Source organism: Magallana gigas, chromosome 5 (assembly GCF_963853765.1).
Source record: "Magallana gigas chromosome 5, xbMagGiga1.1, whole genome shotgun sequence".
Taxonomy (NCBI): Eukaryota; Metazoa; Mollusca; class Bivalvia; order Ostreida; family Ostreidae; genus Magallana; species Magallana gigas.
In genome coordinates this window covers 7,000,227-7,113,406 of record NC_088857.1, presented here as the reverse complement: position 1 = coordinate 7,113,406, position 113,180 = coordinate 7,000,227, and the positions used below count along the sequence as shown (strand labels likewise).

At 32.6% G+C, this 113,180-nt stretch overlaps 4 protein-coding genes and 2 long non-coding RNA genes across 10 annotated transcripts; 5 read left to right on the top strand and 1 right to left on the bottom strand.

Annotated features, from left to right (window-relative positions):
• The first annotated feature begins 16,536 nt into the window (after positions 1 to 16,536).
• LOC136275434 (mucin-like protein) lies at positions 16,537 to 26,951 on the top strand. Its single transcript, XM_066084642.1, has 7 exons — positions 16,537 to 16,686; positions 18,726 to 18,895; positions 21,226 to 21,390; positions 23,003 to 23,173; positions 25,790 to 25,801; positions 26,453 to 26,580; positions 26,774 to 26,951. Exons 2-7 carry the CDS (start codon positions 18,862 to 18,864, stop codon positions 26,870 to 26,872), a joined length of 609 nt encoding a protein of 202 aa, XP_065940714.1. The 5' UTR covers positions 16,537 to 16,686; positions 18,726 to 18,861; the 3' UTR covers positions 26,873 to 26,951.
• Positions 26,952 to 29,100: 2,149 nt separating this feature from the next.
• LOC105327170 (coadhesin) lies at positions 29,101 to 42,312 on the top strand. Of its 2 annotated transcripts, XM_066084640.1 has the most exons (9): positions 29,101 to 29,213; positions 31,988 to 32,143; positions 33,920 to 34,081; positions 36,038 to 36,208; positions 38,448 to 38,618; positions 40,183 to 40,347; positions 40,456 to 40,467; positions 41,014 to 41,141; positions 42,151 to 42,311. In XM_066084640.1, exons 1-9 carry the CDS (start codon positions 29,156 to 29,158, stop codon positions 42,250 to 42,252), a joined length of 1,125 nt encoding a protein of 374 aa, XP_065940712.1. In that variant the 5' UTR covers positions 29,101 to 29,155; the 3' UTR covers positions 42,253 to 42,311. The 2 variants fall into 2 exon arrangements, with proteins under 2 accessions (XP_065940712.1, XP_065940713.1); XM_066084641.1 differs by lacking the exon at positions 38,448 to 38,618 and having other exon boundaries at positions 42,151 to 42,312.
• Positions 42,313 to 50,211: 7,899 nt separating this feature from the next.
• LOC117688198 (uncharacterized) lies at positions 50,212 to 53,253 on the bottom strand. Its single transcript, XR_004600937.2, has 3 exons — positions 53,070 to 53,253; positions 51,247 to 51,403; positions 50,212 to 50,638 (listed from the first exon to the last, which is right to left on the bottom strand). It is a non-coding gene; the product is annotated as an uncharacterized lncRNA (long non-coding RNA).
• Positions 53,254 to 56,374: 3,121 nt separating this feature from the next.
• On the top strand, positions 56,375 to 92,490 carry LOC105317487 (coadhesin). Of its 3 annotated transcripts, XM_066084637.1 has the most exons (18): positions 56,375 to 56,481; positions 57,180 to 57,332; positions 59,254 to 59,415; positions 82,413 to 82,574; positions 83,074 to 83,235; positions 84,217 to 84,378; positions 84,874 to 85,035; positions 85,525 to 85,686; positions 86,090 to 86,251; positions 86,805 to 86,966; positions 88,161 to 88,322; positions 89,533 to 89,654; positions 89,780 to 89,870; positions 90,537 to 90,695; positions 91,213 to 91,377; positions 91,495 to 91,506; positions 92,061 to 92,182; positions 92,340 to 92,490. In XM_066084637.1, the coding sequence occupies exons 1-18, from the start codon at positions 56,424 to 56,426 to the stop codon at positions 92,436 to 92,438; spliced, it is 2,439 nt and encodes an 812-aa protein (XP_065940709.1). In that variant the 5' UTR covers positions 56,375 to 56,423; the 3' UTR covers positions 92,439 to 92,490. The 3 variants fall into 3 exon arrangements, with proteins under 3 accessions (XP_065940709.1, XP_065940710.1, XP_065940711.1); XM_066084638.1 differs by lacking the exon at positions 85,525 to 85,686; XM_066084639.1 differs by lacking the exons at positions 59,254 to 59,415; positions 82,413 to 82,574.
• LOC136269509 (uncharacterized) lies at positions 62,010 to 74,961 on the top strand. 2 transcript variants are annotated; one of them, XR_010713944.1, is made up of 6 exons: positions 62,010 to 62,168; positions 64,503 to 64,760; positions 64,851 to 64,989; positions 65,107 to 65,272; positions 65,693 to 65,770; positions 73,880 to 74,961. It is a non-coding gene; the product is annotated as an uncharacterized lncRNA (long non-coding RNA). The 2 variants fall into 2 exon arrangements; XR_010713943.1 differs by having other exon boundaries at positions 62,012 to 62,168; positions 65,693 to 65,757.
• Positions 92,491 to 98,291: 5,801 nt separating the features above from the next.
• On the top strand, positions 98,292 to 111,227 carry LOC136269456 (A disintegrin and metalloproteinase with thrombospondin motifs adt-2-like). The gene is made up of 10 exons (XM_034480094.2): positions 98,292 to 98,429; positions 100,573 to 100,722; positions 101,634 to 101,795; positions 102,583 to 102,744; positions 103,928 to 104,049; positions 104,223 to 104,313; positions 105,294 to 105,452; positions 109,199 to 109,363; positions 110,184 to 110,305; positions 110,417 to 111,227. Exons 1-10 carry the CDS (start codon positions 98,372 to 98,374, stop codon positions 110,513 to 110,515), a joined length of 1,290 nt encoding a protein of 429 aa, XP_034335985.2. The 5' UTR covers positions 98,292 to 98,371; the 3' UTR covers positions 110,516 to 111,227.
• The last annotated feature ends 1,953 nt before the right edge of the window (positions 111,228 to 113,180 follow it).

The following is a 113,180-nucleotide window of genomic DNA, read 5'->3' as shown; positions in this document are numbered from 1 at the left end:
CATCTAACCACAGGGGAGTCAATCGTATGAAACGTGTACTGCAGTACTTTATAATTTGACGTCAATTATAACACACATGTACATTGCGTTGAAAAAATAAAGACGCTTTTACATACATGTATGCAAAGTTTTTTAAATGTGTTTTGACAGATTTATTTTGTTTTGTCCTTTATTTTGACTGAAACGAGGAAATGAATTAAAGGTTAATATATATTGTTAGTAGGCATTTACTTTTTTGTGCGCTATTAATTTTTAAAAAAAATTTATTTGATTTCATAAATCATGACCCATTCTTATTTCTGCTGAGCAGAAGAAAACAATCACAAGTTTAGAGCTAAGACGTTTTTGACGATATATGTAAAATTTTTATCAATCGACGTAACGGTATGGAAGTACAGAAAATATACCGTACAGTCTACATTGCTTTGCTGACCTCCTTTTTTAAACGAGTTTTTCGTATGCGATCATATTTAGACCCGCCCAACGTTACTTTTTATTTAAAAAAACAAAACGACCCCCTTTATGCGACAAGCGACTGTAATTTGTAATGTTTATATATGGAATCAAACCAAAATAAATCCTTATCGCTTCAGATAACGCAGCGATGAGGAAGAATTGGTCGGTGTCCGCGTCGTTTATCCCTTAAACCGAGTGATGAGAAGAGTGGGGCTATGGTATGGAGGTATCAGCCTAGTTGTCAACGTTTTCATGACGAATGCTGTTGAGGATTCAATTATCATTTTCTTTCTGATGTCATTTTATCAAATGGAAATATGAAAACAATGATATTAATTATTATGCAATATTATCTACATGTATAAAATGGAAAGATCAATGGCGGTTCATAATTAGTTGCATTTTGCATATAAAAATTAGGGGCTTTAACTTTTCACGGAATAGTATGTTAACAGAGCAATATCTGTTCACAATGACAAGTTCACAGCTGCATTATATTAACATGATGTTACTCAATTTTGTTTTACACAAAATAAAAATAAAGATAATAAATAGATATTATCAAACTTCTGGGCATTTTAGACTCTTCAATTGTACAAATAATATTAAGTTCCTGAAATTACGTGTCTGGCATTTCCGTGTGAAATTGATACTGCTTATACCCAGAGGTACAAATGTTAATCGTTACAAAATATAAGGCATTGAAATCTACAATTATTTTAAAGGAATGAAACACGATGTTAAATTTTGATTCTCTCTCTATGTAAATTTTTTCTACAATGATTGCTACCTTCATAACCTGCATAAACCATCAAAGAAAAAAATTTTAATTATTGTTTATACTAACATTTTTTTTTTAGCTGATTATGAAATTGATTATGAAAAGTAAGTAAAATTCACTAAATTACTGTTAATATACGTAAGTACGTTAGCTAAAAGAAACATAAAAATCGTCTCATGTGAGACTTTGAGTCTGACATCATCATGATTATTTCGTGCAGTCCGTGATTTTTTCTAAGATCACTGCAGGTTTCGACCAATCGATAAACAGGGCGTGTCAATTTCTGTCCTGTCAGTTTCTTGTCAGCTTCAACCGCTGTAGATTTCGACCAATCGATAAACGGGGCGTGTAGATTTTAGTCTGGCTGTTTCTATAGAGCTATGAATTAACTACATGTAGCTATATATAGTATGAGTTATAAGAAATTGAGGGAATATTACTTGTTATATGTAAATTTATAGAGAATGAAGGCTCAGTTGTACATTTCGTGCTGAAGAAATATACATGCAGATTGTCACAGGACTAAAACTTTAACGCTTAACGTTGAATTTTAACACGGTAATTGTTGACTTATCTCTCCTGAGTATAATTTTTCACCGTATCAACTCACCTCCCCCTAGAGAAAAATAGTTATATGCTAGTAGTAGTCTTTTCCTTGGTGGAAATGCTATTAAATAGTAGACTTTCTCATAGTAGGATTTTTTCGTCGCATTTTTAGAAAAAAAAATATTTATGAAAAGCCGGTCAAATTACTAAAATAGTTTTGTACATCCCAAGATTTGCATATAGCTGCAAACATATATGCATGTTGTGCTGTAATTTGCCACTTAACTAATTCATATGGGCAAAGGTTTTATTTAGTTCAAGGAATATATGGAACTTAACTTACTATATTAAATGATAATTGTACAATGTTAATGACTGTATAATCAGCGATTTCCCAACACATTACCAAGGGTTATTTACGCATAGCTCGGTTAAAATGGCTTCAGTATATTAAAAAAATATTTTAAATTTAACTAGCCAAATCGTCCGTCAGTCCTCTCGTGTACCTAGCCCGGGCCATCCATATTAAAGTGTCTCTGATCTGAAAATTCCTTTACACATATATCTTAATGTAACAGTCCTTGCATAGCATAAATAAGTCAAGACTGTTGAGGGTTCGACTTAGCTTATGTATTAAGAATTTTGACCCTGTAATAATTGTATAACATATATCAGGCATTAAATAACATGAAATAGACATATTACTATAATTGAATTCTGATATACAATATCAGTATAATCAATAATAAGTAAATTAATTACAAGGGAGATATCATTATACTACGTGCATATATTATATACAAATATAAGCCTCCCAATATAAGACAATTACATAAAATATATTAATCATACCATTCTGTGGGAAATGGTCTTTATCAAAAATCTGATCATTGCCATATGATGTAATGTCACGTGAATCTGTAAATTTAGATATGAAAAATACCTTGTTTTTTTAATAAAACAATATTTACATACAAAATATCTTAGTGAGACAAGGTATTGTTTGCTAAGTACATGTAACTTTATCTTTGATGTCTTACTCTCACTTTACATTTATTCAGGAGAAATATGCGATAAGGAAATTATCTATTTCAGAATTACTGGATAAACATTTTAATAAATAAATTAGATAATTATATTGTTAGTATTAATAATAAACATATGAACTTACCAATACAGCGGAAATGTCAGTCTTATATCAGTATAAGGTTTTTGTCAGATCTGTCATAAATATACTGTGACTGCCCAAATCAAGATCATGACAAAGAGTAACAAAAATCTAAGAACTTTTGGAGGGAAAACCTTGATAACTAATCCAAACACAGAATAGAAACTAAAACATCAATAGGATTAAAAGACATATCTAATATTTGGCCAATACTTAATTATATAACTCAGGCAGTTTCACTTACCAGCCAAGCACTATGCTTGACTGCATACTAATTGCTTAAGTAATTTCAAAGACTACCTGATGTAAGTAAAATCCATTTATATAACAACCTTAATACACAGCATAATTATATTACTAGAATACATTATAATAGTAATACACTTATCATATATATATATATATATATATATATATATATATATATATATATATATATATATATATATATATATATATATATATATATATATATATATATATTTTAGGGATTTTAGGAGTTGACTTTGCTCAGAGTATAGTTCTTGAGTTGAACAAATACGTCTGACTCTGGTGGCTAGTCCTTTTGGTATGCCGGGATTTTTCTTTCTCGTGCTCGAATTCTTAAATATAAAGATGTAGCTGCCACGTTTTGATCCGGTGTTTAAACATTATCTAGTTTTTATATATTATTTAGTTTAGTTTAGTGCTGGTTTTGTAGATGTTTTTCTTCTTTCTTATGTAGTTTTTATTTTGTTGTCCTGAAGAAGGGACGGGTTGTCCCGAAAATTTGACAATATTTTACTTTATTGTTCGTGTCGTTGGTTATTTTTAGTGCTTTTTTATATCTCATCTTATAACCGTGTATCTTTTGATCCGACACTTTAGATAACGAGTGTTGTTGGTTTGCTAGTGCTTCTTATATATATATATATATATATATATATATATATATATATATATATATATATATATATATATATATATATATATATATAAAATGATTCTGCTACACTTTCCCCCTGGTGCAAGAATGGCGTCCGCACCATTCAAGGAACCTAAAATCATCTGAAAAGTGAAGCTTGTAAAAAAAAAATTTCAGCATAAAATAAATCTATATACAATTAAAATCTTATTTTCCAGCAATCATGCTGACTAAAACTGTTGTTACCTGTTTGTCATCTGAACTAAGCATACGACTAACCACCAACTCTTGCAGATATGGAGCTTGCAGAATCGCTCCGGAACGATTTTGGAGAAAATTAAAGAAGTTGCCTTGAAAATAACAGTCAAATTCATCACAACAAATACCTTTCAACTAAAAATTTTAATTCTTAGAATGGAAGAATTCAACACCTTTTCACCAACGTACACGTATTTTCTTTGTAAAACTAGGTCCGTAGGACATTTTTCATTTTTACGATAAAACATATTCTATCTTCACTCTCCTAACAAATAAAATGTAACTTTTTTGCATGTAATCAAATATTTTTTGTCATCATGAAGACAAAAGTAAGTACTTAGTTGAAATGTATATTTGTTATTTTATACTTTCTCTCGTAAGAAATCATTAATATATATGAACAGAATATATAGCAAAAGTCCAATGAAAATTTAGCCGTATTTGTATTATCATTTGAATTTTCTGAGTTTATTTATGTGGAAACATAAACTTAAGATCCCGTTAGCGTGATTGTATTGCGTACGCGCAAGATTGTAAAATCCAAAAAATCCAGGTGATTTCCGGGATTTTTTGAGGAATTTTCATTGATTATTAATTAGTGAAGCTTAACTGAGAAAAAATTAAAACAAATTGGTAATCTTCAAATACCAACGATGTTTAAAATATATAAAACAAAAGACGGTATTCTTCCGATTTCTCATTATTAAAGACCAAAAATTCGAGTCTATTATTTTAATATAGTAGTATAGATAATAGATAAGAAATTGCAATCCGTCTCAAATCATTGTAACCATGAACTCAGTGTGCAGCGTTATCCTGTTTGGTTTTTAGTAACAGGCTTTAAAGCAGGTACTGTAATCCTTTGACACAAGTATTTTCCTACCTTTTTCTCTCTCGACAAGTTTGCCAAGATTGCTTAAGTTTAAATTGTGTTAATTAGTGAGAATACCAATGGAGTACAAAAAATCATCATTACACTTTAGCAAAATAGCGTTTAGTTCACGATGTTATATAGACTACCTTTAAATAAAAATGATTGATATGTTTATATCCAAAATGATTTGTAAAGTGCTAGTCACGGATTTCCGGTTGTTTGATTTTTGGGTTAAAAATCAAAAGTTTATGCACGTCAATACGAGACGGTTCGACCTTTAAAGATTTTATTAGATAAGAAATTGCAATCCGTCTCAAAAACAGTGTAACCATGAACCCATTGGGCAACTTTATCTTCTTTGTCCTTTTAACAAGTATTTTCTATCCTTTTGGTCTCTCGACAAGTTTGACTAGATTGTAGGTGACCCATTCATTTTATAAAAGCACGGTGCAAAAACGAACGTTTGCCACATTGACACTTTTCACTATCTTTTCTTGCCCTTGTTGTTTTGACACGTCTCGATTAGATTTTTTCAAATGAATAAATCAAATATAAATAATGATACGTTTAAATTTCAGTTTCAATGAAACAGACTGTGGACAGTCATTTACATTTACAATAAAACATGGTTATAACGAGCCCGCTTACAACGAATTACATCTGTAGGCTTCATAATCTCTAATCCTGAAACGCCTTATTAAAGAATTACGTTTATAACGAATAAAAATTGGTAGTTTCTGGCGCTTCGCTATAAGCGCTCTTAACTGTTAACTAGACCAAAAGTTATAAGTGGTACGGGACAGTTTTTTTTTTTATACAATTCATTGTAGTCAGGGAATGTGTGTCTTCGGAACTCTGTAACTAGAATTTCCGCAGTTCCCATTCAGCACAAATACATTCAAATCATTCTTTATAAGGCCAATCAACAATTTATGAAGATAATTACTAGTCAAAACCTATACAATTTTCTGCATAGTGTTTTTTAAATGTGATTTTGACCCTTTCACTTTTTGCTAATTTTTCACGATTTTTCAGCTTTTTAGACCCCTCTCTAGCTAAATTCCTGCAATGGGTTGACCTTCAGAACCTCGTGCATGTTGTACCATCACATGTCAGAAACTTATCGGTGTATAGTTTACAGTGTCCCATCCACCTATTTTTCGTGTTATTTGACCTCCCGTCTGTAACTTGCAATTTCACTGTGTAAAGTCAACACAACAGCCATAGCCGCGAGTTTCGCTTTTTTTCTGATTCTCATGTATCTAACATATGGGGCCTACATATTGCATATCAATTTCAACAAGAAACATCCCTCTAACTAATAATAATCAATAAAAATCATTTCATGAATTTTAGCAACACTCATATGCCTTCAAGTACAACAACTCTCAATTTAACAAAAATATTGATTTTGCATTTTGATGATTATCTACATTAAAGCTGTTTACATCGTTACTTTTCATATTATATATTGAATAGTTGCTTAATTTGTCGCTCTACATAGATATAACAAGCACACTCAATTTTTCCCATCTTACTGACGATGTTCAGACGCAAGTTATAATGAGTTTTAATGTACTGGTTTTAAAGATAAGATGGCTTTTTTCAAATAGTCAACATCAATAATTTAAACTTCTTCACAAAATACATGTTTGTAGGAAACTAAGAATACTTTTCAAATGTATAATGATTCTCGTCAGGTTTTTTATACGTTATTTTGGCTTAAATTAATTTCGTTAGTCAACATTCAAATACAGATGGTAAATATTTTAAAAATTTCTTCTCAAAAACTACACTATACTGCAATTCGCAGTATTACTCTGCAATCATCCTCAAATAGTGAATATGCAATGTTGCCAGTGGGCCTTTTGTTAAGATACCGAATTGAAAAACCTTACAAGTCGAATGAAATTAATTAATTAGAATACCAATGGAGTAGTTGATATCTCACATTATACTTTTGCAAAATAGTGTACATATCACGCTGTTATATTGAGTACCTTTAAATAAAAAATCAAAACATAATTGTTAAATTTTTAAAATGCAACTCGCTTGTCATTTTACAATCTACTTGTTAAGTTTATATCTAAAACGATTTATGAAGTCGTAGTTGCTGATTTCCGGTTGGTTGATTTTTGGGTTAAAAATCAAAAGTTTAAGCACGTCACTACGAGACTGTTCGACCTTTAATGATAATAATAGATAAGAAATTGCAATCCGTCTCAGAAACAGTGCAACCATGAACTCAGTGTGCAGCGTTATCTTCTTTGGATTTTTAGTAACAGGCGTTAAAGCAGGTACTGCAATCCTTTGACCCAAGTATTCTTTTCCTTTTTTTCTCTCGACAAGTTTGCCTAGATTGTACATATAGGTGACCCATTCAATTAATAGGAGCACGGTACAAAAGATAAAAATGTAAGTTTGCCACATTGACACTGTTTCATTTTTTCTTGCCCTTGTTGTTTCGACATGTCTCGAATAGATCTCATCAAATAAATAAATCAAATATAAATATTGATGTGTTGTAATTTCAGTTTCAAAAGTTAGGAAATACACATTTCTACAGTTTGAAACATCGTAATATCATGGCATATTTTTACTTATTTCTTCCTTTATATGTGATGCATATTTTTTATCTTAACATTGATATTGACATTGAGGTAACATTATAAATAGATAAGCTATCGTTGAATTATGCATAATTTGTAAAAAACAATTTTTTAGAACCAATTTATGTTTTCTAACAAACACACAGTTTATTAGATAAAAATCATATTTGGAATAAACCGTGGACAAACATAATTACACGTTTACAATAAATCATGGCTATAACTCTAATCCCAAAACGCCTAGCTAAATAAAGCTACGGTCATGAAGAATTAACTTTATAACAAATCAAAATTGATCGTCCCTGGCGCTTCGCTATAAGCGCCCTTTATTGTATAACTAGGCCAAAAATTATATAGTTCGTTAAATTAGTAGGCTAACTCTGGTCGGTGCAAAAAAAAAAACCCAAAAACGAACAAATTAGCAAGACTTTTAAGTCATTTGCATTAACATTGTTAACATCGCCATTTTTCATATTATATATCTAATAGGTTGTATATTTGCTTAATTTATCGCTCTATATAGGTATTACTAGTAAACTCAGTATTTCTGATCTTATTGGCGATGTTCAGATGCGAGTTATAATGAGTTTTAATTTACGGTTTTTAAAAATAAAATGGCTTTTTTCAAATATTCAACATCAACAATTCAAACTTTATTATCATATGTTTGTGGGACACTAAGAATAATTTTCAAATGTAAGGTGAAAGTCGTCAGGTTTTTTTAATTATACGTTATTGCTTGAATATTGACTAACGATTTCTATAAACCCAATTTGTTTGTGTGCCAGTTCAATTTGCTGAAATCGACTGAAATTGATTAGTAAAAATAAGACTTCCAGTGGAATTCTTAGTAATCATTAGTGGGATAGTTGAAAATTGATATCATTACAAAATAACATACATAGTTGTTAAAATATAAAATGATTGCTAATTTCTTATTTCAAAAATTGGTAATCCGTTGACACAAGTTAATTGCTGCCTAAACAAAACAATGATAACTATTTTATTTGATTCCTCACAAGTTCAATTAGGATGTATAAGGTTTCTCATTATTACATAGACAGAACACAAAAAGTTAACATGAAATAATTTGCTTTGCAACCTCAATACTGAACTAATGTAGATTAAGTACACTTTGTCCAAATAAAAATTTTGAAAATCGTGCATTATTCATTTTTTAATTAAAAATGAATAGCAGCGGCAAGATTTACGGCATGTGATGGTTTTAAACCATTCACATCATTTACGATAACTTTAACGTGTAACTTCTAAAAATGTTTGGGGGAAAATAATCACTGAATTGTCTACAGATATTTTCATTTTTCAAATTATGACAAAGAGCACGCGGCGGGTATGACCGGTCAGCGGAGTATGCTCACTCCTCCATGGCACCTGATTCTACCTCTAAATTTTTTAGAGGTCCGTGTTTGTCTGCAACTGTTTTGTATTTCTTCTTTGGACTTTTCATTTTGAATACTGTTCTAATCAACGCATTTCATTATTCAATATTTCCTGTCAAAACAAAAAAAGATATGCAATGCTTACTTGAGTACTTTTTTGGTTCAAGTTTCCTCTTTCAGCTGATAAGCTCCACTTGTCTACGTAATTGTCAAAGTTTATATTCTCTCATACATCTGCATTTGCAATTACGAAAACATAATTCAAAACCGAAAACATATTTTCTTCAAATTCAATTTAACAGCAGCTTATTGTGAAACAAAAACCCGATAATTCTAAAAGCTATAATCATGAACCGTTTCTGCTTTGTTTAAGCATGGCATGTTTATTCTGTAACTTTTACGTATAGCACAATGGAGTGCATGGAGTGATTGGACACGTTGCAGCGTGACCTGTGGGACAGGTGTAAGATACTCCCGTAGAACCTGCTTGACTTATAGATCCGGCACATGTGAGGGGTCGTCTTTCAGGACCACACAATGTCGATGCACACGCGAATGTCCACCAGGTATTTTGGAGGGGTCGAGAGATATTGCCATTTTAGACTGTATTGATCCCCTTTAGAAGAAGAGCTCTATGTGTAGATGTATGAGAATTTAAATGGGAATTTTTTTTTTTTAGAATTTTTCTTTACAAATGATTGTTAATAGCTAAACAATCAATATCTTTAAGTTTGCGGTCGATGGTATAAATTTATTTCTTGACCACATAGCCTCCTTATTATACCCACACTTTTAAAGAAATTTCGAGTATTTTGTTATTACCCGGTTGCGTCCGTCCGTCTGTCACGTTTTACTTTCTCAAACTGCTCTTACATCTTATAAACTAGCAAACTGAACTCTCGGAGTTTGATTTGGGGTGTCATGTTGTTTTGTAAAAAGGTTTCAAAAATTCTAAAGTAGTCCTGGGGGTTATATTATTGGTAAAAAATTACGTTTTTTCACAAAGAATCTTTCTCCTCGAACTCATTTTACATTTTCAACAATAGGCAAATCATCGTTTGGAATATATTTTGGGGTGTTCTTTAGATGCGCAATAAAGTTTTGCAAATTTCAATTTTGCCATGAGGGTCATTTGGTGGCTGAAATATCATTTCTTTCTTTTTTATACCAAAAAATCTGGTTTCAAAAAAAGTCAACATTTTTTGCAGTAGCCAACTGATCTTCTAGAATACGATTTGAGGTTTCATTTTGAAGTGTGAACTGGTTTCAGACTCTTTATTATTTATAACGGGGATTGGTGAACAAAAAAAAAATAAGTGTGGCTCCCAGAACTCCACTAACAACTTTTGGAGTAGCTACGTCGTCTCTTGGGATATGATAGGGGCTGTCCTATAGATTTGCAGTAAGGTGTCAAAAGTTTAAATTTCATCCAAGGAGTAAAAAAATTAGCGTAAAATTTTTAAAACATTATTTTCAAAAATTGAGATTCCATCCCACAATACATATGAGCGGCCTTTTATGTACAATTTGGGGTTGAACTTTTTGCATGTGAAATTTGTTGGCACTGAGAAGCAAATCTAAAGCCGGGAACCGCCGAGGGGAGAGGGCATAATTTAATTTTGTTTCTATGAATTATGTAGACCATACTTTCAATGACATATGATTTAAACATTTTTGATTAACTTTTAAAATTCACAAACAAACGGTTCAACCCCAAATTATACATAAAGGGCTGCGCACATGTATTATTGGATTGGATCTTATCCTTTATGAAAATTAAAATTTTTAAAAATTACCGAAAATTGCATGTGGCCTTCATTTTACAAACACTGGTAAAAAAACAGTGTTATTATGGGGCAAACACTTGGTGCAGGTATTACTGTCTAATAGCAGCATCTAGTTTTAGTTGTTTATAGACATTAATCGCTAAATGTGTAGAGGAACCGGAAATTCAAAACATTGCGTGTTTAATTAAGAACTGCTACAAGACTGCTGCAATTATTTTCAAGAATGCATCCAGAGGCACCTGCATATTTTTCTCAGTATAGAAGATGTATACCCTCTCTGTTATAAAACAGAAGGTACCCAAAACCGCTGTCTTTATCTAAAACTATCACATTAGCTAAGAGATTCGATAGAACTCATCGGTAAAACCATTTTGCAATCCTCTCTGTCTCCCGATCGGTCCTTCAACATCTAAGCTTACAACTGATTTAACCAAAACGGTGCCTGTTATTAATAAATATCACCCCTCAATATGCATCTACCGCCGTAGATTTGAGAAATGAAAGTTTACATTAGCCATAAATACGTGATACCTTAGCTATTTTCTTCTAAATTTAGCACTGATACGCACATTCAATAGGCGTCGATTTCGATCAAAATACTAGTAAAAATGATAGAAGTGGATAATATATATCAATTATAAATTTTCTATACAAAGTTTATATAAACATGCTTAGAATGCACATATATTGAAATATCTACACAAGCACAAATGACAGGGAAATTTTCTCCTTATAAAAGTGACAACTTACGTCCGCTGTTTAGACAATTAGCACATATTAAGACAGAAAAAGCATTTTGAGGTGTAATTTTTTATTAATGACAGGTATAATGTGACGTTTTGGTTGAATTTGTTGTAAACTTTAAAATGTTAAATGACCGATCAAAAAACGGAGAGAATCGCAAAATAATTTTACGGCTTAATTTTAAACAAAAATTCAAACTAACGTGGTGACAGTTTAAAATGAATCCAAGCTGGTGGCATTGTGTACTTATTGCATTATAAGAAGAAAAATCAGTGGGTACTTATAACTTAATGCCCCCTTATTAAATTACCTTTTCGGAACAAAAGAAGTATTAAATTTTCTTATTTCTGACACAAAATTGCTTGATCAGATTGAAAAATGCATACTAGATTGAATTTGGAAATGAAAAATGCAACTTTCCTAAAGTCTCCAACAATTTGTATAGGGTGCACATCTGTACGTGGATCAGGATGATGCAGTGTAAATATATTAATCAATGATTTAAAAAGTATTTTTACTTATTAAAATTAAGAGTCTTCTAAAACATTCTTGTATATGTGTGGTGGCCACTCCTTCCCATACAAGAGAGATATTGCCCTTCTATTGTAGCTTTGTGTTTTTTTTAAATTTAATTATTGTGTAGGGAGGGGTAGTCTTTAAATCAAATAATTAATATCCACTAAATTTATTTGCAAATTTTATTTAATCTTTTTTAGAATAGAGCGTAATTTAATAATTAATTGTAATTGACCTCTTTGCAAATGGTAATACAGTCATTTTATGAAAATAAGAAAAACATCCAGTTGAACACGTTTGTAGTTTGTAAACATAATGCAAAACCACGTAAAATGCTCATTGAATGTTCTGAGAACTTTTTCATATCAGCGTTAATATGTAATTTATTGAGAATTAAAGAATCATTCTTAGTATTATGAATTGATAATTGTGGCCGGGGCGTGGTCAAATCTTATGAAGCCCGAAGGGCTTTTTGATAGATTTTACCTCGCTTTGACCGATATTATCACCTCAAAATATTTAAAGAATGTTCCTTATTATTCATATTTATATTATTTCCAATTTGTACACTTTGAAACAAAATAATTTTAAAACCATTTTTTTATGCAGCACATGTTATGTATTACTACGCGGCACAGCCAATACCGTTTATCGGTTATGCGATAAGAAACGCCCATTTTGTGTTACTCATGTATTATGAAGTTATTGGGTTTTAGGGTTCAAGACTAATTCGTTATGTTATCACAGAAAAGACAGTTGAAAATGTAAATATTATTATATAAAGTGCTGTGTAAAATATCAAGATACCACGAACACTTTCTTGGCATTTAACACCGATGCATGCCCTACAAAAGGAATCATCTTTACTCCTATTTCTGGAATTATCGATGATTTATTGTGGCAGTTTCCGATTAAAAACATCCAAAAAGTAATTCAGTCTTTAAATTTATTCATTTTCTAAAAATTAAAACCTCTTACGAAAAAACCCGTTAAATAACCCTTATCTATTTACTATAAATTAAAAAAAATATTTGAAATGACTAATCAGAATATATCAGTCTACTAAAAGACTGAAAAAGACTGGTTAGTTACCCTGTCACCCCTTATTTTAATCATTATTCATATATATAGAAAATTTATAATTCTGGATTTTTTAAGACGGTGCGTGAAACGTTTTGCCAAATTCAAAAAAACTGGTCAAATCTATCAAATGAATAGTGCTACACACTTCATTTGTACAGTCAACGGAGGGTGGTCAAGCTGGCAAAATTCATCCGCGTGTAGTGTCACGTGTGGTGGAGGAGTAAGAACAAGGAATCGAACCTGTACCAACCCGACTCCAGCCTATGGCGACCTCCAATGTCAGGGGGAATCGCACATGAGTGAACGTTGCAATGAAAACCCATGTCCAGGTAATACAATATGTCTCTGTCAACTGTATGTTGATGATTGCTATATTAAGCACTTGGTAAGAAAAGAAAATTATCATTTTTGAGATAACAAAGAATAATTGCATGGACCCTGAGGTCCAAGAAGAAAATACAGACTAGAAGTTAAACCTGATGTTGTGGGAAAAATTCAGCTTGCGCGTAAGCTAGCCTGGATCCTGCGCGAGATTTTAGGGAGTCCAAAGAACCAGGCTAGCACACGTTTATCTGCATAGGGATCGGAATTATATGCCATATGCACATGTTTAAAGGCATTGTAATTATAAACCTGTTGGTATAAAACAGTACAGAAACAAAGTATTTCTTTAAAGTAATGATGGGTATTTGATATGAACTCTCAGCATCACAGAATAAATTATTGTTATGCCGAACAAAAACATGCATCTAATACTATGAATCGTCATGTTCTTTTGTTTTCTGAAATATCTATACATTACGTTGACGAAGCTAGTGTACTTTCCGATTAAAATTTAATCATATCAGCATGATTCAATAATTATGTGATTGTATGAAATAGATGATTGAATCATTGGGACGCTGAGCAAAAGTTTAAATCTCAAGAACAGTGCATCAAAATATGAATCCGATTTACACAAAGCTGTCACTGCATTGGTAATAAATTACTGCAAGATGTAATGTTTGCGCTAATAATGAAATTTGCCCAATGCCCTAATACTATACATGTAATCAACATTACTTTAATTTCTAACTACGTAAGAAGTATGACTCTGAGGTTAAAGGTCAGGGCTATACGTGAAACAACATCTATACTACTTTATTAAAATAATAGACTCGAATTTTTTGTCTTTAATACCGAGAAATCGGAAGAATACTGGCTTTTGTTTTATATATTTTAAACATCATTGGTACTTGAAGATTACCAATTTGTTTTTATTTTTTCTCAGTTAAGCTTCGCTAATTAAAAATCAACGAAAGTTCCTCAAAAAATCCCGGAAATCACCTGGATTCTTTGGATTTTACAATCTTGCGCTTGCGCAAAACATTCACGCTAACGGGATCTTTAGTTTATGTCCACAATATCACATCTGCATGAATAAACTCAGAAATACGGGTAAATTTTCATTGGACTTTTGCTATATATTCTGTTCATATATGATAATGATTTCTGATGAGAGAAAGTATAAAATAACAAATATAGATGTACATTTCAACTAAGTACTTACTTTTGTCTTCGTGATGACAAAAATATTTGATTACATGCAAAAAAGTTACATTATATTTGTTAGGAGAGTGAAGAAGATAGAATATGTTTTATCATTAAAAATAATGTCCTATGGACCCAGTTTTACAAAGAAAATACGTGTACATTGGTGAAAAAGTGTTGAATTCTTCCATTCTGTGGATTGAAATTTGTAGTTGAAAGGTATTTGCAGTCTCAAAAAGGTTTGTTGTGATGAATTTGACTGTTATTTTCAAGTCAACTTCATTAACTTTCTCCAAAAGCGTTCCGGAGCGATTCTGCAATTTTCTGCTACACTACGGGCATTCTATCTGTGATGAGGGCCTTTCCCGAGACACAGATTATTTAAAAAAAAGGAAAGTGTAGTGAAATTAATAGCATTAGTGTAGGCTTATAGCTTCGTTATGTAAATGTAAATAATAACGTGTGTCGATGTACCTATTTCGGAAATGTCCGATATGCAATGTCAACCCGTGCACGCACGGGTCAAAGTCTAGTATAAATTTAATGTTTAAACACCACACAGGTAAATAAAATAAAAAAAATTCAGTTTGTATTTCTATTGCCAATTTTTTCGTATTAATTTGCTTCATGTCTCCTCAGTAAATACGAAAAGGGCCATAGGTCACGGCATTTACTTAACATTTAGCTCCACACAGGTTTACCCTATAAACCATGTGTTTTCCATTTGTATGTTAAGAATGCACTGTTGCATGTACCTTGAAAAAATCCTCTCTATGAAAAAATGGAGGATATATGAAATTTTTTTATTCAGATTTTGTTTTTCACTGAAATTTATTTTTATATTGTAATATTTAAAGTTAAGATTTAACTTGTAAGTCAACTTAATTTTGCATTTTTTCTGTTTGTTTTATCTCACTTTTTCATTTAGATAATTGTATGGCTCACACTACAAAAATATAGAAAATGCTTAAAAATGATAAGGGACACCATATCTTAAAATTTTGATCATAAACCTCATCAAAATTTTATGCCTGCAGAGTTAGGTCAATATACCTGGTTCAAAACTATAAATGTTTTAGCATTATCATCACTCAGGTTTTTGTTAAATTGAATAAAAAATTGGTAGGGATTTAAAAACTTATCGAGGAAAGTCGGACTGGAAAATTTATAAAAATTGTGAATGAAAACTGAATGCTTTGTGACTATTTAGTGTCATTGCCATTCTTAAACTGTATTTCATTTTTAAAAGAGTTTAGCAATTTCTATTATTTTCACAATTAAGGAAATCTCAATCATAATGTAAAATTAGGGATTTTTCTTACATTTTCAAAAAATATTTAATGGCCATTAACTTAGAAAATAGATCATTGACCTACTTTTTTGAAAGTGAAAAATAACACTACCATAAAAGGTCTATAACACACAATAGATAGTTTTTCATTATCATCAGTGGATTTTTTTTTCCATTCTGAATAAACGTATACTTTAATATTAAAACCTCTTACGTAAACTCTCAATGTAAAATTTCCCTAATTTATTTACTTTAAATAAGTAAATGTTATTTAAAAGAACTGATCAGAATATGTCAGTATCCTAAAAAGACTATAAAAAAATTAGGGTTCTTGAGTCACAAATCCAAATGGATATATCAACATAAACATACCTATAGAATATATAAAAGATTCAAATATCATGACTTCCATAGTGTTTAATTATTATTTTTATGTTTTAATAACAGCAATGTGATCAATAGGTCACGTGATAACTTTCCCGTCACCCCATATTTTAAACATTCCTTGTTTACTTAAAAATCAATCACACTAAAAAGCTCTGCACATTTCAATTGTACAGTTAACGGAGGGTGGTCAAACTGGCAAAATTCAAAAATTCATCCGCGTGTAGTGTCACGTGTGGCGGAGGAGTAAGAACAAGGAATCGAACCTGTGACAACCCGACTCCAGCCTACGGCGGCCTCCAATGTCAGGGGGAATCACACATGAGTGATCATTGCAATGAAAACCCATGTCCAGGTAATATAACATGTCTCTGTCAACTGTATGTTGATGATTGCTGTATTAAGCAGTTTGAAAAAAAGTTACCATTTTCGAGACGAAAAAGAATAATTGCGTGAACCCTGAGGTCCAAGCTGATAAAATAGAATCTTGGATGCTATTGAAAAGATAAGCTGCGCAGAATTATTGGTAGCCATCGTAATCGGGCTAGCACACGTTTATCATAGTTGGATTCGGGATTCTATACTATGTGCACATGTTAAAAGGCGCTGTTATTGAAAAGCTGTCGGAACAAAGTATTTCTTTTAAAGTAATGATGGGGATTTGATATGAACTCTCAGCAACATAGACAAACGTTAGGTTATACCAAATCCACAATGTGCATTTAATAACATAAATCGTGATGTTCTATTGTTTTCTGAAATATCTATACATTACATTGACGAAGCTAGTACTTTCTGATTAAAATTTAATCATATCAGCATGATTCAATAACTATGTGATTGTAAAGAATAGATGATTGAAACATTAGGGAACTGTACAAAAGTTTTAATCTCAAGAACAGTGCATCAAAATATGAATCCGATTTACACAAAGCTGTCACTGCATAGGTAATAAACTATTGCAAGATGTAATGTTTGCGCTTATAGTGAAATTTGCCCAGTGCCTTATACTATACATGTAATCAACATTAATATAATTTCTAACTATGTAAGAAGTATGCATCTGAGGTTAAAGGTCAGGGCTATACGCAAAACAACATACAAATTTAGTGGTTATACACCACAGAGGTATATAAAATCTAAAAAGTCAGTTTGTATTTCTCTTGCCAATTTTTTCGTATTAATTTGCTTCATGTCTCCTCAGTAAATACGAAAAGGGCCATACGTTACGGCATTTACTTAACATTTAGCTCCACACAGGTTTACCCTATAAACCATGTGTTTTCCATTTGTATGTTAAGAATGCACTGTTGCATGTACCTTGAAAAAATCCTCTCTATGAAAAAATGAAGGATATATTTAACTACAACCTAAGTTCATTCAAATTGGTTGATTGTCAGTGTGATGCCTTTAGATGAATCACATCACTTCGAAATAGTCATATTCCATTCAGCCGAAAATTACTTGATTATAAAAGGTAGCTCGATGTGTAGATAGATAGATAGATAGATAGATAGATAGATAGATGGATAGATAGATAGATAGATAGATAGATAGATCGATTCAAACAATAAGTAAACATTCTTTAAGTATTATTAGTTGATCAAATTCGGTCAGAGGTTGTAGAACTAAATAAAGATTACAGAGCTTTTATTAGAGATATTATCACGCACGCACAGGGGCATCGTATCCGCTCTACACTCTATAACATATATATAAATTATACACAAGGTGTTATTATTCATATATATGTCATAGAGTGTAGAGCGGATACGATGCCCCTGTGATGCACGACCATATTTGATCTACTTATAATATTCAAAGGTCATTTCAATTAATTTTACGTATATTTATATTATTTATAATAACTGTACGTGTCATGCTCATGATAGATAGATAGATAGATAGATAGATAGATAGATAGATAGATAGATTTTTTAAACAAAGAAAGTCAATTAATATAGATGACGTATTGTGGCATTTTGCGATTTTTAATATCAAAAACGTAATTTAGTGTTTGGATTTAATCATTAACATTAAAACCTCTTACGAAAACTGTAAATGTTAAATTCCCCTAATTTATTTACTTTAAATGAGTAAATGTTATTTAAAAGAACTGATCAGAATATGTCAGTATACTAAAAAAGACTATAAAAAATTAGGGTTTTTGAGTCACAAATCCAAATGGAATCGTCAACATAAACATATCTAAAGAATACAATAAAGATTTAAAGATCTTGACTTCCACATTTTATATCATTATCTTTATGTTTTAATAACATCAATGTGATCAATAGGTCACGTGATAACTTTCCTGTCACCCCATATTTTAACATTCATTGTTTGCTTAAAAATCAATCACACTAAAAAGCTCTGCACATTTCAATTGTACAGTTAACGGAGGGTGGTCAAACTGGCAAAATTTATCCGCGTGTAGTGTCACGTGTGGCGAGGAGTAAGAACAAGGAATCGAACCTGTGACAACCCGACTCCAGCAAATGGTGGCCTCCAGTGTCAGGGGGAATCACACATGAGTGATCATTGCAATGAAAACCCATGTCCAGGTATTTTATGACGTCTCTGTCAATTGTATTTTGCTGATTGTTATGTTAAGCTTTTTCTTAGAAAGAAATATATCATGTCGGGGATAAAAAGGAATAATTGCGTGGACCCTTTTAACAAGCAGTTAAATCGAATCCAGGTTAAACCGAAGAAACTCCAACGGGACAATTTAGCTTGTGCATGAGCTAGCCTGGTTCCTGCACGAGACTCCATGTATGGGTGGTCCAGGGAACCAGGCTAGCACACATTTATCTGAATTGGGATCGGGATTCTTTGTCATATGCACATGTTAAAAGGCGCTGCAATTGTAAAGCTGTCGATTAACAGTAAAGAAACAAAACAAAGTATTCCCTTTATACTAATTGGGTTTTTTGATATGAACTGTCAGCAACATCGAATAAGTTAAGGCTATGCCAAAACTACAACATGCAACTTATAGCAAAAGTCGTGATGTTGTATTGTTTTCTGAAAATGGCTTGACTTTTATTTAAGTTGACGAGGCTGGAATACTTTCCGTTCCGATTAAATTTTTTACGGAGATACATGTAAACATGATTTAATAATTATGTGTCTGTATAGAATACATGATTGAATAATTAGATCCTTGTACAATAGTTTAAATTGCAAGTTTAATGCTTCGGAATATAAAATTAATTTATATACAAAGCTGTCACTGCATAGTGATAAAGTTGTGCGAGGCGTAATATTTGGGATATCTCATCAACAAACACGAAAAAGGGCACATGATACGGCATTTACTTAATATATAGCTCCACACATTTCTTTTATATAAACCACTTGTTTATCGTTTATATGTTAAGAATGCCGTGTTGTATGCGCCTTGAAAGAAGTCGTCGTCTCAATGAAAAATAAAGGATTTGCAAGTTGCTGTCCTTTAATAAAGGACTGTAATACGTGGACCATTTGCATGTTTCTAATGGAAACGTGAATGCTTTGAGATAATTAGAATTCCATAAACTCTAGTCCCCTGCTTTTAACCACTAAATTTGTAGGAGCATCACGTATATTATTGAAGATTACAGGTATAGAATTAGGTATTCGACGAATTCCACTATGTGTTCAAACTTTTCGCGTCAAACTACCTTGTTACAATGTAACTATGCAGAACAGCTTCATGTAAATTACTGTGGAATAAATATTCGTGGTAGCTCAATAACCGTGGTATTCTCGGGTAGCCCTCTCCCAGGAGTTCACAACTTCAACAAAAACAAATTTAGGAAGAATTATTATCAATACTGAAACTGAAAACCGAAACATCCACGAATTACATTCCCAGGAATAAGCAAAATACCTATACTCAACGAAAATTGGCCCCCCAAAATTAAATCATTCCACAGTAATGCAATAATTTGATGCATTTTTCTTGCAATTCAAATTTTTATACAGTGACGAAATTTTTCGATCATGATGTACATTATTATATACAGTATAATAATTATACATTCAAGCTTAATTATACATTCAAGCTTAAATGAGAATAAAAATTTACTCGATAAGTGCTCTAGCCTCGCCTACTATGATAATACAGTTTAGTCACATGAATTCGAAAAACAACAAAACATCGCGATTGATGCAATTTTGATGCATACAGTAGTTTCGGCATTTCATTAACTTTTTACATAATGCTGACAGTCCAGTTTTTTTTTTTTAAAGAATACTTTAAACTTGTGTGTGCATATAGCACGGAATCCCGATCCAGATTTAGATTCGTGTGCTAGCCTGGTTTCCTGAGCAACCCTTTTTCGCACAGGATCAGGCTAGTTCGTGCATAAGCTGAATTTTCCCCATAGTATTCGGTTTAACTTCCAAAATATATTTTTTGCGGGTCCTCGCAATAAAACTATAATCCAAGTTCATTTTAATTCGTCGATTATCGGTTTAATACATTAAAATGAATTAGTACACATTGAAATAGTCATACTACATTCAGCAGAAAATTCCTTGATTATAAGAATAGCTTGATGCATAAAAAGATATATAAATGTTCGATAATTCCACGCAAGATAGTCATTGATGAAATGTAGTCAGCTTTACGTTAAGAAATCGATTCTTAGTGTTATCACAGTCAAATACATATGTGCAACGGAAAATGTAAGTATAAATTGAAAGATGGATGGATGGAAGGATGGATGAATGGATGGATACATGGATGGATGGATGGATGGATGGATGCATGGCAGGATGGATGGATGGATGGATATATAGATGTATACATGGATGGATGGATGGATGAAAAGACCAGATAGAAAGATAGATAGATAGATAAATAGATAGATAAATAGATAGATGACATTTTTATTATTGTTGATAGTGAACGGTATTTTTCTGGCTTGGGAGGTCTGGTCACCGTGCAGTGTAACATGTGGGAGAGGATCAAGGGTGAGATCTAGAGCCTGTATTCCACCAAAGTACGGGGGTCTCAACTGTACCGGACCGTTGTTTGAAATAAATGACTGTATTCAAGTTCCATGTCAAAGTAAGTAAAACGTGGCTTGTTCATATTTTTAAATTATATTTTTGCATATCTACGTATTACCGTATATCTGAGTTTTTTCACGTGTCACAAAACTTGCAAAATGGGGAAAATGTGTAGCATTTTTAATTTGCGCAAGTCATTTTTTGCGATTTAAAAAGTTTCTGATAAAAAATGATACGGAATATAATTTCTGCGTATTAAATAGTTTGTAAAAACGTTTGCGAAGAAAGCGAAAATTATATTATCACGAAAATTAGCGGATATACGGTATATTATTTCTTTTCTTTGTTTATTCCTTTTTAAAGCGCAAAGCATAGCTTGTTAGACTTCTACTTTCGGTGCATGGAATAACCACTCCCTATGAGCAGAAATATACATCACTAAAACTGGTTAGAGAACCAGTTTTAGGGGTTTACATATATAATTGCACGTGCTATTGTGAATCTAAAAAAATTCGGGCTATAGTGAACATAATCTTCATGGCTTACGTGCATTACTGTAGGGAATGCCAAGCAGTTATAAGGAAATAAAGTGCTCATACAGAAGCCGAAATATAGAAAAATAAAATCTATTTTTTAAAAATCTAATCTTGCATTAAGTAAATTTCCATTATGAACCGAGCTAGGTTAGCGCTTTTCAGTACTATCAGTACTTTGATTTTTGTTTAGCTCCACTTGCAGGTGAGTGAGATGTATTTAATGTTCTAAATTAAACATAATATCATATGAGTGAAAATCTATGCCCTTTATGAAGTTATCCTATTGGAAAGTACAGAAACTGAATGTTTTTTAAAGCAATATGAGCAGCAATTTTCATGCTGAAATTTTTCGCAACGAAAATGTTATTTTCTTCCAAAATGACAAAAATACCATGACATATTTTTGTGGAAAAAGCCGTTAAAAAGCCTTAATTGAAGCAAAACTGAATTTTTGTCGTCCTGTACAAAAATGATCTGCTTTTTATTCCCTAGAAGAGAAATCTTTTTTCTGACAAACATTCATAATTTTTTCAAAACTTATTTATCATAAAAGTTTAAGTTACATGCAGACTTATCACCCCCGAAAGCTTTTGCAACAAATTAAAATTCTAAACAAAACTCCTATTACTTTAAACTATATTGTAAGATTAACATATTAAACTAGAATGATTTTTTTTTATTCTGGACTTAAAACAGTTTATAGCTTAAAAAATCATATCTAAAAAGCTTTTTTTTTTTTTAGTTGATACAAATTTGTTGTTCAGAAAGAGTTAATTAGATGAAATCACTTTTTATATAACTAGAAATAATAATCAGTGACTACTTATTACTCAATGCCCTCTTATTGAATAGTATTTTTTTCTGAACATAATTTTTAAGAAAAACAACTATGTATTAGAATCTCTTATTTCTGACTTGATCAAATTAAAAAATGCATAGATTTGGTGAAATGAAAACAACATTTTGAAGTCAACCCTTATTTTAAACATTCTTTGCTTAGATAGAAAAATATGTATCTATATAATTATAAGTATATAATTTTTAAACACGGTGCGCCCAACGTTTTACCAAGTAAAAATTAAAAAATGGTCAAATCAATCAAACTAAACAGCTCTTCAAATTTCATTGACACAGTCAACGGAGATTGGTCATGCTGGCAAAATTCATCTGCGTGTAGTGGCACGTGTGGCGAAGGAGTAAAAACAAGGACTCGAACCTGTAACCACCCGACTCCAGCCAATGGCGGCCTCCAGTGTCGGGGGGAATCACACATGAGTGAACACTGCAATGATAACCCATGTCCAGGTAATTTAAGATGTCTCTGTCAACTGTCTTTTTAATGATTTATATATCAAGCATTTTCTAAGGAAGTTATCATTTTGGAAATAAAAAAGAATATTTGAGGTCCAAGCAGAGAATATAGAGTAGATGTTAAATCGAATGCTATGGGGAAAATTCAGCTTGCCCATGACCTAGCTTGGTTCCTGCGCGGGATTTTGGGTAGACCAAGGAACTAGGCTAGCACACGTTTTTCTGAGTTGGGATCGGAATTCCATGCCATGTGCAAATGTTTTAATGGCACTGTAATTGCAAAGTATTCCATTTAAGGTACCTCACTTCACCCAGACTTATACTTTTTAAGACACTACGTCACAAGATGTAGTGAGTCACCTTAAACTAATGATGGGCATTTGATATGAACTATCAGCATCATTGAATAAGTTAATGTGATGCCAAAACTACAACATGCATCTAATTGCATAAATCGTCATTCTGTTTTTTACGCACATACATGAAATCAAGATTTAAGAGTTATGTGCCTCTATAGAATACATGACTAAATAATTAGGTCATTGTACAATAGTTTAAATTGCAAGATAAATGCAACAAATTATAATATCAACTTCCACGAAGCTGTCATTGCATTGTAAATAAAGTAGTGTGAGGCGCAATGCATTGTAAATAAAGTAGTGCGAGGCGTAATGTTTGCGCAAATTGTAGTTATTTGTTACCTATCACATAATCAAAAATGAAAAAGGGCACACGATAAGGCATTTACTAAATATTAAGCTCCACGCAGGTCTTCTTTATAAACCACGTGTTTATCGTTTGTATGTTAAGAATGCACTGCCGCAAGCGCAGTGAAAGAAGTCGTCGTCTAAAAAAATAAAGGATTTGCAAGTTGCTGTCCTTAAATAATGGACTGTAATACATGGACCATGTGCATGAAAAAATGACAATAACATACTGTTATCTATCTCAAAAATCCATTAAACGAAATACAAATTCACAGCAGAGCAACACGGAACTCTAAAAAGATGATATAGGATCAAGTGCCATGGGGAAGTGAGCATCCTCTGCTGACCGGTCACACCCGCCATGTGCTCTTTGTGGTAGTCGGGAAAAAACCCCGGAAAAGTCGGTAGACAATTGGGTGATTAGTTATGGTCTTACAATAAGAATGAAACACGTCATCAGTCAGCATGCGACCCAGTGGAAGATTGTATATGCTGACAAGGTCGTTGTATTGAACTTACAAACTTGTTTCTAACGGAAACGTGAAAAAAGCTTAGAGATTATGAGAGATTCCACAAACTCCAGCCCCCTGCATTTAACCACTAAATTTGTAGGTTGTATCTCATATAAATATTATTGAAGATTACATGTATAGTATTAGGCGTTCGACGAATTCCACCATGTGTTCACACTTTACGCGTCACACTACCTTGTTAACTATGGAGTGACAGCTTCGTGAAGGTAATGCAATATTTTGATGCATGTGTCTTGCAATTTACTTTTATACAGTGACGTAAATATTCAATCATCCATTATGTACAGTGAAATAATTATTCATTCAAACTTAAATAAGAAACAATTTTAATCGGTAAGTGCTGTACATAGCCTCGCCTACTTTATTGTATAATAGTAAAGTTAAGTCACAGGTGTACTCGGAAAACATCAAAACATCGCAATTTATGCAATTTTGAGAAGTTTGGGAATTAAGATAACTTATTCCATGATGCTGACAGTCCATACCCCATGCCAATCATTTTTTTAAACAGAATACTTCAATATTGCACAGTATCCCGATCCCGATTCGCTTCAGATAGACGTGTGCTAGCCTTGTTTCCTGAGCAACCCTTTATAACACAGGACCCAGACTGGCTCATGCGCAAGCTGAATATTTCCCATAGCATCCGGTTTAACCTCCCCAATATATTTTTTGCGGGCCCACGCAATAAAACTATAATCTAAATTAGTACATAAAGTTGGAATAGTACACTTTGAATAGTCAAAACTCCATTCGGCAGAAAATTACTTGATTACAAAGAGAGTTTGATGCATAAAAGATAGATAGATAAATAGATAGATAGATAGATAGATAGATAGATAGATAGATTCAAGCAACAGGGAACAATCTTTAAGTAATATTTGTGGATTAAATTAGGTCAGGGTTGATCAAATCTACTAACCCTGGAGAGCTTTATGATAGACGATTAATGATCACACACGACCGTATTCGATCACTTTGTAATATATATATATATAGATAGATAGATAGATAGATAGATAGATAGATAGATAGATAGATAGATAGATAGATAGATAGATAGATAGATACAGAGAGAGAGATATATAGATATAGATAGATTTTTTTATATTGCTGAAAGGGAATGGTGTTTCATTGGCGTGGGGGGACTGGTCACCGTGCAGTGTAACATGTGGGAGCGGATTCAGGGTGAGAGCAAGGGCCTGCAACCCCCCACAGTATGGCGGTCACAATTGTACTGAACCGTTGTTTGAAATAAATAACTGTCTTCAAGTTCCATGTCAAAGTAAGTAAAACGTAGCTTTTTCAATTTTTTTTAAATTTATGCATATTGTAATACCTATCATCTTTACTATTCTTTTTTTGTTTAGCTCCACCAGCAGGTGAGTGAAGAGTATATTAATTTTCTAAATTTAACATAATTATATCATTTGAGTAAAATTCTATGTCCTTTACAAAGTAACCATATTGGGAAGTAAAGCAATTAAGATTTGGTGTTTTTAACTATATTGTAAGATAAATGTATTAAGCTGGAATAATAGTTTATAGCTTAAAAAATCATATTTAAAAAGTTTTTTTGTTGTTTTTACTAGATACGAATGTGTTGTTTAGAATAATTTTTATTTAATTATTTTAAAACAGCCTGCGTGTCTGACTCACACGTTTCTTCAACGTTTCAATTTTTTTTAAAGAATCAAATATTATCCCCTAAAGAGAAAATAAAGTTGCCAGCAAATAAGATGAAACCAATTATGTAGAATCTAAAGAAATATTGTAATTTAATACTATTTTCATTATTTGTTTAAATTTTAAAGAGTGAAGAATTAATTTATTTTCTCTCCAACTCTGAATTATATCATATTTTATTATACAACTGTTTAAAAAAAAAATTTAAAAGTTTTCAATTTTGAATTAATAATTGAACTGTTTGATAAAAGGTATACGTAAAGTGTCTGTTTTGGAATGTAATGTTTTTTACGTCTGTAAGCATTTTATTTAAATAAAACCAATTAATCAACTGATATGTCTTCTAGGTGTTGCTTGCCCCACTTGTACCGAGGATCTAGAGTGTACATGGAACACCACATGCCATGTATCGGAGAACTGTATGGTCCGATCTATCTCTGTTACAGGATTCAATTTCACCACGCACTGCATCATGGTAATTTATGAAACGATCAAATACAGTGCTCAGTGCCTCATCAAATCTATCTTATAGCCCTAAGGGCTTTTTTGATTTAATCATCCCCACTGTATTTGATCAACTCATTTTGCTTAAAGAAGAATTCCTTATTGCCCAACTATTTTTTTTACGTGTATCTGGTTTTAACAATGTTTTATGGATTTGAATACAGAAAGAAGACTGTCATCTTCTGCAAATGCTGGCAAAAACAACACATGGAGAAGTTTTCTGCTGTGCTGATGAAAACTGTGTACGAGAAATGATAGGGTAATCTGAAGATGTCCAAAACATTAATATGCAAAACGGATTGTAATTCATGTAAATTAATTAAACAGAAATAAAAATTTTTATCAGAACATTTTAGAATGGATTCTTTTTAGCTCACCTGAGGAACCTAAAGTGACCTTTTGTAATTTGTTTTCGTCCGCCGTCTTGCATCGTGCGGTATGTGTCGCTTGTCGTCCGTTCACAAGATTACAATATTAATTTCGCCTTAAAAATAATTTGGCCAATTGCCAATTAAATCTAAGAAAATCTTATTCGCTACTCCCATTTAAAAAGTGTATAAAATCTTAGAAAAGTTTCTTTACTACTCTTATATACACTTGAGAAAAACTAAAGGAATGATTATGACGTCCGTGCAGCCTCCGACCAAAATTGTGAAATTCATGACCCCTAGGACAGGCCCTTGGGTTGGACCCAATATTGCCATTTAATAAAAATATATGAAAGCTTTACAAAAGCGTCTTCTCTACCCCCATACATATTTTATAAAAACTAAATGCATGTAATAAATGAAACCTTTTTCGAAAATTGTTTATCTCGTGGTTCTTGGGTCAGGGGTTCAGGCCGTAGGGCGGGGCCAATACGGCCACATAGTGAAATTTTATTGAGTATAGTATTTTCGTCTGTACTATCCTAGTTGTAGTAGATAAAAGCTTGCATTGTTAACATGGTCATAAATCCTGATGTTAAATCGCAAGATTTGTGGTCCCCAAGCGGCAGAAGTTGAGGCGGGGGAGGGGTTAAATATGATCATACATTGAACATGGGTACCTCTAGTCAAAATTTTTTTTCAGCAATCAATAAAATTGGTTTATCCTAGAAAGTTCCAAAAATCCGCACCTTGATATCTGCGCTGGTTTAGCAGATATAAGCAATTAATTTTCGATGTAAAGAAAGATTTTACAAATCATTGAAGATGATTTTAGTTTAGTTATACATTTAAACTATGGGATGCAAATAACAATGAAAGTAGCATCCTGTCCTCACTCATGTGAAACATTTCATTAAGACTCAACACCTTCATTAATGTTATAGGCCAAACAATGAAAATCTCTGGATGTATAAGACTCTCTATGGTCAGAGAGTAGATAACCCACGATCAGAAGTATTTAAATAAAATTTAATCAAGTAAAAATTACTAATGTCTGCCTCATCAAATTAGATCTAGACGCACGTAAATCACTTGCTCACAATTTAATGTGATTAGGTAACAAACTTTGATTTAAAAAGTAGCGTTCTTAAATCCGTGTGTCTCTCTATGTGTGGGTAGGTAGAGGGTGGCAGTTTGAACCCCTCCTCCGGGATTCACATTGCTATTTCTATATTATAACTATAAACATTGGAAATTAAACAGACCACAACCTCTGGGAAACATTTTGCAAGTCTGTACATTTATGTAAACGTGTACAAGGTACATTTCATAAGTGTACCCCCTTTCCTCTCACTTGTTTCTCTCTCTCTCTCTCTCTCTCTCTCTCTCTCTCTCTCTCTCTCTCTCTCTCTCTCTCTCTCTCTCCAACAATTTTACTGGAAAACTTTAAGTACCCATAAACATGCTTTGAGCCTTGATAGGGATTAGATATCATTTAGATATTAATTAATTTAAATTAATTGAAGATTAATTAAATTAGAAATAGCTTCTGTTTATAAATTTAAACCGGTATAGTATAAGAAAAAGAAAAATTCGGTGGGGGAGGGGGTCAAAACAAAGAATATATAAGCATTTCTGAGATCATGGTTAATCAGAAACTTTGTTTTTCATTTTACTTTAACAGAATCGAGTTTTTCAACATTAATCATTTCAATCCCTCATAGAAGTATATATTACTATTCTAATTGCGTATTATTGAATTTGTTTACAACAGCGATGTAGAGCAAAATCAATACAGGGTATCTAAAACGCTAAGTAAAATTTGAACCAATATTGTAAAATCCGTATTATGACGTAGTGCGATACTCAAACTACTTAAAGTCTAATAAAATTAAATAATTAGAATACCAGCAGAATAGTAGATTAATTTTCAGTATGTGTTTACAAAATAGCATACAGTTCAATTTTTCACGTAGCCTACCTTTTCATAAATTTTGAAATGATTATAAATTATCAAAAATACGTTATATGATTGTTATATAATTTTCTAAAAAGAAGTTTGAAGTAGTAGTTTTCAAATTGATGTACCATCCGGGCATGTCAAAACAAGATTAACCGAACAACTTTTATGATAATAACAGATAAGAAAGTGCATTTCGTCTTCTGATCAGTTCAGTCATGAACATTTTGTGCACTTATATCATCTTTGGACTATTAAAAGCAAGCTTTGTAGCAGGTACTGTAATTTTAACACACATACATTTTTGCTTAAACAAAACAATGGAAACTGATTGCTATTCTTTTTAAAATAACATTGCTTTAAATAAAACAAGAGGCCCATGGGCCACATCGCTCACCTGAGGAACAATAGGTATGATAAAGTCAGCTTAATGGAGTCAAAATACAAACAATCTGGACAATGTACAATAATACATGTAGATCCTGTATAAATAAAATCCATTTTTCCCCCTTGGAACTCGGATAGCCCTGATTGCTGCCATTATTTACAAGAGCAGACTTTAATCACCGCTCCTGCACATATATAGGGACTCAACGTTACGCAGGCAGGAATGACCGCACACCTACGCAACTGAACAGGTACCAACGTTAACGCAAGCAGGGATGACCACACACTTGCGCCAACAGCTCAACCTAACGCAAGCAGGGAGTACCGCACACTTGCGCTAGAAAGGCCAGAACACCAGCAGGGATGACCATACACTAGTGCTCCGCCGCAACCACCACCAATACAAGCAGGTATGACCGCACACTTGTATTAATGCGATACAGGGCAGGAATGACCTCACACTCTGTATCGTAGGTTAGAAAACACGAAGATTAGATAGAGCAGGGATGTCCACACACTCAATCTATCCATACCCGTTCAAGGTTAACCCCAGACAGTCGCTCCTCGTAATGCAATAGACACTGTCCATATATATGTGCCGGCCTAAAATAATTCATAGTATCTAAAAATTGGAAATCAAAAATAAACAAACTAATCCAGCCTAACCCAAAACTACTTATGCAGAACAACTTATATACATGTATATTGAATATTTATTATTGTATAAAAATAATCATCACAATAATTGGTTAACAGTGGATGCATTAATTAAAATAATCAAGAATCAATAAATCAAGGGCAATAACTCATTACAGTAATCCAAAAAGATTCTAATGAAAAAATAGCTGCCTGCTTCAATTTTATAGTCATATCACATGTTGAGTATTGCAGTTCTCAAAAAGATCCTTTACAATCGTTTATATATATGGGATATTTAGCTACATCAAACTCTGAACCTTCTTGTGAGGCCAAAGAATTGTCCTGGAGCCAAAGTCTTAACAATTATAAAGAATCATCTTGCTGGTCAGTTTCTGAGAAGAAGATTTTTAAAGATTTACTCTATATATTCCTATGTAAAACTTTAACCCCCCCACCCCAAATGTGGCCTCACCCTACCCCCAGGGATCATGATTTTCACAACTTTGAATCTACACTGCCTGAGGATGCTTCCACAAAAGTTTCAGTTTTCCTGGCTGATTTGTTTCTGAGAAGAAGATTTTTAAAGATGTACTCTATATTTTCCTATGTAAAGCTTCGACCCCCCATTGTGGCCCCACCCTACCCCCAGGGGTCATGATTTTCACAACTTTGAATCTACACTACCTGAGGATGGTTCCACACAAGATTCAGTTTTCTTGGCTGTTTAGTTTCTGAGAAGAAGATTTTTAAAGATTTACTCTATATACTCCTATGTAAAACTTCGACCCCCCCATTGTGGCCCCACCCTACCCCTGGGGGTCATGAATTTCACAACTTTGAATCTACACTACCTGAGGATGGTTCCACACAGGTTTCAGCTTTCCTGGCTTTCTGGTTCTTGAGAAAGAAGATTTTTGAAAATTTCTCGAAATTTTTCATTAATTTCTAATTATCTCCCCTTGAAAACGGGTGTGGCTCTTAATTTTCACAACTTTGAATCCCCTATGCCTAAGGATGATTTGTGCCAAGTTTGGTTGAAATTGGCCCAGTAGTTCTTGAGAAGATGTTGAAAATGTGAAAAGTTTACGGACGGACAGACGGACAGACGGACGACAGACAAAATGTGATCAGAATAGCTCATTTGAGCTTTCAGCTCAGGTGAGCTAAAAAGCACTGGTATTGAATTATTATACACATGAAAAAAGAAAAGTATCAAGATTAAGTTATCTTGTTGATTTTGCGGTGTTTTACATAATTCATGCACGCGTCAAGACGAGTCTGGCCGTCGTGCTTACATCATGATGACAACAGATAAGAATTTGCAAATTCGTCTCATGAACAGTGCATCCATGAACTCATTGTACACCTTTTATTTTTAGACACAGAATGATAAAAATTATGTAATATTTTTGACAAGTTCAATAAGAATACACAAGGATAAACTCGGAATTTTGTATAGAGAACAATACATACAATCTGGTTATTGCAATTTCATAGTTCAACTATTGAATAAGAAACAGATAAATTAGGACAAATTGTTTACAAAGTCATATATTTCAGTATCATGTTAATAAAATCACATAAAATTCCAAAAAGCAGTCACCAATTAGGAGTCTTGCCTTATGACGTTCATTTCCTTGTTTCGTTTATTCACTAAACAGCATGTCCCATGCCTGATGTCGCTGCAAATATAAAAGAAATGAATAGCAGTTTTAAATTTATATATATTTGAACATGGTCAGACAGTATAACAGTCGCATGGTTTAATACAATGAAGCCGAAATGAGTCTTAGGGAAGATTTCATTGCGTACAAACCAATACTGGTATTATATCCTTTGGGGTTTTTTTAAGCAAAATGAATTATTCTTTAAATTAACGTTTTGAAAAAAACCTAATTGAAAATGTACTTGAATTGTGTTTATTGTTCATAACAATGAAAAGATATGATCGTCATTTTAGCGACATGCCAATGATTGATAGACCAATTAAACAGTTTGAATAAAAATGTTACTCTTATGTATAGCACGTTGGAGTACATGGGGAGCTTGGGGCCACTGCAGCGTGACCTGTGGGAGAGGAACAATGGTTTCCCATAGGACCTGTTCACATCACGGATCATGTGATGGATCGTCTTCAAGGACCTCGCATTGTCATCCCAGAACACATACCTGCCCACCAGGTATTTTAATTAATATTTAGCGCGACACGTATCCGGATATTTCAGGTACACAATTGTCTCAACGAATCAGAAATACAAAATTTTACTGAATTGTTAAATTCTAATTTTTTAAATGATGTTTCTGAATACACTTTTCTGTAAACGAACACAATCTTTCTGGTATTTAAAGATTCTTTATTTCCTTCAAACACGATCTGGTGTTTGTTTATATGTAAATGTTCCATAAGGCAAAAAGATTGAGACTACGTATTTACGTACGTATTTTATGGGGTTTCCATCAAACAGAACACCTAGCACCCCCCCCCCCCCATATCATGCTGTTTTTATGCGTTGTTTTTCGGGGGGGTCTAAAGATCTTAAAAGCTGAATGATTTGTCATTACATTGTGTTGGGTTAATTTAGATATCCTGACATATACATGTATCTTCGTGAATTATTATATCTAAAATATTGCACTGATAACCAATTTGCATGAATTTTCTCTTTAAGGTGACTTTTATTAACTAATCAATATTTGAATGTACATAGTTCAAATTCTAAATAAACACAACAGATACAATATTTCACAAATTGCAGATTCAGGTGACAATAACTATTAATTCATTATTCTGCAATACATGGATTTGACATGTCTATATAGCAAGGCACATATTCAGTGGTATATAGTTGTACATGTAGATCAAGTCAGATTATATATTTTGTCAATTTAAAACTCATTGCTAAAACTTCGTGTAATTAATTGGAACAACTGATTACACGAATTCTTTACTTCATCATTTGTTTATTTATCTCTCATGTACGTAATCAAATCTATTTTCACGTATCCTCACACAACCTTTCATACTTTACCCAATGTTAATGGAAATATCAATGATAAGAAACTTAATTGTCAATGTCATTTTTTTAAAAATAAGATACTTCACTACAACCTTGGGCTCTAAAAATCTGACTTCATTCTTTGAATGCTAGAGTTTTTAAAGTACATGTAAATTGTATAATATTGAAATCTGAGCTCTCTTGGAATTTGACCAAAGATTTACCAATAGAATTTAATTGTACATGTAAAGACCAACAACAGGCCAATGACTTCAAAACTATTTTTTATCCAAATGTGGTATTCTTGAATATAAAAAAAAATTAAGAAAAATACGTTTACTAATAAATTTTTAAGGTCATGCTGGATAAAATTAGTATTACTACGTAAATGTACCACATGTATAGTTTAGGTTTTAAAATGTCTTTTTTCATTCCTAGTTATAAACCAGATATTACAACATAGATATCGTAAATTTAAATGTTAACAGTTTATAACCATTATTATAACACATCTTACGTAAAAACATCATAATTTGGTTCAAAAATGTGTAAAGGACGCCTTGAAAAGTGTTTGATGTTTGTTAAAGAATAAACTTTTCATTGTCAATTTTGAAACATCTGTAAAAGATTGTCAAAAAACAGATTAAAAATTGATCAACGACAATCGATCTTGACAAATTGATTAAACCTTTAGTGGCAGTATTACTGTCATTTATTCAACGAAATGCTTGGCTTAGTTGATCCACGGAGATCTACTGCATATGCATGTGGGTAAAGGGGTTCCAGCCACCGACACACCGGCACAACCTTCTTTCTTTTTATCTTAAATTGTATATTCATTTTATATCCATCGTGGGATATTTAATAAATTGCTTGTATAACATCTAAAAAAATTTATGACAAAGGAATACTTTGAGGTTGGATCGGAGAACCTAAACGGACGTTGCTCTTTTATTTAAGTTGACGGCCACCTGACAGCATGGGGACATTGGGGCTCCTGCTCAGCAACCTGTCAAGGGACCAGGACACGAACTCGGGTATGTCACCCTCCAGAACACGGTGGGGCTCCATGCGGGGGAAGTACTGTCGAAACGTCAGGATGTGGCGCTTCGCACTGTCCAGGTATGGTTTTGATTGTTTGTTTGTTTTTTTAGTGTGTTGATGCTGCTTTTAGATTTTTGTTTATTAGAATTAATATCTACATGTATACGTCAAAACCGGGTGTAGTTGAACCAAAGCTTTTTAACCTAACGCGTGTCATTAAAATTGCTACAAGACTGTTGTGCAATTATTTTAAGGAATGTATCCAGAGATACCTGGATACCTTATATATTTTTTGCAGTATAAAAGCTTAAATTTGCTAGAAACTCATCGGTAAAACCATTTTGCAATCATCTCTCTCTCCCGATCGGTCCTTCAGCGTCTAAGCTTACAACTGATTTAACCGAAACGGTGCCTGTCAGTAATAAATATCACCCTTGAATTTGCATCTACTGTCGTAGATTTGAGACATTAAAGTTTTTATAACACATAAATACGTCGTACCTTAGCTATTCTCTTCTGAATTTAGCACTAATACGCATATTCAATAGGCATAGATTTCAAGCAAAATACCAGTTAAATTGACGGAAGTGGATAATATTTATTCATCTTTTTTTTATACAAAGTTTTTATAAACATGTTTATGAATGCACATATTTTTAAATATTTACACAAACATACATACATGTAGAAGGGGTATCTTATCTTAAGGTGACAACTTTTGTCCTCCGTTATATTATGCGTCGATTTTGGTTGAATTTGTTGTTAACTTAAATGTTGAATGACCGATCTGAAGACGGGGAGGAATGTAAAATGATTTTAGTGCTTAGTTTCAAGCAAAAACTCAAACTAATCTGACAGTTTTAAATGAATCCAAGATGGCGGCGTTGTGTACTTCTTGTAATAGTAGAAATAAAAATCTGTGAGTACTTAGTATTCAAAGCCGTCTTATCAAATAATTACTTTTTCTGATAAAAAAAAATATTTATCGCAGTTTCTTGTTTCTGACACAACACTGTCTTGATCAGATTTAAAAAATGCATGGATTGGAGAAATAAAAGCAGCAATTTTCCTATAAGTTGGCAACAATTCCTAGAGGATGGATAAAGACGATTAAATGTAAAAATACTTGTCATTGATTTTTTAGAAAGTTTTTACTCATCAAAATTAAGAGTCCTCTTCAACATTCTTGTATATTTGTGGTGGACACTCTGTGCCTTGCATGAGAAATATTGCCATTCGATTCTAGCTTGTGATTTTGCTATGTGATTTGTTTTTTGTTTTTTGTTTTTTTTCGGGGGGAGCAGGGGGTTAGTTTTATAATCAAATAACTAATATCCTTCCAATTATTTTGCAAAGTTTATTTAATCTTTTATCAATAGAAACGCAATTTGATAATTAATTGTAATAATGAACTATTTGTACATAGTAATACAATCATTTTGTGAAAATAAGAAAAACATCAACAGGTTTGTATTTTTCGAACAAAAAACGCTAATTGAATGCTCTGAAAAATGTTACATATCAACATTAATATGTGATTTATAAGATATAAAGTGCTTTAGAAGATATAAATATATTATGACCACTTTCTTGGCATTTAACGGAGATGCATGCACTACAATAAGAATCACCCATACTCCTTTTTTGGAATGATCGATGTCTTATTGAGGCAGTTTCCGATTTAAAACATAAAAAAGTAATTCAATCTTTAGCTTTATTCATGTTTATAATATCTAAACCATTACGTAAATAAATGTTAAATTTTCTTAGTTTATTATACTATAAATTAATTGATTTTATCACAAACAATTGATCAGAATATATCAATATACTAAAAAAGACTTTAAAAAAATTGGTTTTGGAGTCACCCTGTTATTCCTCATTTAAATGATTCTTTTCATATGAGAAAACATATGTAAATGCATTGTAGATTTTTTAAATACGGTACGTGCAACGTTAATACCTTTTGCCAAGTAAAAAATCAAAAGGTAAAACCAATCAAACTACACAGCACTACACATTTCATTTATACAGTAAACGGAGGGTGGTCAGGGTGGAATCATCCATCCGCGTGTAGTGTCACGTGTGGTGGAGGAGTAAGAACAAGGACTCGAGCCTGTAACCACCCAACTCCAGCCAATGGTGGCCACCAGTGTCCGGGGGTATCACACATGAGTGAACATTGCAATGAAAACCATTGTCCAGGTAATCTAAGATGTTTCTGTCAACTGTAAACTGATATGCTATAGTCTGCCCCATGATATTAATGCTGCACATTTGCACGACTTTTAACAAAAATACAGATACCTGTAAAAGAATATAACCTCATTCTCATATTTTCATGTTTACTTCGTAAAAATTCAAAGGAACTAAAACAGGTTTCCTACGGTGATTCATAATTGGGAATGTTGACATCATTTCTCTTAGAATGTCTCGCACAATTTTTCAATTTTTCAACGTTATCATCAGGGCTTAATTATGGCTGATGCAATGCAAAATCCCCGTAGACTTTCTATTTTTAGCCGTGTATTGAAACCTGGCAAGCTAGAGGGGGCGTTTCAAAAGGGAAACCTTTGAATTTTTTCATACTATCAAATAAACATCGTCTGAATCAAGAAATATTAATAAATATCGAATGATTTAAGAAAAATATGTTGCAAAAATATCTTAGATCAGACTATAGTAAATTGAATATTTTTAATAACGTAATCATTTTCCAGATGGAAAAAATAATTGAGGTCCAAACAGAAAATATGGACTCGAGATTAAACAGGATGCCATAGGAAAAATTCAGCCTGCGCATGAGCTAGCCTGGTTCCTATGCCAGATTATGAGTAGAACAGGGAATCAAAATCACTTGAATCAAAATGGAAATTATTGAAAAACTTCATATGTATATCTGTACAAAGAAAACAAAGAATAATAGCAAAATATGTGATGATATTCATTTTAGGGGCCGTTTTGGGCTCAAATCATATATAGTCCTTTCTGAGGTAAAAAGTCAGGACTGCGTTTTGCAAAAGAACGACTTACGACCAAAATCTTGAATGCTTTCAATTACAAATTAATCAATGTTTTATTCTATTGGCTGTAAAATATAGGAATTAAAATCAAAACAGTTGTAAATAAATGGTTTTGTATATTTTATCTTCTTCAAAGATCATTCCATGATACTAGTAATATTTACGATTTTGTCCTAAGTTCTTTTGTAAAATGCGGTCCAGGACTATACGTGATACCACATACACATTTAGTGGTTAAACACCACAGAGGTAAAAAGAAAAGCAACTGAAACGTCAGTTTGTATTTCTCTTGCCAATTTCTTTCTGGCAGTTTGTTATCTATATCATCAGTAAACACGTAAAAGGGCACACGATACACCATTTACTTAACATTTAGCCCCACACCCCATTAACCACGTGTTTTTTGTTTGTATGTTTAGACTGCACTGTTGCATACACCTTGGAAAAAATCCTCTTTACGAAAAATGAAGGATATATGAAACCATAATATAAGTTCATTCTAATTGGTTGATTGTCGTTGTGATACCTTTTGATTGTTTACTTTTTGAAATTGTCATGCTCCATTCAGCCGACAATTACTCATTTACAAAATATACAGTCGTGCATAAAAAGACCGTATTTGATCGCCCAATAATATCTAAAGGTCATTTTAACTCATTTAACGTATATCTATATTATTTGTTATGACTGTACGTGACATAGTCATTGATAAAATGTATTCAGCTATACATTTTTAAATCGATTCTTAGCGTTATCAATGTCAATTACACGGGACAATGTTATTAAACATTGAAAAATAAATAGAAAGATAGATAAGTGGATGGATGGATAGACAGACAGACAGATAGACAGACAGACAGATAGATAGATAGATAGATAGATAGATAGATAGATAGATAGATAGATAGATAGATAAATATTAGATAGATAGATAGATAGATAGATAGATAGATAGATAGATAGATAGATAGATAGATAGATAGATAGATAGATTAAAAGATGTTGAAAAATGAACACTCAACTGTCTTTTTTAACAAAACATGTCAATTAAAAAAGATGACTTATTGTTGCATTTTTTCGTTTTAAAATATCAAAAACGTATTAAGTCTCTGGATTTTTCAATTAACATTTAAACCTCTTACGCAAATTAAAAACGTTGATTTACCTATTTATTTTCTATAAATTAGAAAATGTTATTTAAAACAACTGATCAGAATATGTCAATATACTAAAAAAGACTAAAAAAATTTGGTTTTGGAGTCACCCTGTCAATCGTTATTTAAATCATTTTTTCATACGTAGAAAACATATGTAAATAAATTCTGGATTTTTAATATACGGTACGTGCAACGTTTTGCTAATTAAAAATTAAATGGTCAAATCAACCAAACTACACAGCACTACACATTTCATTTATACAGTAAACGGAGGGTGGTCAGGGTGGAATCATCCATCCGCGTGTAGTGTCACGTGTGGTGGAGGAGTAAGAACAAGGACTCGAACTTGTAACCACCCGACTCCAGCCTACGGCGGCCACCAGTGTCGGGGGGAATCACATATGAGTGAACATTGCAATGGAAACCCATGTCCAGGTATTTGAAGATGTATCTGTCAACTGTAAACTGCTGTACTAGTATATTAAGTATATTCAGCTTGCGTATGAGCTAGCCTGGATTCTGTGCGAGATTATAGATAGATAGATAGATAGATAGATAGATAGATAGATAGATAGATAGATAGATAGATAGATAGATAGATAGATAGATAGATAGATAGATAGAAGCAACATGTAAACATTCTTTAAGTACTGTAAGGTGATTCTGTAAGGGGTGATCAAATCCAATTAAGGTTAGGGAACTTTATGATAGATATCATCATGCACGGCCGTATTTTATCACCCAAAAATATTCAAAATTCATTTTATGTCATGCCAAAGTCATGCCATAGACTGTACGTAATAAAATCAGTGATGAAATGTATTCAGCTATACGATTTTAAATGGGATGTATGGATTAATGGATACATAGATTAACATTAAAACCTCTTATGCAAATAAACACGTTAAATTCCGCTAATCTATTTTCTGTTAATTAAAAAATGTTATTTAAATCAACTGATCAGAATATATCAGTATACAAAAAAGACTAAAAAGTTGTATTTGGACTCACAAATCAAATTGGATATATCAACTAAAACGTATCTATAGAATAAATAAAAGATACGAGCATCTTGACATCCAAAGAGTTAATTAATCATAACTATTATGTTATATCTGCAATGTGATCAATAAAAGCCACGTGATAACCTTCCTATCACCCCTTATTTTCAACATTCTTTGTTACATCCAAAATCAATCACACTAAGAAGCCCTGCACATTTGATTTATAAGCAGAAAATATAGAATTGCGATTAAACCGGATGCTTTGGGGGAAATTCAGCTTGCGCATGAGCTAGCCTGGTTCCTGTGCAAGATTATGGTTAGTTCGGGGAACCAGGCTAGCACACGTTTATCTGAATTGGGATTAGGATTCAATGCCATATGAACATGATAAAAGGCGCTGCAACTGTAAAGCTGCCGGTAAACAGTACAGAAATAATGAAGTTCAATTTGATTGGTCGATTGTCGGTGTGATACATTAGAATGGTTCATTACACATTAAAATAGTCGTGCTCTGATTAGCACAAAATTACCTGATTATAAAAATAGCTTGATGCATGAAAAGATAGATATAAATATATATATTTAGATTCAAATAATAGGGAAACATTCTTTAAGTATTATCAGGGGATCAAATTAGGTCAGGGTTGATCAAATCCAGACAGCCCTGAGAGTTATATAACAGACGGTTTCTGATCACACACGACCGTATTCGATCACCTTATAATATCTAATGGTCAGTTATATTAATTTTACTTCATATTTATATAATTTCAAAAAAATTATGCGACATAGTCATTAAGAAATGTATTTAGTTATACATTATAAAATCTATTATTAGTGTCATCACTGTCAAATACACCGGAAAATGAAAATATAGATTGAAACATACATGGATGAATAGATAGATGAATGGATAGATAGATAGATAGATAGATAGATAGATAGATAGATAGATAGATAGATAGACATGTAGAAATTCTTGAAATTTTTGAAAGTGAATGGTGTCTTATTGGCCTGGGGAGACTGGTCACCGTGCAGTGTAACCTGTGGGAGCGGATCAAGGGTGAGATCCAGGGCCTGTATTCCACCAAAGTACGGGGGTCTCAATTGTACCGGACCGTTGTTTGAAATAAATAACTGTATTCAAGTTCCATGTCAAAGTAAGTAAAACGTGGCTTTTTCATATAATTTTTTTTATATATTTTTGCATATCTATCTATTATATTATATTTTATATCCTTTTATGTTTATTCCTTTTTTTTGTTTAGCTCCACCAGCAGGTGAGTGGAGAGTATTTAATTTTCTAAAATAAACATAATATCATATGATTAGAATTAATGGGTTTTTTTTGTACTGAATAATAGTTTTTAGCTTAAAAATGATATCATAAAGGGTTTTTTTTTTTACTATATACAAAATTGTTGATTAGAATAATGTCTGAATCTCACGTTTTTTCAACGTTGCGATTTTTTAAAGAATCAAACATTGTCTCATCAAGAGAAAAGAAAGTTGGGAGCAAATTAGAAGAAACTAGCTATGTAATATCACATCATATCTTTAAAAAATGTAATTCAACGCTATTTTTATTATTTCTTTAAATATTAAAGAAAGAAAAATGAATTTTAATTTTTCCTTACTCTTAATTGTATCATATTTAGTTGTACAACTGTTTAAAAAACTAAAAAAATATCTATAAATTTTGAATTAATAATTAACTGTTTAATGAAAGGTATATGTAAAGTGTCTGTTTTGTAATGTAATGAATTCTACGTCTGTTAGAATTTCATTAAAATAGAAATCAAGTAATTAACTGATAAATCATCTAGGTGTTGCTTGCCCTAGCTGTACCGAGCATATAAAGTGCACATGGAACACCACCTGCCATGTGTCGGATATCTGTATGGTCCGATCTCTCTCTATCACAGGATTCAAATTCACTACGCACTGCATCATGGTAATATTTGAAATAATCAAATATAATAGTACCAGATCAAAACTTTACTAAAGCCTGTTATGCTTGTTTTTATTTAATTTGATTACCCCGACTGTTATTCTCTTTATAGAAGTGGAGAAGTAAAGCCTACATCCAACTTCTTTTTGCAAGCCCTCATATTTTGATTCTTGAAAACGTGTAAAAGTCGGAACCGAAGACGGTCTACTCTTCAACCCATGTTTCGACTCCAGTTTCCCTAAATTTTCGTAACAGGCCTATTTTTTCTACATTTTAAACATTAATGCATGCATACATGTATATCACAAAAATATTAACAAAAACCCGCTGTCAAATAATTTTCTCAACTTCTATATTCCGGGTTTAAATTATGAGATAGCTCGCTATAAGGGGTTTAAAAAATAAAAAATAAATTATAGTCGGAAAAACTGGAAAAATATTGTTCTGATTTTAGACTTTATATAAAGTTATTTTTCTTATTAACCTTTTAGTAATTTTGGTACTCACTATTTGTTTGTACATTGTAGGGTTTAGATGATTCAGTAACGTTTTTAGAATTATTGTCTTAAATGCGTTTCCAATTTTTTCCGGAACACAAACATTTAATCTGCTTTAAACTAGATAAACAATATGATAAACAAATTTAAACCCAGGATGTAGAAGTTGCGAAAATGATTTGACAGCCGGTTTTTGTTGATATGTTTGTGATATAGGCATACATTAATGTTTAAAATGTAGAAAAATTAGGCCTGTTACGAAAATTCAGGAAAACTGAAATCGAAGATGGGTCGAAGCGTCGACCGTCTTCGGTTCCAACATAGACACATTTTCCCGAATCAAAACAAGAGTGCTTGAGAAGAGAAGAGGATGTAGGCTATGCCTTTCCAATTCTCAAAAAGAATTCCCGACTGTATTTGATCAACTCATCAAGCTTTACGAATGGTTCCCTATTGCCTAACTGTTTTTTGTACGTGTATCTGGTTTTTAAAATGTTTTATGGATTTTGATTCAGAAAGACGACTGTCTTCTCCTGAAAATGCTGGCAAATAAAACACATGGAGAAGTTTTCTGTTGTCCTGATGAAAACTGTGTACGAGCACTGATAGTGCAATAGGGGAATCTACAAATGTCCAAAACATTAACGTGCAAAACGGATTGTAATTCATTTTAATTGATTAAAAAGAATTGAAATTGTTTAGTATATCAATATTTTAGAATGGAAACGTTTTAGCACACCTGAGTCACTCAAGATATTAAGTGACCTATTGCAATTTGTTGTCGTCTGTCGTAAGATCAAAAAATTACATTTTGAACTTATTCTTAAAAACTACAATTGACAATTAAGAGCCATTCTCTAAACTGACTCCACATAGATAAATAATAGGAACATGTAATGAAGATATGCTCGGTAGAATTCCCACAGAATGTGCAATCAACATTATTACTGGCTTTTATCTTCTTCGGATAATTTTTAACTTGGAAAATTCTGTGTTAAATTCTATACTGGAACCATTGAGCAGCAGAATCTTTGGTCAAATTAAAACACAGTTTAAACACATCTTAAGTCTTTTTTTCGAAATAACCATATGCATTAAGTGACATTTCCGGGTTCCATCTGTCAATAGAAGCTGGAGTTTTGTCTTTAGTGTTAATACACATGTATTTTTATAGAAAATATTGATAAAATCTTATAACAGAACAATGGCTCATAAAACAATGGTATAATTGGACCAATAATATAACAATACAGTTCTTTAGTGACACAAGAAAGTCTTGTAAACTTTGCAATGGCACTTATAATGCTATTAAATTGCATTGTGCATACATGATTAATGTTAAATTTGTTTTCAAACATATCTTTTGATAGAAACGTTTAATTATCATCTAAGAAATCATTACCACTTTTTACACCCTTTTTATCTTAGAAGTGTACCATACAGGAGATAAAGTAACCTTGTCAGAATTTTGTAAGTTGCCAATATATGATGCCAGTACATACAACCATGATTTTAAAACATCAACCCAGAAGTTGTTATTTGTCTTTCCTAAAAGTGTCTTGATAAATCAGCAGCAAAATACAGAATTTTTTCTTCCGCGAACTTTTAAAGATATTATAAATTTATCAATATTGACCATATTAAGTCTATCATTTAAATATTTTTAGGTAACTTCCTGTTGATTTTATCAGACTTGGCTTTTCATAGAAATTTAAAAAGCTCTTGGGTCAAAGATGACAAAAATTCTTAACTGGGTCTGGTAGAAATAAAAAAAATGATTGAGCTTTGGCAATATAAGTTTATTAATTACGGTTATTCTTCCAATAGGAGTAGGAATTCGTCTATCACATGGCTGAATCAATGCCAATATCTTTGGTGATTGTATATCATAATTTGTCAACATTATTGATTGAGATGAACTGGAAAAAAAAATACCTAATAAATTGAATTTCTAGTTTCCACTTAGTATGATGAAAATCTTTAGTAGAACATTTTCTTTAGCCAATTAAAATAGTGTAAGTTTTTTAACTGTTCATTTTAAACCAGATAATCTTGCAAAATTTTTTAAAGTATTAAGAGGTTCAAAAAGAGACTGTTCCGAACCATCAAGCGTTAGTAATGTGTCATCGGCATACTGTGGTAGTTCATATTACTTGTTATTGATAAATCTACCTTTTATTTCTTTGTTTTATCAAGAAAGAAAGTATTTCTGAACAAAGTATAAATAGATAAGGGGCAACTGGGTCACATTGTCGACAACCACGTTGAATACTAAATTGATCCGATAAGTAACCACTTTGCATAATTGCAGCTTTAAAATTGATATTCAAATTTTCACCCAGTCAATTATATATTTACCAATTCAAGTAAATTCTAAAACTTTAACAATGAATGACCACGAGATAGAATCAAAAGCTTTCTCAAAATTAATTAACATAACAAGGCCTGGAATGTTATTTAATTCTGTATAATCAATAATATCATAAATAAATCTAGCATTTTCACGTATTAACCTGCCCTGAATAAACCCGGTTTGGGTATCCGCAATTAGCGTGTCTAGGGTGGATTAAATCCTAAAGCTTATATAACCTGATGAAAGACCCATTTAGAAGTGTGATAGGTCTCAAGTTTTTCATAAACTGCCTAGTTTTGTCACCCTTTGGTAAACGAGAAATTATACCAAGCCTCTGTGATATTTGTAATTGTTTTTTTAATTAATATGCCATTGATGGCACTAATTATAAAATACTTTAAATTATTCCAAAAGAATTTTAAAAACTCGGCCGTAAAACCATCACTGCCTGTTGACTTACTGGTTTTCATATCTTTAGGAACTTGGAGAACTTCTTTTTCTGAAAAATGTTCCTCAAGTTTCTTTGAGACCTTATCATCTTAACATGGTACAGTGGGAGAGGAGGCACACTCTGAATGTCGATATAATCTAGTTCATGATCAAAATTTTTATATAAATTTTCATAGATATCTTGACATTATTCATAATTTCTGACTGATTATAAATGGTCTCTCCTCTTGAGTTAACAATCTTTTTGTTTTGTTAAGAAAGTTTCTAGAATCAAGGTGATAAAATTATTTCGTAGGTTTTTCCCCAAGCTCTACCCATTTTGCCCTAGATCGAACAAAGTGGCCATCTTTTTTCTCTTCTAGAAACTGTTTTTCATCTTCTAAAAAGGTATGATCAACAATTTCACTGTTATGTTCAATATCATTGATTTCTTTAATAAGAGCACATTCTAAATTATTGCACTCTTTCTTTTCAAGAGGAGTAGGACGTGGTAGTTCCAAGAATTTTCATGAGTAATATTTCCAGAAAGACAGAGTCATTAAGTTTACAATCAGTCTCCAAGGAACTATTTCCATACTGTTCTTTACATGTACCATCTGTATTTGATTCTTGACCTTATCAACGTAAGTTTTATCATAAAGATCATCGAGATTATTATTGAATTTTCATACATCTCGTCCTATTTTAAATGTATTTAATCTTAATTCAAGAACAACAGCAGAATGGTCAAACCGATAACCAGATTTGATATATGTACATATCTTCATCTACATTCGTAAAATTCTCTGACATCAGAATATAACCTTCCTAGATTAAGGGAACTATTCTTTTTCCATGTAAACATATTATTTTCAGGGTTAAGAACTCTACAGTAATCCACAAGTGTTAAGTCACTCTTAAACTTTTTCTCTTGCTTTATGGTTGTTTTATATGGCTTTAATTTTGAATGTCAATAGCTTGATTTAGTGTTAAATTAAAATCTTCACGAAGTATGAAGAAGTCATTATCAAATTCTTAAAAAAAACCATTCTCAAACATTGTCATAAAGATCTGGACAGTCAGAATTAGGACCATAACTATTTATTAAAGTTATTCTGATATCATCAATATTTAAGTCTTAAGCTAAAAAATTACCGTCGCTACTTTTTTTCCGTTATGAAGCTTTAAATCAAAATAATTATTTAGAAATATGGCAACTCCTCTTGAGTTAGAAGTATATGAGTTAAATAAACATTTATACCCCCATTGTATTTCCACAGTAGCCTCTATCTCATATCTAAAATGAGTATCTTGTAAACATAGAATGGAATAACCTTTTGACTTAAATTTTTTTTATCATCTTGACTTTTTGACTAATCCTTGACAGTTTACAGTAGCTACTTTGATTGTATCAACCATTATAAATGTATATGAGACGACACATATCATTAACTTTCATACTTTTTTTTCATTCGACCAAAAAAAAGAAGCAAAAATACAATATGAAAGCACGCGTTTAAAAAAGAAATACGATTCATATGGCGCAAATGTCAAACGAGGATAATGTTTATTCCTGTTTCTCACACGAAACACATTGTCAGACGGGCAAGTATCTCAACATCGGAAGTTTATCAGAAGAAAGTAAAGAATAAACCCGAGACCAATAGTGGGGCGGAGGAAATTTTTCCGGAAACATCTCATCCCTTTTTTTTCTCAGTTTCTCCCCGATGTCGTCACAGATATCGAAACATTCTTTTCTCCTTGTATTTCCCATACACTGTCCCGTTGAAGTACCAAGCGCCCTTAATTCCTTCGAATTTAAGAAGGTTGGTGATAAGCACATCGTTGGATTTTGTTACATTATCTGCTTATCTGGAACCACCTCCCTTTGCTTTCACAGTAGCCGGCATTGTCATAGTCCTGGATTTCACCGACGTATTCAACACTTTCACAATGATCGGTCGTAAATTTCCGTTTGCTTCTGGAATTCGATGGGCGGCAATCATTTCTTTGTCGGTGAGCTCTATCTTTGCTGTTTTTTTAGGAAGGATTTCATTAGTTCCCAGGTGTTTTCCCTATCCTCCCCAGGAACTCCCATGATTTTAAAGTTGGTTTTCCTGGAGAATTATTCATTATGGTTGCTGCGACAGGGCGATTCCATCGCAGCATACTGATTTTGAACATTTCACGGAGGCTTTTCCTACAATCGTTGTATTTTTGGACAGGGTTTCGACGCGTCCCTCCAACACCTCAACGTCCTTTTTTAATTCTTCCTGAATTTAAAGAAATTCTTACCACAAAACCGTCTACCGTTACTTTTTCGTGTTATTTAAGCTCGTGAACCAAACACCAAACACATAGAAACACACAGTAACACAGTCCGTGAATATAGCTCACGAGCTTGCTTCATCTGTTTCAAGGTATAGGTGAGATACACAAACGAAGGAAAGTCAAAAGCAAAAGTCGATCAAAAATACAAAGCAATATTCTCAGATTAAAAAACCAACTGAAACTAGTGAAATATAAGTAAAATAAATCATTAATAACTGAGAACAAACCAAATCGCCCGCTTCGTGTCACACGTACGTCCACCTTACTCCTGCGCCTTTTTTAAATGCATTGTAACTTAAACGAACCCAGGGACTTGTGTCGTGATATTTGGACCAGTTTGAGATCAAATCAGGAATTCCATCTGAAAAATCTTATCTGAACGTTTTTTATCTTTTTGAAACGGTCAATAATATCGTGATAATATCGTGACACATCGCATAGCCCTGGAATGTGGCTAACAGGACTTAGGACCGTGTCCTATTTGCCGCTCAACAAATCGCAAAAGGACGTATCGACTCGCATCACTTCGTACCTAAGTAACCCGATCAGTCACGATTTGTAAATCGTAGTGTTCGTAACAGATAACAAGAAAGTGGGAACCATGCATTAGCTAGAAACTATTATCTGGTGAAATACTTTCATATTATTGTTTTACAATTTTTATACCTTCCTATATCTTTTTACATATTTTGTTTAAAGGAGACAGATATAATCTGAAATAATCTGAAATAGGTCACGCCTATATAGCCCTCTAGAAACATAAGATAAAAGTCTCATTTGAACAATAAGAACTTTCTTTGGGGATTCATGCCGGATATGAAGGTGACGACATTGCAGAAAAATACGTAAGCCACGTGAGCGAAGAAGTATGTAACAATTGTTTGGCAATCAGATGATCTTTGCCTTTATAGTCCGCATCAATCATCAAGGAAGTATTTTAATGTTTATGTCATCCCCTTTTTAACAAATTAATAAATTGATTGTAAAAAGTAAGTACAATTCACTAGATTAATATTAATGTACATAGTATGTTAGCTCAAAAACGACCAAATCGTCTTTTATGAAAATTTGAGTCTGACATATAGAAATAGTTTCATATTTTCGTCCTTCCGTAATTCCCTTTAGTATCTATTATTTTGAGAGTATCTATTATTTTGAGAGAAACATTGTCAACTCAACTTTTTTTTATCAAACAAGTCATTTTGAATTGACATTATTTAATATTCATTTGTTTGAAGACATGTCACTGTTTATGAATTGTTTAAGACTACTTTTGTATTGTATAAATACGATCATGGCGGTTACTTAATGTGTCCTTTTAATACTGGGATCTGAGATCACCATCATATATGTTTTATTCTATTAAAAGAATGTCAGCTGCTGATTTTCTACATTAAATTAAGTGTACACTAATTTTAATTTGTCTTAACTAAAAGGAACCAAAATTTTCATTTAGTATTTTATTCCATTTAATTGAGAACCAAAAGCATAAACTATTCAGAATACTGCTGATCAAAACTATACTATCAGGATTTTGAATCAACAATGTAGAAATCAGAAAGAAATGGAGAAAATCCATATCGATCCTTAAATAAATTACTTTTAATTGTAGCGTAGGTTTCATATGTCACATTCTAAGAGCAGAATACAGGTTCCTTTCTGGTTGGTAACGTCTTGATGAATGGACATTATACTTATAATTTCTTGGCGAGTAAAATAAAATAAATACGGAGAAAGATAAAATATGGACAATGACGATGATTAATGTTGTCTCGACTGGTCATCGCCGTCACATGCATGACATCAATATTATTAAAAACATATGGTGATACACTATGCGATTTTGTTGTGAAAAATTATTATACAATCCTTAAGAATTTGGAATCCTAATCTCTGAATTTCAGAACAAGTTTCACAGACACTTAATTGCAATAGCAAAGACCATAATGAAAAGCAAATTAAAGAGAACAGGATCTTCTGTTTGATATAGCCAAAACCCATTTAAAAATATAAAAAATATGTCTTCTCTGACATTTTAATTAGTTCAGTACAAAAACAAAAAAGAGAATCTAAATGAGACATTCGAGATATATCAACACATGGAAACACTATTCATAATTTACAATTTTAATTAATCTTGAACAATATTTTAAAAATAGTTTTTTACGCAGCACTGTTAAGGTTGCATATGCTTAAATTACCAAGAAATATGTCATCAAAAACGTGCTACAAATATGATGGTCGTATTAATCAAAACTCGCATACAGCTTTTCCCATAATAATATTAGCTTAACTCAAGTGACCCATGTGTTACGACACACATGTGCATTTACCGTCATCACGTGCCTATCACGTGACATCGATATTTATAGACATTTTTCTATGTCACACTTATTTTTCAATATCGCAAGGGCATACCCCCGTTGTACATTTATTTGTTTTGCATGTATAAGTAAAATGTGATCTCCTTCACCCAAAAATCACTGCTGCTTTAATGGAATCGAGTTAATTACAACGCCATTTCCAAAAATACACTCGACAATCCATCATTTACGGGGGTATCACGTCATTTTTCATCAACGAATAAGACAAATCCGGAGAATGAAACAAAGCAGCAGCATTTTTCAGTTACCTCAAAACCTTCTTGATCACTGTGTAAAATATCAAAAGTATCCATGCAGGTTATGCCCTTGCGAAAATGCGTTGAAGATGATGTACATGTATTTTCCTTAACTTAACCCCCTTTTCAAACGCAATGCCGATCTTGATTTCGGCTAAGGGAAATAACTCTGTGGATATAGTGTTGCGGGAAATGTGAATTACATTACGAGCATTTTGCGATATTTTCCCTTGGTTGTATTGCTGGAGGCAAAATTGTAACTTAAGTAGAAATAAATATTATACATTTATAAATTTCAAGTGACAGCGTGGGTCAGTAATTCATCAAAAGAAAAAAAACACGAGAGATAACTACGACATGCATTACCTCTTTATATTCCATGCGCGGATACAGAAAGTTTTTCGGGGGGGGGGGGGGGGGGTCCGACAGTTATTTGAGTTTGCCAGGAAGGGGGTGGTCCAAGGTATAATTTTGTAATGTAATTTAAATAAATTTGAATTTTGCAGGGGGGATCTGGTTCCCTCTAGCTGACCACCCCCCCCCCCCCCCAAAAAAAGATCCGTGCATGTATTCAGCGACAATCAAAGCCGTGCATTTTTTTCATTTTATTTTTTACCTAAATCAATAATTGGTAAATGAAATATATTTTAAAACACATTCTCTTTCAAAATTGCTGTTTATTTTTTTGAAAGTATTCCTCAACATTGCTGTTAGTTTTTAAGAAAGGACAAGCACAAAACTCTTACCCTCACCCCCTTCTTAATAAACAAATACTCAAACAACAATACATGAACAAAAATGTAAATTCCTAGATTTTGAGTGTTGATCACAACAACAAATACATAGATTTTCAAACATTTATTATTCATTTTTCAAGGGAATATTGAAAAAATAACTCATAGTCAGGAAGCTGTTAACAAATAAATAATGGTTTCAATAAATAATATTTGCATATGAACATTAATTTTGACTGTTTAAGTTTTAAATATCATTGCTAATAATTTTAAAAAAACCACCAAGAGTTGCAAAATCCTTAGCTCAGATTCAACATATAAATATACATGTACTAAGATTAGGTTTGTATATGTATAATTAACATATATAATCATGTTGATATTTCTGTTTGGAGGTTATCAATGCACATAATTGTTTTCCTCATACAAAATTATGCCGATGGTCTCCACATAGGAAAAGCTGGGTAACAGGCAGGAACATAGGGAGGTAGAACCAGCCAATTCACCAATTGATACAGATGGTCTCACGCATAAGCCTACAAAGTTTAACATACCGGTATTAACATTATATATTTTAGCACTTGCACTTTACAACAGTATAAACTAAACAATGTCAAATGACGAAAAATGAACTTTCACCCTGAGAAATCTTTTTTGATAAAATACAACCCTATGAGCAAAGAGTTACATGTAGCCTCTGTGAAAAAACACACCGTTACATAGAAGAATAATTGGAAATGCCACTTGGACATTTACATGTACATATATTTTATGTTCTTTCTGCCTAAATTTTGATTTCTTTATATATTAAATATAAATATATATTATTATTAACATTACAGATTTTCTTGTGGCAATTAACAAATGTTCCCAATATACTAAATAAAATCAAGAGAACTTAATACTCCAAGATGACTTAGATATAAATGTTTACAATAGCAGAAAGAACCCCCCCCCCCCCCCCCTATTAAAACAATCTTTATCGTCAAGGGATAATGCTAAGCAATCAATGTTTGCGATATAGTGCATACTCTCAAAGCAAGTTTAATTACATTTCCAGCAGAATGAAAACACACAAATACATGCAGTGTAGTCTCCACCCACAGAAAATATATATGTAAGGCACTGTATTTTTAAATCTTACCAAAAACATGTTAAATGCAATTGGATAAATTCAACTTAGGGGCTGAAGCAGTTGATTGTAATGAGTCACTGGAGCATACATCATATGGAATCAAACACCATGACACGGGTACCCCGCATCTTTCACCTCTTCTACACAACACAAGTAGTATAGGAGTCTACAAATGAAATACATGTATAAGGTACAGCGTAAATGAAATCATAAAAATTACCAGTTATTTAGACTTGAACTCAAATTTTATGCAGCGATACAAGTAATAGTTGATTAGTATGAAGTCTTTGAGGCTGGCGATCAGCTAATAAAGGTGTGAAAAACAAAAAATAGCACCTCTTATTTTGAAACCTCAAGGCTATCACTCTTTTTCTTTCTAGATTATGTATTCCGGTCAATTAAAACAAATAAAGTCAAAATTTTACAGTGCACTACATAAAAGCTTTGAATCGACATAGCCGCCTTAACTTCAGATAAGTCTCAACGAAATGTTTTGACTGACCCCTGTCATTGAAAGCAGGGTGTACAGTAATTGCATGATGCGAGTTGAATGAAGGGGATGACAATCTAGTTGTAGCTATTAACAATGTAATGTTACCTAACAAAGATAACTGTATTGCTTTGAAAAAAATCTTTAATTGTCTGCAAGGACAGTCAATGCGCCTGACAAATAATTTCATTTAAAAATTGTTCTGATAATTTAAACATGTTAAAAAACCTGATCATGTTGATATTTAAGATGACACGGGTACCCCGCACCTTTCATTTAAAATTGTTCTGATAAATTAAACATGTTAAACAACCTGCTTGAACATGTTGATAGTTAAGACTGGTCAGCAAAACAATACAATATTAGAGACTCAGAGGTAATAATTCTCACAACAATTAACCTATCTTGTATCATCTTTTTTTTTATTCTAGACCATGATTTTACATATACTGGTAATAAAAATTATGACACACTGTTATATTGAAATTGATTCTAAATAAATATTAAGATTATTTAATTTCAATGTAAACAAGCTAAGCAGTGACATTTTCATTTGAAGCCACATGGATCAGCAGTCAGGCTTCAGGATCATGAAGCAATCTTAGACTTAAGTCAAAAATTGTACACTGTCTTAACGCCTCTAGATTGAAATCACTGACAAAATTGAAATGCTACTAACATTGTCTTGATATAGATTTGTCAATTACAAATTTTAATCGATATTTTATGATGAACAATAATATTATGGTTGCCTGAAATTTTGACTTAGTCTAATATTCCTTCATGATCCTGAAGCCTGAAGTGATACTTTAAGGCAATTTGTCAGAGTAAAAATGATTTCTTTTAATTAATTGGTACACATGCAAAAATTAAAATATTGATTATATACCAGTCCATGTAAATATACCAACACAGTCTAAAACAGTGGCACTACTTATCATCTACATTGATACATGTAAGGCGTCGCTGATAAATAATCAATGTGGAACTGGAAGGTTGTGCATTCAGGTAAAATCTGATGTCATGGGGAAAAGCTGATAAATCGCCATCGACATTTATTTGTCCAAGACGTTTTCAACAAGTTGGATTTAAATACTCTTTAAATATTTTTCAAAATAATAAGTTATATGCAATTAAAGATCATTTGTGTAACAAAATGACATGCTAGTGCTTTGAAAAGTAATAAAACTTCATAATGATTTACAACATGTGGTCGTATGAAAACACATAACGTTATCGATCCGTACATCACTTTGTTGTTTCAGCACACAATAAGTACTGCGTTTACATTCTTTATCATACTGTTTGCGTTAGTTTATGAAATGATTTGACCAATACTTACCATATCTCCTGCATAGTTCGACATCCACACGCATAGTATCAATCCACAACATCTCGGCGCACATGTTTACATCCATGCCTGCCATTTTGCTACCAGCTAAAAATAGTCGACACGTCACGGATCGATACAAGCGTCGGAAGGGAGCGGATCGGAACCAAACGACAATTAATGTTTTCATTGAAAATAAGTAAATAAAGATCATTATTGCACAATGAGGGGTTTAATATTTGATTTAACTCTCTTCAACAAGAAATAAAATCCAAAAACTAATCAACTACCATTAATAGATGCTATTTACGTTAAATTACATATCTAATGAATATTCATGAGTTCAAAGTTGATCAAAATAAGCCCCGCCTCCAAATTCCAGCCTTAACTGTGCTGCGTATTTATTAAATATTTATTAGAAAAAAAAAATGATTTTCTGATTCCCGTCACGACTGGAAATGCCGAAAAAATTATTGATACCTTTTTATTCACTTTAATATATTGGAGTTTATTCAGTTTTAAAATATGGTTTCTGAATCACTTCCCGTATTTGAAATCTTGCATGGACAAAGTTAGAATATCTAAATCAGATAATCGGGATAACTCAACCGAAAAAGCTATATTGATGTAGTAACAATTACAATAATGTGTGTTAAATTTAAAGCAATTTGGTTAATTGAAAAATTACTAATAAAAAATTGTTTGCTTTTGGTGACGACCTGCTTAACGAAGAATTTTGACACAGGTTAAAAGTTAACCAAAAGTATTGAATAAAAACCTTGGTCCGATAGAAAATAACCTGCATCTTGGAATTTTGATCATAAAATCGTTTCAAAAGTAAACGGCAACAAAGCACACTTTAACTAATTTATATTTATATTATGATACTAGTATGCATTCATTTCACTGACCTGACCTTTTTTTTTTTATATCTATAGCTAATCTTTAGATTTACTTGGTTACATGTTTTAACAGCCAGACAAAAATGTAATATTTCGATGATTATTTGATTATGATTATGATTATTTTTCGAATCAACATACTTTCAAATATGTTTAACTTTTTTTGTTCATTGTGAACTTTTTGCGTATAAATGCTGTTCTGTATGATATCTTTATTCTTTAAATTTTTTTTGATTATATAAGAATATTGGAATACATGGTTACATGATCACTTTTTTGGTTCAGTGAAACAATTTTTTTTCTAGTTTTTATTAAATAGGTGTACAAATCTGAATAATTAATAAAAAAAAATACGTCCTATTCTTTAAATTTGGTTTTACGCTCATCCAATAAATTGAAATTGCGTTATTGTTAATTGTAAGTTTTCTGGATGGCTGTTCATACAAAATTTCAAATATGGAAAATTATTCATTTTTATTTTGCAACCACTCTGTATGTCAAACTGTGAATATCCGCCACCAAGTAAATAACAAATTTACAAAATAAAAATACCAAATAGTATTCTTTTCATTAAAGTTTACTTACTTACTTACTTACCTACTTACTTAGACCTGTCGTTCCGTGAGGAACATAGGCCATAAACAACAGTCCTCCAACGAACATGGTTCTGGGCTGCTCTGGCGGCAGGTTCCAGGAGTTTCTTATATGTCCCCTTATTCTCTTGCCCTGTGGGTTCCATGCAAGGGCTTGGCGTGTAATGCTGGATGGTGGTTTCCTCAAGGTGTGTCCATCCAGCCCCACTTCCGACGTCTTGTTTGCATTTCCATTGGCTTCTGTCCTGCTTTCCTCCACAAGTCTTCATTTGAGATCCTCTCAGGCCATCTAATGTTGAAGATGCGCCTAAGACAGGTGTTGTAGAAGGTCTTGATCCTCTGCAGGGATGTTTTTGTTGTCCCCCAAGTCTCCGCTCCATACAGTAGGATGGTCTTAACGTTGGAGTTAAGGATCCGCAGCGTGGTGGTAATGAGGAAATTCTTGGAGGTCCATATGTTTTTAAGCATGGAAATGCAGTTCTTGCCTTCATAGAAGTTTGCTTAAAAGAAAAACATCAGCACTCATATTTTTGTTTTTAGGTTCACTTTTCCTAACATTTGTAATTTTAGTAGTTTTGAAAATGCTAGAGATTTGAGACATGGTGTATATCTACATTTTCATTCATACTATTTCCTGAGCATTACTGTTGATAGCCAATGTTTTTCAGAGTTGTTTTTTTTTGTTTGTTTGTTTGTTTGTTGTTTGTTGTTGTTTTTTTTTTTGCTGTGAAAAATGCTATTGGAATAAATCAGGACAAACCTTAAGATGATGGACAAAATTCAAACAAAATCTTTTCTTCTTGAAATAAATAGCTATGCTTAATAGAATATTCAGCAAGTAAGCAATACAATGTTTGCACAGAGTAACAATAACGTAATTTGGCGTGTAAAGTTTTCAGCTTAACAGAAATTTATTAACCATAATTGGGTTTTTATTGAATGGTAAATTGCATTTTTGAATTGCATCATGAAAATGATGGAGCTGATTCTGCGAAAGGTCGGAATAGGTGTACATTTATTTCTGTAGAATCCTTATTTTCCGCGAGTACTTTATTCCGCGGTTCTATCGTTTTGCATCTAATCGCGAGAATATAAAATCTCAAACACCGATTTTTCATCATATTTCCTATTAGTTAACACCTGTCCGAAAAATTAAAACGAGACTGTAAAAAGATATTAAATCCTTGCGGTTAAATAGGAATTTACAGTATCAATGTATATATTATATCTTTTAAATATGATGTAAAAAAAAAAAAAAAAAAAAAAAAAAAAAGGAAAAAGAGGAAGTCGTCTTTGACCTCGTTACTTTATGACAGTTTGTAAAGACAATATAGTTTGCCGAGTAACAAAACTCATGATTCGCACTAATAAACTAAATAGATCGAATGGAATTAACTAATTAGAATACCGGTAGGATAGTAGATTACATATCAATATTGGGAGTGTAACAGTTGAAATTGACACCCCAAGAAAACCAATGCCAACCGATGTGAAGCAGAGGAACCGTTCACGGATAATTTACGCTCACGTACCAATTTGTTGTGTTACCCATTGCCGGGCGTGTTCCTAACGCTGAGGGTAATAGAACAGATTATAAACTGCATCTTAACCAATCAGATTTCAGTATTTAACATGAAAGTATAATAAAACAAAATAACAAACAGCTTATTTTGACATGTAGCCTACCCTTTTTAAGTAATGATTGTTAAATATCAAAAATACCATATATGATTGTTATATATCTAAAATGGTCTTCAAAGAAGGATTTATCAAAGTGGTGTACCAAACGGGCACGTAAAATTAGATTTACCGACCAACTTTTATGATAATAGCAGATAAGAAATTCAATTCGTCTTCTGATCAGTTCAGCCATGAACTTATTGTGCACCTGTCTAATTTTTGGACTTTTAAAATCAAATTTTGTAGCAGGTACTGTAATCCTTGACACAAGTATTTTTTTTTTGCTTAAACAAAACAATGAAAACTTTGATTGCTTATCGTTTTAAAATACGACTTGGTTAATTAAAAAAAATATCAAGTATCAGTTGTTATGGTAATTCTGTGTTGTACACGATTAATGTACTCGTCCAAACAAGTCTGGTCGACGTGTTTATATCATGGTGGCAACAGATAAAAACTTGCAAATTCGTCTCATGAACAGTGCATTCATCAACTCATTGTACGCCCTTTATTTTATTTGGACACAAACACAGAACGATGAAATTCATATATTATTTTTCACAAGTTCAAAAAGAATATACGAGGATGAACTCCGAATTACGTAGACCGAACAATACATATCACCTGTTTATTGCGATTTCATAGTTCGAGTATTCATTAAGAAACAGACAAATCAGGACAAATTGTTTTAAATGTAATTATATATCTTTTATCTATTTTTGTATTATGTTCATCATATGAAATTCCAAAAAGCAGTCACCGATTAGGGATTTTACCTGATGACGTTTACTTCCTTGTTTCATTTATTAAAAAGAGCTTACCCCTTGCTTGGTGTCTTTGCATATATATATATATATAAGAAATTATGAGCAATTTTAAATTTATTGGGATTTGAACTTGGTAAGACACATTAAAAAGTTTGATTTAAAATGAGCTTTTATTGATAGCACGTTGGAGTACATGGGGAGCTTGGGGCCACTGCAGCGTGACCTGTGGGACAGGAACAAAGGTCTCCCATAGGACCTGTTCACACGGATCATGTGATGGGTCGTCTACAAAAACCACGTCTTGTCATCCAACACCACACACCTGCCCACCAGGTAATTGTATATATATTTATATACTATCCGACTATCCGAATCTTTTAGGTATACTTTTTAGTACATTATTATTTTAACGAATCAGATATTGGTGATTTTACTGTTTTGTTTAATTTAATTTTTTTAAAGATTTTCTGAAACTTTTTTTAAGCTAACACATTCGTTATGGTATTTCAAATTTTTCTATTTGCCTCAAAAACGATTTGGTGTTTTTTTTTTATGTAAAAATGTTCTATAAGACAAAAAGATTGCCTCTACGTTTTCAAGACTTCTTTCAAACATTCATGGGTTTTGTCCTTAAACACGAAACCTAAAAGCATTACACCCCCAGATCTTGCTGTTTTCATGCGTTTGTTTTTCGGTTTGGTCTAATATTTTAAGAGCTCTTTTAAATAATGTATCGTTACATTTTGATTGATTAATTAAGATATACTTACATATACATGTATATCATAAAGTATTATATTTAAAATGATACACTGATAACCAGTTTCCATGAATTTTCTCTTTAGAGGGAAATAACTTTTATTAGATTGATATCAATATTTTAATGAACATAGCTCAAATTCGAAATAAACACAATAGAGACAATATTTACAATATTTAAAAAATTGTAGATTTAGGTGAAAATCACTATTAATTCAATATTTAGCAATACATGGCCTTGACTTGTCTACATAACAAGGCAGATCTACAATGGTATATAGTTCTATATGAAGACAGATTACAAGCTATAGTATATAGTTTGTCAAATTAACACTCATTGCTATAAAATTAAGTGTAATTGATTAAAGTAAATTATTACATGTATTTTTTACTTTATCATTAGATAATTTACTTCTCACGTACTTAAAAAAATCTTTTTTCATGTAAAGATATTATACTCACACAACATTTTATACTATACCAAATGTTATTTGAAAAATCAGTGATAAGAAACTTAATTTTCAAGGTCATCAAAATTTGATAAAATGTTTCATCACAACCTTGGGCTATCAAAATCTGACTTTATTCTTTGAATGCTTGAGTTGAAGTACAAATAAATTGTACAGATTTACTAATAAAATTTATTTGTGCATGTTAAGACCAATAGAAGGTCATTGACTACAAAACTAGCTTTTATCCAAAACTGGTATTCTTGAATGTTCAAAAAGAATTAAGAAAAAATTACGTTTACTAATAACTTTGTTACTTCATGCTGGGTAAAATCAGTATTACTATGTAAATGTACCACATGTATAGTCTAAGTTTTAAAATGTTTTTTCTTTATTTCCAACTATTAACTAGGTATTACAACATATATATTCGTAAATTTAATTATATACAGTTTATGACCATTTAAATAACACATCACACGTAAATACATCATAATTTGGTACAAACACCTGTAAAACACGCCTTAAAAGTGTTTTATATTTGTTAAAGAATAAACGTACCATCGTCAATGTTAAAACTTCTGTAAAATATAGTCAAAAACAGATTCAAAAATTAAGAACGATCCTCGATCATCCGCCATGTTCGATAAATCTAAATTATCCAGACTTTTTATTCGTACCATAAAGCTCCCTTTTATGTAGACAGATTGAGGAAGTCTTCAGTGTTAGTATTACTATCAGTTATTCATCGAAATGCTTGGCTTAGTTGATCCACGGATGCATACTGCATATGCATGTAAGTAAAGGTGTTCGATCCACTGATACACTGGCACAACCTTCTTTTTATTATCTTAACTTGGAATATTCATTTTATATCAATCGTGGGCAAATTTGCAGTAACTTTGTAAAAAAAACTTGCATAATATCTAAAAAAATATTCATATTATTTTTTTTTTTAAACTTTGAAGTTTAATCACTTTTTTATGATAAAAAAATACTTGAGTTTGGATCGGAAAACCTAAACGCATTTTGCTCTTTTATGAAAGTTGACGGCCACTGGACGGCATGGAGACATTGGGGCTCCTGCTCAGCGACCTGTGAAGGGACCAGGACACGAACTCGGGTATGTCACCCTCCCGAACACGGTGGGGCTCCATGCAGGGGAGATACAGTTGAAACGTCAGGGTGTGGCACTTCGCACTGTCCAGGTATGTTTATGATTTGTTGATCCTGGTCTTAGGTTTAGAATAAAGAAATGGAGTAAAGAAATATATATATATATATATATATATATATATATATATAGTTATACAAATCCGTGTTGTGGGTTATTTCATATACCTCAGACTCACGTTGTGGGATCCTTAGGTGGTTTATGGGTCATCTATATTTTGACCCATAAACCATGTAGTTCAAAATTTACAGGGAGGTTGAAAATGGTATTATTAACATAAAAAACAAAAAAAAATGTTTTTTTGACCCACACGGATATATTGAAAAATGTCCCACAACTCAAAATCTATTTTTAGAACATCGCGTCAAAGCTACTAGTTTTGAACATTTTGTCTATCTATAAACATCCAGCGGGGTGTCCCACAAAACGGTTTTGTGATGCACGCAATGCATTGTTGGATATCAATGGCGGAGTACAGCAGTAACTTGGGTAAGTACTGAATATATTTTCTTATTAGCAGTAATTAGTAGGTCATATTTATAAAAATATGACGAGGAAGCAAAGATTATCGAACTAAAAGTACAATTAAGAAAAAATGGCGGACGCTCTTAGGCTGAAACGTCAAACGGCTGCCTTTTGACCATGCACCGATTCGTAATGCTGAAATGTCAAATGGCTGCCATGCACCGATTCGGAATGCAAGTGTCATTCTTCAGCTGTACAGTACATGGGGTACTACAAGTCTGCGAGTTCAGAAAACTTGTCTTGAGCGGTTAGATTACTTTTTTGTTCGTTTGCATACATAAAAATGTATTGTTTACAGGTGCAAGTAGAGAGTCCCCCAATACTCAACCCCGGGACTTGTTGAACATTTCTTCCTTAAATTATATTTGTTATGCACTAATTTGTATGACCGGATTGATTAAAGATCGTTTGCTTATCACTTCCCTGCCATGTATACAAACTGGTGTTCACTGGGGGATAGTAACCTAGCCTGGAGGCATATATTTAAGTATTGAATCCTTATTTTTTGAAAGATATAGTCTCATAACTGCAACGGTGTGTGCATACAAATTGAATAACGCGCGTTAGCGCGTTATGAAAATTTGTTTGCACACACCGTTGCAGTTATGAGACTATATCTTTCAAAAAATAAGGATTTAATGCTTATATTTACATTTTTTTACCTTCTTGTCTTGTACGCAAATGGGAATTATACCTCAAAATTACTGTATTATCCTATGGATAAGTTCAAATTAATGGAAGAGCCACAGTAACAGCCACAAGCGTGATCTTTGATTTTTGCTTGTGACGTTGTATTTATCAACGTTAAACGTTTGTGACGTCACAATTAAAACTCGTGATTTAACCTATTAGTACCCTGTCTGTGTTATTGTGCTATATCTGCAGTAGCTTTACATGCAAAATATATGTGGAATGTAAATATACGGTAGCACATGCAACCCTGTGTCTTTGTTGTTGATCGAGTGTAAAGTAGTATATAATACTGTATATGAAATACTGTATATGAAATAGTTCACCGGAGATTTCATTTCACCCGCTAATGTTACGGTCCATCTATCATCAGTGTAATTACATGTATTCCTTAAGATTTGGATATATCCTACCGTATTGCTTAAACAATAATAATTTATATATGTGCTTAATCATGATAATCGTTCACACCTCTGTGTGACTTTTATATTGTGTATATAATGAGTCAACCTCTCGAAGACTGCGGGCATGAGTAGCACGTGCCGAGAGTTCAACTGTGTATAAACAAAGTAGGCCCAACCCAGACTGATTTCAGAGACACCTGGTTTAGATTTCATTGAGAGTTTTATTTTGAATCTACAGAAAAAAACTTGTAGATGTGTTCTATTATAAAAAGAAATCAGCTTTTTATTTCTACCCGTCGATATTTTTTCCTCCTTTAATTACAGACCCTGAAACGTACTACTACACCCAAAAAGCGTGGAGAAGGCTTAAATAGGCTTTGCCTGCTGCCCAATCCTATTATGTAAATATTATTTTGCATAATAAAATATGTTCAAATCCCAAAAAGCGTGCGACTTTCGTGCGAGAAACGTTTCGTGTTTAATTTAGCACCATTACGGAGATCCTGTGGAATTGTAGCCCTCTTCAGTAAACATCAGATATAAAAATCGGAGAGGGCTACATTATTGCTGCTAGATACATGAATAACACTTTTTCTATACACTTTTTCATACAGGAAGCATTATGATATCATATCATGTGAAAAAAAGACCATACAGTGCGAGTAACATTTATCATATCGTACAAAAAGCAAACCGTGCTATGCTAGGAACGTATTGTAAAAACTGTATAGCGTGTGAGAAGCATGTGAGAAACATACAGCTGGTATAGTAGTGTGTTTCAGGTTTTTATTTGTATGAAGAAAAAAAAATTATTACCTCCTCTCTCCCCCCCCCCCCTCCCCCCCCCCAAGACTCACGTTGTGGGATCCTTAGGTGGTTTATGGGTCATCTATATTTTGACCCATAAACCATGTAGTTCAAAATTTACAGGGAGGTTGAAAATGGTATTATTAACATAAAAAACAAAAAAAAATGTTTTTTTGACCCACACGGATATATTGAGAAATGTCCCACAACTCAAAATCTATTTTTAGAACATCGCGTCAAAGCTACTAGTTTTGAACATTTTGTCTATCTATAAACATCCAGCGGGGTGTCCCACAAAACGGTTTTGTGATGCACGCAATGCATTGTTGGATATCAATGGCGGAGTACAGCAGTAACTTGGGTAAGTACTGAATATATTTTCTTATTAGCAGTAATTAGTAGGTCATATTTATAAAAATATGACGAGGAAGCAAAGATTATCGAACTAAAAGTACAATTAAGAAAAAATGGCGGACGCTCTTAGGCTGAAACGTCAAACGGCTGCCTTTTGACCATGCACCGATTCGTAATGCTGAAATGTCAAATGGCTGCCATGCACCGATTCGGAATGCAAGTGTCATTCTTCAGCTGTACAGTACATGGGGTACTACAAGTCTGCGAGTTCAGAAAACTTGTCTTGAGCGGTTAGATTACTTTTTTGTTCGTTTGCATACATAAAAATGTATTGTTTACAGGTGCAAGTAGAGAGTCCCCCAATACTCAACCCCGGGACTTGTTGAACATTTCTTCCTTAAATTATATTTGTTATGCACTAATTTGTACGACCGGATTGATTAAAGATCGTTTGCTTATCACTTCCCTGCCATGTATACAAACTGGTGTTCACTGGGGGATAGTAACCTAGCCTGGAGGCATATATTTAAGTATTGAATCCTTATTTTTTGAAAGATATAGTCTCATAACTGCAACGGTGTGTGCATACAAATTGAATAACGCGCGTTAGCGCGTTATGAAAATTTGTTTGCACACACCGTTGCAGTTATGAGACTATATCTTTCAAAAAATAAGGATTTAATGCTTATATTTACATTTTTTTACCTTCTTGTCTTGTACGCAAATGGGAATTATACCTCAAAATTACTGTATTATCCTATGGATAAGTTCAAATTAATGGAAGAGCCACAGTAACAGCCACAAGCGTGATCTTTGATTTTTGCTTGTGACGTTGTATTTATCAACGTTAAACGTTTGTGACGTCACAATTAAAACTCGTGATTTAACCTATTAGTACCCTGTCTGTGTTATTGTGCTATATCTGCAGTAGCTTTACATGCAAAATATATGTGGAATGTAAATATACAGTAGCACATGCAACCCTGTGTCTTTGTTGTTGATCGAGTGTAAAGTAGTATATAATACTGTATATGAAATACTGTATATGAAATAGTTCACCGGAGATTTCATTTCACCCGCTAATGTTACGGTCCATCTATCATCAGTGTAATTACATGTATTCCTTAAGATTTGGATATATCCTACCGTATTGCTTAAACAATAATAATTTATATATGTGCTTAATCATGATAATCGTTCACACCTCTGTGTGACTTTTATATTGTGTATATAATGAGTCAACCTCTCGAAGACTGCGGGCATGAGTAGCACGTGCCGAGAGTTCAACTGTGTATAAACAAAGTAGGCCCAACCCAGACTGATTTCAGAGACACCTGGTTTAGATTTCATTGAGAGTTTTATTTTGAATCTACAGAAAAAAACTTGTAGATGTGTTCTATTATAAAAAGAAATCAGCTTTTTATTTCTACCCGTCGATATTTTTTCCTCCTTTAATTACAGACCCTGAAACGTACTACTACACCCAAAAAGCGTGGAGAAGGCTTAAATAGGCTTTGCCTGCTGCCCAATCCTATTATGTAAATATTATTTTGCATAATAAAATATGTTCAAATCCCAAAAAGCGTGCGACTTTCGTGCGAGAAACGTTTCGTGTTTAATTTAGCACCATTACGGAGATCCTGTGGAATTGTAGCCCTCTTCAGTAAACATCAGATATAAAAATCGGAGAGGGCTACATTATTGCTGCTAGATACATGAATAACACTTTTTCTATACACTTTTTCATACAGGAAGCATTATGATATCATATCATGTGAAAAAAAGACCATACAGTGCGAGTAACATTTATCATATCGTACAAAAAGCAAACCGTGCTATGCTAGGAACGTATTGTAAAAACTGTATAGCGTGTGAGAAGCATGTGAGAAACATACAGCTGGTATAGTAGTGTGTTTCAGGTTTTTATTTGTATGAAGAAAAAAAAATTATTACCTCCTCTCTCCCCCCCCCTCCCCCTCCCCCCCCCCCCTCCCCCCCCAAGAGCGTGCATGGGGAAAGGAATATTTTGATCTAAAGAGGTTTTATGAAGATAAATATTATTTGTTATTTTTAATTACATGTATATTCTAAATAATGCATCCCCCCCCCCCCCAAATATTTCATTTCATTTTGCGAGGGGATGCTCTGCTTTGCGGTGCCCTTGTATTTTTTAAAAATACATTGTGATTCATATATCGTTACCACTATATTGTGAAATGTATTGTTGTTTCATAACACATGCATTGTTCATATAACCATAATATTTCATCATATGAATGCTTATGTTTATATGTAACTTAAGACTTTTTATCTAAGTATTGTTTTCATTATTATTTTACAGCATTGATAAGTATGAATCTTCCAAAAGCTTGGAAAGCACATTATTTAATGATGCAACCTCAGACAAGCCCAAAAATAATGCTGTTATGAAATTAATGTTGAACAACTACCCATGGAAGCTTTGACTCTTTGCATGGAGGGATATTGATAGACAGTAGGAGATTAGATATGACTTTGGACTCTGTTGCAGCACTGTGATGCACGTTCCATAGATTCTTCTGAACACTGCACTGATTCATCAGCTGTCAGACATGAACAGGTATTTTTCATTAACTACATTACTTTTTTCAACACATGATTTACAAGCTTAACTCTAATTACAATGAAATCTTTTTCAAATTTATAACAGAGAGCATTCTAGAGAGTGACACAATGGTAACTCATGTAGATGTTCCACTAACTAGTTAAGATGGGCTCTTAACTGATACTACAGTCTACTCAGGACCATGTAACTTCACATGTTCAACAGCTTTGGCATTTTACTACAGGTATTACCTTAAGTTACTCTTTCTGAAATATAGGGGAACATTTCAGTAACTACAGTAGACCTGTAGTAACTAAGTAACTAAAATTTCATTGACAATTATTCTTTGCCTGTACTCTAGGGAGGAATTTGAAGGCAAATCCTGTTGAAGCACACCCAGATGTTCCACAGATTCTGCAGAACAGTGAAGATCTGTTGCAGCACATAATTACCGTATATACTTGTTCAACAGATTCAACAGGTCATAAAGGACCATGTTGCAGAATATGTTCAACAGCCTTGCATAGGTATTTTTATTACACAAATACATGTATTCTGAATGATAGGGAATTTTTGTCAAGGCAGGACTTCACTAGAATATCATTGTTCTTTGTATACTATAGGGAGCATTTTGGAAGCGGCAGTTTTGCATATACCGCATAGTTTAGTGCTAGGATCTTTTTAAGAGCACTCGATTGGCGCAACAATTTTTGGACTATTTTTATCTCCTTAATAAGAAGACCTATGTATAAAGATAGAGAAAAGTAATAAGATTTTAAAGCTGAAATATTTAGATTTTTTTCTTTTGTAAATGATAGTTTATAACTAGACAAATCATATCAAAAAAATTAAAGAAGATATGATGGTTAATTTATTAACCACCCAGCCTCCTTAAAGGATGCCATCCGAGTACTAATTAATCACCAAATCATTTTATTTCTTTTCAGAATATGAGATAGAAGCTTGTAATGGTTGTAGCATCAGCATTGTCTGGAAGGAACTATCAGTGAAGGTAATACATGCAGGTACATTATTTGAGGGTCCTCAACACCTGTTAAAAGTTCTGCATACAAGCCCATTTTCTTAATTAAAGATATTGATTTTTACCATGTGTTTTGACTTAAAAATTACCCCCCCCCCCCACCCCCTTATAATCAGTTTTTTAAGGGGGGACTTTAAATTTCATTTCTCTTCATTAAAATAAATGCTCCTCCAGTATTCACACTCAGAACCTGTGGGTTGGTAGACTGAGGGTAAACCCATAGCTGCACAGAGATATTTAAAACACCAATTATTGGCGATATAAACTGTTTCACATCGCGTGGAAATTGCCATGATGTGACGTATTGTCTTAAAAGTAGAAGTCACAGGGTGTCGAGGATTCTTAATTTCGTTATTGTTTTAGTTATATTTTGTCACCACTTTTTAATCAGCCTTTATCCTTAACTTTGACAATGACAGCTTTTTCTCTGAAATGGAATTGTTTGTTCTGACATTTTCCCTGTAGATTGTTCATGATTTTTTTTGTGTCTTTGTGACATTGTGTATATGCAAACTTATAACTGTGTGATTGCTCATGGTTTTTGGGTCACTGTCAAATATATGTATTTGTGTCTGTTCATAGATTAAACGTGGGTCATTGTCATATATATATATGTTTGTGTCTGTTCATGGATTGTGGGTCATTGTCATATATATATAAATATATATATATATACCGGTATATGTTTGTGTCTGTTCGTGGATTAAATGGGGGTCATTGTCATATATACATGTTTGTGTCTGTTCATGGATTGTGGGTCATTTTCATATATGTGTCTGTTCATGGATTAAATGCAGGTCATTGTCACACATACATGTTTGTGTCTGTTCATGGATTGTAGGTCATTGTCATATATATATACTATATATACCAGGGTTGTCCAAATATGTTCGTGGACAATAGCATTTTTATCATTTTAAATGGGTTAATTTATTCATATTATATATCTAAATCTTTGTCATAAAATTTCAGATCAAACCAAAGTGGTCTTTATTGTTTTCTATAGAAATAAAGTAAAATTTTAATGTATCAAAGGCTCGCAGAAAGTATGCACGTCCCAGCGCAAAAATTGTCCAAACTTTGTAATTGAGTTTTTAGATATGTATATTTACTGTTTTCATAATCTTCTATTGTGATGTAGTCTGTATTGTGTACATTATTTTCATACATCATTTAAAAATATTTTCAAACCAGCAGAGGACATTTAAAAGATATTACGGCAAGAATATGTCTTTTAAAAGGCATGAAAAAGCAACTTCATCTGACCGCTGGCAATAAAAAAATTGTGTCAACTGAAGTAAAAAACTGAAATGAATGAAACGATTAAGGAAACTTATCCACAAGTGGCACAAGTGATATGTTGATGGAATATGCGATTGTACCTTCTGACCAAACGGTGAATGCGGCATATTACTCTCAATAAACCCAGTACTACGTCATTATAATTTAACGTCATACTGGGCTGTGCGGCCTGTATAGGCAATGTATATACATTCATAACTCCATTACAAAAATATACATTATTATGCTCTTTATTACAATATTATAATACCTTCCTGAAAATGGCGCTTCTATTTTGAATAAAATTACATGTGTCCACGAACTTTTCGGACAACCCTCGTATATATATACGTTTGTGTCTGTTCATGGATTGTGGGTCACTGTCATAGAGTTTTTGTTCTGCAATTTTTTCTGTGGATTGTTCATGGGTTTTTGTGTCTTTGAGTTTAGACATTTGTGCATATGCATGCATACATATTTAGTCAAAGATATATATGTGAATGCTCATGGTTTTTGGGTTGCTCTCATATCTACATGTATGTGTCTGTTCATGGGATGTGGATCACTGTCATGGATTGGTTGTTCTAACATTTTTCCTGTAGTTTGTTCACGCCTATTTTGTGTCTTTGACTTTAGAAATTTGTGTAAGTGCAAATATATATGTGAATGCTAATGATTTTTGGGTTGCTGTCATATATACATGCTTTTGTCTGTTCATGGGATGTGGGTCATTGTAACAGATTGTTTGTTCATGAGGTTTTAGTGTCTTTCTACATAACGCCTCAACTACCTTATGTGGATGATGATGATACTTCAACATTAATTTACATGATGATACTTCAACATCACATGCTGAAACTTTAACATTACATGCTGATACTTTGTCTTTATATGATGATAGTTCTTTGTTACATGCTGATACTTCTTCATTATGTGATGGTACTTCACTCTGCAGTGATTCTAAAAATAGGGAAGGGTCATCTTGAGATTGAAATACATTAAAATTCAGAACTCATTGATGCCTGACAAGTTTTTAACACAGGGCTTTTTCTCTGTTTCGGAGATTGATCAGATATTACTAAGGTCCACTGAGACTAGTTTAGATCAAGATACTCAACAAATAATACCACTTGATTATGTGTTGTCCTTTAACAGAGTCATTTTATATTTAAAGAAAGCCTGCTTGGGAAAACCATTGTCGCTCCCCATCAGTGCATACAAATCAGGGGGTTCGAGGTACCCCAGGGGATTTTTTGTCCAAAAATGTGCATTCTGAAGTGAACCCAAGTTTATGGCGCTTGGTCAAAGTGGACCGCTAAAAGTATTCATAGCACCTAAACAAAGACTTCTGTCATTCAGGTTACATCAGATTTATGAGTGGGCTTTCCCTGGAGATCCACGTAAAGGAGTGGACAATGTAAGCACTAATTTTTTTCAACAGTACAGTTACTGCTAAAATCAGTTTCAACAGCGCACGTAGTCCCTAGCATCTGACTTCATGTAAGATATTGCAATCTGGAGGACGCAATGTTCTATCCTTTGTATGTAGTTTTACAATAATTTTATGAAAATGGAAATTCGATCATATGTAGATCAATAGATGAAATATTGTAAAATACGGGATCCCCCCCCCCCCCCCCATTCCCTATTTTATATTTACTTGTTGACTTGTGATTGAGGGGTAGGACTGCCACTACCACCACCAACCCCCCCTCCCCCCCCCCCCCTTAAATAAAAGATAGTTTGTGAGAAGCGCTGGGATCTAATGGATGATTGCTCATGCTCTGATTTCCTTAAGACAGAAAGTAAAATTGCTATTTAATGGCGTAGAATGCCCAATCCAAAGGGGGTAAAATAAATTTGAAGGCGCCTGCCTGCAGAATTAAAACAATCAACCTACAACATAAAACATACTCATAAAATTGGCATCCAATTTGAAGGCGCCTAAACAAAGACGAGTTACAATAAGGGGACTATGGAGTTGTTTGACACACAGAGATTTCGGCGCAAGTTCCAACAAATGTAATCAAAAGTGATGGTGCCCCCATTCCCTCCAGCATCCAGTTTCAGCTGAATGGCACAAGCCCTAGTATTGGGAATATAAGTTTTGATAATAACCAATGGGGTGTCCATATTTATATAAGGAAATAAGCATAAAAGAAGCTTGTTTAAATTGTTGGGTACAATGTAGCTTGAATTTAGTCTATTCTCTCCTTAGTAATATCCCTGAGTTTTATCGAATCACGATCCTGCTGCTTATAGCGAATTTAGAATCACCGCATACTGTAATACCATCATTTTATGAAATATCAGCATGTATTAGTGAAAGCATATAGTGAATACTAGGTATAATCATATAATAAAAAATTATCAGCATGTAATGTTATACTATCAGCATGTAATGATAATTGATAAATTATCATATAATGAAGAAGTATCAGCATGTAAAGTTCACTTGATGTATCAGCATGTAATGTTGATCGATGATCAGCATGAAATGTTGAACTATCAGCATATTATGGGCATTATCTACATAAGGCAGTTGAGGTGTTCCATTTCTTTGAGTTTTATTTGTGTTTGCATGTATATATATGTGAATGCTTATAGTTCTGAGGTTGCTGTAGTAATACATCTTTGTGTCTGTTCATGGATTGTGGTTCACTGTCATATATACATGTTTGTGTCTGTTCATGGATTGTGTATCACTGTCATATATATACATGCTTGTGTCTGTTCATGGATTGTGGGTCACTATCGTAGGTTAATTGTTGTATTATTTCTCCTGTACCAGGTAGTTTGTTCATGACTTTTTTGTGTCTTTGAGTTTATACATTTGTATATATGCAAATATTTTAAAGGGGCACTGTCATGATTTTGGTCAAATTTTGTTTTTCTGTTTTCATTATTTACAATGCTTTAGGATATATTTCTAATGATCAAATGAAATTTGAGAGTCAGTCATTGAGTTACAAGCAAGATACAGAGCTCACAATTCTTTGTCATGTGAACCAGGATTGTGCCCTATTTTTTTATTTACATAGGTTCAATATACAAGCCTTTTTCAAGCTGATTTGTCTATCATTTTATTCATTTTAAGAATAAAAAAACAGTTCCTAACATTTAATACATTCATTTTAGGTCTATAACTGGAATTTTTGCTTCAACATTCAAAATTAAAACAAAAGATTTGTTTACATAGCAAAGTAATTTCTTATTTAATTTATGTCTCAAGCATTTTGATATTAGTATGATAGAATGCTGGAGAAAATTGTATCTAATTTGTTTGATGAATTATTGAACTGTATATACATGTTTGTGTCTGTTCATGGATTGTGGGTCATTGTCATGTATATACATGTTTGTATCTGTTCATGGATTGTGGGTCATTGTCGTATATTTACATCTACAAACTTTAAGTATAATTTCCTCAATTTCTTACGAAAGGTTATAGTTAATTCATAGCTCTATAGAAACAGCCAGACTGAAATCTACACGCCCCATTTAACTATTGGTCGAAATCTACAGCGGCTGAAAGTGACAGGACTGAAATTAACACGCCCTGTTTATCGATTGATCTGAACCTACAGCGACCTAAGTAAAATCACAGACTGCATGAAATAATCTTGATGATGTCAGACTGAAAGTCTCACAGGAGACGATTTGGCTGTTTTTTTTAGCTAACGTACATGTGTACGTTAACAGTAATTTAGTAAATTTTACTAACTTTTCATAATCAATTTATTAATTAGTTAAAGAAAGATGTTAATATAAATAATAAAATGCTTTCTTTGATGATTCATGCAGGTTATGAAGGTAGCGATCATTGCAGGAAAAATTTACATAACCCGCTAATGCTGGTTATTTAGCGGGTTATGTATTTTTCCTGCAATGTCACTACCTTCATATCCCGAATGAATCACTATAGAAAGCATTTTATTGTTTAAATATGTTACATGTTGGCGTCGATCTGTTCATGGATTGTGGGTCATTGTTGTAGATTTCTTATTTTAACATTTTTCAGTTGATTGTTCATGAGTTTTTATGTTTTTGAGTTTACTGATCAATAAATATTTGCTTTAACGGCGTATTGAACAACATGTAACTTCCAAGTAAAATGACTTGCTTATGGAAAGGAACGATATGATTAACATAATAGGATACACAGAAAAACCGTGAAGTTAAATGATAAACTTTCTAGGATTAACACTCGGTACTACTGGATTTGTGCATGATGATAGATCTGTATGCTTGATCAATAGGTCTGATAAATGATATGATAGTATAAGATTGTAAAAAATATTGATGCGGGTACCATATATATATGTTTGTATCAGTGTTCATGGATTGTGGGTCACTATCATATATTGTTTGTTTAAACATTTTTCATGTTATTTGTTTATGTGTTTTTTGTGTCTTCAAGTTTAGTCAATTGTGTATATGCATTCATACATATTGAGTTCAGACATTTGTAAATTCAAAGATATATATGTGAATGCTCATTGCTTTTGGAGTGCTGTCATATATATAAATGTTTTTGTCTGTTCATGGGATGTGGGTCACTCTCATAGAATGTTTGCTCAAACATTTTTCTTGTGACTTTGAGTTAGATATTTTATCTTTATGTTAATTTTTGGTTCTCTGTTATACTGTACCCGCAATGAATTTAACATGATAATAAAATGATAGGATAGAAACCACGCACGATATGATAGGATTGACGCATGTTATACATGTACATTGAAAAGTGTACATGCAAGATACGATAGGAATGATACACCAGAGGAAAGGATAAATGATGTTCATGATAAACATATAATATTAGCTCTAAATGATCTTCAAAATTAATGTGATAAATTAATGGCATAGTTTGATAAAAAAATGTACAAATTAAGATACTTGCAGAAATCTTTTTATTAACAATTGCCTAGTTGTTAATCCTAGCTGCTTCATCTAAAGGGTATACAAAAATGACTTATTGGCCTACATGATTAATAAATTATCTGTATTTCTACATTTTTTTCATTACCGAACATCCCAGCCAAACACTACTAACATCTCATCCCAACATCGAATCCTGTGGAAAATAACAGGTTCAATAAAAATTCAACTGTTGTTTTTGATAAACATGTAAAATCCATACAATAACAAATTATATACAAATTACATGTAATGTTTACGCAGTTATAAACTCTAGTACATATGATTAAATGTAATACTATGAGCATTTAGTCTAGAAAAAAATGTTACTGTAACCATGTTCCTATAAAGATCTTCAATTGTTCACATTAATCTTTTATTTCCATTACTTACATATAATATGATTAATATGTAATTTCTAATTTGATTTTTGTCACAAGAGTTTTGATATTAGTATGATAGAATGCTGGAGAAAATTTTACCTAATTTGTTTGATGAACTATTGTACTGTTAAAAAAAATGTTGGTGTCTGTTCATGGATTGTGGGTCATTGTCTTGTATATACATGTTTGGGTCTGTTTATGGATTGTGGGACATTGTCATGTATATGTATACCTGTTTGTGTCTGTTCATGAATTGTGGGTTATCATCATATATTTCTTATTCTAACATTTTTTCAGTTGATTGTTCATGAGTTTCTGTGTCTTTGAGTTTACTTAATTGACATTTGTATACTGGATATATGCGTCCATACATATTGAGTTTGTACATATGTACAATGAAAAATATGTATGGGAATGCTTGTGGTTTTTGAATCTCTTTCATGTATAAATGTTTGTGTCTATTCATGAATTGTAGGTCACTGTCAGAGATTATTTGTTCTAACATTTTTCCTATAGTTTATTACTGTGTCTTTGAGTTTAGTTATCTGTTTATTTGCAAACATAATTACCAGGTACATGGGATGTTGGTCACTGTCATAGATTGTTTGCTCAAATATTTTTGCAGTGGGTTGTTTATGAGTTTTTTGTGTCTTTGAGGTCAGATATTTGACTGTTCATATGCGTACATATATATATTGCAAGTTTAGACATATGTTTATATGCAAATATTTGCATTTCCATTGTTCTTTCCCACTGTAAGCCCATACGGAGGAGCTGCAATTATTTCTCTATAATCGCAATTGCTCTGTCAGTATACTATGACGTCATAAAGGTGTAACGTTATATATACTTTTCCATGACGTTATAGATTTAAACCACTATACAATACATCATGTGTTTTTTCCAACTCCATTAAAATTGACGTATTTACATGTAATATTAAAACATGTTTTTGATAACATTTTAAAGGAATTACTGTTATAACATATCATTGATTCTGTTAACAAATCTATGTGAATTAAAAAGATACATTACAAAGTCTGAATGTTTACTTTTGATGTAATAGCTAAATGTCAAGGTCTAGGCTAATACAGGGTATTTGCGAGTGGTAAAATGCAAATATAAGTAATAAACAACGATTATTTAGTGAACATGGCGTTATGAATAGCAACTGCTCTGCTGGCATATTTTCCATTATGCGCTAGCGTGCATCATGGAATATGCCAACAGAGCAATTGCTATTCATAACGCCATGTTCACTAAATAACGTTGTTTATTTCTTAAATATATACATTGATATGTGATCGCAGATAATTTTTTAGTTTTTAAACATTAAAGCATTATTACTTGAAAGATGTGGTCACAATTTACTGCAGCATAGTGTGTATACATACAAATTGAATACCAAGCACTAGCATGTTATGAAAATGTGTTGCGTACACTATTATTTTAACTTACATGTACAATTGTAGAATTTAATTCACTGAACCTTTCTTATATTTGATTCACAGATTCTATTGAAGAACACAAGGATTATGTCCCAAGTGGTATAGAATCAGTGGATAAACCATCATGCACCACATTACCATCAAAGAAAAAATGGACAATGGAATAGGACATTTGAATTTTATATGGACTTTAAAGATTAAAGTGTACCAAGAGAGGCAGAAGCACTGAAAGTAAAAAAACAATTGCAAATTTCTTGCTGATAGAAGTATTCATCAGAAAAAGAGTAAAATGCAACATATGCTGAGACTTAATCAGCAGATACGAAAGCTGATTCCAATGAGCCCCCGTTAAACGTAATGGCGGAAGATGAGGATGCAAATTTAGGACGTTTGGTCTTGCAGTAACAAATGATTCTGTAATAAACCCTTTAAATTTAAACAGTAATTGGAAGATTATCTCCTCATGAAATACCCTGGACTTATTTATAAACAAGAGTCGTCTATATGCTTCATGTTTTAGATTGAAGATTGAATGTGTATGTGTTATATCTGTATTACTCTCTCTGCTTCCCATCTGCAACATGTGTACCTGTGGTGTAACCTCATGGTTTAGTTTTTATTCGTTTTAAAATCTTAATATCAGCAATAAGATGTTGTAATTTCTTATGTGTTACTTTTATGTTTAAGGTCAAGTGAACATGATTGAAATATGTATTGCATATATTTTAAAAGTATATTACAATGTAATTTAGAATACTTAACGTTTTTAAAAAAGGACAATCATATTAATATATAATATTTACATGTAGTGTATATTTCCCCTTATGTTTGCAGAGGACATCTGTGACGTTCAATTTCTCATGACACCTGTGGGTTTTAGCTCTGCTGGCCATAGACCAGAAGAGTGTATGCGATGATCTGTTTGTGTAGCTTTCTGTTTGTCTCTCTGTGAACAATTTTCAAATGCTACTACTATTACAGCTATCAAGAATGTTCACATATATATACATGTCTTGTGTTTGAAATCATGCATGACACATTTTTCTAACTTTGAGAAATAGAATATATAATCTTTAACTGACAAAAGTGTTCCCTTATTAATATTGTTTTACCTCTGCAAATAAAGGTATCATGGTATAAAGGATTTACCTTGTCTGTCTGTTAATCTGTGTCTACATTACAAGTGTTGAGGATGGATTGCTATGCCATAGCAATATTTTTGGTGGGGGTTATGCATTTGCTGCTGCCTTTATTTGACACAGAGATGGTCATGGTCATGTAGGGATTCGTCATGACCTAGACGTGGTAGTACATTGACAAGGTGACAAGGAAAATAATGATTTGGGGTATTACCCTAATACAAAGTCACAAGGAAAAGCGTATAGGACATTTTGATGTGGCCTAAGCTATAACCGAGATAAGTTGTTCACACCTTAATTTTTACAAGTAGTTTCAAACCAATGGCATTTGACACTTTAGGCGTCAATGATTTTAGTGAAGAGGTTTTCTGGTCTGTTACCATATTCTCTTTGAAGATAATTATAGAAACCAAACTTAGAAAACAATGTATTTGAAGACATTTTATTTTTTTATCTTTGACACCGGTTAAGGACAATGTTTTGATCTATGTTCATCTTATCAAAAGGGGTACACAGACCAAACTTCTTCCTGAGATGCATTAACATATACTAGTATATGATCATTTCAAAGCATGCTTTGCATGCTGCTTCTGACTTAAATTACATAAGTCTGTGATTCATAAGCACAGTATCTATATCTTTTTATTTCAAGGGGTTTACAAAGTAAATTTCTTCAGTGCATCACTGGCTGCTCTGTTCAATGCATTACATGTAGTAAAAAAATCTGCCACCTTTTCAGGAATGCCCCATACTATGCACTGTTACCATTAGGAGACAAGTCGTTAGTAATTCTTCGGTTACTTTTATAAAACAAATTCCCTTAACCATTTCTGTGCCACAGGGCCTATTTGGGCCTATTTGAATATCTACGTTAAGTGCCACAGGGCCTATTCGGGCCTATTTGAATATCTACGTTAAGTGCCACAGGGCCTATTCGGGCCTATTTGAATATCTACGTTAAGTGCCACAGGGCCTATTCGGGCCTATGGCAATTTGAAAAAATATACATTAAAATAAAAAAAGATATTAAATATATTCAGGTTCTGTTTTTCATTATTGATTTTTTTAAATTTGTATCAATATACATCGTATGATCTATGTGTTTAGTGAAATACTGCTGATAACGTCACAACGTTAAAAATGACATCATAATCATGACGTCACTACGTCACACAGCGCAAACTCGTTGTCTGCGTTTTACCATGGCTGGCGTATGGTTTTTGTGAATACATCCCCAGGACTTTTCCGTCAGAACGGGAAAATAATATCTGTCCTAATGCACAACCTGGACCAAAGGAAATGCCCCCTCCCCCACAAGAGCACGACCAATCTTACTTTTTCCTACTCTGCCATATAAACCCTGGGCTCGTTTAACATATAACCGACTTTTGACTAAAATCTATCTTAAAAGACCAAATATTTTTCATAAGATCTCACCATAGCTCATAAATTTGTCATATCTTAATAGGATAATCTTAAATACTGTCAAAATACAGGTGTGCGCGACTTTTTTATTTTCATGCTGCCGTTAGTGCTGATTAAAAAAATCAAATAAAACACATCGGTAATATCAATGCGGTTTTTTTTTAATCGGGTAAAAAGCTACTACATACAGCATCGTTCTCTGGTATTGTATAATTTGCAAGAAATCGAGAGAATATTAAGCACCAAAGGAAGCATGTACTTTATATGTATTATTTTTATTCAGAGTTAATTAATGAACGGCAATATAAACTGCGATATGCCAAATAAGGAGGAATGGGGCACTGAAAAAATTACTTTGATATGATCCTAGAACAAAATTTTAGCCAGATGATCAACATTAAAAAAAATTCCATCTGGTGACATTTTACTGTAGTTTTCATGCATGTAAAAGAACAATACTGAATCTTTGGACAGAAAAACAAGAACTGCATGTAATAACTTATTTGGAGATAATGGTGATGCTTCGACCGTGTTCGAGATTAAGACTTCAGTGCACAACCCCCCCCCCACCCCCCACCCGCGTACGCGCTTCAAGTCCTATTGATACCTTTTTCGTATCTTCTGTCTCCTTCTTCAGAGCATTTCAAACAGAGACATTCTTTCTTGAAACTAAATTTCAACCGTGTCTCTAAAATGGGATACCGCATATCATAGACATTTAATTTTCACATGGATGGTTCTGACCGCACGGACTTTCATTACCTGTTTTATGGTCATAAAGAGCATCTACTCTGTGTAAAGGTGCAAATATAGCGGTAAAAGAAGGAAAGATTTCTAGGACTGTAATATACTTCACGAAAATATTTAATCACAAAATTTTATCATTATTATATTTTAGACAACTCAGTTGGTCAAGCGGATTTAATCACTAAAACAAACTGTAAGACCACAAGTTGGTAAAAAAAAACTTCTTAGCTCTAATCGAGATATAGAGTCGTAAATGTTTTGCATTTCATAACTGTTATATTTCATCGAATGATGATGAACTATGTGTAATCGTTAACTTTCTTAGGTCTATGTTGTTTTTGATTCTTTGAATATTAGAACTATAATATAAATCACAATCGTAGTTGTATCGATAAATAAGCTAAGATATTAGAGAACATTAAGAACAAAATTATACATCTTTTTCCGAGAGTTCAAACGTTTACAACTGACGATCGTGATTGTCAATATTACACGTATGATGTGGTAAAAGTTTTTACTTTGTATGGAATAAAATGTAAAAATTAAGATAGTGTTCACCTGTCCGAGAAAAAGAAGATTTTAAAACATACAGATAATTTAAAGCTACATAGTCCGATTTTTTTTGGCTATTGGAGTATCAAATATTTTTCTATACAGACCAAATTTATTAGACAAATGCCTATTTACACAAACAAAATCCGTCTCCTTTCAAAGTTTGTATTATTTAAAGTACATAAAAAAATTCTGTATGAGAAAACAAAAAACAAAACAAACCAACTCCATCTTGGGAATGTTTAGAAACGGGAACCGCTTGGTTTTGTTCCCGAATGATTGGGTTTATTCAACCCGCATGTGATGTATCGATTGTACATGTATACAAAACACTTCCCCAAATATATGTGAATAAAATGTACCGACGTTTATTTTTGATTTGAATTTTTTTCAAAGTCGTAATACAACCATACCCGCCTTGACCTCAGCAGCGAATTTTATTATGAGACGAAAGAAATCAATACAATTTATGTCGTTTGTTTTTGTAAATAAATTGTGTACATCACTTTTTCAATAAAATATGGCTTAATGTACCTGGAAAACTACTGCAATGTCTATTATGATACTCATACTTAGCATAGCCATCGTATAAAATCGAACTTAGCAGCTTTAAAAATTTCACGATAAGCCTATATATTATTCTATTTACGAAATCATTAAAGTCATTTGGGGTATTTTGAATAACAGTTTTTGTTCAACTTGATTGTAAAATATGTGTAAATACGCATGTTTAATACAGTTCGTTGTTTTGGTCAAACAGAAAGATCATACTCGTTCATGTGCGGACCTAGAAGGGGGTGCATGGACTATTCCTTCCACCTCTTGGGAAATCAAATTAAAAAGATTATATAGCAAAATTCCCGAAATAGGCCTCAAAACCCCTCTCCAACTTTGGAAAACAAAATTATCCCTCGGACACCCCCTGGAAATGTTTTCTAAATCCGCGCATGCGGTAACAAACATACAATATATCAATTTTCTCGCTGAATAAAGCAATAGCATACAGTGTAATGAGAAATGAATATTGAGCAGCGTTTTCATCACATAAATTCTCTTTACTGAGGTTAGCGAGAATGTTTTAATAACAAAATAATTTATTAATGTATGTCATTTCTTCTTTAAACTCTCTATATATAAATCACTGCATGGCGTTGGAAGCAATTTGAAAGTGAGTGGGGGGGGGGGGGGCTAGACTAATCCTAAAAAATATTGACAAGCAAAAAAAAATGATAAAAAACTAATTCCCAAAATATCCGTGGGGGGGGGGGGGGGGTAGTACTATACCTATACTTCCAAAAAAATCTTACCTACCAAAATAAAAAAAATTCCCACATCATGAAATTCCTAATCCGGGGGGGTGGGGGGGGGGGAATAGTATGCCTATGACTTCAACTTCTCAATAATTTAATCATTTCAAGGTAAATTTAGGAACAAATATGTTTCCTGCGAGAAAGAGTGGGGGGGGGGGAGGCTAACCTTTTATGATGCTATGTGCCTAATGGTTAGGTCTAACTTTGCAAAAATGGTGGGGTGGATGCTAAGCCCCCCTTAGCCCTCCCCCCTCCGATTCCGACGCCTATGTAAATTACATTGCAGGTGGTGACTATTGGAGAGTTTCATTTGTTCGTGTTTTGTACATTGCAGTGCGATACACCACACTTTCTAAAACACGGAACGCGGGGTGATTCGAAATTTCCCCCAAATGACTTTACGAGCATAAACTTGGATGGACGTTTATGCTTGCGCGATTTCATAGAAATGATTATTAAAACGAACAAGGAATTGCTTACCAATCTAGCACTGTCATTCTTTGTCTGTCTGTCTGCATATCTAACACACAGTAAAAACCAATTCCTTTTGCAAATTTTTTAAACTGCATCATGATAAACCTTTACAGCTGCAGCCAGCAATACCTGCCACTCGACCACTAACATATTTGCGTTATACTAATTAATTAGTTTTTGAAAATTATCCGCTATTAATGACAATGATTGTTACAAAAATATCGTATTAATGATGCATACAGGCTCTAAAACAATGTAAGTTGGTTATATAAAATCGCTTTAAAACATTTGGTGCTTTGCTTAATTACACATATAGTTTAATGTTAATCTAATATGGTTTGTACATGGTCAGTAAATCCCATACGGTGCGAGGCCGAATGAAGATGTTTTAAAAATAAATGTCCAAATTATTCGTGGGAAAAACTTAGTTATTGCTATATAATTTAATTCTGGTTGTAACGCGGCATTTGATTGGATAGAAAAATTTAGTTAAATTTGTATAACCTGGTTTGCACGTCACAATGCACCAACGTACTAATTCACTTGACGTTACGTTTGAATTTTGAACAGATTTATATCATTTTTAAAAGTAAAACGGACTCAATTTTTACAGCAAATTCCAGAAAATTAAATTATAAGGAATGAACTCAATATCTACCCAATTTATACTCGTATAACCTGGGTTGGAGCAATTTACGCTTTTTTATAATCCGCTTCGTGGATTATAAAGCGTAAATTGCCCCAACCCAGGTTATACGAGTATAACTTGGGTAGACATTGAGTTCATTTCTTAATTAGACCATATACTTTCGTGATAACTATTTGATAATCCCGCCCCATCAGTTCCATTTTTCACAATTTGAGGGAATTTCTGGTGTGAAAAACATGATTAAGTTTGCATTGCATGTCATTAGGTTATCAAAAAAGAAATCCGATAATTTATGATTTTTTTAAGTCAACCTACTTAAACTCTCTCTCTCTCTCTCTCTCTCTCTCTCTCTCTCTCTCTCTCTCTCTCTCTCTCTCTCTCTCTCAGGAATAAGATAGCTTTTTTATCGTGAAATTTATGTCTCATATATGTGCAAACAAAGAAATAAGAGATATATGCATTATATCTTATAGAACTACATGTAATTTCAATGATAAAAAATTCACATGTATGCGTGGATTATAATTAAGATTGACAGGATAAGAACGTGATTATTTTAAAAACTGCACGTATTTGTTAAAGATTGGGAACATGCATCATTAATGAAGTAATTCATATTTTTTGAAAGACGTAGTTTTCTTTACATTTCTTTTTCATTTGGCGACGCTTAAAAAAGAAAGAAAAAAAAAAGAATGGCGTAACGTCTTATTTGAAATGACAGAGAAAAAGATAAAAAGCCATTGTTTTCGATAATAACATTAGAAATTATTGATTAAACACAAAACTGCATCCCGCAACGCTAAAAAATGGTACGGCGCGTTGTGTCAGATTGTTACGTCAAAACATGAATTTGATAACGTCATGCTTGGCACTGAAGCGTAATAACGTCTTTTTTGACGTGGCAGCGAAAGGGTTAAAAAAGCCTATATATATATAAGTCTGATAAAATGATATTTTGTATTTTGTGCTCCTATACAAATCATATTCAGCTGTATGCTATATATCATTGTTTTAGCACCCATACATGGTTTGTGGGATATATCCCATAAAGAATCTATATATATATTGCCATGACATGGTTTGTGGGTTCCTACCCACAAGTATGTTATATATATTATCTACTATATATCACTGTGGGTATGTATACCCACAATGTGGTGACCCACAACGTTATCTATAACTTTGAAACCAAATATGAGTAATCTTTATATTCATCTTATATTTGGCTTCTTCATCAAAAACTATTCCTAAAAATGCGTTTCCTTTTGTAATAAGCCTACCACAAATGCAGGGTCCCACAACCCATGTTTATGGATCATGACCCGCAAACCATGTCAAGTACCTATATATATATATATATATATATATATATATATATATATATATATATATATATATATATATATATATATAAGCACTGAATAGAATCGGCAACACTAGGCATCTTTAAAGTGTATATAGATACTAAGCCAGTAAACTGAATATAAAAAGCACTAAAAATGGCTAACGACACGAAGAATAGAAATTGTCAAATTTTCGGGACAACCAGTCCCTTCTTCAGGACCAAAAAATATATTACATGAGTACAAAACAAAGAACACAAAATCTAAAGCTACTACTAAACTACTTAAAAAACTTATAGTTTCTTAAGTAGTTTAGTAGTAGCTTTAGATTTTGTTTTCTTTGTTTTGTACTCATGTAATTTATTTTTTGGTCCTGAAGAAGGGACTGGTTGTCCCGAAAATTTGACAATTTCTATTCCACGTGTCGTTAGCCATTTTTAGTGCTTTATATATATATATATATATATATATATATATATATATATATATATATATATATATATATATATATATATATATATATATATATATATATATATAAATGAATAAAAATCTTACATAGCACAAACACAATAATAGCCAATGACAATGGTACAATAAATGCAAAACAGAAGTATCATAAATAATGTTGATATTACACCTTAATATAAATTTTACACATCGTTCAATTTCATATTTACAATATTTATATAATATTTATATTATAATATTAATATTAATAAATTTTACATCATTGTTCAATTTCTGGCACAACCTTTTTTTTTATTATCTCAACTTGTATATTCATTTTATATCCATCGTGGGCAAATTTGCTGTAACTTTGAAAGAAGCTTGCATAACATCTGAAAACATTCATATTTTTTTTTTTTGAAACATTGAAGATAAATACTTTTTTATGATAAAAAATACTAGAGTTTGGATCGGAGAACCTAAACGCATTTTGCTCTTTTATTAAAGTTGACGGCCACCTGACAGAATGGGGACACTGGGGCTCCTGCTCAGCGACCTGTGAAGGGACAAGGACACGAACTCGGGTGTGTCACCCTCCCGAACACGGTGGGGCTCCATGCAGGGGAGATACAGTTGAAACGTCAGGGTGTGGCACTTCGCACTGTCCAGGTATGTTTATGATTTGTTGATCCTGGTCTTAGGTTTAGAATAAAGAAATAGAAAATATGTATATATATATATATATATATATATATATATATATATATATATATATATAGATATATATATATATATATATATATCTATATATACATATATACAAATAACTAAAAGTCTTACATAGCAAAATGACAATTAAATCAGAGGACAATGGTACAATAAATGCAAAACAGATGTATCATAAATTATGCTAATATCACACAGTATAAATTTAATATCATCGTTCAATTTCTGGCACAACCTTCCTTTAATTATCTTAACTCGTATATTCATTTTATATCAATCGTTGGCAAATTTGCAGTAACTTTATAAAAAAAAACTTGCATAATATCTAAAAAATATTCATACTATTTTTTTTTAAACTTTGAAGATTAATAACTTTTTTATGATAAAAAATACATTTAGTTTGGATCGGAGAACCTAAACGCATGTTGCTCTTTTATGAAAGTTGACGGCCACTGGACAGCATGGGGACATTGGGGCTCCTGCTCAGCGACCTGTGAAGGGACCAGGACACGAACTCGGGTATGTCACCCTCCCGAACACGGTGGGGCTCCATGCAGGGGAGATACAGTTGAAACGTCAGGGTGTGGCACTTCGCACTGTCCAGGTATGTTTATGATTTGTTGATCCTGGTCTTAGGTTTAGAATAAAGAAATGGAGTAAAGAAATATATATATATATATATATATATATATATATATATATATATATATATATATATATATATAAAGCACTGAATAGAATCGGCAACACTAGGCATCTTTAAAGTGTATATAGATACTAAGCCAGTAAACTGAATATAAAAAGCACTAAAAATGGCTAACGACACGAAGAATAGAAATTGTCAAATTTTCGGGACAACCAGTCCCTTCTTCAGGACCAAAAAATATATTACATGAGTACAAAACAAAGAACACAAAATCTAAAGCTACTACTAAACTACTTAAAAAACTTATAGTTTCTTAAGTAGTTTAGTAGTAGCTTTAGATTTTGTTTTCTTTGTTTTGTACTCATGTAATTTATTTTTTGGTCCTGAAGAAGGGACTGGTTGTCCCGAAAATTTGACAATTTCTATTCTTCGTGTCGTTAGCCATTTTTAGTGCTTTATATATATATATATATATATATATATATATATATATATATATATATATATATATATATATATATAAATGAATAAAAATCTTACATAGCACAAACACAATAATAGCCAATGACAATGGTACAATAAATGCAAAACAGAAGTATCATAAATAATGTTGATATTACACCTTAATATAAATTTTACACATCGTTCAATTTCATATTTACAATATTTATATAATATTTATATTATAATATTAATATTAATAAATTTTACATCATTGTTCAATTTCTGGCACAACCTTTTTTTTTATTATCTCAACTTGTATATTCATTTTATATCCATCGTGGGCAAATTTGCTGTAACTTTGTAAGAAGCTTGCATAACATCTGAAAACATTCATATTTTTTTTTTTTGAAACATTGAAGATAAATACTTTTTTATGATAAAAAATACTAGAGTTTGGATCGGAGAACCTAAACGCATTTTGCTCTTTTATTAAAGTTGACGGCCACCTGACAGAATGGGGACACTGGGGCTCCTGCTCAGCGACCTGTGAAGGGACCAGGACACGAACTCGGGTGTGTCACCCTCCCGAACACGGTGGGGCTCCATGCAGGGGAGATACAGTTGAAACGTCAGGGTGTGGCACTTCGCACTGTCCAGGTATGTTTATGATTTGTTGATCCTGGTCTTAGGTTTAGAATAAAGAAATAGAAAATATATATATATATATATATATATATATATATATATATATATATATATATATATATATATATTATTATATATATATCTATATATACATATATACAAATAACTAAAAGTCTTACATAGCAAAATGACAATTAAATCAGAGGACAATGGTACAATAAATGCAAAACAGATGTATCATAAATTATGCTAATATCACACAGTATAAATTTAATATCATCGTTCAATTTCTGGCACAACCTTCCTTTAATTATCTTAACTCGTATATTCATTTTATATCAATCGTTGGCAAATTTGCAGTAACTTTATAAAAAAAAACTTGCATAATATCTAAAAAATATTCATACTATTTTTTTTTAAACTTTGAAGATTAATAACTTTTTTATGATAAAAAATACATTTAGTTTGGATCGGAGAACCTAAACGCATGTTGCTCTTTTATGAAAGTTGACGGCCACTGGACAGCATGGGGACATTGGGGCTCCTGCTCAGCGACCTGTGAAGGGACCAGGACACGAACTCGGGTATGTCACCCTCCCGAACACGGTGGGGCTCCATGCAGGGGAGATACAGTTGAAACGTCAGGGTGTGGCACTTCGCACTGTCCAGGTATGTTTATGATTTGTTGATCCTGGTCTTAGGTTTAGAATAAAGAAATAGAAAATATGTATATATATATATATATATATATATATATATATATATATATATATATATATATATATATATATATCTATATATACATATATACAAATAACTAAAAGTCTTACATAGCAAAATGACAATTAAATCAGAGGACAATGGTACAATAAATGCAAAACAGATGTATCATAAATTATGCTAATATCACACAGTATAAATTTAATATCATCGTTCAATTTCTGGCACAACCTTCCTTTAATTATCTTAACTCGTATATTCATTTTATATCAATCGTTGGCAAATTTGCAGTAACTTTATAAAAAAAAACTTGCATAATATCTAAAAAATATTCATACTATTTTTTTTTAAACTTTGAAGATTAATAACTTTTTTATAATAAAAAATACATTTAGTTTGGATCGGAGAACCTAAACGCATGTTGCTCTTTTATGAAAGTTGACGGCCACTGGACAGCATGGGGACATTGGGGCTCCTGCTCAGCGACCTGTGAAGGGACCAGGACACGAACTCGGGTATGTCACCCTCCCGAACACGGTGGGGCTCCATGCAGGGGAAATACAGTTGAAACATCAGGGTGTGGCGCTTCACACTGTCCAGGTATTTGATTTGTTGATCCTGATCTAAGGTTTAGAAAAAAAAATAGAATAAAGATTAATATATATATATATATATATATATATATATATATATATATATATATATATATATATATATTCTTAATTTGTTTTGAACCATTGGTACAAATTACTGTTAATCTTTCATAGCACAAACACAATTATAGAAAATGACAATGGTACAATTAATGCAAAACAGAAGTATCATAAATTATGTTGATATTACACATAAGTATAAATTTTACACATCGTTCAATTTCATATTTGCAATATAAAGTAAAGTAGAAACGAGGAAATAAATTAAAATCTTTATAAGAAAAATAATTAGCTAAATAAGTGCATGAAGTATATGATATGTTGAATAACATGTCCCCCCTGCATTGAAGTTGACGGGTACCTGACAACTTGGACATATTGGAGCCTCTGCTCAGCGACCTGTGAAGGGACCAGGAAACGAATTCGGGTATGTCATCCTCCCCAATACGGTGGAGCTCAATGCTTTGGGGGTACTATCGATATCTCAGGATGTGGTGCTTCCCACTGTCCAGGTATGGGTATCTTGATAATGCTGATTTTTGCTATTTGTGTTTCAGATTTTAATGACATCTTTTAATAAAGAATTCTTTGATTTTACAAATATATTTAAGTTAATATTATTTTTAAAAATCTTATTTTAGAAATGTTATGTTTAAGAAATGAAAAGCGATTACTGATGGACGAATTTTGACTCTGTATCAAAAAAATGATATATGCAAAGAATTTTAAATTTGAGTCTTTACTAACAATTTTCGTCATATCTGTTTAATTTATAATACGTTTTAATTAAGACTATGAGGAAACCAACTCAATTGCATTCTAATAGGATTTGTTTGCTCAAAAAGATATTCTGTTTCCACTATAGATAAATTTGTTAGAAACATCACAAAATTTAGTTAAGATAGCATAGATCATAACAACTTTAGACAAATGTTATTTCAACATACTGTATTTTATCCATACCCAAAAAAAAATAAAAAGTTTAGACAACCTGACCTGTATTTTTTTTGGTTTTTTTTTTTTAGATATTTAACAAAACAATTAATTGAAAGTCTATTCAAATAGTTGATGGGCAACTCAGTGATTGGGGATCCTGGAGTCAATGCAGTGCAACCTGTGAAGGTCTGAAGAGCAGGAGTCGAACATGCAGCCACCCGCAGTATGGTGGTGCTTCATGCGACAACCAAACCACTCAAACAGCTAAATGTGGGAATGAACATTGTCCAGGTATCTCAATCTAAAACATTTCAAAAATGTTATAGATCAGGTTACCTTTTTCTTAACAATTTAAGGAATTTTTAGGAAAACAAATGAACCTGTCAAAAAAGTACAATTAACACAGATAAAAGAAAAAACAAAGGTTTTTTAATTGATATATTATCTTTCTAAACCTCGATAAGTTCAATGGACAAAATTTATATGGAAATATATAATTGATTTTTTGTTTGATAGTCACTCAAAACACCTCACACAATTTTTATCGTTATAATTCGGGTACTTTCATGTTTGTGGTAATGCAAAATCGACTTAGATTTTGAGTCTTTGAATATGTTTGTGCATTTTTTTTTCTTAAATGAACATAATTATTACAGTATGTCAAGAATATTTATTTTCTTCAAAAAAGTTTGATATTTGTTAAGATGTATAGAATTCTCAGTAAGACAGACATATTGCTTCTACTTATTAAACAAATGGGTTTCAAACATTCACTGATAATTTTTCAGGAACAATTCCTAATCGCATATGACATTAATATTTTTCTGTTTTTATGCGTTGTCCTGTTTGCTTTGAAGATAAAAAAAAGTTTAAAACAACATGTCAGTGCATTGTGACAGACCATTACGTCATGATTTTGTTTAAAAAAAGATGTTTTACAGCATCGTTTCAGTTTTACGTTTTGAAATAAAATCTTTCTTTCCAAGGATAACATAATACATGAATAAGATTCAAGCATTATTAATAAATATGCATCACAAATATTTTAATCAAGACATTAAAAAAAAGATTTCTGTTCATTCAGTTTACTTAATTTTATACAGAATAACAATATTAGACTAATGCTGAACATAACCCAACCTTTTATAAAAAAGGAAAAGGAAAGAAAGTGTTCAGTCAACCCTTTTTTTCTAGCTTTAAATTCAGAACCATGTTAACAAGTCCTTGGACTTTCAGTTTGATGTTACTATCTATTTCTTGCGTCAAAGCAAGTTAAAATTGACGCTGGTTTCCAGCGAAATATACACCGATTGCGTAGCCTTACCTCAAATGCCTGACAAATCTTGTTGATTTCAAAGAGCCATGACTGAGTGGCCTACAACGAAATAGACAGGCCTACGTCACAATGCTGTTTGACACAACTACCCAAAGTCCAAGCTCCTGTTAAAATGGTTCTATTTAATTACTAAACATTTATTTACATAGTTGATGGGCAACTCAGTGATTGGGGATCCTGGAGTCAATGCAGTGCAACCTGTGAAGGTCTGAAAAGCAGGAGTCGAACGTGCAGCCACCCGCAGTATGGTGGTGCTCCGTGTACCGGCCAGACAACCCAAACGGCTAAATGTGGGACTGTAAATTGTCCAGGTATCTGAATATTTTTATGTCTGTTGCAATGAAAAATATCCGTATATTGCTTGATCTTTTGTTGTGTATTGAAACTACACAAGCCAGAAGTGGCGTTTCTCTGAGATATTTATAGATATCTAGTTATTAAGCTCATGTGATGCAATGATGTATAAGGACAGAGGAAGATTTCTATTTATTGATTTGCTTGAGGTTTTTTTAAAGTTATAGTCCTACGTTTAAAGGTAGGATACTTAATTTTCGCCTGGTATTTGATTTGATTTGTTATACTCGGTATCTTGTAACATGTACAATTTAGTGAATGTAAAAATAGGTAAATGAACGAATTCTGTCTCTTGATCTTAAGAGGTTGATTAAATTTTGTATACGTGTATTTTCATATCAAATATAAGATTTTACACAAGAACTCACCACCTGCGAGCAGATGCCCACTGTTCATTGACAATTCAGAGTTTCAACCTAATACAAGTATAAGAATCGAAATCATTTCATATCAATTGTTTTGTAAAAATTCTGCTCTTTGAGGATATTCAAAAATACTTTGTCGTAAGTTATTTTGATTTTGACAAGCTTGCATGCTAAAATATAGAAAGATAAATGTAGAATAAAGACTTTACAAAAAACAATACTATAGCAGTAGCAATAGCAAGACTTTGATAAAATTAAAATTCTAAATGATGAAGAAATTCGGGTTTGTTGATCAAAATAATTTATGCTTCCTTTAAGAAAGAGCTCGCATATTAAAATCACATGTGTATATATCATTGTTGTAAGTCGCATCATTATTGACGTTTTTTAAGTCCCAAGAACGTTTCTTTAAAGTTGTCAAGAAAAAAAAACTAATTCTAGATTTCTTAGTACATTTATCTCTGAATTATATCATTCTTTTATTGAACAGCTATTTCATTAAATTACAGCCTGAATTTAATACATTTTTGAAAAGAATATAATTATACATTGTATATCTTTAGTATATCTAAAAAAAAGAAGATATTAATCGGTTTGCCTCCTAGATGCAGTTTGTCCGACTATTAATGAGACTCTAGAGTTTACATGGACCACTACCTGTCAGGTTTCTGAGACCTGTTTGGTTCGAAACTTCTCTGGATACAAATTCACCACGCGTTGCATCATACTTTTTGACCTGATGCATAGTAGTTTTACTGATTTACTGAGACTGAAGAAAGTAATTAATTTATTTTTCTCCTAGGCGTAACTTGCCCTACTTGTAATGAGATTTTGGAATGCACATGGAACACCTCATGCCCCATGTCTGAGACCTGTTTGGTTCGAAACTTCCCAGGATACAAATTCACCACTCACTGCATCATGGTAATTTACATTAATATACAAAATGATGATAAATTTTGTTTTAAGAATTTCTTAAAATTCAAATTTTGTGTCTTTTAAATTAATCAAATGATATTTTTTCTGATCTTCAATGAATCTGGATTCAGAAAGACGATTGTGAAATCATGAAAAAGCTGCAAAAATCACAAGAACAGATTTACTGCTGTGATGATGAATCCTGCCTACAGGATATTCTTGGTGACTTATTTGCATACATGTACTTATTGTAGGTCTAAATCGTACGAGGAAATTTTCAATATATTTGTATTTTAGAGTGGTTACTTTTAAAAATAAAATTAGGATGAAATACCACACTGAAACATTAGAATCGCTGCTTACAGTCATCAGCTAATAGCATAAGACACATTGTTACATTAAAGACGTAGAAACGGGCAATTTCATCAAAATGTATTACTTGTTTTATTTAGATGATATTGTGTTATTACGTTAATGAATTTACTCCAACTGTAAAAAAAGAACATAAGTTATCAATAATTTAATCAATGATTGAATGCTACTACCTCAAAATTGAATGGAAAGAGTCCCACTAGCACTACCACGTACATTCTTAAGACCAGCATTGAAGCAACTTTCAGCAGAGTTATTTTCTATTTCTATGCTAGCGCTCGCCGAATTACGCCTATGATCAACAGTTATATAATTTTAATGGGATAACTGACACCAACCCAAACGCTTCTGTGCTGTAAAAATATTTCAAATAAGATTTTTTTGTCTTTCTTGACTTAATAATAGATTTTAGTTCATAAATCATTTATAAAAGTTTTAGGCATATATGATGGTCAATTTGTTGAGTATCCTTTTTCCTTTAACGTCCTAATTATTTATTTTATTTAATTTGCGTAGGGGAAGGGCGTCTTAGTGATTGGACTTCCTGGGGTCAATGCAGTGCAACTTGTGAAGGTTTAAAGAGCAGGACTCGAACTTGTAACTCTCAACAAGTTGGTGATGTTCCGTGTATCGACGTTACACAAACAGTTAAATGTGGGACTGAACACTGTCCAGGTATCTTAACCCTAAACATTTTCAATGTTGTTATATGTCAAGTTTGAGCTATTATAGTTTATTCCTAGGTTACGGTTTCATCACATTTTCAATGTAGTTATCAAAATTACACAAAGCTGTCAAAATATTTCATTTGCAATCGAGTAACACATATTCCTGTTTTGTATTTTTCCTTTGAACTTTTGATTTTGAACACTGTGATCACCACATTTCACAATTAATACTCCGCCAAAGTCACATAAAAATATCTTACGGTAATTTATAATTGAAAAAATCAACTGACTCTCACTTGAAACAACTCCATGATCAATTGTTTGAAATTATTCTTTGGTTTCCATCATGTCTGTTACAATGGAAAAGCAACGTACATATATTTTTATTTTTGTTTGTGATTTAAAACTGGACAAGCTGGAAGTGGTGATTTTCAGAGATATTTATTTATATCTAGTAAATTAGCTGAATCTGATGCAGTGGTAGATATGATAAAAGATGTAGAACTTTTTTAAAATGTTGAAAGTGGATGGTGATTCATTACCTTGGGGAGACTGGTCACCGTGCAGTGTCACCTGTGGAAGCGGGACCAGGGTGAGATCCAGGGCATGTATTCCACCACAGTATGGGGGTCACAATTGTACCGGACCATTGTTTGAGATGAATATCTGTAGTCCAGTGCATTGTCCAAGTAAGTAAAATGCTACTTTATTGGCAGCTGTTCACCTATTCTTTTTATTCCTCCTCTTTCATTTGTGCATTTTATCTACCTATCATTTATACTTTGTCCACTTTTTTTTAAATTTAGCGTCACCCGTAGGTGAGTTCAGGGTATATAAACTTTCATAATAAATAAGATACTATTGAGTATCAACATTAAGCCTTTTACAAAGACACAAATTTAAAAAAAAGAAATGTAAATTGTTGTAACATAGACAAAATATTGAAAGATAAATTGAAATTTGTTGCTTAAAATAATGATTTTGTTCAACGATTTAATAAAAACACCACGTATCCAAATTGCATGTGTATGACATTGTAAAATATGTGTATTGATAACCTTCGATGTTAGTAGCAACATGAATGATTGAAAAACCAGTCACCGTTGTTTGATATATTTTTTTTTAAATTATAAGAAATAAAAAAAACTTATTGTTAAATATTATCTTAATAAAAAAAATAATTGTACGCCATATTTCCCAGTGATTGAATTTAAAAAATAGTATGTATCGATTTTTAGTAACGCATCTTTGAAATATATCATTTTTGATTGTGATTAAATATCTGCATGGATTTATAATAATTTAAGTGAAGGTGAAATTAGTAGATTGTATACGATTAAGAAAACAAGTCAATAATACATCGGTCTCCTAGGTGTAACCTGCCCTACTTGTACTGAGAATATGGAGTGTACATGGAACACCACCTGTCATGTGTCGGAAAACTGTATGATCCGAGCCTTCCCAGGATACAAATTCACCACGCACTGCATCATGGTAATTCACCGGATGAGTAGAATTCAGTTTAATAATAAAAATAGTTTCTTTCAAGAATTTGATTAAATTCATAGTTTTTATCCTAAATTAAATGATATTTTAAGTTCGTGCTTATTTTATTTGTCTTCTAAATCCTATTTGATGAATTTGGATTCAGAAAGACGACTGTGCTCTCATGAAATTGCTCGGAAAAACACATGGACAAATTTTCTGTTGTGATGATGAATCTTGTCTTCGGACTATTCTGGGAAATTAGTTTGCACACTTAGATTGTAATTTATTCAGAATGATTAAAGAATGTAAAATACGATTTGTTTTTCAAAATAGTGAATGTTTTTAAAATCAGGATAGAATACTACACTAATAACCTAGTCAGCAGCTGATACGAATTCATCAACCTATGGTAGTCAACGTAATCACCACGAAGAAAGCAAAGCAATATGAATTAGAATACCGAATCGCCGAGGTTTTATACAGATGATATCTTGCTGTTGAATATCTATACTACTATATTAAAATAATAGATTAGAATTTTTTAGCTTTAAGGTCAGACGACACGTTCCTCAATTTTAGATAACTTTTTCCAGGAATTTGTTAATGGTTTAATACTACTTTGACAAGCTTTCTTGCAACAAATTAGGAGACCTTACCAGGCATTTCTGCAAAATACTAGAGAATGCAATTTCCTATATAATCTTCTTGAAAATACACTTGAATTGCTGATATAAAAATTAATACATCTACTGCACAGCGAAATTCACTATATTATAACTATATCTTCGCCGGGGCGGGGCTTTGAACTCACGAGTATTCGCTTCTGGCAGTGAGCGGCCACGGTTCTAACCACTCGACCATCTAGACATATAACCAAATCTAAGTAAATTTTGATCATTTTTAAAGTAATTATAAAATTAATATTTTTTATTGGAACTCTTTATTACGAGGAGATACAAAAAAGATTCTCGAGGAACGTGTCGTCTGACCTTAATACCGAGAAATCGGAAGAGTACTGTCTTTTGTTTGATATACATGTATTTTAAACATCATTGGTACTTGAAGATTACCAATTTGTTTTTATTTTTTCTCAATCAAGCTTCGCTAATTAATAATCAACGAAAATTCCTTTGAACAATCCGGAAATCCTCTGGAATTTTTTGGATTTTACAATCTTGCGCATGCGCATTACATTCACGCTGAACCACAGGTGGCCTTTAGTTTATGTTTCCACAAAATCAAATTTGCATGGATAAACTCAGAAACGATATTAAAAATACGTGTAAATTTTCGTTGAAAATTTGTCATATATCCTGTTCATCAAAGGAAATATGGGAGATAACTCTAACTCAGTGCATTTTTAAATGTGAAAATTCCCGAGAGTTCCGAATGTCAACAATGGTGTGTAAATTCGAAGCGAGTAAAAAACGTTGGTGAACAGTTCTTCATTCTTCATTGTTATTTATTAATATGAATTAAATTTTTAGATGAAAGGTTTGAATGGTTTGTTATGAACAATTTGACTGTCATTTTCAACGCAGCTTCATTAATTTTTCTCCAAAATCGTTTCGGAGAGATTCGGCAATTGTTTGCTACATTACGGGTACATGAGATGCATTTAACAGTGATGAAGGTCTGTCCCGAGGCACAGTTAGATTATTCTAACTAAGCAGGGTGTAGTGAAATTGATATCATTATTGTAGGCTTAAATTAAGCTTGGCTATGTAAATGTCAACGATACGGTTTGTCGATGTATCTATTTCATAAATGTCCGATATCATATGCAATGTCAACACGTGCACGCACAGGTCAAAGTCTAGTTATATATTAATGGATTTACTCAAACTGTAGAAAAACATAATTATGATTTATTTTCATTTCCTTTAAATTGACCCCAAAAAAAGATCAATAGCGTTTCTACGACCAGCATTAAAGCAAACGTCAACTACTCTCTATTTCAACGTAAGTATTCTCCACGTAATTACTTTGTTCAACACCTACAACGTTGTGCCAAAAATATTCGTGGAAAATGGCGGACACGATCTTAGAGTTACTTCCTTTCGAATAGAAAAACGTATGATAGGATGTTAATCCTGAATGAAATTTAATTTAAGACAATTTCCTACAATTTCCTATATCAGTAAAAATGGATATAGAATTTCTGAGATATCAATGATAATGGGCTTCATAATCTACATGTAGATCGGTAATTTAAACTTTTATGAAGCGCGGAAGCCTGTTAAACGGCAAAAGTACTGGCCGTCTGAAAAAAATGTCCTGTCGCAGAAAAGCAAGGTTTCTTCGTTGGTTAAACGGAGCAGAGAAAAGTATTAAAATGTATTACAACCAAATTCAATGTTGGAATGAGTTAAATGTTAGCAGGAAATCAAGATTTACCGGAAGTTATAAGGAAAAGGGTCAGCTAAAAAAAGAACATTTAACAGAGATTAACTGTAAACCAGTATTTGAGAAACATTATCTTCAGTGTCCTACTTGGTCAAAATAACAGGGTCTACGTGTGGCGATCTACTCATGAAGCGTATAGACCGGAGTGCATGTTTTCAGAATGCAAACCAAAAGTTTCAGTCATTATCTGGGGGTGTATAACCTTGTATGGACCTGGTACTCAGGGTTAGATAAACGGCAATATAAATGCTGAGAAATACATTTTAATATTGTATGAACAATATATTGTGGCCCTTAATTGTCCGTCACATCCTCGACAATCCCTGCACATTCCAGGACGACAATGCCTTTGTACATCGAGCCCGTATTGTATAGAGATATTAATACGAAACAACATTGATGGGATGATATGACTAGCCCATTTACCAGACATAGGTGGCAGGGGATAGTTTTTTGGTTAAGGAAATGTGAGGCAGATAGTGCTCATATGTGTGATTTAATTTTTCAGTGGATTTTTAAATTTGCTAAAATTGATTTGCATGCAGGGGACACATGGTCCCGACTCTTGAGAATTTTTAAACATTTCAGAATAAAACAAGTACAACTTGCATATCGCGCTATATAGAATAGCCAGGGGCGGTCTCAAAATTTACTGATAAATTGCCCTTTTGTCACATTTTTACGGGTCCAGCACCACGCTCCAGTCCCGAGCAACTGCCATAAACTACCATAGGATTGGTAGCTTAATGTATACCCATGCAAATAATCACCAATTGATGGGGGTCAATCACCTTCTCTTCGAGTGACATTTCGTGTTCTGAACCCACCCTACTTTTCAAGCACAAAACCGAAAGTGAAAATTTTGGCCACAGTTTCGCATTTTCATTCCATATCTGATGAAAAGTGCTACCAGGATTAAAATGTCATATATCAATGAAATTGACATACGCTCCTCTATCCACAAAATGAATGCAGTAAATATTCTAGCAATTTATACCCCTCAAATAACCAGCCAAACCTCAGGTTTTCCCTTTATTTCAAAATTTTGACCTGGTCTTTCCTTCGAAAATATCCCCTGCCACCATAATATTTAAATAATATAGAAAATAGTTGGGAGTTTTCAAATTCGGGTGGGGTAATTACATGTTTCTATCCCAATCGGCTGTTGGCAGAATTTCTCAGTTACTTTAGAAGCACATATTTTCGTTGTTTTTAAAAACCAAATTAAATTTCGTTGGTACTTAATTTCGTCATAACGTAATCTCTTTGTATTCATTAATACTTGGGTAAAAAATTCTTCATGGATTTGATTTCGTTGATATATACTGCCAGCGAAAATAACGAAATTAAATCATCAACGAATATTTCTGCTTCTACAATAATTATTTACATTCAAATCCGGTATAAGTACTTATCACGGAGAATATTTGCTTGCATTTGCTTCAAGGGACACCGCACAAAGTACAAAAAGTATGTGAAACTTCTTAATATGTTGAAAAAGGCGAGTTTTTGACTGTAAACAGATAGCCATGCTATGACCTTGAATTGCTAGTATTACATATTGGTCACTATGATACTTATGTATACCTAGCTAATGCGTAATGAATTGTGGTAATGATAACAACAGAATGAACTCTGTGACTCTTGTAGCACTGTGTAGTATTCCTAAATGATGTTATGAAACCAGGCGCATAATAATACGGGCATAATAATTTACAAATTGAGAGTTTATAAATAAGTGTCATATTTGGCGATTCTGTGTCTGCATCGATATAGCTCTGGTAATCTATATTGAGTCATGTATTGCATGTTCTATATAACCTTTGTAACCTTAATACCATTTTTGAATGAATGTATTATGAGTAAGTGATGCCTCATACCTAGGTAGGGGACTCCGAGACTCAGGACTCGGAGACTCAAATCCTGCATCTGTACTCTTTGATAGGCAGTTTTGACAGTTAAGTTACTTTATTTAGAAATAAAATATTAATCTGAAATTTAAACACTAAATGTTCACTCATGATCGTCGTAGATGGACCGAACTAGTCAGAATGTCCATCACAAGTAAAATGTTATATATAGCCATGTAAAATGATGTTGAGGAGATTCTTTGATTTGGGCTGCTTTTAATTGTTGTAACTTTGACTATACGATCACACTTTAATAAAACCGCTTGTGAAAGAAATACTGTACTTGGTGCTTACTAAGTTTGAGCTGACCCTCAAGTGAATCCATAAGACGGACGGCTTACATGACGCTATTCGAAGAGACTCTTATTGACGTCCGTAATGTTTGGCACGACTCTGTATATACTTCCTACGGGAATATTGACACCAATCTAAAAGCTTTCTCAATATAAAAACACCGAAAATTTACATTTTAATTTAATTAAAGTAATAAGGCACCAATAATTCCATGCTTCTTGAAAGACGGTTGACATGATTAAATAATCTTTTTCAGTCTATAAATTTAGCATGTCTTATTTGTGATTGGTAGAAATTACATGATTTAAGAAGAAACAATGAATGAATTTTTTTTAAATGATTTATTTTTTAATTTGCGACTTGCATATTCTTATTTCAACTTTTTCCTCTTTAAAATAATTATTAATCAAGTAAAATTTCAGATCTTCATTTCATCACAATTTTAAAACTGAATATGCGTAAACAAGCATAGTCATGCACAGTAATGCTTTGATATATAACGAAATTACATTAGAATTTGGAAGGTAACTCATTACATTACGATTATTTGTAATGCTAATCTGGTGGCATTACACATAAAGACACTTTCTATATACATTAAGTTTTTTTTAAAATGATTCGAGTTTAGAAAGACGACTGCACTGTCATTTGAATACAGCAATGACGACACTGATACAGGATTCAGCGCTGACGAATCCTCCATACAGGATAAGCTTGGTACATTCGAAGCTTTGTAAAATATTGATTTGCCCGAAATATTGTGTTTAAATTAAAATAATTTTTAAGAAGCTAATTCTTTATATCAAATATATATTTTAGAATAATAACTTTTTGTATAATGTTAAGACAAAATTGATAACCCCCAACTTCTGGTATTCTGATATTGTTTCCATTAGAAAGAATGCAATATGCATTAAAACAGACAACCAAAGAATATTTACATCAAAGACGTAGAAGAGGACAATTTCATGAGAATATTTTCACGTTTGCAAATTGTATCCTTGCTGTTGTACTTGTTGCATTAGTACATATACTCCAATTGTAAATTAGACAGCATATAAACATTGATTAATATGCATGTCTCAGAATTAAAAATAAAAAAGAGTCTTAATAGCATTTCTGTTTACACCGCTTCAACCTCCACTAAAGCAACCATCAGCAGTGCTATTTTCTTCTCCTCCTTTAGCGCACGCCGCGTTGCAGCTCTTCTTTGTGATCAGTAGAAAATAAATGTTCTGAAAAAACAAATTACTGTGGAGAAACGCCCATTTACTGCATCTTGTTATTCAGTGAACCAATCAAAAACTCTTGAAGAAGATCTGATGACTAATGCCTTGACCACTCAGCCTCCTTAAAACCTGATTTCTATCGTGCTTGCCAAAATGTTAAACCCCGATAAACCCCATCTTATAAAACTATTTTCATAAATATAAATCATCATTGAAAAATAAATGATCGAGCTGTTTATGTGATTGAAAATCAAAGGTAGTGTACCAGATATGCTTGTAAGATATGGCCAAGCTGACTTTCTAACATAATAAAAACAGATAAGAAATTGTACATCAGTCTTGTGAATAGGGCAGCCATGAACTCATTGTACGCCTTTTTCCTCTTTGGACTTTTAGAAACGGGTTTTGTAGCAGGTACTGTAAACCTTTTAATGTATTATTTTTCTTGACAAGCTCAACTATACAACGGTAGTCTCATACATTTTGTACAAAAGCACGGTAAAGTGGGTTTTATAGCATGTAATGTAATCCTTCTACACAAGTATATTGTTGCTTGAACAAAAGGGTAAAACATATTATTTTGTTTTCTTGTTTATTAACTGGATTATTCGGGGCTAGAGCTATCGATTTTATATATGCACTGTAGGGAATGTAAATTTGGCTATATGCCACCTTTCTAAATTTTATTATTAACCATCGGTCATATAACATGCTGATTTAACATCTGTTTTCCCTAAAGAGGCTCCTGTTCCTAGTTTCGGACCATATCTAAATAAATAAACCTCGTCAAATATAGTATACAGCACCAAGCATCACTATCTATAAAACCGCTAACACAATTAACAACACGATAAGACAGGTGATTGATCAGAGGCCATCTTTCTTCGCAACATTCCAGATCGGCGATAGCCTTAAATTACCCATTGGCTCTTTATTAGAAGGGCCAGCTACTAGTATACGACCCATAGCAATTTCCTTATCCACTTTTTCCTTAACCACTTTTGGGTGAACTTTAATGGATATTAAATTTGTAAGGATTGTAAAAATTTTAGGGCCCTCATAATAAAGGTAAAACCCGTTCTACACCCGTTCTTTAACTCATCAGCTATAGATTGGTTTGGGTATACTGATAAATCAGGCACATATGTTCAAGTTAATTGGAGTTGAACCTGTTCTTACGAAAGGGGTTTGTTTGATATCCGTTTCCTGATTGACGAAAATTTGATGAGATCGGCTCGGGCGCTTTTTAATGCTGGTAACCTCTGTACAACTTGATTATCAGAACAATGAATTGAAGGATGTTTGTTTTTGACACTTTAGACATTGATATTGACAATTTTGTACACGGCAGAAACTTTTGTTGTTGTATTCATAACAGAGTTTTGGGTTACTCTGAGTATTTTTATATACAGACTGAGTACTGCTATTGGGAATAATGTAAATTTTCCCCCATGAAATACCGTTGTCTTTCGCTCTTTTTAAGCAAAATGGTCTGTCACATTATCTCCAGCCTTTACCATCAGAAACTCGACTATATATAGCACCGAATTTGACATTTGCCCTATACTTGATAAGACTGGAGGTCGACATGTAATATCAAATAAATCCTCATAAATATAGAAAGAATGCATCTAACCAGGTCAATACTAGTAATTTTGGTTGCATTTGTAGGTTTTAAAGTAAGTTGCCCATTTATGAATAGAACTGAGAAAAACTCAACTTTCTTGTGTTTCGAAATATGCATGTTCATTCAAGAGTGTATGTGGTTCAACAAATTTACCTTTCATAATTTTTCTCTTAACTATACGTGGAATGTGTATAACTAGATCATCATGCACACTATTTAAACTCGTTGAATCGGATAAACATGAAGATGATATAATTGTATCGAAACATAACTTTTTCGAAACAGATAGATCGGATTAGACGAAACTTTGATTCCTTAATTTATATCTGTAGCTCATTCAATGTTATCCAATAAATTAATCAGATATTTTTGACATGTATGTGCCATTTCGTGTGCAGTTGTTCTTATGATTAGGCCTAAAAAGCTAGAAAAAGTCGATTTCAGAGACAATTATAATTATATTTGTTATATTATTTTAACAAAATCACATTTAATTCGAAAAAGCAATATACATATATAAACCCAAGCATCTAACGTTCACTTTTTTCCCTTTTTTTTTTTTTTTTAAAAGATCATGCTCCATTCTCCCTAGATTTTCGTGCATATAAAATGAAATAAATTTTATTTTGTTAAATTATTCAGATTTGAACTTGGAAAGATAACATAATAGTCGCATGATCAAAACCATTCAACCCGAAATAAGTCTTAGGAAAGTTTTGATCGCATACTTACCAAGTTTACATCCTTGTTTTCTTTTTAAGATTATAAATCATTTCGTTACTTGACTTTAGAAATTGTTTATTTGTTTACCTAACTGAATTGTGTTTTAATGTCCATAACAATGTAACAATATGATGCTCATTGTGACGATATGACTTTGACCTTTAACCCATTAACTCCTTCAAATAAAAATGATATTTTTATGTTTAGCACGTTGGAGTACATGGGATGCTTGGGGCCACTGCAGTGTGACCTGTGGGACAGGAATAAGGTACGCCCATAGAACCTGTTCACATCACGGATCGTGCTCTGGGTCGACCACAAAGACCGGGCATTGTTATCACCACCACTGTCCGCCAGGTATTCAGTTGTTTATAGACGTTACGCACAAAACGCACCAGAAAACATTACCCTATGTATATACCTTCCAATTTATATAAAGAATAATAAATGTAGTGTACATATACGTATGTGTTTGTCTATCTTATTGTTTTTTATGGAGTATATTCATGACAACGCTTTTTTTTAAATGAATACAGTCTAAATAGGTTTTTTTAAAAAAGATTTTCTATTTTTTAAACACGATCTGGTGTTTATTTAGATGTATAGAATGTCCAATAAGACAAAAAGATTGCATTGCGTTTAATATTTAAATACATTTGTTTCAAACATTCATTTGAACATTCTCACAATTCCTAATCGCCTAAGACCTCCAGATCTTGCTGTTCTTTTGCATTTTCCGGTTTGTTACGAAGATTAATACATTTATGTCTGTCTGCCTACCCTCATAATTAAAAATAGAACAACTCCTCCATAAAGATAAAATAGGTCATTTATTGAATATAAATGACAATAAACAAATAAAATACACAAAATAGCCTATTGCACGAAATACACAGTATGCTCAATCAAAAGGCATGCAACTAGGCTAACAGTCCTACTAAAAAATACAAGATTGCATGAACATATTCTACATTTATTTAAATTCCTTGTCAATAAATTGTGACTGGATAATGTGGGTAAAAATATTTTAAAGTTTGGTTCATACATGTAGAGTTTATTTACGAAATTCTTCAAAATTGGTTGACATGTATGATGTTTGAGAGAAAAAAAACCGTATTATCGTCAATTTTTTAAACATGTGTAATATATTGAAACAAGGACATATTTTGATTTTTTTCTCTCCAAGGATAATTAACAGTATAATTAGTTCTTGAAGATTTCAAGACGTTATTGAATATGCACCTTAATATGTTGCTCTTGGATTGAAGTTAACGGCTACCTAACAGCATGGAGACATTGGGGCTCCTGCTCAGCCACATGTGAAGGAACCAGGAAACGAACTCGCTTATGTCATCCTCCCGAACACGGTGGGGCTCCATGTCCAGGGAGTACTGTCGGATACTCAGAGTGTGGCGCTTTGCACTGTCCAGGTTAGAATGTGTTTTGAATCTGAAAAAAATGAACTTTATTTATTTTACAACGATTGATAAACAAGTTCTACAACTTATATTAATACCTAACGTTGGTACGTTTTTTTGAGTGAAGGGGTCAATGATGTGGAAGGTAGTTGGAATGCCCGTAGAGAACATACAGAACCCCTGCCCCAGGTTTTGTTTTGTTAATGCTGCTTTTGGCTTTTTGCAGCTTATATTTTATGACACTTTTTTATTAAAAAAATGCTTCATTTTAAAAATATAAGTAAAGTAAATATCAGAACAAATCTTCTTTATTTTGAACGCTTTTTTAAAATTGATCATGAAAAGTGCATGATGACTAATGGACGAATATGCATAATAATGTTTTTTGTATCAAGAAAATAATAACCTTTCTGATATATGATATCAATATAAAGTGATAATTTTGATTCATTATCAGTCTGGGCGGAGTACCGATTTACAAATGGTAAATTTGCGTGAAAACAGGGCTCTTTAAAATGCATCCTGTATCATGCAACACGAATTATTGCTAGTCTGAAAATACTTTTAAACGACTAAAAAGAAATGTTTCAATAACGAAAAATTATACGGTCGTTGGGTAAATTAAATTAGATTTGTTGTCAAAATTAATCAATTTTCTCGTAGACGATGTCATTAAAAGTAAATAATTTAATGGGTTTTTTTTATGATTTAACATTCTATAAAATTCTATAAAGAAGGATAAACAAAATCAGTCAACGCTTTCTTTTCTCGTAATTAAACGCACCAATTATTTACATAGTTGATGGGCAACTTAGTGATTGGGGACCCTGGAGTCATTGCAGTGCTACCTGTGAAGGTCTGAAGAACAGGAAACGAACGTGTATCCCTCCACAGCATGGTGGTGCTCCGTGTACCGGCGAGACAAACCAAACAGCTAAATGTGGGAATGAACACTGTCCAGGTATCTCATTTCTAAGACTGCTATATTAGATCAAGTTTAAGCCACAATGGTTATCCTAAGTTTACCTTTTTTCTCACATTTTGACAAGTTTTACCTTAAATACAAAAGCCTGGTAAAATAGAACTATTGAAAAAAAAATGAAAAATGTTCTTACAAGAATACAATTTATAAAACATAAATGATTTTGTAAAACTTTTAATTGTTTGTTACCTTTTCGACATTATTGAAAGTAGTTGTGTTCTCTCGGCAGATTTCTTTTCTGCCTCTCCTTTGATCATCTGTGCTTTTGGCTTATCAATTATGAACATAATACTATTTAACCAACATTATAATGCCATTGAGAGTGAAAATATTGGAAATGAAACAAATCAAGTTTTGTAAACAATTTTGTTCCTATTTTGAAAGAGCTCGCATATCTCAATTACATGTGTATTACGTATGTATTATATGTGCATTACATGTGTATTTATAATTGTTGTTAGCAGCAGTATTAATTATTTCTTGTACCGTGAACTGTCGTATAAAAGTTGTAATTAATGATACGAGCAAATTAAATAGAATAAGTAAGTATTTATGTTCTTTTAAAATAAAAAAGAAAAAGAATTTTAATTGAACTTGTGTTCAAAGTCCAAATCTTACGGCATAAGTTTTTAAAAGTTGTTATAGTAGATTTTTCTCTGAATTAAATAAAGTGTGATTGAACAACTTTTTCAAAAACTTTTCAACTCCTTACCGCCTGAATTATAACCATTTATAAGTTATAGTAAAACACGGTTATAACGAAGTGCCAGAAACAGACGATTTTGCTTCGTTATAAGCGTAATTCGTTGTATCCTTCAAGTTAACAACATGTAATATAGTCAGGGGGAACAAAAATAACTTCGCTGTAAGCGTCAATTCATTATTACCGTGTTTGCTATAACCGTTTTTTACTGTAATGAAATGTGGCGATCACGAATATTGTTCTAAATTAAAATTCCGAAGAGAGAATAAATCAGGAGTAGAGCAAACACGGACCTCAAGGAAAATTAGGGACAGGATTAGCTGGCATGGATGAGTGAGCATCCTATGCTGACCTGTCACACAAGCCGTCCGCTACTTGTCGAATTCGGTTACACAGAAAAATCCGTAGATATGATAATTATACAATTAAAGGGAAGTTATTTATTTTTTGCTCTCCTAGGCGTAACTTGTCCTATTTGTAATGAGAATTTGGAATGTACATGGAACACCACGTGCCACATGTCTGAGACCTGTTTGGTTCGAAACTTCCAAGGATACAAATTCTCAACGCACTGCATCCTGGTAATTTACCTGATGAGAATAAGTTAATATTATTTACTAGCGCTGATACTAATTATTGTAATTTACCTGATGCAGTTTCGTGATAGTGTTTCTTTTAATAATTCGATTTAACTCATGTTTTGCATCTTTGATCAGATGATTATTTTTTTGATATTAAACGAATATGAATTCAGAAAGACGATTGTGCTATCATGAAATTGCTGCCAAAAACACAAGAACGAATTATCTGCTGTGATGATGAATCCTGTCTACAAACTATTCTGGGTGACTAGGTTGCTTACTAATTCTTTTAAGTAAAAGAAAATGTTTAATGATAATCGTATTTTAGAATGGCGACTTTTAAAAAAATAAAATCAAGATGAAATACAACATTTTATAGTCATCAGTTAATTATTTCCTATATCTTTATACAGGTCTCTTCTAAAAACCCCTTAATTATGATAGTTAATATTTAAGCGCCGAACCTAGAATGAAAGTCTCGTAGACTTATATTTTAATTTTTTCCTATCTACCATGATTTGTTGTCATTAGTAACTACGTATTCTGTACAACCGAGAACAGTTGCTCATTCACCTTATGATTGATCATTATGAGGAACCTAAGGTTCCTTACCCATACGGAGCAAGTGAGATACGAGAATCAGTGTTGTAAAGTTGCATTTTCTTCGCATAAAAATTTCCCCGTATAAGACTGCTTTTTAATAGTTTACACCATATTTGGACTTCTTTTGCGTATTTTTGTTAAATTAAGATCTTTAAAAACGTTTATGGAAAGCCAGTTGGGATTTAAATCGATATTTTGTATATCTTCCGATTGCACATACTTGCTTTACTTTACAAGTTTAGGTTTGTATTTTCAATTAAATTTTTAATAATGTTTAATCTTAGTTCATAAAACCCATTTTTTGGAACTTTACTTACGTGTTTCTTTTATATAAATCAAGTTCAGTCAACTCTGCTTCTTGTCTCAATATCAAAAGGACTAAAGATCGTGGTCATTCTTATACTGTTTTGATCTCCTTAATGAGAAGAGCTCTAAATGAAGATATAGGGAAATTTCACTGTTCAAAGTTGAGTATAATTATTTCTACACTAAATGATAGTTTTTACCTTAATAAAAAAAATATAATTAGATTTTAGGCAGATGCAGTAACTAATTTTTAGACCTGCCAGTTTCTTAAATGTACCACCTAACTAAACGTTTTAATTTGTGAGGTTTTTTTCTTCTCTTTTCTTTTTGCACAGGAACTGGGCGCCTTAGTGAATGGGGTGCCTGGGGTCAATGCAATGCAACCTGTGAAGGTTTTAAGAACAGGACTCGAACGTGCAGCCCTCACAAAACCGATGATGTTCCATGTATCGACGTGACACAAACAGCTAAATGTGGGACGGAACACTGTCCAGGTATCTCAATCAATAAACATTTCAAAAGCTGTTATATGTCACGTTTGAGCTATTGTGGACCATCCCTATCACAGTTTGTAGATATATAACGTCTATACACAAACAAATCAAAGAAATACAATTAAAGTCGATGAAATGCAAAAATCCAAAATTTCTTCCTTGACATTTCAACTCATGAAACCTGGATAAATTTACCGAGAAAAAAAGATTTCATACGGAAATTTTAGTAGAAAAAACCATTCGAGTCACTCAGAACTGTGTAGTCCACCTAATAATGTTTATACGTGTTCAGTAAATTCCATATGTGAGAGGGATTAAAACAATATCTAGAGGGGAAAACGGTAGATTTAAATTCAGTAAAACCTGGTAAAGACCATTCAGCAATTATTTTCCAACCGCTATGATTTTTTCCTTCTCCAACCGCTATGATTTTTTCCTTCAATGGTAATTCTGCACATTAACTAATCGTAAAGTCTACTGTCAAACGCAAGAAGTTGCATTGCTATGAAGTACTTGTTGAAAAATGTTTATTTATTTATTTGAGGTTTCGTCATAAGTAATTGATTTTAACCAGTATTGTTTTATTTTATCTGTGCTGTTGTTGAGAGGTCATGTCAGTTACGAAATATTTGAAATTAAATTATATTTCATAGTATTCAAAAGATTCTATTTAGAATGATTTCCGCTTACTATAGAAGTATTGTTAAGTGTATATTATCTCAGAAAAGTGCCCGACAATACACAAATAGTAAAACATTTTTTTTAATTTTCTTTAATTTTATTTCAAATCTGTCGATGCTTTGGCACGGCTGTTTAAGGGTAATGGGCTGTCATACATGACAAAGGGCATGCCCCAAAATTCAACACATCAAGTAACATCATCCATGTAGTTCACATATTTCAACAAATTCAAACAAAGTTCATAGCTCAATCAAAGTTCACTTGAAATTCACATGTTTAATACCTTGACTTTGGGAGGTGCAGAAGTCAAGAATTTACGATTGACCCTTGGGAGGTGCAGGGATCGATGTCCAAATAATAATACGTGCACTAGTCTCAAATGTCCAGTGCCGCTCATTCACGCCATAAGTTCCCAAACTCAAAAGCAGTTATGGAGCTTAAGGGATTGGGAACGCTGCCATCATATGGGTGGGAGTATGAGCGGATTTAACTTACAACCGTGCCCTAGGGTAGGCTTGCTAAGCCGGATAGCAAGCATGCACTTTTGTAAAGATAGCCTCAAGCCCGCCGCCGCCGCCGCCGCCCCCCCCCCCCCCCGGAGTATTTAGGAAAACAGCATTAGCCAGTTTTGACAAGTGTATTCCATCACAGAAAAACAAGGAGCCACGCATTATATCAGGATGGCGGATAATTGCGCCGTCATACGGCAATTGCGCAAGGCCAACCTGGATGCACAAGAATTAAGGCGTTTACGTTGTAATTCATTGGCACGAGAATTTTGAGAATAACATCATCTATGCGTGGAAGGTTGCAAGACCAAATGACCTTGAATGTGGAAAGTTGGTTTGAATAAATTGAAAAAGCCTCATGAAAACTAGCCTGAGTTTTCTAATTGAAGTCTCCCCTAAGTCATTTCCCTTAGTGTATTAAAATGACATTAGGTGCAGGACCCACCTTTGCGAGGGTTTTAAGCTTCTGCTCTACTTGAGACAATTTCAGGCCACTGTACCCCTGTCACTATAATGAAATATTTAGCCTTTTTAAATTCAGGTGAAGACCTCCAGGTCTTCAAAATGCTTCTTACTGAGCATGCTTCAGTATTGAGGACTCCGCTAACAAGACTCTTTGCTTGTCTACAATAAATAAACAAAGCCTATGAGTTTATTTAATTTTGGTATGCAAATGCATGACTTATAACACGAAGATTTCCATCTTCCACATTTCTAAATTGTTTCCGCCGAATAACCTTGCAATGCCGATTCAGTGCTAGCACCAATCCGAAAAGAATGAGATTGTATCTTGTGTACTCCTTTAACTTAAGACGGACTAATGCTTTAGTTTTGAGAGTACTGAAGTGGCAAAATAGAGGCCCTGCAGTCAACGGGCGGACACTTAAATATTTCTGAACAAGCTTGATTGGACACGCAACTCCCTCATATTTACCAATTTACAGAATGGTTTATCAGGGTCTAGAGTTACATTTTCCATATAAAGTACAAAATTGTTCGGAATTTCACAGTGAACAGTCAATTCGCCGACACGAAATAAACCATAAAGTCTTTAGTTATTGGCAGTCTTGTATCAGATTTGTGATTTAAGCGTATCATGCCCTGCAAAGGCTTTGTAATTAAAAATTGAGAAGTAGTGTCCCCTATTCATTGTAACTTGCAGTGATAAGATATTACAGACAAATACGAACGCACCGTTGAATAAGCAAGGCCAGATGTTGATAGATGCAGTAAGTACTGAACCACCGAACATAGTGTTGGAGGCCAATATGCAAGTGCGAACTGATGACAAAATTTTTGATATGACAGAAAACCGACTTTTTGAACCCGATGTGTGTTATTGGATATTGCAGCTTCTAACAGCCGATCAAATCCAAACTTGAAATAATGTTGTGAAAAGATGGGTTCGGGGTCCCTCTTTGCGTTTTGTCCAGCTTGGCGAAACCTGGTCCACTGATTACGAGAAATGGCATCAGCAATATTATTAGATTTGGTTGAAATATATTCTGTGCGAAATAAAATGTTGTGTCGCATGCATTTTAAGACAAATGCTCTAACTAATACCATGACAAGCTCATATTTAGAGGTTAGTTTGTTCAAATACCTGGTTGTCTATGTGTAATTTTTTGTTGGCTAATTTGTTGCCAAAAATGATGACAGATAAAACCACAGGGATACACTCTTATAGGGTCATGTCCATCGATATATTTCCAATTTTTGGGCCAACTAAAGAAACAACATTCCCCATTCAAATACGCCCCACATCCTAGTTGAGCAATCTTGAGCCATATAAAACAAAGCATTATATAAGCATCAACATTAATTGAGCCGATATTAAATATTGACAATAATTTGTAAATTATATTTTTTCAAAAAAAAAATTGCAGCACGTGCTTATCAAATAGAAAAATTAAATATTAACTTAACAAACTTATATTCTCAGCAACAGGAAGTGAAAGAAAGATTATTTGGCATGGACATTTATATATTTAATAGCGAGTTAACTCTTGTACCACGTGACGAAGGGGAGATAATGGTGTCGGCCCTTTCTTTGCATGATAACACCGCCAATACATAAAGAATTGGATGTAATAATATTAAGTTGTTTCTTTTAAGTTATTGTCTTTTATGTGAAGATAAGACGATGCCTAACCAGACATTGATTCTTATTGTTATACTCTATAATATGTACAAATTTATGAACTTGAAATCTGTAAGGGGAAGAATTTGGTCTCTGGACTTAAAAAGAATCATTTCATTTCGTATATGGGTAATTTTAATAGTGTTAGGTACAACAGTTTATAGAAACGTTTACTACTTGCAAGCAAATTTATAAATAATGGCTGTAATAGGCAATGAAATGTTTAATCTGGGAAAAAATTCTTACAAAAATTGAATAAAATAAATTTAAATTGAAAAAAATTTGGTTGTTGAGGGTAATTCAATTTTACATTTCTGTAAGTTATTTCGTAAAGCTTGCATACCCATTGATGCATAGACAGATAGAGAGATAGATGGTAGATAGATATATTTAGACCTTTTTGATATTGTTGACAGTGGATGGGGATTCATTGGCTTGGGGGGACTGGTCACCGTGCAGTGTTACCTGTGGGAACGGTACCAGAGTGAGATCCAGGGCCTGTATTCCACCAAAGTACGGTGGTCTCAATTGTACTGAACCGTTGTTTGAGATGAATAACTGTAGTCAAGTTCCATGTCCAGGTAAGTAAAATACTATTTTTGGACAGCTTTTGAAATATTTTGTTTCCTCCTCTTCTTTCATCTGTGCATTTTGCTTATCTTTTTTTATTTTCTACTTTTCCGAATTTAAATTTTTTAAATTAAGCTCCACAAATAGGTGAGTACAGCGTATATGAACTTTTAAAATAAACATGATACTGATAATATATGAAAAGCAACACCATGCCTTTTAAAAGGTATGAATACCGAACGATCAACACATTGATTTATTGAGATTTGTTCTTATAAAGTCACAATATTGAAAGATACACAAATTGAGATTTGTTTAAATAATTATTGGTTTTTTTCCTATTTTGAAAAAGTTTGCATTACTTAATTTTAGGTATATGGTTCTTCTTTTTTGCAAGAGCACAATTTTTTTTTTAAATGAATTAGGTTCTATCATTTAAAAGTTGTCAAGAAAGATTCCAGCAAAAAATAAAATAAAAATAAAACTCACTATGTAATATTTCTTTTTAGATAATAAAAAGAAAGTGTATTTCAATATCATTAACTGTTGTTTAAATTGTTTAAGTCTTAAAAAATAAAAAAAAATTCGATATTTACTAATTTATCCCAGAATTATATAAGTTAGAACAACTGCTTCAAAACCAAACCACATTTTTAACTTGGATTTAAACTGATAACTCAACTTTGTAGTGAAAGGCATACAAATGTGTCTGTTTTGGAATGCTATGCATACTAGGTCTGTTAGTTTTACTGTTTGAATCTTTTTAATTCAAGTGAATGTATAAATGTAATAAATATATCGTTAACATTTGAAACTTTATTACTCTCCTAGGTGTAACTTGCCCTACTTGTAATGAGAGTGTGGGATGTAATTGGAACTCCACATGCCCCATGTCAGAGATATGTTTGGTCCGAGAAATGCCTGATTCTAATTTCACCACCCATTGCATTATGGTATTTTACTGATAAGTAGAATGCAGTTCGATGAAAAAGTTTCTTTTAAGAATTTTATAGAACTCATAGTTTGTATCTTTAATTAAGTTTTATACGTATTTCTTATTTTAGAAAGATGATTGTGCGCTTATAAAATCGCTGGATAAAACACATGGAGTAGTCCACTGCTGTGCTGATGAATCGTGTCTACGGACTATTCTTGAGGATTAAAAAAGCAACAATGTTGAAAAAGATTTCTACCTTTTGAATATTGACTTTGTTATATAAAATCAGGATACATTACCACATTTAGAACGTAGATATTGTAAGTTATAGTTCACTGCTGACAGGTATAAATGCATGACAGTTTGACCTGTTTAAGAAAGGTGATTTTTTTATAATTATATGACAATAACGTATTTAAATCTTTTATTCAGATGGTATCTTGCTGTTTTATCATTAGAATTAATGCATTTATTCCCGCTGTAAAAAAGGAAGCGAATTATTTAATTTCTTTTCCTCAAATATGAAAAGAAATAATTCTACTGGCACTTCTTACGTTAGCGCTCGCCTAGTCACCGCATTGATCAACACATGTTCTCCCGGGGGATTTTTTTTTACACCACTTTAATGGTTTTACACTGTAAAAATATACGGAAAGCCCTTGTTTAATCTATTTTTTCTAACTAACAACCTAGTCTTATTATACAATATGGTTACAGAGAATAACAGAATACCAGTAGAGTTTTCAAAAGCTTTCTAGATTGCAAAGAAGGTAAAAATTTTGTCAGCGAGGTGTTACATAAGTTAAAATATAGGTCATGTGATTACTCAGGCATGACTTCATAAAGTGAGTTATATCATAATGACATGTTAGAGTTATTAACGCTCTTTGTATTTAAATTTTTAATTTTTGGTGACTATTGAAATAAATGATTTGAAGACAAAAATTATGTCGTCAGATTAAATTTTGTTCGGCTAAGGATCACTTTATATAATTAACATAAAGAATCGGCCAATTAGACCGGTACTGATATCTGTCATCACTTAAAATAGACCGATATACGTTCCACTTTTCGATTGAAGCCTCTTTAGGTTCTGGTTCTCATAATGTGTAGTGATTGGATGAAAAAAATTCCACAGTCGTTGTCCGAGCAATATGGTTTATAAACGCTTCTATTATTTTATTATCTTTAAATTTTATTTTCAGTTTACTTTCTATTTAAACAATAAAATGCTTTCTTTGGTGATTCATTCGGGATATGAAGATAGCGACATTTAAAAAAAAATGCATAACCCGCGTTCGCTTCTATTATTTTATTATCTTTAAATCTTATTTTCATTTTACTTTCTATTTAAACAATAAAATGCTTTCTTTGGTGATTCATTCGGGATATGAAGATAGCGACATCGGAAAAAAACCCCGCGTTACCGGTTATGTAATTTTTTCTGGAGTGTTCGCTCCCTTCATAACCCGCATGAATCATTAAAGAAAGCATTTAATTGTTTATATTAACATCTTCCTTTAGCTAATTAATAAATTGATTATGGCAAAATTCACTAAGTTACTGTTAATGTACAGAAGTATGTTAGCTAAAAGAAACAGTCAAATCGTTTCCTGTGAAACTTTGGGTCTGACATCATCATCATTATATCATGCAGTCCGGGATTTTTCTTCGGTCGCTGTAGGTTTTGACCATTCGATAAACAGGGCGTGTCAATTTCAGTCCTGTCAGTTTCTTGTCAGTCTCAGCCGCTGTAGAATTCGACCAATCGATAAACGGAACGTGTAGATTTCAGTCTGGCTGTCTCTTTAGAGAATGCATTTATTATTCAATTTTCAAAATATTTTTAATTATTGCATAATTCAATTTCTATCAGGTGAATTTCGACTTTAAGTGTATAGTATATACTGATTAAGCGTTGACAATTTTAAATGTTATTCCTTAAAACTTTATTACCCTCATGGACGACAAAATGCTTAAGGTATTCCACTCCTCAATGTTCTTGTATCAATTTTATTTAAAGAAGTATATCATTGAAATCTATAGACAAAACACACTTAAAAAATACAAAGATAATGAGATGTCAGTGTTCATCCCTCTGAGTTATGGCCAATTTAATTTGACCTTTTTGCACCTAAAATGCAGTTTCAGCATGATTATGATTTGTTGTCAGTATTTTTGATCAAGTAAACTTATTTCTTAAAATATTGTGCTTTTAGATTATGCACAATGGTCACACGGAATAGAAAAAAAATAACAATCTTTTTGTGATGATTAAATAAATAAAATCATATTCATTTAAAATAAAATGATTATCTGCTCAATGAAATCAAAACGTGAGGAGTGAGAAACCTTAACGACACATTTTGGGAAGACAGACATATTGCAACATGTAATAAAGGACATGTTTGTAGATCGTATTTTCTAAGGGAAAATTTTAATAAGCATGAATTGCATAGTGAATGTGCATTCGGGACAATTTTATTTTGCTTTGTTCTTTTTCCCATTTTTTTAAAACAAAAAACAAACTTAAATGGTATATATTTTGTTATTATTTAGAAAACTGCTCTTCCTTTTTATACTTATGACAATTGTTCTGAAAAAAATTCATTTGAATAAAAATTTGGCAAAAAGCCAAGTCAATTCTGAATTCGGCCGATCAAAAGTACACAATCAAAAGTTTGTGATAAACAACAATGAATATGCATTGGATCAACAATGCATTGATAAGATCAGAACTTATAGAAAAAATATGAATCAAAATAGATTTCTTTATAAATGTACAGTAAGCTTCAGATAAAATAAGCAGAATTAATCGCTAGTCTAAGCCCTGTAGCAACAACACCATATATAGAGGGGAGAATAGGGCAACAATACATGAATGGTTCAGA

Excerpts from the sequence above, each read along its gene's own strand:
- LOC136275434 (XM_066084642.1), top strand. The coding sequence starts at position 18,862 with ATGAGTGATCATTGCAATGAAAACCCATGTCCAG. Across the intron at positions 21,391-23,002 it reads TATTCAAGTTCCATGTCAAA|TCAACGGAGATTGGTCATGC; the intron begins GTAAGTAAAACG and ends TCATTGACACAG. Across the intron at positions 26,581-26,773 it reads TCACCACGCACTGCATCATG|AAAGAAGACTGTCATCTTCT; the intron begins GTAATTTATGAA and ends ATTTGAATACAG.
- LOC105317487 (XM_066084637.1), top strand. The coding sequence starts at position 56,424 with ATGAACTTATTGTGCACCTGTCTAATTTTTGGACTTTTAAAATCAAAT. Across the intron at positions 86,252-86,804 it reads TGGTGCTTCCCACTGTCCAG|TTGATGGGCAACTCAGTGAT; the intron begins GTATGGGTATCT and ends CTATTCAAATAG. Across the intron at positions 89,871-90,536 it reads CTGCCTACAGGATATTCTTG|GGGAAGGGCGTCTTAGTGAT; the intron begins GTGACTTATTTG and ends TAATTTGCGTAG.
- LOC105327170 (XM_066084640.1), top strand. The coding sequence starts at position 29,156 with ATGAACATTTTGTGCACTTATATCATCTTTGGACTATTAAAAGCAAGC. Across the intron at positions 29,214-31,987 it reads AAAAGCAAGCTTTGTAGCAG|CACGTTGGAGTACATGGGGA; the intron begins GTACTGTAATTT and ends TCTTATGTATAG. Across the intron at positions 38,619-40,182 it reads CAATGGAAACCCATGTCCAG|TGAATGGTGTCTTATTGGCC; the intron begins GTATTTGAAGAT and ends AATTTTTGAAAG.
- LOC136269456 (XM_034480094.2), top strand. The coding sequence starts at position 98,372 with ATGAACTCATTGTACGCCTTTTTCCTCTTTGGACTTTTAGAAACGGGT. Across the intron at positions 101,796-102,582 it reads TGGCGCTTTGCACTGTCCAG|TTGATGGGCAACTTAGTGAT; the intron begins GTTAGAATGTGT and ends TTATTTACATAG. Across the intron at positions 104,314-105,293 it reads CTGTCTACAAACTATTCTGG|GAACTGGGCGCCTTAGTGAA; the intron begins GTGACTAGGTTG and ends CTTTTTGCACAG.